This window comes from Arachis hypogaea, chromosome 1 (genome assembly GCF_003086295.3).
Source record: "Arachis hypogaea cultivar Tifrunner chromosome 1, arahy.Tifrunner.gnm2.J5K5, whole genome shotgun sequence".
NCBI classification, from domain to species: domain Eukaryota; kingdom Viridiplantae; phylum Streptophyta; class Magnoliopsida; order Fabales; family Fabaceae; genus Arachis; species Arachis hypogaea.
In genome coordinates, this window is record NC_092036.1 from 93,387,088 (window position 1) to 93,531,266 (window position 144,179).

Here is a 144,179-nt window from a genome sequence, read left to right on the forward strand (position 1 = left end):
ATTCAAGATAATGTCTCTGCCCTTAACATAAGAATGCACACTTCCTTCATGATAAGTCATGTTTGCATAAAATTCTTTGACTAACTGAGGATATACAGGTTTTTTGATTTTGAAAAGGTGATTCCAGTCTAAAAATTCCAAATTTTCAACAAAAGGAAAACCTTTCTTTTTCAAATCTGGTAAATCAGCAAGAAAAGAGGGACATAGAGTACGATGCTGAATAACTTCCTCGTAAAAATCATGGTTCATGGCAGATTTGAAACGATGGGGGTTATAATATGAGTGAGATGTCATGAAGTGTGATTTGTGAGCAAAAGGATCAATGTCTGGTTCTCTAACAGATTTGAGAGGGTGATGAGGGTTACCTCTTTGTAAACGCACAGGAACAGACCTTGACTTAGGTTTTGTTGTCTCAGGAACAGGGTCTTCAACAGCAGGACGTTTACCCTTGGATGAACTAGGTTTTGAGGAACTTGGTTTGGATGGCGTTGCCTTAGGTGGTGGCGTCAGTTTGGCAGGAGCAGGGTACCTTGGAGTGGTCTTGGTTCGCGCCATAGGAACAGTGCGAGGAGGAGAGGTAGGAGGAGAGGGTGAAGGAGTAAAAGTGGTGTCTTAAGAACGAGTTGATGGTCTAGGATATCCTGAAAGTTTATGGATTTTCTCACGCGGTGCTCTTTTAGCAATAACTTTCTTCCCCATTTTGGTTAGATTGAGGCTTTTGATGGAAGAGAGACAGTGGAGTGAGAGGGAAGAAACCGAAGGGTTTGAGGAGAAGTTATGGAGGGAAGATAGGGAGTGTTGGTAACCGTACCCAAAAGTGGTTTTCCAAAACCATGCAACTGCATCACCTTTTGAAATGACATGAAAAGACCTGACCTCATAAATTTAAGATTTGATTTGATTTGAAAATAAAACAGGAAATGAATTTTAAATTTTGAAAAACCAAATAAATAAACTGAAAAATCTTTTTGGATTATAAACATTAAATGAAAAATTATTAAAAATAAAAACACAGCCCATCAACCAAAAAAATGTAACATTCACATATGGGCCCAAAGATAGTTGGATTTAAGGAAACACACTGGACCACTCTAGATCTGATTTTGAGGTTGGCCCAGATTATCTTTCATTTGAAACAAGCTCAGAACACGCTGGCTTGATGGAGACGTTCATCACCTGCCCAGAATTGTCTCATACCTGTTTATGAGACAAAAAGCTCCAGCAACTACATTAGCATTTTTCAAATACGGAATCATAACTCAAAATTCCTAGACAATACATAAGCATGCAGAATCTATCCTCAGCTAATGATTTTGTGAAAATATCTGCTAATTGCTTCTCAGATTTAACAAATTGAATACTAATATCCCCTTTTTGGACATGTTCTCTTATTGAGTGAAATTTCACTTCAATATGCTTAGTCATAGAGTGCAAAACTGGATTTTTAGAAATATTGATGGCACTCATATTATCACACATCAAGGGAATATTTTCAGCCTTTAATTTGTAATCAGCAAGATATGTTTTTAACCATAAAAGCTGAGAACAGCAAGAAGAAATAGCTATATACTCAGCCTCTGCAGTGGATAAGGCCACTGTTGGTTGCTTCTTACTTGACTAAACATTTAAGGACTTCCCAAGAAAACAACATAGGCCTGAAGTGCTCCTTCTATCAACTATATCACCAGCAAAATCTGCATCACAATAACCAACTACAGAAAAATCATCAATCTTAGGATACCAAAGACCAAAATTAGATGTGCCATGAACATATCTAATGATCCTTTTGACTGCAGAAAGATGTGACTCTTTAGGTTTGGATTGGAACCTAGAACACAATCCAACACTTTGCACAATATCGGGTCTAGAGGAAGTTAAGTACATAAGAGAACCAATCATTCCTCTATACCTAGTCTCATCAACATCTTTCTCAGTTTCTCCCTTATCTAACTTAGAACTAGGATGCATGGGTGTTCCCATGGGTTTGGCATTTTCCATACCAAATTTCTTAACTAATTCCTTGGCATACTTTTCTTGATGAATGAAAATACTTTTTTCAGTTTGTTTAATTTGCAGCCCAAGGAAGAAATTAAGTTCACCCATCATACTCATGTCAAATTCACTTGTCATGAGTTTTCCAAATTCAGACAAATGGATTCATTTGCTAATCCAAAAATAATGTCATCAACATATATTTGGACTAGAATAAAAGAATCATTAGAATTCTTGATAAATAGAGTTGTGTCAGTGGTGCCTCTTTGAAAATTATTTTTCAAAAGAAAAGAGCTAAATCTCTCATACCAAGCTCTAGAAGCTTGTCTTAAACCATAGAGAGCTTTAGATAATTTGAAAACATGGTCAAAATGCTTTTTATTTTCAAAGCCAGGAGGCTGCTCCACATACACTTCTCTATCTATCACTCCATTAAAAAAATGCACATTTCACATCCATTTGATATAATTTAAAACCACAAAATGCAGCATAAGCTAAGAGAAGTCTTATGGCTTCCATTCGGGCAACAAGGGCGAAGGATTCATCAAAGTCTATTCCTTCTTCTTGGTCATATCCTTGAGCCACTAGCCTTGCCTTGTTTCTTGCAATGCTACCATCTTCTCCCAACTTGTTCCGAAATATCCACTTAGTGCCGGTCACTTTCTTTCCACTTGGCCTTGGAACCAAAGTCCATACTTGGTTCTTTTCAAACTCAAGAAGCTCATCCTCCATAGCTTTAACCCAAGATGAGTCACTAAGTGCTTCCTTAACGTTTTGAGTCTCTATTTGTGATAGAAGGGCAATATTGGATCCTTCATTTGCCTTTCTAGTGGAAGACCTTGTTTGCACTCCATAAGAGACGTCCCCAAAGACAAATTCCTCAGGATAATTCTTCAAGAATCTCCACTCACGAAGTCTGGTGGACTTGGAGCTGGATTCAGTCACCAAGGGATTCTGGGCGCTGCCGGCTTCAGGGTTTCCTTCAGGTTCATGAGACAAATTGGAATTGTCTCTTGAAATTTTAGCATTTGTAGTTTCTGGTTCAGTTTGTCCAAAATTTTCTTTTCCATGATTTTGAGCGGTTTCATCCTCCTTTTGAGCTTGATTTCCTGCATCACAATCTTCCAAAATGCTTTGCACCAAGTTAGTATCACAAAATGTAACATGTATGGACTCCTCAATAATTCTAGCATCATGATGATAAACCATATATGCTTTACTAGTTGTGGAATATCCTACAAACAAACACTCATAAGCCTTTGGATCAAATTTACCCAAATTTTCTTTGTTATTTAAAACAAAACATTTGCATCGAAAGATGTGCAAGTAATCTAAGTTTGGTGGGTAGCCTTTCCAAAGTTCATAAGGGATTTTCTTCAAAAATTTTCTTATGATTGTTCTATTCAAAATGTGGCAAGTCGTATTGACCGCTTCAGCCCAAAGGAATTTTGGAACATTACTCTCACAAAGCATAGCTCTTGTCATCTCTTGTATGCTTCTATTTCTTCTTTCCACAACACCATTTTGTTGTGGTGTTCTTGGACAAGAGAAGTTGTGAGATATTCCAAATTCCTCACAAAAGGATTCAAACAAATTATTTTCAAATTCAGTTCCATGATCACTTCTTATAGAAGAAATTTTTAAATCCTTTTCATTTTGAAGTTTCTTGCAAAAAGGTTCAAAGGCTGAAAAAGCTTCATTTTTGTGTGCAAGAAATAAAACCCAACCAAACCTAGTATATTCATCCACAATTACTAAACCATAATGTTTACCACCTAGGCTTTGAGTTCTTGTTGGACCAAATAAATTAATGTGTAGCAACTCAAGTGGTCTTTTAGTAGAGATGTCTTCCTTTGGTTTAAAAGAACTTTTTATTTGTTTTCCCATTTGGCAAGCATCACAAGTGATGTCTTTGTCAAACTTTATCAAAGGGAGACCTCTTACTAATTCTTTCTTTACAAGTTTGTTTATTTGAAACATACTTGCATGGCCAAATCTCTTGTGCCATAACCACTTTTCAGATTCTTTAGAGTGAAGACAAGCTACATTTTGGTCCTTTAGTTCATCAAGAGTAAGTCCATACATATTATTGAAATGCTTGGCAACAAACATCACTTTATTTGTCTTTTCATTAACAACACAGCATTCAAGCCTTTTGAAAACAACTAAATATCCTAAATCACACAGCTGTCTTATACTCAAAAGATTGTGCTTTAAACCACATACCAAAAGTACATCATCAATGAAAGTAGATTGCTCATTACCTACTTTTCCAACAGCAATGATTTTACCTTTACCATTGATGAGCGGATAATTTGTACACTTTTTGGCATTGTTTTTAGTATGTTTTTAGTATGTTTTAGTTAGTTTTTATTATATTTTTATTAGTTTTTCGTCAAAATTCACTTTTCTGGACTTTACTATGAGTTTGTGTGTTTTTCTATGATTTCACGTATTTTCTGGTTGAAATTGAGGGACCTGAGCAAAAATCTGATTCAAAGGCTGAAAAGGACTGCAGATGCTGTTGGATTCTGACCTCCCTTCACTCGAAGTGGATTTTCTGGAGCTACAGAAGCCCAATTGGCGCACTCTCAACTGCGATGAAAAGTAGACATCCTGGGTTTTTCATCAATGTATAATAGTCCATACTTTGCCCGAGATTTGATGGCCCAAACAGGCGTTTCAAGTCAGCTCAAGAATTCTGGCGTAAAACGCCGGAACTGGCACAAGAAGGGGAGTTAAACGCCCAAACTGGCACAAAAGCTGGCGTTTAACTCCAAGAAGAGTCTTTACACGAAAATACTTCAATGCTCAGCCCAAGCACACACCAAGTGGGCCTGGAAGTGGATTTTTATGCCATTTACTCATTTCTGTAAACCCTAGCTACTAGTTCTCTATAAGTAGGACCTTTTGCTATTGTATTATGAGGTCTTTTGATCACTTGAATCTTTTGATCATGTTTTTATGATTGAACCCTCTTTGGGAGGCTGGCCATTCGGCCATGCCTAGACCTTGTTCTTATGTATTTTCAACGGTGGAGTTTCTACACACCATAGATTAAGGTGTGGAGCTCTGCTGTACCTCGAGTATTAATGCAATTACTATTGTTCTTCTATTCAATTCAGCTTATTCTTGTTCTAAGATATTCATCCGCACCCAAGAACATGATGAATGTGATGATTATGTGACGCTCATCATCATTCTCACTTATGAACGCGTGCCTGACAACCACTTCCGTTCTACAAGCAAACAAGGCTTGAATATTTATCTCTTGGATTTCTTAATCAGAATCTTCGTGGTATAAGCTAGAATTGATGGCGGCATTCAAGAGAATCCGGAAGGTCTAAACCTTGTCTGTGGTATTCTGAGTAGGATTCAAGGATTGAATGACTGTGACGAGCTTCAAACTCGCGATTGTGGGGCGTTAGTGACAGACGTAAAAGAATCACTGGATTCTATTCCGACATGATCGAGAACCGACAGCTGAATAGCCATGCTGTGACAGAGCGCGTTGAACATTTTCACTGAGAGGACGGGACTGTAGCCATTGACAACGGTGAAACCCTACTTACAACTTGCCATGGAAAGGAGTAAGAAGGATTGGATAAAGACAGTAGGAAAGCAGAGAGACGAAAGGGACAAAGCATCTCCATATGCTTATCTGAAATTCTCACCAATGAATTACATAAGTATCTCTATCTTTATTTTATGTTTTATTCATAAATCATTCATAACCATTTGAATCTGCCTGACTGAGATTTACAAGATGACCATAGCTTGCTTCATACCAACAATCTCCGTGGGATCGACCCTTACTCGCGTAAGGTTTATTACTTGGACGACCCAGTGCACTTGCTGGTTAGTTATGCGAAGTTGTGATAAAGAGTTGAGATTGCAATTGAGCGTACCATGTTGATGGCGCCATTGATGATCACAATTTCGTGCACCAACCATCATCTCCAAAGGTCACAAAACCTCCATCATACTTATTTAGTTTGATGAAGTAGGTTGACCTTCCAGTCATGTGCCTTGAACATCCACTATCCATGTACCACATGTCCTTTTTGTTCTTGGATGCTAGGCAAATCTGCATGATGAGTTTCAAGTAGCCTTAGGTATCCAAATTAATTTGGATCCTCTGAAGTTAATCCATCTTGGTTGCCGAAGTGCATTGAAATCACAAACAATATTGTAAACTTTGTTTCCAATAACTCTTTTTTCAATGAAACATTGCACATATGAGTGACCAAATTTCTTACAATTGACACAATGATTTTTCTGACGTGTGTCGCTGAACTTGAGGTGAGAAATATTGCTTGAAATGATTAAAGGGTTGGAATTTTCTGGTTTTAGGAGGAAATGCATTTCTTTTGACAAACTGATTTTTATTAAAGTTATTCCTCTTTACAAAAGCATTTTCACCAGAATTTCTTTGAACATTTTTATCTTTCGAATATGAGGTTTTGTTGTAAAATGGTGGTTTCTTGAAAACAGCCTCATTTTTCGAAATGTAACCCAAACCTGGCCGGTTTGAACTCGGTTCAGTTTTTGGTGAAGGCTCAGTTTCACTTGTGTATACTTCATCAAATTTTTGTTCAAGTGTTGGAGTATTTTCAATACCAGATTTGTTTGGTATAGTTTTGGTATTTTATGAAGAAGTCACAAATTTTATAGAGGAAATATTGGAAACTGCATCTTCCTTGGCTATGTAGCCTAAACCAGATTTTTCAAACAATGGTCTTTGACTTGCAAGTAATTTGTCCAAGTTACTAGATCCTTGAGCAAACTTTGCTAAGTCACCGTTTAGCCTTTTAATCATATCATTTAATCTTTTGTTTTCAGCAATTAACTCATTTGAAGGATCTACAATGTGCTTTCCCTTTAATTTTTCAAGTTCAGATTTTAGAAATCTGTTTTCTTCAATAATGTCCAAAGCACATTCAGTTTCCTTCACTTTTTCTTTTAAAAATTCATTTTCAGCTCTTAACACATCTCTTTCAGATCTGCATTCATTGTATTTGTCAAGCAGTTTTGAGATGTTTAAGGTAAGATCATCAATAATAGCATGCAAGTCCTCAATGGTCAAATCATAATAATTTACCTCATCAAGATTGTTATTTCCAGCCATGAAGCAGTCTTTGTTATCTCCTTCAGATTCTTCTTCTTCATTTGAGTCATTCTCGAGATCCTCCCAAGCTGCCATGAGTACTCTCTTCCTTTCCTTCTTTCCTTTGTCCTCCTTTTTGAGCTTTGGACAGTTTGACTTGAAGTGTCTAGTCTCCTTGCAATGATGACACGTCACCTTGCTAAAGTCTATCTTGTGCTCCTTTGAACTTGAACCCTTGTATTTGCCCTTGCTCTTCATCATCCTTCTAAATCTCCTAGCAAAAAATAAAAGCTCGTCATCTGAAATACCATCACTAGACTCACTCTCTTTTGATTCTATTTGTGACTTGAGGGCTATTCCCTTTTTCTTTGAGTCTTTGTTTGTGTGTGTGGCTTCATAGGCAAGGAGTTTTTCTCTCAGCTCATCATAGGTTATGGGACTTATGTTGTTACTCTCGGTTAGGACAGTGGCAGTGTTTTCCCACTCTTTTGTGAGGCTTCTAAGGAGTTTTCTCACCAAGGTTTGTTCTGCATAGTTTGTACCCATAGCATCAAGGTTGTTGATTATGATTGAGAATCTCTCAAACGCTTCATCAATGCTTTCTCCATCATTCATGCTAAACATCTTGTACTCTTTTCGCAGCATATCAATCCTCGTTTCTTTGACTTGTTTAGTGCCTTCGTGTGTAACCTGGAGTTTTTTCCAGATTTCTTTGGCTGTCTTGCATCTAGACACCTTCCGGTACTCTTCAAAGCTGATAGCACAGTGAAGAAGGTTGATTGCTTTAGCGTTCAGCTCTATCTTCTTCTTGTCATCTTCATTTCATTCAGCTTCTTCTTTTGGAGTCACCACTCCATCAGCACTTGTTTTTGTTGGGATCTTGGGACCACTCACAACGCTCTTCCAAATGTTGAGTTAATGGATTGGATGAAGATCCTTATCCTTTCTTTCCAGTAGGAAAAGTTCTTCCCGTTGAAGAAAGGTGGCCGGTTGTTTGACTGGCCTTCAGTGAGGGCGTAAGCAACTGTGGTTGTGCCCAAGTTGTTCGCCATTGGATCTTTGCTCCAAGCGGTTAGGCTTGATTCTTGAGACCTTAGCTCTGATACCAATTGAAGGTTGTGGTAGGCTTAGAGAAGGGGGGTTGAATCTATGCCTTCCTTTTAATTTGTTGTTATGACCCTTTTAAACAAAATTACAATTCTGATTCTGTTTGAACTCAGCAGCGGAAATTTATGAGACAATTTATTTTTGTCTCATGAATATCAGAAAATAGAACTCAGCAGAGAAGAGAAAAGTGAACACCAGCATGTATCCTTGTTCGGTTGCCTTGTGCTATGCAACCTACATCCAGTCTCCTCCACAATTATGGAAGAATTTCACTATAGTTATCAGTATTACATACACCAATTTCACACTCAAGTTCTAACCTAACTTGACATTGGCTATGCTAACTCCTAACTATTCACTCTTAGTGCTAACCCAACTAAGAAAGGGATACCAAACAGGTACAGGATACAAGACACTTAACCAACCTAAAGAAATCAGAAAATAACTCTAGGCTTTTCTCTCAAGTGTATCACTCAGCCTTTTTCCACTCATGGCTTTTACTTGAGCTTTCTCACAATGCCTTTTCTCACAAGAAATTATAGAAAGATAAACTTAGAAAAGTACATTACAATCAGTAAAAACATGAAGGAGATTGACTTTATCAGCAGCCTCTTAGCTATGTGCAAACCAGATTCGCAAACCTCAGATGCAGTTCTTCAGTATTGGCCGAATGTTTCTTTGAAAGAAAGCATTATCCAAGTAGATGAACTTCTTAACAGAACACTGTTCTCTCTCTCTGGTTTTCTCTCCTTCTTTTCTAAATGAGCAAGAAGTCTTCTTTTATTCTCCTTGCATGTTGCTGGGACCTTCTCCCAAGGTCAACATTTTGAGCCTTGAGCTTCACCAACCACAGATTCACTTTTTCTCAATAATCCTCAAAATAGAAACTCTCCTTCTGACTTCCTCATCTTGGCCGAAAGCCATAAAACATCAACCATAGAAATCTTCCAATGGTCAACTTGATCTGAGCCCTTAAAAACCAACTTGGTTCCCAAGTCTTGTTTAAGACCGTAGATACATACCAGGGAAGAACAGAAATCCTCTTTCCCATGTATCACATTTCGGATAGAGCAGAGAGTTGGGAAGAAGAGATGAGACCGAGTTGCATGTATGAGGAAAAGATTTACCTATAACCTAAACTTGATTTGGTTTGGATTTGTTGAGATGACTTCTGTCTTTCAAGCTTAGTTTCTCTTTCTTGCTTCTTTGGTGACTATCTTGGTGAAGAAGCTCTTTCTCTCTTTCTCTTTCTTACTTTTCTGAAACTGATTTGACTTGGTCAGAGAGAGAGATGAAGCGTTGCTTTTGGTTAATCAAAAGAGAGGGATTTGCTTTTCTGAAACCAGATCGGGCTTGGATCGGGTATTGGTATGCTTGGCCCGATTTAATTTCTTTGGCTTCTTTCTTTACTTTTTCTTGGGCTCTTAATTTTGCTTTCAGCCCAATAACCTTGCTGATTGCTTTTTATTCCATTTGGGCTATTGAAATTTGGCCTGCAACAATAAACAATTTGTTAATAAGTAGATATAAATAATCAACACTAATTATTTATTTTGCCCAAAAATAATGTTTGTCATCACTAATTTATTTGGTTAATTTCTTACCTCAATAGTAAGAGATTTAGAATTTTATAACATCATAGATAGATAGCATTTTGAGTGATACAGTATGGTTCAATCCTAACTCTCCTCCTCTATACTAGTTGCATTTTCAACGATCGTAAACCAAACTGCATAGTTGGGTAAACTTAGAATAGCGGCTCCACTTGTATGTTAGAATTATTTTCGGACGAGACACTTTTGTCTCTAACTAAAATTAATTACTTAGTTGGTCTCTAACAATAAATTCCATCAGTCTCTTAGGTTATCTTTGCCCATTTTGTTCTATCGACTCCTAATGGAACTATCCTACATGTCGCCTTAACTTTTTCTGTCAGATGTTAAATGTCACGTGGACAAAAGGGACAAAATGGTCCATGCTACCTTTGTGCGGAAACGACACTGTTCTCCCTCAATTTTCATTATATCTAACATACCCTAACATTCATTCTCTCCTTCTTCACCTTCACACTCTTATTCTCCGTCTTCTCTTTCCTCCTCCTTATCTCTAGGATCAAACCATGGTATAACTGACACACGTATTGCACCTACCTCAATATGTCATGGACCACACACTTCTTAAATCTCTGGGACTGGTACACCCACCTCCTCTGTATTTCACCCATCGAAACCATTCACCTTTACGTCGTCGATAACACCATCACCTCCAATCCCAACAACGTCCACTACATCCTCAAAACCAAGTTCCACAACTACCCCAAGGTCTCCTCGAAGACCTTCTCGACAACATAATCTTCAACTCCGATGGCCATTCCTTGCGCTTCCATTGCAAGATGGCCAGCCTCGAGCTCAGCAGCATCACCATTTGCTTCTACACCCTCGATAACGTCAATCAAAAGACCCAAATTAGGTTAATTCCTCTCCTCTAATTGATTTTTGGAAAGTAAGATAGATTGTTGGACATTCATGACATCTAGAGAAGATTCTCCTTCGATATCCTATACAAATTCTCATTTGGAATAGATCTAGAGTGCCTCATTCCTTCTCTCTTGGAGTGCAAGCTGTCAGCAGAGCGAGCAATGTTGTTTCGCCGCTCGTATGGAAGCTGAAGGAATTACTAGACATTGGTTCAAAGAAGAAGCTGGAGGAAGTGATAAGAGTGGTGAACAATGTGGCCGTGGAGATGATAAGACAGAGGAGGAGGGGGATGGTGACACCGATGATGGGTCTCAACAAATCAAGCTTGCTATCTAGATCCGTGGGATCTATCGAAGACGGCAAGTACCTGAGAGACATGGTCATCACTTTTGTCAATATGAATTGAGTTGAGAACAAGTTGAGAATTTTTCTTCTTGTGAGCATTAAAGTTGCAGAGTATACATTTTGCAGTTTAAAGTTGCAATGTTAGACTGTTAGGGTTATACATACAAGATATGATGGAAATTGGGAGAGAACGACATTGTTTCTGTATAGTGGGGGCAGAGACCATTTTGTTCTTTGTGTCCATGTGGCATTTAACGTCTGATGAAGAACGTTAAGGCGATACATAGGACAGTTTCGTTAAAAGTTGATAGAGTAAAGTGGACCAATGACCTAAATGACTCACAAAGTTAATTATTAGTGATTAAAGTATCTCGTCCAAAATTTTTTGGAGACCAAAATAGATAAATACTCTTATTACTAATTATACTAAACATAAATTATACAAATTATGTTATAAATGTACATAATTATTTGTTCTAAATTAAAGAATTAAATTATTATATCATTAATTAATAATTTTCTTCTGATATTAAAATATTATAATTAAATGCATAGACTCTAATAGTTAAGGGGTAAATATGTATGTTAGTCTATTAAACAGAATTTTTAAATTTAATTTTTAGAACAAAACAATATTTTAAAATTTTACTATTGAAAAATAAGAGATTACAACAGATTTTTAGGATAGAATTTTACTATAAAAATACTAATGAATTTTTGACAAATTTTTTGTCGGTAAAAAATTAAAATATTTTTCCAAAAATTTACAAACAGATTTTAAGATCCCTTGATAATTCTGTCGATAAATTTAAAATTTGAATTTGATACTATTACCGATGAAAATTAGGGCTAATTGTTTCAATAAAGACAACCATTCATTTACACAAAATATAAACACTCAAAAACATTTCATCCTTTATTATCGACGCACACTCGTTCTCTCTTTATTCAAATTGAAAATGTGATTTCTCCGTCGCACAAATTTTTTCTGTTGTCCCTCTTGTCGTGTCTGCTCCTTTCACTGCTATTGTCGCACAACTCTTTTCGCAGTTGCTCTTGTCGCATTTTCTTTCTCTACTGCTGCTGTCGTTGCATGAGCTCCCTCTGTTGCCGCTAATTACTAACAAAAGTCTGATAAAAAATTTGACACTAGTTACTATCAAAAAATCTGTCAAAAAACTTATGTTTTTAGCGAAATAAATGAGGTTATTATGGAAAGAAAATTTGTCGATGGCAGAAAAATCTATTGGCAAATTATTAACGAAAAAAATCTGTCAATAAATTATTTTCGACGATGATTTTATCTATTCTATTATATAAAAATCGGATATCTGCATTTAATGATAAAGCTGACGTGGTATGCTTCAGAGAGTGTTTCCCGATTTAATTGTTTTAACTCATTCAATACAATTTATTACACTGACTTAATTATATCAACTAATTGATTTGATTAGATATTAAATATTAATATAATTAATATAATTTATTATAATTTATATTACTTAATTAATTATACTACATTAATTATAATTCGTTATATTAGTAAATTAGTCTTTTCATTTATAAAGTCTAAAATAAACTAAATAAATTGTTATTTATTCTAATTAAATTTATTTATATACTATATATGAATTAACGTTAATTTATAAAATATTGAACTTGTGGATTGTGATAAAAACGCAAATTCCAGAAAAAAACGCATACAATTATAGAAGAATTAAATCTATCCTCTTTATTTATTTTTAACCATTGTTTTAGATTTTAATTTTTTTTAAATCAGTGATAGTGAAATTTTATTGATACTAGATAAAATTATAGAAGAATTTACGAAGGAGTATAAATTGTTGCTCTTTTCAATCAAATCATACCACATACAAAAATAAATTAAATTAAATAAATCGAATTTGCATTTCTATATAAATCAAATTGAATAAATTCGATTTAAACAAATATGTAATAAATTGAATTCATAAGATTTAAATTATATGCAACTCCTGAATAATTATAATGATATGGGTATTTTATATAAAAATTAATACAAAAATAATTTAAATTCTATACAATATTTTTTTTTGTTTTTATGAGCTATTTCATTAATATATGTAATTTAAAATCCTAATCCCAAATTGCATGCAACCCATATATAATTAATTTTATCATACAATTGATCATATTTTTAATACGTCTTTGCATGTATTTTTGTCTAAATTTTGTATGTTTTTTTATTTGTCTTGTGTTGCAATATTTTTTTTGGAGTCAATAAAAATCAAAGTCTCAAATTTAAAATTATAAAAAATATGATATTATGTTATAAAATTATTTTTTTAATAATTTAAGCTCATAAAAAAGGCATATGAATGGGATCAAGCTATCTTAAATTTGCTGTGTATGATATATGATTTAGAAACAACAATAAAAGGATGAGATGACCACCGATGTATTGAAATATGAGTGGTTCACAAAGATGGCACAAGTTTTAAACAATCGTGACATGGGACCGATATATATTATTCATATTCTAAATTCTTCCACCTGAAACTCAAAATTCGCAAATAAAAATTAGTATATGAATTTTTTCGAAATAAAATAATAACAATAATAAAAAGTGCTTTTAATTTATTATTAATTAGTCATTAAGCGTTAAATTATCAAATAAAAAAATATTATTAAATGAGAGTAGTTACTGAATGAGATTGATTATTAGGGTGTTGGTGTTTTATATATGCTGCTGTGGCTCACTAAAGTAGGTTACATTATATTTATGACTCTGTAAATAAATTTTTTTATTTCGTTCTAAGAAAAACTTTTGATTTGAAATAAAATAATTTTTTTGATTCTTTTCAACAAATTATATAATATATATACATTAAAATTTTAGCCCAACCCAAAGCCCCAAAATACAATAGCTCTATATAAGAACTCTATAATTACATATAATTATCATATTCAGTATTTGATTATTAGATATTTTTTGAAGATGTTACTGTTGCACATTGTACCACATCTTTATGTAAGTTTTATTTATTTTTTTCATTTCAAATAAATTTTTTAAGTGTCGATTAATCTTCTATTGATTAGTGTTTTCATTTTATTTTGTTCAACTTCTTTGCAATTTTACTTTTTTTACTGTTCACATGTTATAAACTTATTAGCTTAGTAATTGAAAATAAATAATATTTGTATAGTTGTTAAATATTTGAAAAAAATAAGACTATTATGCAATCTCTAAAAGTGTTGTTACTATCCAATACACTATGTTTTATGTAAGTTTCATTTTTTTATCAAATAGATTAAAGTTTGTTAATTTAGATACTAATTTTTATTATTCACTTAATCTAATTATCCAAAAAAATTATTTTATTATTTATAAAATAAATTTAAAAATTACATGTCACGGAGAGAATATGCAGTATTACCTTTTAAAAGTATATTATTATTATTATTATTATTATTATTAAAACATACCACAAAGTTGTATTTAATTTTTAATACGCAATCCAATTTTTAATATTTAAATTTTAAATGACTAAAATTATTTTATATTGAATATTTTGTTCTTAACTAATTTTTTTTTGTTATATGCTGATTAAAAAATGTGATTTATTAATCACTTCTAAATTTAAATTTAAAAATTGTTGTGCATGAGTGTATATTTTTAATTAATTATTTAATAATATATAATATAAAAATTAATTTGCTTAAGACATCTATATTTAAATTGATTTGGCTTATATATATATATATCCTTTTAATTAGATTATTAATTTGTGAATTAAAAGCCACTGTTAATATATTTTACATATTTAAAAATTAAGTTTTTTACTTTTTAAGTAAAAAATGATACCTCTTAAATTAATCAATAAATAATTAGTATTGTAAATTAATGGATATTTAAAATTTAACTTCAAGATAAGTATTAAAATTTAAAAATTTGTATTCATAGCTCATTATATTGTTGCAGAAGAAGTATATTGTAGATAAGTGACTTAACAACGATAATGTATCCCACTCCAATCATATAATCCAAGGTTGCGAGGTTAAGACGAAGAATAATTTTGGCAAGAAAACAAAAAAGACTTGATGATAATAAGTCTACTTTTTTTTGCGCTTCTGGTAAGTGTTCTTGTGAAACTTTTTTAATTTCTATTTTTTTATGAGAAATACAGTTTAAACTGTCATCATTGTTGAGAATATTAACTAAGTAGTTTTTGTACTATACATAATTTTTTAAATATTTTAATTTAGTGATTAAAAAAACTGTAAATAACCATTCATCTTTATAATTTTTTTAAATTCTTATTTAATAAGCTATAAATTACATAAAAATTATACAATCTTTAAATCTTCATGTACTATTTAGGGTAATTAATTATTTAATATTATTTAAGATATACTCTTCATAATTTAAAATAATATACTATTTAATCTAAACTAATACATAAAACTTTATACTAATTGAAAAAATATAAAATTTGATGCTTTTCTATAGATCTATTTAACTCGATTTCAATAAATAGAAAATTTAAAATTATATTTAAATTCAGAGTTTTATTTATTATTTAAATTAAATTGTATTTATTTTTAAGTCATGACTAGGTATATTTTAAATAATATGATATAGATACTCATTGATTTAGTTTAATAATTTAAAAAATAATTCAATAAAACTAAATCGATACAAAAAAATTTTAACTACGAAAGTATACTACTAAAATTGTATAAAATCAAATACAAGATTAGTTAATTGAATAATTATTGTTTGTGTTTCATTTGTTTTTCTTGATTTAACAGTGTCGAAGAATAACAATAATACAAATTTTGACGTACATAAAAATGTGTATTATATTACTACAAGTCAAAGAATAATATGTCGAGAAACTGGTATCCATCTAATATTCTCAGTTTACAATCCAGTGAAGATAAAGGTGACATTTTTCTCACTGTAATTGATTCATATTTATCTAAATTTAATTTATATCAGTTTAATGACGAAAATTTTCTATATATTTCTCATTACTCATTCATAGGGAAGCAACTATCTATGTATGGTGTACACTATACCTCGCATAGAATTGGACAAGAAAATACTCCTCCTAATTACGTAAGACCTTCTACATCAGAGACAAGATCTAAATCTTTGACTCTACGAACGAATTCCTCATTGACAAGAACTCTACTGTCCGTGTTAACAAATAGTATGTATAATTAATGATTGCCAAATGATTCATACACCAATATTTAATAAAAAGTATACTTCATCAGAAATCATTTATATAACATAGATTTATTACAATTCTAGCATACTTCAGTGTATAAGGACCCGCCAATAATCTAACGAAAGTCGTTCCGCAAAATCAGCTTCCATCACACTGCGGTTCCTACAGATCGTGCCTAACAGAAAGGTAATTTAGAAAAGATGATCATCATTATTATATTCTTTTCTTTCCTATAGTGTCTAACGTTTAATTGAATAAAGTTAAACTTTTTGTAAAGAAGTTCTACTATAATTCGGGTGCAAAAAAGACAATCTTCCTCTGTTATTATTTCGGTGGCTATTAATTTGTCACAACTTTATGAAGATGTAAATTTATCGACAGTTAAGATGCACCCACCAAGCGGTAACACACAAAGTGGCCAAAATGTTGACCCTTTTGTTGATGATGAAGGTAATTTCTCATTATATCAAGAATTTAAGTTTATAGTTTGCAAGAGATATGAATTATTAGTCATACATCAATATATATGTTTGCTTTTTTTATAATTTTTATTTATTGTAGTTTTGAGTGGTTATGATGATTCAATGTTGGATGTGGATATGAAAGATAATTTTATACCATCCTCAGAAATCTTAGACGGTATGTAAAAATTTTATTTGTATGTTTATTTGCATCTTTGTGTACATCATGGACTAAATTGCATCGGTATAACAACTGAGTATCTAAAGAGAGTTCATTCGGCAGATGTTTGGGATATAGAAAATCCTATTTATCAATGTCAACACTGTAAAGCATGGATGTGGTCTGGAGAAAGGCTTGCTAAATCCAAACAGTCGCCCCAACCAAAGTTTTCATTATGTTGTATGGAAGGAAAGATTGAGCTTCCTCTACTTTCTGTGCCTCCTGATGAGCTCATTCAGCTTCATACTGGAGGAGATCAAAGAAGTATTCATTTCCTAAAAAATATAAGTACATTTAATTCAATGTTTTGTTTTACATCAATGGCCGAAAAAATTGACCGTGGGGTGAACAATGGGATTGCTCCTCCAATTTTTAAGCTTGGGGGTCAAAACTACCATAGTATTGGTAGCTTACTTCCTCCTGATAGTTTGCGACCAACATTTGTCCAGCTATATATCTATTACACAGAAAATGAGATTGATAATCAAATAGGTACACTTCGGTCATTTTCATGCAACCAGTCAAATTTTTTAGTTATTTCTTATCTGTGAGAGAAAATAACATAAATTTTATTGTTTTTTTTCACAGTTCCAATGAAACTATAAATGAGCGGGATAGTGTGAAAAGGGGTTGCTCCCATGATCACAGGTCGTCACGCTCTCCTCGTTCTTTCTCCGTCATCTTTCCGATCTCGCCTCGCGGTGCGGGTCCCTCTAGGTCAGGCGTAGATGAAGTGGTCATGCCGTCTTCTCGGGTGTTCCTGGTCTTCCCGGCTGCTTTTCGATTCCGATCTTGGGCTGGGAGTGCGCTGGGAGTGGCTTCTGTGAGAGGTTCTTCCCCGACTCTCGGAAGACGGAGAATAGTTGGGATCGAAAATTTGTTGGCGGTGCTCCTGATCTGCCAGCTGGCGCTCCAGGTTCTGCACCCTATGGCGCAGTTCTTGCATTATCCTAGCGCTATCACCGCCAGTTCCCCCAAAGGGGCGTCTTTCTTGTGCTCGTGAAGGTGGCTCGGTACGTTGCGGGGGGGACCTCGCCTGCTCCCGGGAAGAAGCGACGGAGGCTGCCCCCTCAGGGCCCGCTTCACGGCCATGGTCCCCTGGACCCTGTACGATGTCCATTCAGGCGATCCCAACAGACGGCGCCAATGTTCGGTATATCGGGTATCGGACGGTTCGGAGAGATCTTCGGGTTGATAGGTGGGGTGTGGCCTGGAACCGAGTCGTGAGGGTGGAGTTAGAGTAGCCGACGTCCCAAGCTCCTGATGTGGAGGGGGTGTCACCTGTAAAGACACTCCGACGCTCTGAGTGGGCAGGCGAAAAAGGAATAAAGTGGTGCGTGTCGTACATTGGGGGAGGGATATGACCCTTCCCATATATACTGTGTCAGAAGTGGGTCCCGCAAGAGTAGACCCACCTTCCTCGAAGCTTCCTCATACAACTGTAGTGATGAGCTACCAAAGACACGTGTCCAGGTCGGTGGTTGAGCGGCTCGCACCCGACCATTCGGGTCGAGTGGTCTATGGGTCGGGCCGCAACAAGACTCTAGCCATAATCCCAATTTAATTTTGGACAATGTTAGAAGCAAATATATATAATATTAAATTAGAAGAGTAAATTTTAATTTTATATAAATAATATAATAGATATAGAGTATAAATAAATTTATTTGACAAATATAATTATTCATAGTGTAATATTTTTCTATTACATGACATATTTATTATTATATTTCAAATTTAGATTTTTTTTATCTAACATTGTAATGAAAAAAATGGCAAGCAAAAAAATAAAAAAGTATATGAAAATATTTCAAACATAATTACGCTAATTTTTTTTTAGTTTTCAAATATATTATTTATTTTATTTATTTAGAGTAATAACTAATAACTAATAACTAAATTTATTATAGCTATAGTAAAATTATTTTTAAACTATTAGTATTATTAGTAAATTTTTTAAATTATTATCATATTATTAGTATATGTTCATGTTTATCATTTAAAAAATTTATAATTTTCACATAGTCTTTATTTTTTTTTTTTCTATACCTAATGACTATTGACTATGATCCTATCAATAGTATCACCTACAGTAAATTATACGAAGAGAAAGTATGGAAAATAAAGACAAGGATTATAAGGCTATAGAAAGTCTCATTCAAGTTTGACAAGAGCAAGACGGTTTACATAGAAATAATTCTAATAGATGATAAGATTAGTTGATTCATTTACTAAATTTTTTCAAGTAATGCTAAGTTCAATTTATAAAAAGAGTTTAATTTTGATGCACTAACAGTGTAAAGCGTTTTATACAATCATGCAATTACATCTGTTTTTTTGGATGACCATACACCCGGTCAATGTGAAAGGTATTTATTTTTATTGATGTGTCATTACGTAATTGGATGCACATGTAAAACTATTTTATACCGTCAGTGTATCAAAATTAAAATCTTATAAATATTTGTAGTTCATATTTTAAGTTAATTTTAAAAGTACACCATTTCACAAGTTAAAGACAATTCTTTTTAATAGCTTTTATATTTAATTTATTTTGCAATACGATAATTCATTGTTCAATCAAGAATTTTTTGACAAAAATATTTGAGAATGAATTGGTAGAAAGAAAGGTTTATATCTTCTCAAATTTTGAGATTGAAAAATCAAGCGGAATATATCTTTTGACTGTACAGACGTGTAAAATATCTTTTAAGTTGGAGTCACGTATAGTACATACGGTCGATGATCGTAAAATTTCGAATAATCATTTTAATTTGCTTACCCATGCTGATATATTGAAACAAATAAATGAACGATTCTACTTATTTGGTACGTAAATAATTTATATTAATCCACACAAAATTATTTTTCTTTTGATTTTAAATTTTGTCAAAAATTGTATAATAGCATCATTTTATCGATAACAAAAATTTTAATAGTTTATTTATGAAAATATTTGAAATTGTGTTGTGACTTTTTTTTAAAGTATATCCTTTTATTAATATATTATTGTTAGTTTTATCGTTTAATATAAAATAAATCAATAAATTCTCTTTATTTTATACACGTATGAAGTTATAATTTCTTATATTATTCACTCTTTTGTCTTTAATTTGGTACTTTTAATTCAATTTTTTTCAATTAGATGTTGTTGGATTCTTGACTAGAAGAGAAAAACTTATATCATAGTCAAAAATAGACAGAAGTGACCAGTACATTCTGATTGATCTTATCATGATTTGCTTAATGTAAAATTTTAATATGAATATTTCTTTTGGTAATAATTGTGTTGTGGTGCAAAATTTTTTTCTTTATGTATTACTACTTACTCTCTTAATTCTCGCTTTCATTCAAAAATGAGAAAAAAATAAGATGTACACTATGAGATCAATTTACAATCCAATTACTTGATCATCTGTGTGATCACCAAGCAACCAAATACATAATTTATTCTCTAATTTATAAAATTTAACAAAGACATTGATAAACAGATTGATTTTGCATTTATTTATATATTTTATTTATTTATGTTATATTTGTAATTATATTATATCTATTTTTATTAATATATTTTTTTAAAAAATACCGTTAGTGTTAGCACATGGTATATTAAATAAATTAAATGATAGAAACACGTAACTATTCAATAAAATACTATAATTTAGACTTACAATATCAATATATTAATAATAAAGTGAAAAAAAATATAATATTATATCAAAAAAAATTTAAATCATAATTATAATTGAAATCATAATTTAAATATTTTAAATAGAATAATTTCATTTAGAGATTAATTTAAACATAATTTTTATTCACTTAATAATTACATTCGAGTTAATATATTTAATATTATATTTAAAAAAACACAACCAATGAATATCATATTATTTATTTATTTATTAAATTATTATAATTTAAATTAATTTTAATAAAATAATTTAAAATTTTAATTTTAATTTTATCACGTGAATAACATGAGTTATTACACTTGTATATAATATAACGGAGTCAGCCTCAGCCACAAGCCCTCAACTCGTAATACAAATGCATATGCCGGATCCACGAATAGAATTTCCATCTCTCAATTCCGCGTTTTTTCTTCCTTTATTTCCATTCTCATATCCTTTCCTCTTTTTTTCTCCCCTTTTATGATATATATTAGTGTATGGTATATAAATGCAGATATCCTAATTCCTAAAGCCAAAAGAAAAAAAATGGCAAGATGAGATGAGCAAGCTGGAAACGCGTTTCTGTTTTTGTAGCATATGCACTTATCTAAAGTAGGTCGCTTTTGCCTTTATTACTTTTGAGAAAGACATATTCGGAACCTTTTAATTAATTTCCCTTTGGTTTGGTTCCGGTGTTGATGTGTCCATATTTTATTGTACAATCATAAAGTAAAAGATTGAAATTTAGAACCTTAATGCATACGTTAAGCATATGCTAGTATTGTTGAAAACGAACAGTACGGAGAGCGAATGGAATATTTGTAATATTAAAGATATAAGTATTAGTATTATTTTTATTCATCAGCGTAAGTTTTTGAAATAAGTGATATCATGATATGGTATTAGAACTTTAGATTCGAAAAGTCAAGAGTTTGATTTTTAGTGAACCCTAAAATCAGTTTAAGCTTTTGAGATGAGCAAACATCCCTAATACACAAATAATTATTTTGAATATTATAGGTAATGTTTATTTTATAATTCATATAGCCTATTATACACATTATATAAATAAGTCTTTGGCTCTCTAGTAGGACTATGTTGAAAAAGGTTTACAAGCATTTGAGTTTGAAATTTCAATCATATATTTCTTTCTTCTTTCTTTTGATTTCGGGTGATCACTACCTTTTTATTTGTGTTTGCAAACTTAGAGATACAGTCGTTATATTAGTCTAAACAATCCTATTAAGATATATGATGTGATGGTTTGATTTTTTTTTTCCTGATGTGTTTAACTATTTTAATTTTTAAGTGAAGTGTTTGGGTGAATTAAAAAGAGTGGCGAATTAACTATTACAGTGTTTGGCCATATCCAAAATTTTTCCAACACGAGAATCTTTTTTCGTGAAAAATAATTGAGAGTATTAATTGATAAGTCTAATTATTTTTTTAACTCTAAAAAATTAACACTTATTAAAAAATTTATCTAATTTATTAATGTGTATTTCTTTCTTTTTAATATTAATTTGTTATTCATATTTTGTCCATAACTAATCAATTACAATAATATTAAATCATCAACTTTAGAAAAACTTGCATTTAGTAAAACTTTAATTTAGAAAAACTTATTTTAGAGAAACTTGTTTTAGTGAAACGTTAAAGTGGACATGACAAAAATTTTATTTTATTTTTTGAAAAAATTATTAGTTTATTAGATATGTGATTTTTCTTTTATCCTTTTCTTATACATCTGGGATGAATTAAAATTTTAAATCTAATTATATAAATAGTCGTGTTATATATTTAAATATTTTTATCAATTAAGTCTAATGAAATTGGCATAATTCTAACAAAAATTATTTACATTTTGTGTGCGTAAATTACACATTTTTTTCTTTGCATTCTTTCTTTTTATTAGCGCATTTTCTTTTCATCGTCATTCTTTTGTTAGTGTTGCTTTGTTGAGTTTTTTTTCTCCTCCTCCTCTTTTTAGTTGTTGCAACATTTTTTATTATTTTTTTTTAAGTTAATTTTTTTCTTTTTTCTTATTTTTATTCTTGTTGAAAAGATGAAACAAAAAAAATTATAAATAGGTGAAACAAAAAGAAAAAAATGAAAAAGAAGAAGATGATGAAAGAGAGGAAGATGAGAAATTTTAAATTGTGCAGAATTTATTCAAAAAATAATATTAAAATTTTTTAACAGTCACACAAAAAATTTTTTAATTTTGACAAAAAAATTTATTTTGACACTCAATTTTCTTAACAATGACATAGATTTTTATTAAGAGGGTGAAATAAGAAAAATTATGAAAATATAAAATAAGATGATGATGAAAAGAAGGCGAAAAAAGAAAGAGTTTTAAATTGTGCATAATTTATTAGAAATAGCACCGAAACTTTTTAATTGTGACATAAATTATTATTAAGATAGAGGGTGAAATAAGAAAAATTATGAGAATGTGAAACAAAATGAAAAAGATGATGACGAAGAAGAAGAGGAAGAGAAAATAGAGTTTTGAATTTGTAGAATTTATTATAAAAATAACATCAAAATTTTTTACCGTGACATATAAAGTTTTTTTAATTTTGACATTGAGATTTCTTAATTATATTACAAAAATTTTTCAACCAATTTTTTATCATTGAATTAATTGAATGATTGAAATCATATATAAGATATCTAGCAATTTATATGTTATTTCTAACAATTTTTTTGTATTTTTTGTTTCAAAATATATTTGAATGTATTTTGTTGGTTGAGTGAATTAAAATTTTAGATATATGATTTTTAATTTTTTTGTGCCATTTATTAAAAATTTTGATATCTTTTTCAACAGATTTTTTTTGCATTAACTTTAAAATTGTGTATCACTTTTGTTATCATTCAATTGATTGTGAGATATTGAGTTAAGAAGAATAAGATGACGATGATGGTGGTGGTAGTGGTGACAATTGATGATAATAATAAAGAAGAAAGAAAAGGGAAAAAATCGAAGGAGAAAAGAAGATAATGAAAAAGAAGAAAAAAAATAAGAGAAGAAAGACGAGAAAGAGAAAAAAGAGAAAAAAAAGAAAAATGAGAATAAAATTGAGAACAAAAATGTAAATATCTATGTATAAATTTGATGATGATGATAATAATGATAATGATAAGAAAAATAGAGAGAAAAGAGGAGAAGAAAAATAAAAACAGAGAGAACATAAATGTGTGTATATAAGTTTGATTTGGTTACACTTGATTTAAAAAAAAAATTGATTGTTTAATATTATTGTTATATAAAAACAATGAATTGGATCATACTATCTTCTTTGTAATATTTTATTATAATGCATAATTTAACAATATTATAATTGACTAGATTTGGACAAAATAGAAATAAAAAGTTAATAAAAAAGAAAAGAAAAAACACATTGATAAATTAGGTGTAATTTTGACAAATGTTAATTTTATAGAATTAGAAGGATAATTAAACTTTTTAATTAGTTATTTTTTTATTAAACAATGTTATATAATCAATAAAATTTATTATTTTTTATTAATATTTGATCAATAAAACTTTTCAATATATGATCTATAGTCTATACTAATATCAATACTAAATTATAAATTCTAATAGTATAAAATAAAATATTAACTAATATATATATTAATAAATATATTAATATATTATAATCATATTAAAACATCAATCAATAAAATAATCATAATTTTGCTTCGTTCTTTATATTTTATTTCTATTTCTCCATTATCATATAAATTGTACGAGAAATGTCGTGCCAAGGAATAAATTTATCTATTTGGATTTATTCTTGATGTATCGAGGATGTAAAAATATAGAAAGTTAATTTTTAATTAACTAATTTTTTATTATAGAATTTTTAACGTACATTTTATCGGAGCATTTTAGATTTAGGATTAGAATTTAGAATTTAAAATGTAAAATCTAAGATTTAAGAATTAAAATTTAAACAAAAAAAATAAATTTTAAAAAACCGATTAATATCAACTATAAAAAGTTGACTTTCTAGTAAATACTTTTTTTTGTCTCAATTATCTTATTATCCAAAACAATTATTTAGCTATGAAATAATTTTTTATCGATTAAGATTTTGCCTATTTAAAAATTTTGCAGCAGTAATAAGATTTGAATATAAGAGATTTGACAAATGGGAAAAAATTTGGCTACCACTACATTTACTTCTTGTTTTAAATTATATTTTTTAAGTGTATTACATAACTACATATTATATTTTTTTATTCTAAAATATCTTTTTATTTCTTTCTTCTATTCTGCACAAATTTATAGATATAAACTATATATTTTTTATGTGTAAAATTTTTATAAATATAAATATAAATTATTATTAAACAAATATTTGTCAAAAATAATAATATTTATTTGTCATATAGCATATTATATATATATATATATATATATATATATATATATATATATATATATATATATATATATAACGTGTCTAACAAAAATATAAAATGAGCATGTTGATATTGCACTAGTGTATGAGAGTATGATGAGACTTGCCCTGTATCTCAAATGAGAATTGATCTATATATATAAATATATATCAGGGTTGATTATTAGATGCAATTAATTTCACTAAATCACTTTGTACTTTTGCTAAAAATCGATCGTGTTGTATGATGTATCTGTCGTTTTATGAGCTCTAAGTCCTTTAACTAGAGTTGTAGCCTAGTAGGTAGATTTAATTAGCTGGCCATTCTTTAATTATTATTTTTTTAATCAATTCATGGACTGAAGGTATTATACCAACAAAATTTAATTGTTCTCTCCAAAAGGCATATCACGAAAACGTACTCTACATGACTGCATGGTTAAACATCAATTCTGTCTTCTTCGGACGGCAGGTTTATTTCTTTCCTGGAATGTGATACATTGTAATTAAGTTTTATATATTAGCATAATGTAAGGTTAAATGTAAAGATCTATAAGGAAAAAAAAAAAAAAAGACTACCGCTTACTCCGTAGACTAGAAATTGTTAATTATTGTAATGCTACTTGTAATATTTTGAATGACAAAATGAAAACTCGCTTCGTTGCAGCTCCAGGTCATAATTCATCCTTAGTGAGTGTAAGCTCACTGTGGAGAGATTTAATTTTATGATTGTATATACCGACATAAACTTGTACAAAATATTTAGGTACATTGTACACTCAAATGGTTTTTACTAATTTTATTTAGCATAAAATTTTCCAGCGAACGTACTGAGTAATGTGTTGAACTTTTGTTATTATTTAAACAGTGTACTTAAGTATTTTTTAAATATTATTTTTATTTATCTTTTAGAAAATAAAAAAATATAATTTTTTAAATAACTAATATGTAAAAATAAATATTTAAATTAAGTAAATATTAATATATTTTTTTAAAAAAATAAAATCTAAAGACTGAAAATTAAAAAATAACTAGTATTTCCGTATTTAAAAAGGTTTTCTATCCTTAAAGCGAGTCAAAGAGACACATGGAAAATGAACGTGGAAAATTACAAATTCACGCCATGCTCCTTTGTCGAACACGGTGGCATCAGAAGCCTTGAGACGCTCACACAAAAATCAAGTTCTTTGCTTTTCTTCCCCTTCTAATTTGTTATTATTGATCATATATATGGTAACAAATTGGAATTTTCTCTGATATTGATGAGAACGAAGGTTGAGACAAAAACAAAAAGGAAAGAGCGGTGCATGTTAATCTCGTGCGCATATTGATTTGATTTGGTAGAAGCTGTAGTAATCATCGATAATACAAGACGCCTCCTCTAGATTTGATTTAGTACACTTTTTTAGTTTTTTTTTTTTTTTTAAAAAGGCTGACAAGCATAATTACCGTCGACACTTGAAATATAGTCACTTCATGATTCCTTTACTTTTGTTTTATACTTTTTGTCTCCGATATTTTTTTTCCTCTGCCTACATTATTTTAACTCAGCAGGTAAAAAATTAATTTGTCACATATATTAAAATTTTATTTAAAAATTTGTTATTAGTTAATAAATTATTGCATGCATAAATTAGAACTCAAATTCCAAAAAGATGAACGAACCTACCACAACCAACTCAAATTAATTTTTCCGGTATAATTATTAATTATCTATTCAAATTACTGATTAATTAAATTCTTTTAAAAAATATAAATTTAATTATTCTACTGGTGGTATAATTTTATTAAATTTATAATTAAATTTTTATATATATTTTTAATTGAATTTTATACTTTTTTTAATTTATATTTAATTTTTTATATTAAAAATATTAAAATTAAAAAATATTTTTTAAAAAATTATGCAGTTAAGGATCTAATTATATTTTTAATTGTGAATACTTTTAATTTGTAGATAAATATTTTATTAATTATAATATTTTAATATTGATAAAAATTTAATTATAAAATAAAAAATAATATAAAAAATTAATTAAAAAATATAAAAACATAATTACAAACTAGGTGAAACTCAAGTAATTAAAGCGAAAATATCTTCACTGATTATTAATTCATTATTTTGGAAGAAAAATGTCTTCAAGTTATTCAACCACTTAACTAAATTCTCTTAAAAAATATATTTCACTAATTATTTATTTATTCTGAAAATAAAATTGGTGTCATGTATTATTCCTCCTCTTATAAGTTATAACTTATGGAAAAATATAGATAACTAATAATATTTTTGAACAATGTGTGAACAATGTGAATTAATAGAATTAAAAGAGTAAATTTAATTAGTAGCATTAAATTATAATATAATATACTTATATTTGATTGATAGTTGTCCATGTTATTTAAGATAATCATTGTTCTCCTAACACTCTCCATTACTTATTTATACTAATTGGCCCAACATTCAGCATCTCTTCCGCATTTCTTTCCCTCTCTCCCTTATAAATACTCGCCATCTATATTCTCTCACTACATATCTTACTTCGATCAATTCCCCCTTGCAACAGAGCCACTAATAATAATACTGTAACAAAAGCACAGAGAGCCAAATATGGTTCTTTCTTCAACAAGAAAAGAGAAAAAGCCACCAATCATGGCACTCACCTTCTTGTTGATGCTTCTCCATGGACACTTCACTACTATGGCCTCTGCTTCTCGCACTCGTTTGGGAGGCTCAGCGTGCCTCAAGGTTTCACCTTCTGAGTTCGTCGGTGCTGTTAGGGAAGTTATTGGCCTCTTGGGAGATGTTGCTTCCATCTTGTCCAGGTTTAGCGGTGGCTTTGGTAATTTCCGTCTCGCCAACGCCATTCTTGACTGTCTTGATTTGTTGGACATGTCCTCCGACGAGCTTAACTGGTCTGTCTCCGCTACTCAAAACCCCAAAGGTACCATTAACCGGTCATTTCACAACATCTTTATTTCACAAAATATCAAAATTAGAAAATTTAATTTGCAGTGCCTAAATGGTGGTATATATGATAACATTGATAAAACAGTGGTTTAAAGATATTGCATATATGACTTTCAAATCTCTGTTTTGTGTTAGTTTTTCCTCTGTTCCATGAATATCGAAAAGAGGGGAGTCTATATTGTCTACTTGATGGATTTTAATTTTAACTTAAAATCCTTCATCTCTTAAGTCTTAATGGCCATTAAAATTTCATGTCATAATATCTTAACATTTTGACCATATAGTTTTTATCCAAACTCTACCATCAAAGATTGAATAATACAACTCATGATTAATAACTAACTGGTCCAGTGTGTCCCCCCTCTTATTCTCTTCATTCGAGACAATGAAAAATGCATATTCTAAATACAAGGTCTTGTACCACTAGTCACTAGCCAAACAATTTTATTAGGTCCTTTAAATTACTTCCAGCTGTATTCTTATTCTTTGTAAGATAAGATGTGTACATTTTTTCACTCATGATAAAGTTAGATCATGATATGATGATACATAACGATACTAATGACTAACCTATTTGAAATGTGACATTACTATCATTAATGTTGTAGGAAAAAACAACAGTACAGGAAACTTAGGATCCGATTTGAAGACATGGCTAAGTGCTGCCCTGGCAAATCCAGAGACATGCCTCGATGGATTCGAAGGCACAAGCAGTATCGTGAAAGGATTAGTCTCCAGCGGCCTTGGACAAGTGACATCGCTGGTGAAGAATCTCCTTGCAAAGGTTGATGTCCCCCACCATGATGTCTCCCACAGTGCCGGCGTGGACCAGTTTCCTTCGTGGGTGAAGCCGGGGGAGAGGAAGCTTCTGCAGGCAAATGGAGTGGCTGCCGATGCTGTGGTGGCTTTAGATGGAAGTGGAAAGTTCACAAGGGTGATGGATGCGATTATGGCTGCGCCGGATTATAGCATGAAGAGGTTTGTGATTTACGTGAAGAGAGGTGTTTACAATGAGAACGTGGAGATTAAGAAGAAGAAGTGGAATATCATGATGATCGGAGATGGTATCGGTGCCACTGTTATTACCGGCAACCGGAGTGTTGTTGACGGCTGGACAACTTTCCGATCTGCCACCTTTGGTAAAAATTTTAAGTTAATTTGGATTAACTATATTATATTACTAAATAATGGGTAATTTGGATAAACTATACTATATTATTAATAGGTAATTTTAGAGAGACAAAAAAGAAGTTCAAAATTTATCTTATTTAGTATTTATTAATTGTTGCAACAATTAATGAATGTTAAATAAGATAAATTATAACTGTTTTTTGCTAATTTTTTTGTTACTAAATATTTTTTATTATACCACTTTGATAAAGACATTAAAAATATTTTTTTAAAGAAGTTTACATGAATTATGATATTATTTGACATTTTTATTAAATCGATTAAAAATTTATTTTTTAATCATTCAGAATAAAATCAGTTTATTATAACAACAATAATAAACTAAATTGTCCCCACTATAATTATTAGATATGATTTGATCCGATCTATTTACATAATTTAAACGGAATTATGTTTAAATTTTTTGATGAAAAGATAAATATATTCCTAATTTTTATTTTAAGAAAATTTTAAAAAAAATAATTCAATAAATTATATAAATTAGTCGATTCGACCGGATCTGATAACAATTAGATTTATTGTTATTGTTATAAAAAAATTGATTTTATTTTACTTTATTAAAAAATTAAAAAGTAATTGATTTATTAATACGTCAAATAATTTAACACATAAATGTCTTTAAAAAACAAAACGTCTTTACGAAACATCTCCCGTAAAAATTTAAGCATTAATTGCGGGATACACGATAATTGATATCCATATGTCTGCGTCAAACAATTGATATTGCTGCAATGAAGATACACCTTGTAAACCTCTAATAATCTGTATAATGGTTGTCACGTGTAGCTGTAAGTGGAAGAGGATTCATAGCACGAGACATTACTTTTCAGAACACAGCAGGACCAGAGAAGCACCAAGCAGTGGCACTAAGATCCGATTCCGACCTCTCAGTCTTCTTCCGTTGTGGAATCTTGGGCTACCAAGACAGCCTCTACACTCACACAATGCGTCAATTCTTCAGAGAGTGCACAATCTCCGGCACAGTCGATTTCATCTTTGGCGATGCAACCGCAGTCTTCCAAAAATGCAATGTACTTGTCAAGAAAGGGTTACAGAATCAAAAGAACACAATCACCGCACAAGGTAGAAAAGATCCTAATGAACCAACAGGATTCTCGTTACAATTCTGCAACGTAACTGCTGATTCTGACCTAGTTTCTTTTGTTAACACCACGGAGACTTTCTTGGGGAGGCCGTGGAAAACGTATTCAAGAACCATTTTTATGCAAAATTATATGAGCGAGATTATAAGGCCGCAAGGGTGGTTAGAGTGGAACGGTAACTTTGCGTTGGATACACTATATTATGCTGAGTATATGAATACTGGTGCCGGTGCAGGTTTAGCTAACAGAGTCAAATGGCCCGGATACCATGTTTTGAATAGCTCCAGTGAAGCTAGCAATTTTACTGTCGCACAGTTCATTCAAGGAAATTTATGGTTGCCTTCAACTGGTGTAGCATTCACAGCTGGATTAACGCTTTAAATTAAAAATTTACTTAATCAATATGGCAAATAATCTTGCCAATCTTGTATACTATATACTATATAAAGGAAAAATGTATTACCTTCAAGAAGAAAATGCCGAAGAATTGCAATGTTTTGATCTTCACAGCTTCACTCTAATTCATTTGTACTTTGTTATTAAAGGTGTCTCTGTATTTTCAGTTTCACGGATGTGTTTTTTCTTTTCTATATCAAGTTTATTTATTTGGCAACAGTGGATAAGTGAGATACTGACAATAGTGGCTACTCATGAATTTTTTTTAATCCGAAGATAATAGTAGTTAAGACATGAATATGTTATATTAATTCATTTAATAGTTCTCTATTATATTATTTTTGCAAGAAAAAATATCTTTATATGAATAATAACATAATCATATTTACAAAATTGACATATTAAATTATAGAGTACACACCCTTGCCTCTAGTGTTTTAGATGCATTGCATCATGTCTCATCCGTATTATTACTTAATAAAAAACAATTGTGCTAAGTGAAAACCACATTTAAGTGTTTGATTTCGGTCTATTTTGTAATTTTATTTTTCTACTGTTATTTAATAATTTAATCACGTTATTAATATTAATTGAATTTTGTCATAAAGAAAAAGATGTGATTATTATTGATCAATAATGTAAAAATTAAGTGACTTACATCTACAACAAATTAAAAAAATTTCTTTCATTTTAAAATTAATTAGTTTTGGAAGTTAAAGATGTATTATTTAGAATTTAATTTTTATCACTAATAAAGTGATAAGTATTCATATGCACTTAGTTATTTATACTTTTAAGTTCATCATTTTGTTGCGTTTGGCACCATTTCAATTTCATCCCTAAATTAAACTTGAATATGGTAACGTCGATATTTTTCAATGTACGGAAATTAAATCTATTAGTACTATCAATGTCAGTTTACAAATTATTTTTTGTCTATAGCATCACCATTATTATTATGGCTAGTTCATCCATTATATATTCAATAGCTTTTGCAGTTAGCACTTAGCAATAATGAGCTTCGACAGCATTCTGCATCATTTTAGATAGATTTTCTATGTGAGATGAGTTTCTGTGGTGCCGTGGCAAAATCACTGAATGCATAATAGTAGTTTTATAATCAAATCATAAGTTTGGTGGTGCTAATCAAGTACCACTACCTACTAATGTGGTTGTGGTGCACCCTCTGGTTTCGGTTTCAGGCTTCCACCTAGCACCTAAAGGGCCCCATAACTCGGGATATTTTAAGGGACCTATACTAATTAACCATTAACAATGACGAATCCAAAAAACTTTAAAAATAATGATAAAAATATTTATATTAAAATAAATATTATTAAATATTATTAATTATATTAAAAATATAATAAAATATAAAAATTAATAAACACTTTTATTTTTAAAATATTATTTATTATATATAATTTATAAAAAAATATTTTTTATTTTTAAAACTTGAACTTAAAACATCTTAATTAAATTATAAATAACTTATCATTTTAACTAAATTTATTTTTATACATATTTAATAATAAAATAAATAAATTAGGTAGTATGTTAGTACCTATTAATACATTATTAGTATTTATAATTTGAAACTAGAATTATATATAAATACCAAAATAAACTAAATCTGTATATAAAAAATATGTTTATATAAAATAATAGAATTTAATTTATAATTATTTCGGTCTCTTTCTTTTTAAAATAATTAAATTTTTTATATATTTTTTAATTTAATTTTGACGCATTGTCGGATTAAATATTTTTTGCATCTATTTAATTATATATTGTAATTAAAAAATAATTTTATATATTCATCAGTAAATAAGTTTCTAAAAGAATAAATATAATTAAATGACTATGCAAAATATACATATTTTAATATATCAAAATTAACTTTTATATTTTTAAATAATTATTCTACTATTTATTATAATTTTTTAAATATTAATTACCAACCATTCAATTAAAAAATTTATTTGTTATAATATTTATGACATAAAATATTTTTTAATCTAAAATAGTTGTAACAAACAAGATTATTTAAAAATAAATTAAAAAGTATTATATAATTTTAAATAAAAAATATTAATTAATAAATAGATACTATTTTTTCTTATCTCAACTAATTTTTTAAGACGAAAAAAGATATTAATAATTTTATTTATATTTAAAAAATCAAGATTTAATTTAGTAATTAACTAATTAATTAATTTTAAAATTATATTATCACTGTTTATTAATTTTTTTATTAAATTAATTTATTTACTTATTTTTAATTTTATATTAAATAAAAATTAATAAAATAAATATTATTACATATTAAATTTAATAAAATATTATTTTTAACATAAATCTCAAAATAAAATCTTATAAATTTTTATGGAAACAAAAAATATAATTATATTAAAGACAAATAAACTTTTTTTTTAAAATTTAATAGGGGCAAGTGGCTCCTTTCTATGCATCTGGGTCTGTTCTGGTAATGAATAAAGTGACAATTTTACAAACTAATTCTTGGAGTGTGATGCGCAAAAAATAAATTTAAATTTTCAATATTTGTTTATTAAATAAATTAATAAATTAATCATCAGACCAATTCTTAATTTAAGATTCGAGTTAAGTCGAGTTTTAAATGTTCTTAATTTAAAGTCTAAAGTTTAAAATTTAATTTAGTTTTTAATATTTAAAATGACTAAATATTAAATAAAAATAATAAATTTTATTAATTATATAATTTTATAATATATTTTTTAGATTCGCAAGATAAATTTTTTTTTTTTAATTGTGCATCCAGTACCAATGCCACTTAAGGGAAAAAGAGATCATTAAAGTCATATTTAAATTTACTATATGGACAATAATAGAGACAACAAAATAAATCAAAAAAATGCATAATGTCAGGACGGAGTTAGAGTAATTCTTAGGAGGGGGCCAATATAAAAATATAATATTAGAAGAAAAAAAATAAAATTAAGGGGGCTAATATAAAAATTAATGACCTTTATACATTAAAATTTTTTATTTAGGGGGCCATTGCCCCCTTCTCTAATACTTGCCTTCGCCCCTGCATAATGTTGTGATAAGAATGGGACGTGGATGTCCATTCCCGTGTGAAGCTCACATTCTAAATAGAGAATGTATTTAATAAGATTGAAAAAATTACTTTCTTGTATGCATATAAATAGGACCTTAAGCCTCGTAAATACACACATCAATAAAAAACATCTATTCTCTCTCTACAAATCATAGTAATTATGGTAGGGTGATATTAATATTAGTGAATATTAATGCTAGAGTCTTTCATTTATATTTCTTTATTTTATCTTCTTTATTTAGTTATTTTATAACACGTTATCAGCACGAAACTCTAACGAAATTTTAGGAAGACTCGAGGTAACAAATTTTTATTATGTCAAAACTCTTTCATCTTGAATATAATGCTTTTGATATATCTGGATACTATATACTAAAATCCATCTTGATTCAATGGATCTTAGAGATACCATTAAGGCTGAAAATAATACATCCCAAAAGGATAAAGTTAAAGCTATGATTTTTCTTCGTCGTAATTCTGACGTATGATTGAAAAATGAATATCCCACATTAAAAGATCTTGCAGATATGTGGAAAGACCTTGAAAAAAGGTACAATCATCAAAAGACGGTGATACTTTCTCAAGCCCGATATGTTAGAGAAATTTTTCACGATCTTCCATGTCTCGAATGTGCTCCTGCAATAGCAATATCGAGAAAAAGAATTTAAAAATATTCTGAGTTAATTTTTTGCTTTTTTGTTGTTGAACGTAACAATGAGTTGCTCTTAAGAAATCATGAAGTGCGCGCAGCTGGCGCCGCCCCATTTCCTGAAGCAAATGCGGCAAATCATAACCCTAGAAGAGGTAAATGGCAAGGTTTTGGTAACAAGAAAAAATATGGAAGGAAAATGAATTATGTTCACAAGAAAGGATCTCACCAGAAGTGGGATAAAGAAATGAACAATGGGCAAAATAGATTAATTGAGGATAAATACTTCCGTTGTGGTGGAAAAGACCATTAGTCACGCACCTGTCATATCCCAAGGTACCTAGTTGATCTTTATCAAGCATCCTTAAAAAAAGGATGACAAAGGAAAGAAAACAAATTTTGTTTCAAATGATGAAAATTCCACCACTCATTATGATGTATCTAATTTCTTTAAGGATTCTAAAGAAAATATTGGCTATTTGATCAATGATGGAATAGTTTGATATATATATGTGTGTTTGTTTGTTAAGTATTCATGTGAATAATTTTACTGTGCATGTACTTCTACTCATTTTATTATTATTATTATTATTGAAGAAAAATGGCAATGACATATTCTGAAGATATTTGTCTTGCGGATAGTGCAAGTTCGCACACTATTCTTAAAAGTAATATATATTTTACCCATCTTGTGCCAAAAGAAGAAATCATTAATACTATTATTGGCTCAGACAATGTGATAGAAGGCTTCGAAAGAGTTATAATTTTGTTTCCTGGAGGAACAAAATTTATAATAAATAATGCACTATTGTCTACAAAGTCTCGAAGAAACTTGTTGAGCTTTAAAGATATTTGCCGATGGATATCATATTGAGACTACGAACGAGAGAAATCATGAGTATTTATGTATCACAACTCATGATTCAAATAAGAAAGTTATATTAGAAAAGTTACCCTCACTTTCATCTGGGTTATATTATACTAAAATTAGTGCAATTGAATCACATGCCACTGTAAACCAGAAGTTTACTAGCCCAAATAAATTCATAACTTGGCATGATAGATTGGGTCATCCGGGAACAACCATGAGAAGGAGAATTATTGAAAACTCTCATGGACATTCACTAAAGAACCAGAAGATTCTTAAAACTAGTGAATTTTGTTGTGCTGCATGTTCTCAGGGAAAGTTAATTTTAAGGCCATCACCAGTAAAGGTTGGATTTGAGTCCCTTGAATTCCTAGAAAGGATTCAAGGTGATATATGTGGACCCATTCATCCACCATGTGGATCTTTTAGATATTTTATGGTTCTAATAGACGCATCTTCAAGATGGTCACATGTGTGCTTATTATCTTCTCGCAACCTGGCGTTTGCGAGATTACTAGCTCAAATTATTAGATTAAAAGCACAATTTCCAGAAAATCTAATCAAAGCAATTCGTCTTGATAATGCTGGTGAATTTACTTCCCAAGCTTTTGATGCTTATTGTATGGCTAATGAAATAAGTGTTGAACATCCAGTAGCTTATGTTCACACACAAAATGGGTTAGCAGAATCACTTATTAAACGCCTCCAATTAATTGCTAGACCCTTGCTTATGAGAACAAATCTCCCAACCTTGGTTTGGGGGCATGCTATTTTACATGCCGCAGCACTTATTCGTTTGAGGCCAACGAGTTACCATCAGTTCTCTCCTATGCAATTAGCTTTTGGCCAGCAGCCAAATGTTTCCCATTTAAGAATATTTGGGTGTGCGATATATGTTCCCATTGCACCACCTAATCGCACCAAAATAGGACCCCAAAGAAAATTGGGGATATATGATGGATATGATTCTCCCTCTATAGTGAGGTATCTTGAAATACAAATTGGAGATGTATTTAAAGCCCGATTTGCGGATTGTCATTTTGATGAATCAAAATTTCTAACATTAGGGGGAGAGAATAAGTTTCCTAAAAAGGAACTTAATTGGAATGCATCATCGTTGATGCATTTAGATCTTCGATCAGGGCAATGTGAACTAGAAGTTTAAAAGATTATACATTTGCAAAGAATAGCAAATGAAATGCCTGATGCATTTTCCGATACAAAGAGGATAACAAAATCTTATATACCAGCGGAAAATGCCCCAATTCGAATTGATGTCCCAATAGGACAAGTAGCCACTGAAGCAAATTCACGCCAGAAGCATGGTAGGACGAAAAATGCCCCAATTCGAATTGATGTCCCAGTAGGACAAATAGCCACTAAAACAAATACACGCCAGAAGCATGGCAGGCCTGTCGGTTTCAAAGATAAAAAATTCTCGAAAGAGAAAATAGGTAAATACTATTCCTGTTAAAAAAGACACAGTAAAGACACCTGCAGTTGTCCAAACTTCTAATATAATTTTAACGCCAGAAGACGTTCAGGTACCTGAAAATTGTGAAAATGATGAGATCTCGATAAATTATGTCTTTACAGGAGAGAAATGGGACCAAAATAAGACAATTGTCAATGCAATATTTGCATATAATGTGACATTAAATATCATGCATGAAAGTAAGGATCTTGAGCCAACATCAGTTGAAAAATGTCGACAAAGGAATGATTGGCCAAAAATGGAAAGAAGCATGAAGGATGAATTAGACTCACTTGCAAAACATGAAGTCTTTGAACCTGTAGTCCGTACACCTGAAGATGTAAAACCTATTGGATACCGATGGGTATTTGTGAGAAAACGAAATGAGAAAAATGAAGTTGTGCGCTACAAAGTCCGACTTGTGGCACAAGGTTTTTCACAAAGGCCTGGTATAGATTATGAAGAAACGTATTCCCCTGTAGTGGATGCGATAACATTGCGTTATTTGGTCAGTTTATCTGCATATCATAAATTTTAGATGGATTTAATGGATGTGGTAACAAGCTATTTATATGGCTCATTAGATCGGGATATCTATATGAAAGTCCCTGAAGGACTAAAGATATCTAAACTATCCAGTGAATATTCGCAAGGGTTATACTTAGTTAAATTGTAAAGATCTTTATATGGCCTAAAGCAATCTAGACGATTGTGGTATAATCGTCTTACTGAGTATCTGGCCAAAAATGGATTCAAGAATGATGATATCTGCCTTTTCATAAAGAAAACTACATCTGGATTCATTATAATTGCTGTGTACGTTGATGATTTAAATATCATTGGAACTCCTGAAGAGATTCCAACAATTATAAAAACTCTAAAAAAAGAGTTTGAGATGAAAGATCTTGGAAGAGCTAAATTTTGTCTCGGCCTGCAGATCGAGCATACAAAAAATGGGATCTTTATTCATCAAGCGACATACACAGAGAAGATCTTGAAAAGATTTTATATGGATAAGTCACATCCATTAAGTACCCCAATGATTGTAAGATCTTTAGATGTGGAAAATGATCAATTCCGTTCTAAAGAAGAGAATGAAGATATTCTTGGTCCTTAAGTATCATATCTTAGTGCCATTGGAGCGCTAATGTATCTTGCTAATAATACGCGACCTGATATATCATTCGCAGTGAATTTACTAGCAAGATATATTTTCTCTCCAACCAGAAGACATTGGAGTGGAATCAAACAAATTTTTTTATATCTTCATGGAACAGTTGATATGGGATTGTTTTATCCCTATAGATCCAAGTCACAACTAGTTGGCTATGCAAATGCCAGATACTTGTCTGATCCACACAAAGGAAGATCTCAAACAGGATATCTGTTCACATATGGTGGTACAGGTATATCATGGAGGTCCATGAAACAGACGATAGTAGCAACCTCCTCTAATCATGCTGAAATACTGGTGATTCATGAAGCTAGTCGCGAGTGTTTTTGGCCGAGGAGTCTGATTCAATATATTCTGTCATCATGTGGACTGATTGATCATAAGATAGCTCCAACTGTCCTGTTTGAAGATAATACAGCATGCATTGCTCAACTGAAAGGCGGATATATCAAAGGTGATAGAACAAAGCATATTTCTCCCAAATTCTTCTTCACTCATGATCTACAAAATCAAGTGACAATTGATATCCAACAGATATGCTCAAGTGACAATCTGGCAGATTTATTTACAAAATCACTTTCAAAATCCTCCTTTGAAAGATTAGTATATGAGATTGGGATGCGCCGATTTCAAGACATTAAATGATGTTGGCAAGAAGGGAAGACCGTACTCTTTTTTCCTTGATCAATTTTTTTTTTCGTTGGGTTTTTGATGACAAGATTTTTAATGAGGCAGTTCCCATCACAAAGGATATTGTACTCTTTTTTCTTCACTAAAGTTTTTTCTCATTGAATTTTTTTTAGTAAGGTTTTAACAATGCAATAATGTTAAATGGGCATTCAAGGGGGAGTGTTGTGATAAAAATGGGACGTGGATGCCCATCCCATGTGAAGCTCACATTCTCAAGAGAGAATATATTTAATAAGATTGAAAAAGTTACCTTCCTGTATGCATATAACTAGGACCCTAAGCCTCAGGCAAATACACACATCAATAAAAAGCATCTCTTCTCTCTCTACGAAATTTTTCTTTCTCTTCATATTATAAATATAGTATTAATATATAAATCATAGTTATTATGGTAGGGTGATATTAATATTAGTAAATATTAATACTAGAGTCTTTCATTTATATATCTTTATTTTATCTTCTTTATTTAGTTATTTTATAATACATAAGTATGTTTGTGGAACAAATTAAAGCTTGTATTATTTTTATGTGATTGTTTATTGTTATGAAACTTAAAAGTTATATCTAATTTATTAAAAAAATTAAAAATTAATATTTAATTTAAAAATATAAAAATAAATAATTTTAAAATCTAAAAATTTATGATAAAAAATAAATTAAATAAAAATTAAATATTAATTTATAAACACCGAAAAATTGACCAAATTTACACTGCCAGTTAGCTAAATATGCCAAAGCAGAAGTGGCCTGTGTGTCTCAGATAGATCTCTTTCACCGACATGATGACGTTAGTATTTTAGAAAAAAAAATATTATTTATATATTAAAATTAATCACTAAAATTAATTATTAAAAATATTATTTATATTATAATATATATTTTATATTAATAGTTAATTTTAATGACTAATTTTAATGTATATACTAGAAGAAGATGTTTCTAAAAGCTGAAATACACCTTCACAAAGCAATTTACCAAGTGGTTCTGGTTCACATAATTTAGTTTCTCTTTCGCAGCTTCTCAAGATCTTGGCAATAATGAAAAAGTTGATGTTTCAAGTATGGACAAAACAGGTTACCCACCCAAAGCAAAAACTAGGAAAAATTATCATGGCAGTCATCAAACTTTGTGCATCATGCATCCCCCTATGGCCTATGCACCAGAATAAGCTGAATTTCAAGTTTCCATAGTCAAATGAGTACTGCAAGTCTGCACCTGTATTCTTTAGTCCATACATAATTTTTGTTTAACTTGTCTAAAAGTAGAAAAGAGTGGAGTGAGACCCACTTCTTGAATAATAAAGCTTGATGAACCGATGAAATAAAAAAAGAAAAAAAAAGAAGATAAAGATGCTAGTCCCTCCTTGTTTTCGATTGTAATAACCAATAACCAATAACCAATGTATCCCGAGTGTATTATTTAAGAGATCTCAACAAGTAAACTACCTTACAACATCATTTTTCTTAAACTACTTTACAACATCATTTTTCTTAATGTCATTCCATGGCTTCTTCTACGTCTTCTAAAGCCTCCCTTTTTCTCTTAGCAACAATCTTATTCTTCTCAAATGCTTGTGCTATCAGCAACCCCTCCAATGCAGAAAACCTCAATGCATTGAAATCCTTTTGCAGAACCACACCATACCCTGAAGTTTGCTTCAACTCATTGAAGCTATCAATCTCTATAACCATATCTCCAAGCATACTCAACAACCTCCTTCAGTCTCTCCAAGTAGCTATATCAGAAGCCACAAAGCTATCTGATCTTTTCAACAATGCTGGAAACTCAAACAGCATCATAGAGAATAAAATAGGAGCAGTTCAAGACTGCAAGGAGCTCCACAAACTCACATTGTCTTCTCTGAAACGCTCTCTATCCGCAATCCGTTCGCAGAACTCGAAGGACTTGGTTGATGCAAGAACATACCTTAGTGCAGCGTTAACCAACAAAGAAACGTGTTTAGAAAGCATGGAGTCAGCTTCTGGTACCCTTAAGCCAACTCTTGTGGATTCTGTGACCAACACTTTCAAATATGTCAGCAACACTCTCTCAATGCTCCCTCGTAAGCCTGATATGAAGAAGAAGCAGAAGAAGAGCACTCCAAAGTGGTTTTTTTCAAAATCAGATGATGAAGGGTATGATCCTAGTGAAGTGATTGTTGTGGCTGCAGATGGGAGTGGGAACTTTAGCACTATCAATGAAGCTGTTGACTTTGCTCCAAGTAATAGCTTTGACAGGACAGTGATATATGTGAAAGAAGGGTTATACGAGGAGAATGTGGAGATTCCAAGTCATAAGACCAATATTGTTTTGCTTGGAGATGGAAGAGATGCCACTGTCATCACTGGTAACAGAAGTTTTGTTGATGGCTGGACTACTTTTAGATCTGCCACTCTAGGTAAACAAACCCCTTTATGATACTATTCATTATATTGATTGTGAAATGTGAACCACTTCTTAGCCTTTAAAATGTTCTGAATTAGTTATTATGATTTTTTTATTTTGTCCACTCTGGCTACTATATATGGCTTTGTTATCTCACTAATCTGTTTAATTTTTTGTAAATTTGAGTAATTATGAGATACAAAAAATGATTAAGCTCATCACCTGTTTTTTCCCCGCTCTCTCTCTCTCTCTCTGTCTTATCGATCAGCTGTGTCTGGGGATGGTTTTCTGGCTCGAGACATAGCAATTGAGAACAAAGCGGGGCCAGAGAAGCATCAAGCAGTTGCACTGAGAGTTAATGCAGACTTGACTGCATTCTACAGATGTTCAATCTATGGCTATCAAGACACACTCTACACTCACTCCTTCAGACAATTCTACAGAGAAAGCGACATATATGGCACCATAGACTTCATATTCGGAAACGCGGCAGCGATCTTTCAAGGCTGCAACATTGTTTCACTAATGCCAATACCCGGCCAGTTTACGGTTATCACCGCGCAATCACGAAGTAGCCCTGATGAGGACACAGGGATCTCAATCCAGAACAGTTCAATTGTAGCAAGCACTGATTTGAGTTCAAATTCGACGATGGTCAAGAGTTACCTTGGGAGGCCATGGAGGGTGTATTCTCGCACTCTGTACATAGAGTCGTACATTGATAAGTTCATTGACCCGTTGGGATGGACAAAGTGGAACAATAATAATGATGGTGATACTGAAGGGCTTGAGACTCTGTATTATGGAGAGTATGAGAATTATGGGGGTGGTTCAGACACTCGTAACCGTGTTGATTGGCCAGGATTCCATTTGTTGGATTACAATGATGCTTATAACTTCACTGTTTCGGAGTTCATTGCAGGTGATGCTTGGCTTGGTTCTACTTCTTTTCCGTATGATGATGGGATTTGAACTTCTTTTGCTGCAGAAGCATTTAATATCCTATTACATTGTCTAGGGATACATGAACAAGTAATGCACGAATGAGTAAGAGATACTACAATAATGTTTTTGCTGTGGTTCGATGCATATGGTGGATCTTCTCCTGTTACAGTGACACTCTTCCATACTTGTAATAAGGAGGAGTCTAACTCATAAGTCATAACCCCTTCACATGCTTCATGCTTGCTGAACTACCCATAGGCCCATATATTTGTTACTTTGGCATCTTAATATTTCCATTATTAAGAAGGATACTAAGATAAAGTTGTTTGAAAACATTTTGTTTTAAGGATGTTTACGTGTCACAAAAATCTGGCTCGCCACAAAAGTATTTTATTTAGTATTTATTAAATATTATAATAATTAATTATATCAAATAATATAAATTTTGATTATTTTTTATTAATATTTTTTTATTATTAAATATTTTTATTAAAAATATTTATTAAATTGATCAATAATTAATTTATTATAACAACAATAGTAAATTATAATTATTCGACTCGGTTAATTTTTATCAAAATTAGTAATTCAATTTTTTTTTATTTAAAGAAAGAGCTCAACACTTGAAGTAAAGTATACAAAGACAAAAAAATCAAATGATAATACACCACTTCGTAGCACACAATAACAATTCGGTCGTACAATCTACTGTTGTCTTATTTTAAAATATGACATCATTTGACATCATTATTGTCTTATTCTAAAATATGACATTATTTGACATATTTTTTCGTAGCTTAATGTTTCATGTAATTGAGAAGAACTCAATTAATCAATACTTGCGCAACTCTTTTTTTATAGGCATAGATCTCCAACTCTCAAAATGATCTTTTAAAGTATCAGAAGCAATTCACATCTGACCAACTTCCGTAATTCATACACACCATACCTTTTTATTATTAACATTCTTTTTACATAATACACACAAATTAGCATTTTATTTTAAGATTCTCAACCTGTTGAACTGGTCCTTTATACTGACCTAGTCTATCAATACAAACTAAATGAACAATTCAACTCAAGACGAAACTTTTAGTTCTCATTTCTTAACGTGTTCTATTAAAATTTAATAAATAATCTTCATTTTTTAAGTATAGATTGATAGTCCCGTTATAATTAAGTAGAGCACTATGCAGACTAATCTTATTTTCATTGTTATGCTACATATTTAGTAAATAGAAGAGGGAAAATTAAAAGAAAGACAAATACACTTTTTTTAATTCCTAAATGTGAATTTTAAATTATAAATTATAAATTTTAAATTTTAAATTTTAAAATTGAGTCATTACAATAAATATGGTCTTTAGTAACAAAAATTTTACAACGCCTTAAAACTATTCTTTTAGATAGTTGTAGACAACGATTTTTTGTAATGTTACTGTTAAATTTAACTTTTTATTATTTTATACTAACAAATTAAAATTGTTCTCTTTGACTATTTTAAAGAATGGTTTTATAACCGTTACTATGATTTGTTTTTAAGCAAAGGTTTTTTATTGTTGTTTAAATAATTGTACAAAAGAAACGCATAAAAATAGTTGCCAAAATGCTACACTTTAAAACCGTTCTATTAGATGGTCTTAGATAGTGATTTTTACAATGTTGCTGTTGAAATTCAATTTTGCATTACGTTATAATAACAAAATAAAGCCGTTCTCTTTGACTATTTTAAAGAACGGTTTTATAACCATTACAACAATTGTTTATCAAACAACAATTTTCTAGTAGTATTTAAATAATTATACAAATTAAATAATACCAATAAAAATAATTTTAAATAATCATATAAATTAAAAGTATTTTTTCTATAAATACTGAATTTATAAAATACTAAAAAACTATTATTATAAATATATAACAAATATTATTTAAAAAATGAAATTAAAATAAATTTATAATAAATATTATATATTTTTGTTATAAATATATAACAAATATTATTTTTAGAAAAAATAAATTTAAAATATATTTATAATAAATATTATTATAAAAAATAATTTTAAAATAATTTTAAAATAAATATTAAATCTTTATTGAAATTTTTTTCTCTAAGATAACCACGGACTCTACTCAAAATCAAAAACAAAAACCAAGACTCTACTGATCTCTTAAAAAAGAAATCATAGCGCGTTCTTCTTCCTCCCTCCACCATCAACGTAACTCTAACCCACACCAACCCAGGCCATCAGACCATCATCGCACCGCAGCTCACCAACCCAGGCCATCACCCCCGATGCGCCGTCCTTCTTTCCAAAATCGTCACTACTTCCTTCTTCCCAAAATTGTCGCTGCGTCCTTCCTAAAGTCGTCGCTGCGTCCTTCACTTCCCGGAGTCGCTGACTCTCTCCTCTCCACGGCGTCGCTGCTTCTCCGTTCTCCGCAGCCTCCTTGCTTCTCCCCTGTTCTGCTTCTGCTTCGTTGCTTCTCCCATGTTCTACTTCTGCTTCATTGCTTCTACCTCGCTGCTTTTGCTTCACTGCCCTAACTGATTGTGGGTTGTGTGAGTTTCTGCTTTTGTGTTTGTTTTAGTCCTTTGAATAGTTTCTGCTTTAATGTTGATTTTTTGGCCCAATTTTAGGCCTAAGAGATAAACAGTTGCTTCACTTGAAGGCAGAGACGGCCCAAGACCCCCCAAAAAAAGGCAGAGAGAGCGTTCACCTTAGCCGTTTCGAGAGCAGATGGCGTCTTGAGAGACCACCGATCCAGGGACAAGTTGGAGTGCAGTTGGCAATCTCTTTTACGGCGGTGGCAAGTTCAGTTAGTCCTTGTGGACTTGTAGATAAGGCTGTCCACGGATCAGATCGGATCGGATATGGTCGAAAATTCGATCCGATCCGCACAATTCCTATTGGATCGGATCGGATACAATATCCGCATTTTTTAGTGTCGGATCGGATTACAGAAATATCCGCATGATTAAGCTCATTTTTTTATTATCTTTTTAAGTAAAAAATTCAATAAAAAATGTTTCTTTCACACTTTTAAATCTATCTGTTCCTAAAATAATTTTAATCAAATTTTTTCTAAATAACAAAAATAAAATAATATAATACATAAATAACAAGTTTAACAACTACTAACTAAAACATACAAACTAACAAATAAGTAAATATAATAACAAACATTCCAACAAACACTTCCAATAAGTGAAAACAACAAGTACTAAAATACTAAAAGCCTCATTTAAAATAAAACAGCAACATTATAACACACTAAAATCTAAACAATCTGCAAATGCTTATCAACCATCAGCAGAAATAAAACAACTTGATCCAAGATTATACATTGAGAATGAAGTTTCTTGCTACTTAAAAATAAAACAACTTGATCCATCCCTTCTTAAATCAGCAAGCAGCAGACATCAGCAGCAACCATGAATCGTGTATTCCTATTAAAATAATACATATTGAAAAATTAGTGAAACATGTTAGAATAAATTGAACAAAAAAATAGTCTAAGTTATTATAGTACTTAGTTATAAACTTATAATACCTAAGATGGTTCAAGAGGATGTAATTGACTTTGAACTTCAGGATCTCCAGCACTAGTAACTCCAGCAAATTCTATTCAATTAAACAACCAAATATGTCAAAGCCAATGGGATAAAATAAAGAATAAAGAATAAAGAATGACGAAAAATAAATGAACCAATTTATTATATACCTGAATCAACCGCAGCATTTCCTTCATCAAGCTCAACCAAAATCTTAGCAGGTTTTAACCAATTTTGAGTACAAATTAAAGCCTCTACAGTGGTGGGACTCAAAGCACTATGATAAGGGTCAAGGACACGACCTCTGGTGCTAAAAACTGACTCAGACGCCACAATAGAAACAGGAACGGCAAATATATCTCTAGCCATGCAAGACAGAATTCGATACCTCAGAGTCTTTCCTCTCCACCATCTCAATATATCAAATCCACTAAAAATTTTTGTCACTTCATCTTCCAAATACCTATCCATCTCATTCTTCTTGAGCTCACTTAACTTTATCCTTTGTGTTTGTTTCCACTTGCTCATAGGGTCTTCAATCATAATGCTATCAATGTCACTCGTGTCTAAACTAGAATTTGGTGTAGTATTGAAAGAAAAGCTAGTATCTTGAGTATCTTCAGGGGGACGAGGATTCCATATGGTATATTGCTCAAACAATTTTGTAATAATATCCTTCAATTTTTTGAAGATCCTTGAGGACTGATGAGCGGATAATTTATACGCTTTTTGGCATTGTTTTTAGTATGTTTTTAGTATGTTTTAGTTAGTTTTTAGTATATTTTTACTAGTTTTTAGTTAAAATTCACTTTTCTGGACTTTACTATGAGTTTGTGTGTTTTTCTGTGATTTCAGGTATTTTCTGGCTGAAATTAAGGGACCTGAGCAAAAATCTGATTCAGAGGCTGAAAAGGACCGCAGATGCTGTTGGATTCTGACCTCCCTGCATTCCAAGTAGATTTTCTGGAGCTACAGAAGCCCAATTGGCGCGCTCTCAACTGCGTTGGAAAGTAGACATCCTGGGCTTTCCAGCAATATATAATAGTTCATACTTTTTCTGAGATTTGATGGCCCAAACCGGTGTTCCAAATCAGCTCAAAACTGCCCGGCGTTAAACGCCGGAACTGGCACAAGAATGGGAGTTAAACGCCCAAACTGGCACAAAAGCTGGCGTTTAACTCCAAGAGAAGTCTCTACATGAAAATGCTTCAATGCTCAGCCCAAGCACACACCAAGTGAGCCCGGAAGTGGATTTTTATGTCATTTACTCATCCTTGTAAACCCTAGGCTACTAGTTCTCTACAAATAGGACCTTTTACTATTGAATTCTTATCTTGGTAGCTATCTTTAGTCTTATGCTATCTTAGATCATGGGGGCTGGCCTCACGGCCATGCCTAGACCTTGTTCTTATGTATTTTCAACGGTGGAGTTTCTACACACCATAGATTAAGGTGTGGAGCTCTGCTGTACCTCAAGTATTAATGCAATTACTATTGTTCTTCTATTCAATTAAGCTTATTCTTATTCTAAGATATTCATTTGCACCCAAGAACATGATGAATGTGATGATTATGTGACACTCATCATCATTCTCACTTATGAACGAGTACCTGACAACCACTTCTGTTCTACAAGAAAACAAGGCTTGAATGTTTATCTCTTGGATCCCTTGATCGGAATCTTCGTGGTATAAGCTAGAATTGATGGTAGCATTCAAGAGAATCCGGAAGGTCTAAACCTTGTCTGTGGTATTCTGAGTAAGATTCAATGATTGAATGACTGTGATGAGCTTCAAACTCCTGAAGGCTGGGTGTTAGTGATAGACGCAAAAGAATCACTGGATTCTATTCCAACCTGATTGAGAACCGACAGATGATTAGCCGTGCCGTGACAGGGTGCGTAGAACATTTTCACTGAGAGGATGGGAGGTAGCCACTGACAACGGTGAAACCCTACATACAGCTTGCCATGGAAAGGAGTAAGAAGGATTGGATGAAGACAGTAGAAAAGCAGAGAGACGGAAGGGACAAAGCATCTACATTCGCTTATCTGAAATTCTCACCAATGAATTACATAAGTATCTCTATCTTTATGCTTTATTCATATATCATCCATAACCATTTGAATCTGCCTGACTAAGATTTACAAGGTGACCATAGCTTGCTTCATACTAACAATCTCCGTGGGATCGACCCTTACTCGCGTAAGGTTTATTACTTGGACGACCCATTGCACTTGCTGGTTAGTTGTGCGAAGTTGTGATAAAGAGTTGAGATTACAATTGTGCGTACCATGTTGATGGCGCCATTGATGATCACAATTTCGTGCACCAAGGACTTTTCACCTTCACCATACATCTCAGACAAAGTGAACTGAATATATTCCAACTTATAACGGGGATCAAGGAACATAGCAACAAGCACTAGATAATTTAAAGATGGTTTATTGGCTTTGTCACTTGAAGTGAAAGAAGAAGAAGAGTAACGGTGATCAGAATCATCCCAATACTTATCAAACTTAGCTTTCATAGCTGATGCCATCTCACGCAACACCAAATCATCACTTACAATCCATTTATTTAAAGTGCATAATATCTTACACAATAAATGAAAAAAAGTATTTGAAGTGACATTCAAAGAACTAGAGAATGAAAGAGTTGCATGATAGAAAATTTGCAAAAACCGCATGAAAATACGAGCTCTACTCCAATTTTCATCACTAGGAGGCCCCCTCATCGTCAACATATCTCTCAAAATGAGCATCTTCTCTCGCAAGACGAGCAAATGCCTTTTCGAACTTTTCAGCCACTTCCAACATCATATAAGTAGAATTCCACCTAGTTGGCACATCAAGAATAATCATTTGACGACTAGTAATGTTTGCCTCAAGTGCGCACCTCCTAAAGGTTGCTAATCTAGATGGAGAGGACTTCACAAACTTACAAGAAGTTCTAATCCTAGCAATAGAAGAGCTTAAATCTTTTAAACCATCACAAACAATTAAGTTCAAAATATGGGCAGCACATCTCAGATGGATAAATTCTCCACCCAACATAGTACAACCATTCCATTCTTGCATAATTTTAACCAAAGCATTCACAGCAACAAAGTTGGCACTAGCATTATCTACAGTTACAGTACAAAGCTTCCGAATACCCCAATCTTTCAGGCACTTCTCTAATGCTTTTCCTATGGTAGCACCAGTATGATCAGCAATCAAGTTAAAAGACAATATTTTCTTATTCAACGTCCATCCATCATCAATGTAATGAGCAGTTACACACATATAGTTCATGTTTTGAAAAAGATGTCCAAGTGTTAGTGGTTAGGGAAATCATCTGATGGTTCAACTCCAAGAGAAATTTAAGTTTGGTCTTTTCCTCTATATACAATTGCATACAATCTTTAGCAACTGTCTGACGACTCGAGATTTTAAATTGAGGTTGCATCTCACCACAAAAGTCCCTAAATCCAGTATTTTCTACAAACCTAAACGGGAGTTCATCAATTATTATCATCTTACAAAGTGAAAGCCTACACCGTTCCTGGTTAAAGTCTACTGCCTTCAATGTTGGTGGCTCATCTAAATTAGAATTTGTGAACACAAGGATTTTTTTGTTTTTTATCAACATGATTATCTGGGTTCTTCGCACAAGTTCCAATGCATTTTTTTAGATTAGAGGTGCCATCCCTACGACTATGACATTGTAACCATTTCAAGCAATGTTTACATTGAGCTTTAGTTTCTTCCCCATTATTTTTAAAGTGATCCCAAATAATAGAAACGGGCCTGTTAGCCTTTCGTTTACCTGGCTGGCCTGTCTGTGTCTCTGTCCCAGCAGTAGGAGCATCACTTGAGGCTGGATTAGTCACTGATTCCCCTCCCCTTGCTGACTCAGAAGGTGTCGATGCAGCAACATTTGGTGGAGTAGGAATGCTCCCTACTTCAGATCCACTTGTATTATTTGTAACTGCTTGCTTATCAGCCATTTCAAGCAACACAATCCTACAAGAAACATCTCACATAATTACATAAATCATATAAACATAGAATAGAATACCAGCATCTCACAGAATTCATTATTTGGCTAATAACAGTTTATCTAGTTCAATCCCTTCATCATTGAGTACTTTTTCAAACTTGACATACCTGAATTTGCTTGGAAATCAATTTAATGGCAAAATTCCTTCGGAACTCAATGGTTTGAGCTGGCTGCAGAAGCTTGACTTGTCCAGAAATAACCTCTCTGGATCACTAACATTCCTTAACAGCAAACTACAGAATCTTGTATCTATGGTTCTGTCGGATAATGCTTTAATAGGTAGTATCCCAAGTGGCTTCTGCTTATTTCATATAAACAATAACATGAGCAGAATTCTTTAAAAAACACAATAACAATAAGGGTAATTACAACAGGTTACTATTATGTATTGAAAATAAGTCAAAAAAATTAAGTCCAAATACAAAACAGAGAAATAGAGCATTTCAATTTAGCAGGTTACTCATGAAAATTACCTGAAGTCCTGAACACGATGAAGCGATTAGGGCCTAGGGGTGAAAGATTGGGGGTTTCCCACCAGAGAATCCAAGCAGCTACTGCTAGTGTTGCTCTGGTTCTTGAGCATCAAGGTTTTCCACTAGAGCTCGCCGTCTTTGATTTTATCCAGATCCAGATCCAAGATTCAACGCCATAACAGCCTGCTCAAGGATCTGAACATCATCGTCAATATTGACGAGAAAACTGACCAGCACATGCAGGAACGGCGGGGGTGAACGGCGGGGTGAACCGCAGAATAGGTGAGAGTATGAGAGATTGGGGGTCAGGGGGTGAACGGCGGGGTGAACGGCAGAATAGGTGAGAGTATGAGAGATTGGGGGTTAGGAGATGAACGGCGGGGTGAACGGTTTCAGAAATTGGGGGTGAATGGGTGAGATTGGGGTCTGGAGATTTGGGTTTCACTTTGTTTTAGGCTTTCACATTTCAGCACCGTGAAGGAAGGAACAAGGAAGGGAAAGGACGAAGGGTGAAGACGTGAAGTGCAAAATGTAAAAATGAGATTAGGGTTAGGTTAGGTGGCTGCAACACAAAGTAACTAGCGTATATATATTTTTATTTTTTAATTATTTTGTGTGGATCTGCGGATCCGCGAATTGGATGCACGGATACAGCACAAAAATCCGCGATCCGATCCTTAATAGGTGCGGATCGGATCCTATCCGATCCAATCAATCTGCGGATCAGATCATATCCGCAATTATCGGATCGAATGCGGATAAATACCGCGAATCTACGGATATGATCCGATCCATGGACAACCCTAGTTGTGGAGGAGTCTTCGTAGTGGTTCGTTCTGTTCATGTAAAGTGGTATGAAAGTAATTGCACTCCATCTGTTTGATGTTTTGCTTCATGTATATTATTGTAATAGTTCACATCACAAGTTGAATATATAATGCCATATACTTAAAGCAGCTAGGAATTTTATGATTTTTTAGGTTTTTGCATAATCCATATAGACACAAAATGGGTAATGATTCTTTGTCAATGCTGTTTTGATTTTGTTTTAATTTTAATATTAATTTGTTATAATATTGTTATGATTTTGATTTGGTAATTAATTCTCTAAAAATGTTGTTCTGGTTTTGCTTTGATTTTAAACTTAATTTTATATTAATTTAGTATAATGCTGTATGATTTTGATTTAGAAATTGGTTATTTGGAAATGCTATTTTGATTTTAATATTGATTTGGTATAGTGCTATTCTGATTTTGATTTGGTAATTGGTTATTTGAAAATACTGTTCTAATTTTGTGTTGTTTTTAATATTGAGGAGGTATTATTTGTTGTTAAAATTTCTATATGTTCTCATATCTTAAATATGGTTGATTATGTTAATGTTGATTCAATTGTTTTGTATATCTAAATAAAAGAATATTATGATATATATTTTTGTCTTCTATCTCTCAATTATTTTTAGTAAATATTATTAGTATTAAAGATGTGTAGTTTTATATTTGATTTTTTTTTTGTTTACCGAAAAACTATGTTAAAGGGGAAATCGAACTTGATTAAGGTCAAATTTTTAAGAGTAAATGTTACAGAGTAAAAGTCATGAACTTGTGGACATGATGATAAATCTATTTGCTACTTAGTTATTTTAACTCTGTTTTGTTATTATATTTTTTACAAAATTAGATGATATAGTTCAAGGTTGTCATGACTTAGGCTATAGTATTATGGTATTTTGAAAAATGATGATGATATAAGTACAAGTAGTTATGACCTAGACTAGTATTATGTTATCTTGCAATGATAATATAATATGATTGTGGATCTTACAATAATTTTTATAAGTTGAATTTGATGAGAAATGTTCAATTTTTTTTAATAACTTGATTCAAATAGTTTAGATTATTTATTGACACTAAATAATTAAAAAAATTAAAATTAATTTTATTCACGAGAAAATTACTATTATAAATAAAGAATTATATATATTATAAAATACAGTTGTCAAAAGTTACAAAAAATAGTGGTGTTAAAACAGTTGCCAAAAAATGACACTAATAATAACGATTTTAAACCGATGTCTTAGACAACTATAAAATGGCAATAGTTTTAAAACTGTTGCCAAAAACGATACTAATGGCAATGCTTTAAAACTGTTGTCTTAGACGACTATAAATTGGCAATGGTATTAAAACAATTGCCAAAAAACGACACCAACAGTAATGCTTTAAAACTGTTGGCTATGTGAATAATAACACTATAACAATCTAAAATCGTTGTCTATCCAGTTATGGTTTTAAACTGTTGGAAGTTGAAAGAGAACGGTTCAAAACCGCTGCTTATCAAGTAACGGTTTAAAACCATTGTTTAAATTTTTTTTTGAAACCGTTGTCTATGCCAGTATCTTTGGCAACAATTTTTTTTGTTGCTGTTGCCTTAGCTGAAAAACCGTTGTCTATGAACATTGGTAACGACCGCATATACTACAGATAAAAAATCATTGCCAAAACGTTGCCTAAAGTTTTAGGAACGATTTTTCGATCTACGACAACGATTTTTGACCATTGCAAAAACCCTTATTTATTATAGTGAGTATGGATATAAAATAAATAAATAAAGAACTAAAAGAGTTGTTTAATTAATAAAAAATATATTAAAAACGAGCCTACAATAAAAAAATGAGATCATATAAAATGTAATATAACAGTAGTTTGTGGTTTTAATGTTTGTTTCAAGTGAATTTCATAATAAAAAGGTTATATGACTAATAAAATTTATTATTTTTAGTTAATATTTAACTCAAAATATTGAGTAACATTGATAAAAAAATTGTTGGACCCTAATTTTTCTCCTTTATAAATATATATAGACATAGATATCTACACATATTCATACATAACACAATTCTATTTTATATTAGGTGTGTTTTATGGTGTTTAACTTATTAATTATTTAATATAAAAATAAAAATAAAAGGTGGAGTCTACTTTTATCTCTCTTATCTTTTAAGCAAGTTAAATACCATAAATTTTCTTTTATATTATTACAAATAATTATCAAACATTTTTAGAGTTATTATAAATATAAGAATAAAAATATTATGTATATATAAAATTAAATATTATATATATTAATTAATTTATATATTTTGTGTGATTGATTTTTTTCCACATGGAGTATGCTTACATAAGAATACTTCCATATTTGAAATAAAAGCAGCCTACAAACACATATATGCATGGCATGCACTTCACTTGTTCCTGTATGTCTATTTTTGGCCACTACTATACCCTTGGAAAAAAGAGAGAAGCATAATCAAAGTTTGTCTTTAGAGTAGCATAACATGGCGGGAAATAAGGTTAGAATGGGTGGAACATGGAAGAACAAGAGGTGTTATCAATGGTCAACCGCCGTGGATTTTTGTCCCTCGACAATTACCTTCCCATAATAGAAAACCAACCTCAAACACCTCCCAACCACTAATACCTTTTCCTCTTCAAGCAAACCAAATCGCATTTAAATACAAATCACGTAACACACAAGTCCAAAATTGAAGGTCCGTTCATTCTTTTTGGATCTCCTAGCTAAGGCAGAGAGAAGTTCCTCTGCCTTAGGAAGCTCCCAAAAGATAAAAATGGCATTTCAAGATTTCGATGTCATCTCGGAACGTCGAAGAAATGAGCAGAAGGCAAAACTCAAGAAGAGGATCATCATGGGCGTTGTAGCCGCCATCGTCCTTGTAGGCATCATCGGCGCAGTCTTCGTCGTGGTATTGCCAGGAAATGACAGCAAAAGCAACAGCACTCCATCGTCGCATTCTCCATCATCATCTTCGTACTCCTCGTCGTCGTCGTCACCACCATCAATCGCAAAATCGGAGAAGATGGTGGAACTTGTCTGCGATGGTGCCGAGTACAAAGACAAATGTGAAGGACCTCTGTCAGATGCATTGAAGAACGACCCTTCCATGTCGCAACCCAAGGATATTCTCAAGTACTACGCCAAATATGCAGAGGATGCAGTTAACGCTGCCTTCGCCAAAACCGAAACCCTCAACTTCGAATCCCCGGAGGAGCAAGGCGCCTATGAAGATTGCAAGCAGATCTTCTCTGATGCCAAGATCGACCTGGAGGCCATCACGAACCAAGTATCCGGAGACAACATCGATTTGAGGAACATCACCAACAGTACTCCTGATTTGAACAGCTGGCTCAGTGCTGTCATCAGTTACCAACAAACTTGCATCGACGGTTTCCCTGAGGGACAGTTGAAGACTGATCTTGAGAACCTCTTCAAGGACTCTAAGGAGTTTGTTAGCAACACACTTAACATTGTTTCCAAGGTTGGTAACTTCCTCTCCTCCTTGCCATCGTTCCGGAGTTTGGCCGAGGAGAAGCATCAGTCGCCGCTCAATTTCCTGGACAAACGCGATGGCTTTCCTAACTGGCTTAGCCAGAAGGACAGGAGGATGTTGAAGGCTGCCGATAACAGGCCCACACCTAATGTCACCGTCGCCAAGGATGGCTCCGGGGACTTCAAAACCATCTCTGAAGCTTTGGCTGCCATGCCTAAGACATACGAAGGAAGGTGTGTATATTTTCCATTATTGTGTTTACGCCATCTATATATAGCAGAACTCATAGTTCACACAATGTATGAAAATGCAGGTATGTGATTTTTGTTAAGGAAGGAGTGTACGATGAGACAGTGACAATAACACAGAAAATGCAGAACGTAACCTTGTTTGGTGAAGGTTCCCAGAAGAGCATCATCACCGGCAACAAAAACTTTAGGGACGGTACCAGGACCTTCCTAACTGCCCCATTTGGTAAGTGAGCGATCGAATAATGCAAAAAACAAATCCGAGATATTTATTTAAGTCAAAATTATTAATGGTTATGGTACGGTATATGCATGCAGCTGTGCTAGGAGATGGATTTATTGGAAAGTCGATGGGATTCAGGAACACAGCTGGGCCAGAAGGACACCAAGCTGTGGCTGCGAGAGTGCAAGCTGACCGCGTGGTGTTTGTGAACTGCCGCTTCGAGGGTTACCAAGACACACTATACGCCCAAACCCACAGGCAATTCTACAGGAGTTGCATCATTTCCGGCACCATCGATTTCATCTTTGGTGACGCCGCAGCAGTTTTCCAGAACTGTATCATGGTTGTTAGGAAGCCAATGGGCAACCAACAAACCATCATAACCGCACAAGGCAGAGTTGATCCAAAACAGACCACCGGCATAGTCCTCCAGAAATGCATCATCAAGGCTGATGACTCACTTGTGCCTGTCAAGGCCCAGTTCAAGAACTACCTTGGTAGGCCATGGAAGGAATACTCCAGGACAGTAATCATGGAATCCGACATCGGAGATCTCATTCACCCGGAGGGATGGCTTCCTTGGGCCGGCGATTTCGCTCTTAAGACACTCTACTATGCTGAGTATGCAAACACTGGACCTGGTTCCAAGACCGATGGTAGGGTTAACTGGCCCACCTATCATGTCATCAACAAGCAAGAAGCTGCCCAGTTCACTGTCGCACAATTCTTGAAGGGATCTTGGGTCCAGGGCACCGGTGTGCCATCAGTTCAGGGTTTCTATAACTAAGAAAAGAAAAAAATGAAAAAGAAAAAAGAAATGAAAAGAAAAGGGATAATGTACAAGTGAATAGAAGTACAGTTGTTGTAAAAGCTAACTATCTCTTCCTGGCCTCCTCATAAAAAGATGAGTCTGAGATGTTCATCATATAAATCTTTTATTTATTTTTTTTCATTTTTTCGTCTTGATTACTGCAGGTGTAGGAAAAGAAAATTCCTGCAAAATTTTGAAAGTATAAAATGTGCCACAAAAATTTTCTCCTTATTATTGCATCTTCTTTTCGCTGGTGGTAAATACACAGGATTATTCCAATATAATGCAAGTCATTATCATATTATTAGGATATTCTCACTAATTATTGCTTTATTTATCTTTCAATTTTAAAATAAGAAAAAGTTATCATTTTTAACTACAAAACTTTAAAATGCTAATAAATTTAATTATAATAAAGAATAAAATTAATTTTGTATTCATGATAAAAATATTAAAATGTTGATTTTAATATGTATATTTATTTTTAAATTTTTATAAATATGAATGATAATTTTTATTTTTTAATTATAAAATTAGTTTTATTTATTTATAAATAAATTTATTAATATTCTAAACTAACTTTCATAAATAAAAATAATAATTTATTATCAAAATAATGTAATCATGCACAAGATAGCCACTTTGATTTGATAATCAGATGCATATCTGATATCTATATCTTTTTAACGTAAATATATACTAATATTTTACAAACTCATTATGCGTGTCAAACGGCATTTTTATATATAATAATATAAATCTATACCGAAATAATTTGGGCACACCATTATTGGTTTATTTATCTTTCAATTTCAAAATAATGTAATCATCCACAAGACAGCCACCTTGATTTAATAATCAGATGCGTATCATAAACACCTCTTGGTAATGTAGCTATATACTAATATTTTGTCAAACACTATATATGTCAAACCGCTTTTATATATAAATGTCTCGGAGATGATTCAAGAAGACTATAAAATATAATATCAAAACTTGTATATACTACATGAAAATAAAAAAAAGTCACATAAAGACGTTTAAAACGTCTTTTTTTAGAGATATTTTTATGTTATGTTTTAATTGGTTTTTGTATAATTTATTCGATGTTTTTTATCACATATCATTAAATTTTTTAAAAGATTTTTTTTCAAAAACCAATAAAAAATATTTAATTTAGACTAAAACAAAAAAAGTAATAGATTAACTATTAGATTTTTTTAAAGATTATTTGCATAAAAAAATATATCACATTCATCAAAATATATATATATATATATATATATATATATATATATATATATAAAACAAGCTCTTAAAATTTTTATAAATAAAAAAATAATTAATTTATTCGTATAATATATAAAACAATTACTATATTGTTATAATATTATAGATTAAAATTTACTAATTTAAATTTTATTTTTATTTTTAATATAAGCATTATAAATAAATAATTTTTTTATAACAAGATGTAATGTAACAAAATACATATAATATTAATTATTTTTTAAAAAATTCTGAAAGGATGGTTTTTTCTAATAAAGTATTATTAAAAAATTAACATTACAAAAACTAATTTCAACCAATATGATATAATAGGTTATTAAATATATTTAATACAAAACACATTGAATATAAATTTTTATTGAGTTTAAATTTTAAATAATTTTTAATTGAATTTCAAATATTTTTATTTTAAAGTGTTAGAATATTTTAACATTATTTTTTTCGTATCTTTTTAATTGAGTCTTTGATTTTTTAAATTATAAACCTTATTTATAATTAAGAGTAATGTTTTAACACCACCAATTAGTCATACATATAAAAATACAAGAACAATTCTATTGTCATAATTATAATCTAACTTTATAAGCAATACAATACAATGAAACTATATATAAGTAATATAACTAAATTTTATCTACATCTATAGTCACATTTCATAAATAATATAATTAAATTATATTTATGTTTAAAATTAAAATATGAATAAAAATACAAAAAATTATCAAGATGGTTAATTTTTTTTGTTCATAATTTTTTTATTATTTTTGTTGTAAAAAGTTTAATTATTTTAATAATTAATTATTTTTTAAAAAAGATAATTGAATAACACAAAAAAATCTTATTACGAATAATTTATTTATATATGATTAAAAAATAATTGAATAATTATATACGGTAAAAAATTAATATTATTAAAAAATAAAATTAAAATTCATTTTAAAATTAAAATAAAGTTTATTTAAAAAAATAAAAATCATGTTTTTTTTTCTTTTTTCCAAAATTTATCTACGAATAATTCTATAAATATTTTATGATAAATAAAAATATTAAACTCGTACTAAAATTTATTCTAATAAAATTTATTTTTATTCTACTAAATGCTAAATAAACTATTGAAAAGAATTTTATTTCCTCCATTAGAGAAGAATGATAAACTTTCATACTTCTATTATGTTATGGCAATAATTTGGCTTGTTATTTTTTAATAATAATAATAATAATAATAATAATAATAATAATAATAATAATAATAATAATAATAAACAAGTATATCACAGTTAAAAAGGAAGCACGTCACCAAATAATTTATCATCCGAATTATATATGAATCAAATTGAAAATATGAGGGTTAACACTACAAAAATCGATAACAAGGTTAGTGACTTACAAAACCTTTCTTAAGATCATAAAAAAAACGTTTATATTTATGTGATATATAAAACAATTATCATATTATTATTATTATTATTATTATTATTATTATTATTATTATTATTATTATTATTATTATTAGTACTTTTTTTTTGCACTTCCTCTTAGTTAAAAATATAATCATTATAATTTTTTAGTTACTATTGCTAGGGGTGTTTACAATGGGATATGGCTGAAATTTCGATCCAATCTGCACTAAACTTATTAGATCAAATTCGATATTCGCACTTTTTATGCTTGAATTAGATATCAAATATATCCATAAAATAAAAAATATTAAAAAATTTTATTTTTATAAAAAAAGTCAATAATTTTTTTGTTTACATTTTTAAACATATTTACTTCTATCTTATTAGAGTGTGGATCCGATTCGATCCAATCCGATCATCTTATAGATCAGATCATATCCTCAAATTACAGATCAAATACGGATAAATACTGTAGATTTATATGGATATGATCTAATCTATGAACACCTCTAACTACTACTATAGGTTCATTGTTGCAAAAGAATGCTTCTTTTATTATAAATTATTATTAGATCTTAATTACCATTAAAACAACTTAATTGTCAACAAAGAGATAATACTTATTGATATCTGAAATTATGTTCGTATTTCAATCCATAGTTGTAAAAACCGAACTGGATCGGCTGGTTTGACCAGAAAACTAGTGAACCGAACTAGAATCGATTTACTCTTTGGACCGTTTAAGGAATATAACCGGTGTGAACCGGTAAGAACCGTTGCAAACCGGTCTAACCGAACTGGTCTGCTTAAATTTTTTTTTTAAAATGTCTCCACAAGGTCTCAAACAAAGAATCTTGGAGCAAAAGCACTACTTGCCACTTAGCCATCGCACTTCTAAATATTATATTTGACAAATACTAATTATATAGTATACATAAATATCTAATTTAATTTAATTTTGGTTTTTTCTATTTTTAAAATTAATTATATTTTAATTATATACCATTATTAATATAAATATAAATTTTACTAAAAATTTATTAATTTACTTTATCTATTTTATTGCTAGTATTGTGATTAAGGTTATTTATTTTGATGTTAGTGTTAAAATCTATGGATATTATAGTTAGATGATAGGTTTTGTGAATTAATTATTTTTTTATTGTGTCAAAATAAGATACTATTGTAGTCTTAAAATTTTATGGTTGTTTTATATTAGTTATTTTTAGAAGTTGAGACTTGATTCTTCATAAAATGTTAGTGAAAATATGTATTTTAAATTTTAATTTTAAGTTTTTTAACTATTTTATATTTTATATTTACGTGAGACCGGTTTTATCGGTTCAACCTGTGATTTATCGGTTGAACCAATAAACCAGTAAACCAGTAGTTTGACTGGTTCGATCACTGGTTTGGTTCTAACAACTATGTTTCAATCTAATTTCAAAAATTTTGATTTACTCAATTTAGTCTCCCAACTTAATAGTTATGACTCACATTGGTTCCTAATCTTATTTTTGTCACTGTCTCACAAAATCATTAACGACATCCTGAGATGGACTAACGACTGCTATATTATACATTCTAGCGACTATTTGATGTGACAATTGAATTTTTTTACCTTATTTTTTCAACTAAACACTTAAAACCCTAATATGAGTCACAGATACCTAAATTAAAAAATCAAACTAAATAAATTAAAACTTTAAAAATAAGATTAAAACTCGAATATAATTTCAAAATAGAACTTTAACTTATGTAGTGATTAATTTAAATGAGAATCAAATAAATCAAAATTCAACATAATTTTTATCAGTGTTTTCAAATTCGAAATTTCTATACCAAAATTAACTAGAATTTTTCTTTAAATTAAAAATTTAATTATCTTAACTAATGTCCTAATTAATTACTTTTATGTCTTAAAAAACTGTATATGAGAAGAAAATAATTAATTTATCTACTTTAATAAATAGTTATTTTACTAAAATGAAAGAAACTATTTTTAAAATTTTTTTAAGAACTAATTAATATTATATATATTTTGTTACACTATATTTAGTTATAAAAATTTTATTTATTTCTAATGCTTATATTAAAAATAAAAAAAATTTAAATTAGTGAATCTTAATTTATAATATAATAATAATAATATAGTAATTATTTTATATATTATACAAATATAAATTAATTATTTTTTTATTTATAAAAATTTTAAGAGGTTTTGAACTTGTTAGTTATATATATATATATATATATATATATATATATATATATATATATATATATATATATTTTTTGATGAATGTGATATATTTTTTTATGTAAATAATTTTTTAAAAAAATCTAATAGTTAATCTATTACTTTTTTCGTTTTAGTCCAAATTAAATGTTTTTTTATTATTTTTGGAAAGAAAATCTTTTGAGGAATTTAATAATATGTGATGAGGAACACCGAATAAATTATATAGAAACCAATTAAAATACAACATGAAAATATCTTTAAAAAAAGACGTTTTAAGCGTCTTTATCTGAATGGCCTCCAAAATAAAATTGTGAAATCAACACATTTATCTAGTAACAGTAGTGTCTGGACTGAATTTTCATAAGAAAAATATAGGTAACCAACAATATTGATGAACAATGAATATATTAAATATTTATTTTACTAAGATATACAGATAGTTATTCTAATATTAAAATTTAAGTAAATAATTTAAAAATATAATATATTTTTATTTTATTGGTGATTATTCATGTTATTTAAAAAAATTATTAATTACCTAACATAACATATTTCGATAATAGTACATGATATTCACTATTTTTATTATTTTAGTTTTTTAGATTTAAAATTTATTATACTAATATTGACATTCAATTTCAGTTATCATATTGATTTTTGAACACTTTTCAATATTAATTCAACAAACAAAATACTAAGTTAGCTTTAATAATTTACTACATCAAACACATAGTTAAATAATATCTTTTCGTTTTAACTCTTAATAAATAAGATAAAAAGAAGTCGTTTTAAAGAATGAAATGATATATAATGATTTGCATATCGTATAAACTCTTTTTTTTTATCTTATCTAAATACTAAAACGAAATGATGTTATTTAGTCATGTATTATTCAGAATCAATTTAGCACTTAGTTCACTGATTTAGTATTTAAAAAAAGTTCAAAAATTAATATGATATCCAAAACTAAATTTTAAAAATTAGTATAAAGAATTTTAAATTTAAAAAATTAAAATAATAAAAACTGTAAATTCAAGTGACTCCTTTAATAATTTATTCGTAATAACTCAGTTACAATAAAAGTTTTGACTTTAGAGAGCAATTGCACCTCCAGCTCAATAAAATTTATAATAATTGTATTACTATCAAATTTATCGTCAAGATTAAATTTAACGCAAGAAAACCTTGCTAATAAATAATTACCATCAAATTTTGAAATTTTAATACTAATTACCATTAAAAAAAATCTAATGATAAATATATTTACTAAAAATAAAAATACAATATTTAGTTAAAAATAATAATACAAAAATTCTTACCGAATGACTTAAAAATTTTTAAAAATCATCAGAAGATTAGAATTTTAATTTCCACGACCAATAAAATATTTAAATATATTTTAATTAAAAACACATCATAAAAATAACACAAGGGTGAGATAAATCTTATATATTAATTTTTTTTGTGACTGAAATAAATTAAACAAAAAAAACAACACAAACAAAATAAAGAAGTGCTTAAATAGAGGGACAGTACCGTTTAAGACTACTCTCAAACTCCTCTCAAGATGAAAAAAGCTCCACATGCAAAAGTTGTAACTTTATCGCCATCTTTGCCATAATATCTGCCACCATGTTTGCATCTCACATAATTAAACAAAAGTCAACATGCCAATTCCAATACATGATATCTCTTATTTTGAACACCAATGGATCAATAAACCCATTGAGTAATAAGATTAAATGCTTCCACACAATCCGTCTCACAAATAACATCTCGTTGACCCACATCTCAAGCTAAGAGATATCCTCTCCAAATAGCAAACAATTCTCCTTAAAGAATACTATTACTCTCAATCATTTCCAAACACCCCCTTTGCCAACTCCCATTACAATCTCTAATAACACAAGCAAAACCAACACTATCACCCGAACCAAAATAACTAGCATCACAATTAATCTTAAAAGTACTAATGGATGGAGGATTTCAAAAACCATTTAGAGTAGAGGGAAGGGACATACGTTGTAATTCAAAAAATTCCTAAGCTCCTTTTCTGAAGTTAATACCAGATAAATCACTTTTTCCGGAGACCAACTTTCATGATGATTAAAGATGTCATTATTCCTTGCTCGTCATATCCACCAAAGTCCCGAAAAAAATTGAACGAATGCTCTCTACTATGATACAAGAACTCTTATATATTAGTTTAATACCACACAATTAGTTCAGTGATAATAAAACTACATCATTTAGTTAGAAACGACACATAAATCTTTTTGTAAATACATAAAAATCTTTAAAGAATTACAAATAAAAAATATTAACTCACTCAATTAACAAAATACATTTAAATATATTTTAGTTCTAAAAAATACATCAATATATTATAAATGATACAGGAACAATTATACTTTTTATATATGCATGAGTTCAATACGTTAGCGCGTCAGTACAATGATAACAAGTTAAAAGCACATCATTTAGTTAGAAATGACATAAAAAATTTTGATACACAAAAAATCTTTAAAGAACCATAAAGTTCAGAATCTTGACTCACTTAACTAACAAAATACATTCAAATATGATTTAGATTCAAAAAATATATCAATTTATTATAAATAATACATACATAATTAAAATCTCTTGTATATCAGTTTAATATCACACACTAAGTTGAGTGATAACAAAAATACATTATTTAGTTATAAATGATACATAAATTTTTGTAAATGACACAAGAAATTTTTGTGTCATGGTTATAAAATTTTTTATGTTACAATTAAAAAATTGTGGTATTCTTTTTTAATAAATTTTGCACAATTTAAAATTTCATCTCTTCTTTCTGTTTTTTTATTTTCTCTTTTTATCTTTTTATTATTCTTATTTCATCCGCTCTAATTTTTTTTAAGAAGATTAAAAATAAAAAATAAACAATTAATCAAACAAAGAAATTTTTTTTAAAAAGTAAAAAAACAACTGGAAAAGGAAAAAAAAGCAAAAATAAAAAGAAAAGGCAGCAATAAAAAAAGAAAATGAAAAAATACATAAAAAAAGAAGAAGGCACGTGAGAAAGAAGAAGTGTGTGATTCACATTCACGTTAGTGATTTTTGTTAGGTTTAAGCAAATTTTGTTGGATTTGATTTAACAACAATACTTAAATTTATAGTAAAATTCTACCAAAAAATCTAATTTGATCTATTAAAAAATGACATATAAACAATTTATTTTGATGACTACACCAATAATTACATTAAAAAGGAAAAAATTTGTATTTTAGATTGGTATTCGTCATAAAAAAATACCATCTCATTTTTTAAATTTCACTATAATTTGTGTTAATCGAGAAATAAAGTTTATATTGTTAGGTTAGGTCATAAAGTTCAAAGCATAAAAAAGCCAGATGCTCTGCCAAATTACAGTAAGAAAAAATAATCCAATCTAAAAGAAGAAATAACAAATAGAAAAGAGAGAAAATTATAGAAATAAAATATATACAAGGTACATACTACATAGTTAATAATTTATCTGGATCTGATTCTGTTTGATTGTTCGGGTAGAAAGTAGATCGAATGATGCTGAGGTAGGTGCAACCGAATGAGGTAGGATTGGGGACTGAGTACGAGCTTCAAGAGCAAGATGAACGTTCGAGTTATTGTTAGATCAGTGGGTGAGACTACCTATAAAGACACTCTGATGCTAAAGTCAGTATACGTAAGGAGTGGAATAGATTCCTCTTCATTTATACTCTATACTCGGATGAATCCTCTACGATTAGGCCCACCTGCATGGAAGCTTCTGCTAGCTGTTTATGTTTCCTCTGTGGAACGAGAGGTGACGCGCATATCGTCTCAGTTCGGGTCCATCAACCCAACGGATCAGTGACTTGTGACCGAACCCGAAATCCTTAATGGACTAGGCCGGAACAGATCCTATTATCACTAAACCACATCGGGCGGGTTTTGATTTGTGCTAATGCTTTCTTTTAGTTCATTTTGGGCAAAACAGTGTTTTTCACTTTTTTTATTTTTATCATTCTGTGTAAAAGCATTTCCAAAATACAGAATATGGTTAGTTCTATATATATGTTTGTTTTTGTCATGGTACTATTTATATACATTTCACTGGGTTTTCTTAACTACTCAAAAAGAGTAAGTGTTTGGGCGTAAGCCCAATATATTTGGTCAAAAAGAATAATTGTTTATCACGGTAGACTAGCAAGCAGTCCTCTCCTCACCCTAAGGGCTAAGCTTGTTGAGGAAGCTTATTCTCATTAATTGTTTTGGCGCCCCTCCCAACTCTTTTTGAATTCCCGCATTTCCCCCCGGTACCTCCGACCTCTTTCGCCATTTCCATTATCTCTTCTTCCTTCTCCTCTCTTCAAAGTGTTGTCTGATTTTCTGCCCGTGTACTGTGTAGAATTCACCTTCTTCCTCTCAGCCCCCCCACTTCTCTCTTTTCTCCCCACGTTTCAAAAAGACTATTTTTCTTTCTCTGGGGGGTTCTATCATACTCCTGAATCAGACATGTCAGCAAGCATTGAGCAGCAGCGCAACCAGAGAAGTGTTCAACAGCATGAAGAAGCCGAAGAGGTTCAACATGGACCTTTCCCTGTTGAACAGCTTCAGGTCACTAATCACCTTTTTTCTTCCACTTTTGTTCTCTTCAAATTACTTCTTTTATGCTACCTAATCACATATTTTTACCCTAATTGCTAATTGGTTGTAATTTTTTAGTGAAAAGTTCAGTCTTTCTTATGACTTCGATGCCCCATTTCATCTAATTTCGTAGCTATGATTGCTTTTTCATCGATGTGTTTTCCTTTGGTAGTTGTCCCTTTTTACTATGGGTCTTGTTTATGTTACTCCTTTATCTGTTTTGGAATTACCCTAGGATACTATATTGTTGGTGCTTCAATTTACAGCTTAGTGATCACAGTAGGTGATGATTTGACTGTTTGAGTCCCTAATGCGGGTATTTACTATTTACACAGGCATCAGGCATAGCTGCCTTAGACATTAAGAAGCTTAAAGATGCAGGTATTTGCACTGTTGAATCTGTTGCTTACACTCCTAGGAAGGATCTGTTGCAAATTAAAGGTATCAGTGAGGCTAAAGTTGACAAGATTATTGAAGCAGGTATGCACCTCCTGATATATTTTACTTTGCTAATACGGTATTTTCTTCAATTTCAACACTCAAGCGCATCAGCTATTAGCACATTAATTGTGAAGCCGTACTGATCTTCTGATGCTTGTTTATTGACAGCTACTAAGTTGGTGCCTATGGGTTTTACTAGTGCGAGCCAGCTCCATGCTCAGCGGATGGAGATCATCCAGATAACAACTGGATCAAGAGAGCTTGACAAGATATTGGAAGGTGAGACATCTCTAATAAAGGCATTGCTTACAAGTGGATTTTATGGATTGTGTTTTTCATTGATGAAGTGTCATAATTCAATATGATTTCTTCTACTAGGAGGAATTGAAACAGGTTCTATCACTGAGTTGTATGGTGAATTTCGATGTGGGAAGACTCAGTTATGTCACACTCTCTGTGTCACTTGCCAAGTATGTAGTTTCCATTTTCTTCACTGTTGTAGTAGTGCTTTTGTATCGTGTGGTAGCTGAACATAGACAAAACGATAATCTCTCTTTCGCTTAGTTTGCAGTAGTTAGACTATATCCATGGAGAATAATTGTTTTCTACCGCATATAGTTTTAAATTTGTGTTATTGTTGGTATAAAAATTGAATTAGAGAAGGTTTAGTGTCATGGTGAATGTCTAGTTCTCATCTAGTTGAGTCATGGCATGAATGTCTAGGTCTCATCTATGTGTCACTGTATTTTTCCATTCCCTAATATTCATTTTATTGTTTATGCTGTAGTTGCCCCTGGATCAAGGAGGTGGTGAGGGCAAAGCTATGTACATCGATGCTGAGGGTACATTTAGGCCTCAACGACTCTTACAGATAGCTGATAGGTATAATGATTGTTGATATGAACTTGGTGTCATCCTATGTTTGTACTCCATATTAACATTGCCAAAAGCTTCAGGTTTGGATTGAATGGGGCTGATGTATTGGAAAATGTTGCTTATGCTAGAGCGTACAACACAGATCATCAATCACGCCTTTTGCTTGAAGCAGCATCAATGATGGTGGAAACAAGGTGTGACTTCTGATGGTTCCCTTTTTTTTAAACAGTGGAGTACTGTTTAGATAAGCCAAAGTCAGGGTTTATATTTCAGTTGATGCATATTGATGCACAAGTGTGTCATGTCATAATCATAACTTCTTTCATATTGAATTCTTGATTAATCATTAGCTAATAACTAGCTTCAATAAATAATAACCGCCTAAGTGGCTTTTGTTTTTCTTTTCATATATTTCCAATGTCTATAAGATTATCCATGACTAGTGCCTGATCCAATGAGTGAAGAAGCTCAATTTGTTAATGTGTTTCTGTATTGAGTTGTCCAAATTGGACTTTGGAATCCTTGTTTGCATGGGTTGCAAAAAGTTGCTTGTGAAACTTACAGTTCAAGGCTGTTTGAACAGGTTTGCTGTAATGATAGTAGACAGTGCTACTGCTCTCTATAGGACAGATTTCTCCGGGAGGGGGGAGCTTTCAGCTCGGCAAATGCACCTAGCGAAGTTCCTTAGGAGCCTTCAAAAGATAGCAGATGAGGTAAGAAGGTCCATGTGGGCTGGAAAGTAGCTAACCTTGTTTTTAATTTTTTGAACTGATTTGATGATATGGTTTAGATTGCTGACTATATGACAATATGTACGACTTTTCTTAGTAAAACAGAACAAACTTTTCTGTGATTCAAACACAGCTAATAAATAGTTATGTACTTCTATTGCAGTTTGGTGTGGCTGTTGTCATAACAAACCAAGTAGTTTCACAAGTAGACGGTTCTGCAGTCTTTGCTGGGCCTCAAATCAAGCCTATTGGAGGCAACATTATGGCTCATGCCACCACTACAAGGTTCAAAGTCGAAAACAATGTGTTTTTACTTATAATTATGGCCCAGCTTGGTTCTTACGCTGCAAGTTAATTAATTTATTAAATGCAGGCTAGCTCTGAGGAAAGGAAGAGGAGAAGAGCGCATCTGTAAAGTGATAAGTTCTCCTTGTTTAGCTGAAGGTGAAGCCAGGTTTCAGATCTGTGGCGAAGGAGTCTCAGATGTTAAAGACTGACAAATGTTACCAAGGTTTTTTTTTCTTCTTTTTTTGGAAAGGAAAAAAGGGGGGGGGGGGGTGTTGATATTCATGGGTATTTCAATGTCAAATTTTGCAGTATAGCTGTCTGGTGGCTGCTATTTCAGTTTGAAAGTTGGTGAATGTTTTTGTGATATCTTTCATAAATTCGTTGCTGTGATGTGATGGTCATGAAGATAGAAATTTGTGTGAATTGAAGTGTAGGAATTGTAATGTTCAATGTTAGCTAGACCAGCAAAGTATGGATTACGCTTTGTGCACATTGCGTTTCTTACATGTACGGAAACGGGACACTAGTGAGATACAAAATTATATATTTGATAGATGAAATGTGAAAGAAATATTAAATTAGTATATTTTATAATTTTTCTGACAAAAAAGATATAAACACACTAATAAGAGACTTTTTATTTTTTATTTTAAAGTGAATAACTATTTTTTATTATGAAAAATTTAGTTGTTGATAAATCTATCTATTAAAAAAAAATTGACATTATATCTATGAAAGATGAATTTAATTGACAAAAATATTTAAATTCTAAAAAAATATTCAAAAACTCTAAATTATTTTTACTAATCTCACTTAACACAATCCTGCATTCCCAACTACAACTCTAATTCTAACCTTACTCGGTGCCTAATCTCGAACCGTCCGTTTATCTGAACAAACCATGAAAGTAAACATGTGTTTAATTATTGACCGTCACTTAATGCGTTGCAAATTTCATACGCATTAAAACGGAAGATAGGCTTTTTCTTATCCTTGCTGCGGGTTTTGCTCTGGCCCGTTGATTTTCATTTTCAGACGGATCCAACCAAGCCAGAGTGCCAGACCCCACCTTAGGCCCAAACAAAAACGCACATAACCCCCCTCCAAAAAATGAGAAAAAAAAAAAACAGAAGATATAGAATGGTAAACAAAACGCAGCGTTTGCTTAGAGGCACAACGCACAACGGCACAAGACAAAGAGGCTAACCTGGTCGTTGCAGCGGGTTCAGGTGTTACCTTATCGTAAGGACGCAGAGAGAGAGAGAGAGAGAGAGAGAGAGAGAGAGAGCAAGGTGAAGGGGAAGAAGGTAAAGGAGAAGGAAGAAGGAAAAAGAGGAAATGGGAAGCAGAGGTCCACCTCAAAGCCTTCCCAGTTCAGCTGCCTTTTCCAGAGGTTACAACTTCGCTTCCACTTGGGAACAGGTTTCTCTCTCTACTCTCTCTCTCTCTCTCTCTTTCTCTCTCCAGTCTTGTAGATCTTGTCTTCAACCATCCACTAACATCACTTCACCCCATTCTCTTCCCAAATCCACCAGATCTGCATCGTTGTGCTCACTGATCTAATTCCGTATGCTAAGTTGGAATTTGATGTGTGTGTGTATGTAATTATTTTTTTTCCCCAGAATGCGCCTTTGACAGAACATCAACAAGCAGCCATTATATCCCTCTCTCATGCCGTTTCTGAACGACCCCTCCCTCTCAAGCTGGTAATGCCCCCTTATTACTTCTACTACAATCAGAAGCTTTTCTCATCGCCACCAACTCTTGTTTTCTGATTCACAACATATAATAAATTGAATTTACGTAGGCTCAGGAGAATGCGTCGGTGCAAGACACTGCCTTGACGGTTAAAACCAAGGATAGCTCGTTCGATGATAATGGTGCTGTTCAGACTGTTATGGTCAACACCAATCAAGTACCTTACCCACCTTATCGTCATCTGATTCTATGGTCTTGCCTGTTAACCGGTGATTATTGAAATAATTGTTGATATCCTCTATTGCTGCAGTTTTACAAATGGTTTACGGATCTTGAATCTGCCATGAAATCAGAGGTTAGTGTGGTGATCTCTTGAAATTGCAGTTGGTAAAATTTTGGTTGTGGAGTGCAACTTAAATTTATTCTGTTATCCGTTTGTAGACGGAAGAGAAATATCAACATTATGTGAACACTCTAACGGAGCGGATACAAACATGTGATGATATTCTCCAACAGGTGATTTATATATAACATGGTTATGGTTGGTGGTTAGTTGTAGCAATCTAATTTTTTGACTGTTCTTTTCTTACAGTTTCCCATTTGTACTTCTTGAACTCATGCAGGTTGATGACACCCTAGACTTATTCAATGAGCTACAATTGCAGCATCAGGCAGTAGCTACAAAGACTAAAACGCTTCATGATGCGTGTGATAGACTGGTATGGTTTCGTTGCTTATCACCCAATCTGGTTTTTTATTTTCTAATAAGAATTGGTTGCCGTAATCTCTTATTACTTCGAAAATATTGCCAGCTGGTGGGGTATAGGTTCATGTGTATATTAAACTAATAAATAAGAAATTCAGTTAATGCAAGGTGGGAAGTTGGAGAGTTTAGGTTGCTTTGCTACATTTTTCTGTATATTCCGTTTTAAAAATTTCAGCTGAGGATAGGTGAATTCTTTGTATCTGTTATCTCTAGTGGGAGGTTGAGAATGATTTAGTTTTTGACTCGGCCACCTTTGTTTCTTCTTTAGCTGAAATAACTGATTTTCTGTTGTATATTTTCCGATTACAGGTACAAGAGAAGCAAAGACTAATTGATTTTGCGGATGCACTTCGTAGTAAACTCAACTACTTTGACGAACTGGAGAATGTAAGGTTTGACTGCTGGCTTGACTGGAGCTTTTCTTAGATTTTTTCTCCATCTTATCTGTTTTTTTATCTATTGATATAATAGGATATTACTCTTTGAAGAGATTGATTATGATAATATAATAGTATATTCAAAATACATAGGCATATACATAGGATGGTGCCATTATGGTAGATATCATGACAGTGCAACTATGAGTGCAAGTACTAATGATTTCCCACAGAGCATGTAATTAAGGAGGAATTTTCTACCTTAGTTTTTTCAAACACTGTAAAATAAATTTCATATGTATGTCTAGGTTGGACAATTTTAAAATTTTTCCCTTTCATCGTTTTAATGGATTGGGCTAACAGAAAATTGTGCTGTGGATTTCAGATATATTATATGCTGCAGATGATTAGCACCCCTTGCATTTATTATTTCTATATCATACATTTGTTGCTTCAATTGTGCCTTTTTTATTGGCATATTACACTTTTATCATTTTTGGTAGGGATGTTATTTGTACTAAAACACTTAATTGATGTAAATTGTAATGATAACTTTGTTGGCATTACTGCTATGAGTTATCAAACAGCTCTTAATGCTGCTGTTTTAGCATAGTTGTAAAGGCATTGCAAAGCTGCAAATTTTTATTGATTCTACAAGTGATTATTTGGCTTGTTTAAATTCTTCTCTGCAGGTTGCTACGAATTTTTATTCTCCAAACATGAATGTTGGAAATGAGAACTTTCTCCCACTTCTCAAAAGGCTTGATGAATGCATCTCGTGAGTAAATATCAAGTTTAATTCTTGTATGTTGTTATATTGGCATATTCAGGTTATATTATGTCACTAGGTGATAATAACGGGAGCTTTATCTTCTTTTTGTAATTGAACATTGTATGTGATCATTGGCTTTTTTTTTTAACCCATATTGAAGGTATGTTGAAAGCAACCCACAGTATGCAGAATCCAGTGTTTACTTGCTTAAATTTAGACAACTTCAGGTATTTAAATTTATTTATATGAATTGTTAGGTAACTTTAGCAAACAGTATGTGCCACTTTTGTCCTTCTTTCTATGGTTCAAACTCCTGCTATATCTCATATTTGTATGCGCAGCTTTGAATGATTTGAAAATTTTGTTTTTTTTTTTTTTTTTTATAGTCCAGAGCACTTGGCATGATGCGCTCCCACGTATTGGCTGTTCTTAAAGGTGCCTCTTCTCAGGTAAGGATTATACATATGCATTCTCTAAGGACATAAATATTTAGAATTTGATGGTAAAGAAAGCTGATATATATACCCTCACATCAGGTCCAGGAATCAATACGTGGAAGTGGGGGTGGCAAAGCATCCATCTCTGAGGGAGTAGAGGCATCTGTAATATATGTTCGCTTCAAGGCAGCAGCAAGTGAGGTAAACCTCTCTCTCACTCTCTCTGAAAATAAATATATGGATTGAACATATGGTAGCTGGTCATCTGTAACAAATGCGCCTTTTCGAAGTAGATAGCTAGTTATTTGTACATCCAATGAAAAATTGTAACTTTTGCAGCTTAAGACGCTACTTGAAGAAATTGAAAGCAGGTCTTCAAGGAAGGAATATGGTCAAATGCTGGCAGAATGCCACAAATTGTACTGTGAGCAACGCCTCTCGTTGGTGAGAAGACACATTTTTATAAATTGTCTGTGCTCCCCCCCAACAAAAAAAAAAAACATTTTATTGGGCCAACTGATTGCAAGATTTTTTATTTTATTCCTTACAGATAAGAAATATTGTTCATCGGCGGATATCAGAGTTTTCCAAGAAAGAGTCCTTGCCATCATTGACTAGATCAGGATGTGCATATCTCCTACAGGTAATGTTATTATGTTTTTCTATGGCCTTTTGGTCATTGGTTTTCTGTGTTGTTCATAGAGAAGGCAATTTTCATATATTCTAAGTATTTAGGTTGCCTTTAAATAGTGCTAAAAAGTAGCATCACACACCAACGCAAGCAATCATGGGTAAAAATGAGGGCGGAGACAATAAAAATGGCGAAGTGCATTCTGGAGGCAGTTTTTTGAAAAGATAACTTTCAAAAAAAGATTCTTTTTATAATAATAAAATATGTTTCTTTATAAAAGTTTCAAATCTTTTTTTGATTAAAGAAAAAATTTATTTGGATGAAGTGATGAAGAGTGGAAGAGTACAAAGAGATCAAGCTTTCTGATCTCTCAACATTTTGAGAGTTTACAAAAGAAGTTATGACCGAGAGAGAAACTTTGCTTAAAATGTTGTATTTTACACCAAATGGTGATCAAACAGCTAATTTTATCACGCAAAACCTGGTTGTTCGAGAATTAGCCATTGAAGATATGATAGTTATGTTTCAACCAAATGCATCAAACTCTGGCATAGATTTTGTATATTGCCACTATCATTTGGCTCCAGCAAAATTAGTTGACTGGAACTGATCCAAGGTTTTAGGGCAATTCAATGCTTACCATGGATAATGAACAAAGTAACTCATAAAAAGTTAGCCACATGACAGTGCAAAAACAAATTTGTGGAACTGATTGGACCCTTTGTAGACGTAACACACACATTAAGCAAATAAGTACCCTACGCCTTACGAATCTTCAGCATGATAATGGTGTTTATTCTCTTAAGCACAGGTGTCCAAATAAAGGATTTAACCTTAAAAGGAACTTGAACTTTCAGATGGATTATTTAAGGTAGGAAGTCCAATTCAGGGGTTAAGAGACCTAAAGCTTTTTATTTGGGCTAGAGGACTCTATCTTTTAAATTTTAGATGGATTATGCTTAACATTGCAAATTGTTTACTGTTTTGAACTGAGCATGTAATATCATACAAAGCATACATATTGTCAGCAGGGGAAAGAAAAAAGTTCTTGCAACTATTCTATTTATATGTTATAATAAACGTGAAAATTTAAATGATGTTACTTGCCTCATATTGTTATGGCTGAAGGGCTTAATAGTTGTAATTTGAAGTGCAGGTCTGTCAACTTGAGCACCAGCTCTTTGATCATTTTTTTCCAGCTTCTTCAAAGGATATTTCAAGTTTAGCTCCATTAATGGATCCTTTGTAAGATACTCCTTCTGTCTGTAAGAATAATACAGGATATCTTGCTATGGGCGATTTTACACCGGGCCTCTGATTAATGGGCCTTAAATTAGGAGGGAGTTAGTTAGAAGAGTATAATAGAAGGTGAAGGAGAGTAAGGGATCCTTTGTGTTTTCATATTCAGCAATATTACACGCTTTCTATAGTATTCTGAAACATTTCTTATCAGCGGGGTCTTGGGAAATGCTCTGCGCATGTAACGATGCGCAAGTAGTGGTGATTGTGTGTTCTAGTTCTTTTTGGATTTCCTTCTTGTGATCAATGAAAGAGTAGTACTCATCCACAAAATGATGATTTTTTTTCCTTTTATTTAGGAAACTGAGCCAATTTGATACAATAAATATAATAAAAACAAAAATAAGCCTTGCTGAGGTTGTTGATGCCTCTCATCTTATATATGATCCTGTATTTCTCTTTATTTGTTCTTTTCATTATTTGTGAATGTTATTCTTCAAAAGAAAAATTTCCATACAAAGCAAACTGAGTATGCGTCTATCGTTCTCATGGTTTGATAAATTTTGCTTGCAGGTCAACATATTTGTATGACACACTGCGTCCGAAACTTGTTCATGAAACAAATATCGACTTTCTTTGTGAACTTGTTGATATACTTAAAGTGGAGGTCCTGGGGGAACAGCCTAGTAGGAAGAGCGAATCCTTAGCTGGCCTTCGTCCTACATTTGAGAGAATTTTAGCAGATGTACATGAACGACTGACTTTCCGTGCTCGAACTCATATCCATGATGAGGTATTCAATGTTAAATGTTGAATTGTGCCAATTTCATTCATATATTATATTTCAGTCTTTCATACTTCCCCCCTTTTGTGAAAGAAATTGGACCCTTTTTGCCCTCGTTAATTGGTAAAAGCTCTTGGTTTTGTTTCACAAATGAAGGGTCTGGTAATCTGATCGTGTTGAGGTTTTCAACGACAATGTTTTTCTCTGTTTACCTAGTTGGCTTTTAGTTAATCGAGTCTTGATTTATTGGTTCAACAAAGCATATAAATATCTACAACCATGTACAATATGAAATCGTAGCATGGATATCCACAAATCACATGTTGCATGTCTAGGGTTTAAAGTACTTCCAGGCATACCTAGATTACTGAAGTAAATGATTGCCAACCATATATTACTATTTATTTTTTCTTGTGAGTTGATAACTTTCTGGATCACCATATTTTTACCCTTGATGTGGTTTTATGATAGTTTCTTTTCTTATATCTTGATTTTGGGAAACCTCTTTTTGGGATAAATTTATAGATTGCGAATTACATACCATCTAAAGAGGACTTGGACTACCCTGAAAAGCTGATGAGATCTGCTGAAAGTACATCTGAGATCAATCCTGTAAAGTGCCTTTACCTCTAATTTCTTCTTTTTACTTGATTATAGATAATTTATCTGTTAATGCTTCTTGGTATTGCTTACTATTGTATGCTGATTTTCTTGTAATAATGCTGATTAGACTAATTTTATGTTATGATTTTTTGGTGTTTATTGCTGCCTTTGTTGATTACTTTTATTTTTTTTTAAATAATATTTTCTTCTGCTATGAAGTTACCTTTTCGGAACTGGAAATTGAAATGACTTATGCTATATTAAATATGATGCCAAGGAATGATAGATTTTTCTGTCAGTTTTCACCCTATGGTGGGTGAAGCAGGCTATTCTTCCCAGAATCCCTTATTCGTTATGATAAGTTTCTTTTAGGTATCGAATAAGAGCTGTTAATAATTCAAGAACATGTCATTTCCTTGTAGCATTCACATGCATGCTACACTTGTATTTGTGGTGTAGCATAGTTCTTATTTCACCGTGTACTGGATATTTCAACTTCTGTTTTGTGGTTATTGTGTAATGTTTTCCTGTAGTCACTCTTGGAAAATTGCCATATATTCCAGGATGCAATTCTATTTTGTTTTCCCTATTTTACAATTTGCTTTAAATTTGCAGGCGGATGGCAACCCAGACATATTTAAGACATGGTATCCACCGCTAGAGAAAACTATATCATGTCTTTCAAAGTTGTATCAATGTTTAGAGTCAGAAGTTTTTACAGGTTTAGCGCAGGTATAGTATGTTTAATCTGTTTGTCTTGTGTAATTGTATTCTCTTTCGTTAAATGTTTAACTCATGATCAGTTTTTGTTATTCCAAGCAGGAAGCAGTGGAAGTTTGCTCAACTTCTATTCAGGTAAGGCAAAAATGAGCTATGCAGTGTAATATCATGATTATGGTTGAATGTGAAATATAAATATAGATGTTACAAAGGAAGTGTTTCTCATTATCTATATAAAAGACATGCTTTCTTTTTATCATTGATTATTTGGATTTGATGACTGTCCTTCGAATATTAGCTTTGTTGATAATTGGTGCTTCAATCTTGTCTACCACAGAAAGCAAGTAAATTAGTTGCAAAGAGATCATCTCAAATGGACGGACAGCTCTTCTTAATAAAGCATCTTTTAATTTTAAGGGAGCAGGTAATATTGAATATTTACTATAAACACTTGGGAGGTTATATAATTTGAGGAATCATTTTTTGTGTTCCAGATTGCACCTTTCAATATTGAATTTTCAGTCACACAGAAGGAACTTGATTTCTCTCACGTCCTGGTTAGTGTTTCTTAAAGTAATAGTATGCATTCTAAGCTGAGTGCAATATCTTACATAATTCAAAGTCAGTATAGGACTTATGAAAATTCTCTCTGCTATTGGTTTCCCTACAAATATTACTGTCATCACCAAAACATAATTTGCTTTTTTAGTCACTGATTTAATTTTCGTATCACTGATATAGTATGTTAAAGGATACTCTAATTTACATGTGAATACACTGTATGGTTCAGGAGCATCTACAAAGACTCTTGAGAGGTCAAGCTTCAATATTTGAGTGGTCAAGATCAACTTCATTGGCGAGGACATTGTCTCCTAGGGTTTTGGAAAACCAAATTGACACCAAGAAGGTTAGTAACCGTGGACCTAAAATTGTTTGTTGAATGATTTGTAATGGAAATCTCTTCTTGATGTTTTGGTCATCCATTCTTAGTTACGTTATCCTCATGTCAAATTATATAACAAACTTTGAAATATTAATCAACCATGACCATCCTTATGTTCCGTAACTTGGTCCCCGAATATAATTATTTCATTCCTTGTTATAGTTAAACCAGCAAAGATGTAATTGTCAGAAAAGATGAGGACATAAAGGGAGTATATCAACCCCTAAAACTACATATTAACCTTGGACTTAAAGGGAGTCTATCAAGTATCAAGCCCTATAAATATAGACTACATATAACAGCCCTTTATTCGTTTGTCACATTGGTCTCTGAATCACTGTATTACTTCATATGAGGCATAATATATATAGACTTATCTATTTTCCATTTCAGGAGTTGGAGAAAAGCCTTAAAGCCACCTGTGAGGAGTTCATCATGTCAGTCACCAAGTTAGTTGTGGATCCTTTACTATCATTTGTTACAAAGGTTTGTGTCAGTAACCAAGTTATTTCAGTTGTCAGCTCATGAACTTTTAAAAGATTCATCGCATTTATTTGAAGGCACTTTGTAAACATTTCTTAGAATTATTCCAATATATATGTAAATATTGAAAATTTCACGTCGTGGTCATTAACTACATTTTTCATTTGGTATTATTGTTTATAAAATACTGCTTCTAGAAATCAACCAATTTTGTTTTTGTAGGTTACAGCAGTTAAAGTTGCATTATCTTCAGGTGGTCAAAATCCAAAGCTTGATTCAGTTATGACCAAACCTCTAAAGGATCAGGCTTTCGCTACCCCAGATAAGGTCGCCGAACTAGCTCAGAAGGTTTGTCATCAGAGTTTTGTACTTTCTTTATTCATTGTTAATGTTATACTGGTTTCTGAATTGTGTGTTTATTTTTCCAAACTACCTACTTATGGATAGATGTGATGTTTTTTTCCGTCGAAGTTTGTGAATCTTGTTTTTTATTTATTTATTTTTGAGAAATATGAGTATTTATCCTTCATAATTGTTGTTCTGTGCTCTTCTAATAGGTCAGGACTGCTATTCACGAGCAACTGCCAGGGGTAATAGAAAAGATGAAGCTTTATTTGCAAAATCCATCAACAAGAACAATACTTTTCAAGCCAATAAAGTAAGATTTGATGTGATTTAGAATAAGAGTTATGCTTATTCTTGGTTGTTTTTTTATATATGGATTTGACAGGTTTGTGTTTTAAACTTTGTTAACATCCTTTAGATATGCATGAATCTGACCAATCTTTAAATGCTGTTATACTCATCTTCGTGTAGGACAAATATTATTGAAGCACATACGCAAGTACAGTCCCTCTTACAAGCAGAATACGCGACTGAAGAGATCAAGATTATTAATCTAAAATCCATACAGGAACTGCAAACTGAGCTAGATAATCTTCTCTAAATGATATTATTATTACATTCTAGATAATTTTGTAAAATTATTAGCAAGAGGCAGCAGATTCGCCTTCTTGCCAGAGGATCATGTGCAATTTTGTTTTTAAACATATATACCGGTTGACATTTTTTTGTAGTACAATTTTTTCGTTAGTTAGCAACCAACCACATTTTTTTCCGGCGTATTGTCGCCAGTGTTATTTTTGTAAGACAAAGTTGGTCTTGGATCTGCGTGACTGTTTAAAAAAATGGTTCATATGTTTCAGGAGCTTTAAGTTCTGTCATGTGTAAGGTACAAAGAACAATATTTGTAACGTCCTCACGGGAAGGGGAGACGACACTTCTCCAATTTCAATCATTCAATATAAAGTTCTAAGTAAGTTCTTGCTGATCTATATATGTATGTTGCAGTCGATTCTGTGCTCCTAGAATGGTTTTTAACTAGACGTCTGTGTAACGCAAAGAAAACATGTGAACAAATAAATTTAACAATTTTTCAAGATATCACGAAAATGTGGATCAATTATTTTTATTTTTTAAAATGCCAATTAGACGACTCCTAGAATTTTAACAACCAACAGTAAAATCACTTTGTTTTCCTTCAAATTTTAATTATTTTAAAACTATTTTTGTTATTTAGCTTATTTCACGTTTATTTAACTATTTGCTCGTAAAATAAATATTTTTATTCTTATGTTCTGGAATTACAGACTGAGTTATTCAAAAACAAAATAATAAAATAATAATAATAATAATAATAATAATAATAATAATAATAATAATGTATCTTTTCATCTTGTATTATCATTTCCCAAAAATTCAACACACAAGCTCTAAGTATCCAATTATGAAGTCTTTGTCGATATTTATTAGTAGATGATATTTAATATTCAAACTTAGAATTGGTTGAGTTAAAATGATATTTTAGTAATTAGTAGGAAGAATTGTTTTAATACGAACAATACTTTTTGGGAGGAATGAATCTTCTCATTTTTTTTTTCAACTGAGAGTATGAAGTGTGATTTTTAACTTTTTAATATTTTTTCTTGGTCTCACCTATAAAATGTATGGTAAGAAATCACATTTTATCCCCTCAAGTCGTGAGAAAAAAATTAAAAGAATCCAATCCCGACCATTAAATCTTATATTAGATAAATTTTAATTAGGTCCTTTTTAACTATTTTTTGCTAAATAATACATATTTTTTGGAATATTCATTTTTGTATTTGATATAAGATGGATTAGAGAATATTCTAAGAGCAAACTTTTAGTATCATTGTATTTTTTTAAATAACAATTAATAAGAATTTTATTATAAATTTTTATCTAATATAGAGATTCAATTATTAAACTTTATAAAGACCTAATTAAAAATTTAATAAAAATATAAAAACTAGGAACATAATTAAACCTTGAAAGAAATACCACCATAGTTGAATTGCTTACACTTACCTACGTTTGTATCTAACTTGAGTAGTAGATAAAATGATTCATCAAATAAAACATGTATAACTAGAAAATGGATGTTTAAAACAACCGTAATTTCTATCGGTAGAAATATAATTAGTGGTATTGAAAAAGAAGAATAAAAAATTATTGTTATAGAAGTAAGTGAATTCGAAGTTATTACTGTAAAATAAGTGAAACTAGAGAATAACAAATTCTTAAAAGAGCTTGTGGCAAGTTTATAAATTACAAAGTGTAATTAGCTCAATGGAGAGACTACTTTGCAACTTTGGTCTACCTTTTAACACGTAGATGTGAAAGTGAAGCAAAATTGCTGATGCCTGTGCCCGCGCATATATTACATACTTTGCTTTGGAATATTTAGATTCTGTCAAACCTAGTTTTGATCTTTGTAATATCTTAAAAATTCATAATTACTGAAGTTTAATGAAAACAACTGTCAAAATGGTTGAGAACAAGTCATATCCATCTCTGGGCATACTTATGCACAAGATTTGTCGAGAGGCATAACACCAAACTCTAACAGATTAAAATCTGAAACTTTTTCGTCTTTTATTTATAGGTGCTTCATTGGCCTCCATTTTAGTAGGTGTCTTTATATTTTAAAGATATATTATTTTATAAACCCTAGTTTTCTAATCCATGTAGTTCTTTTGAATTAATTCTAATAATATTTCACAAAACGGGAAAATGTTAATACACAAGATTAGTGTAATATAAGAAGCCCTAAAAAAAGGTTATGATACCGGTTGTAAACCAAAATTTTATAACATGAGATTTGAGATTAAAAATACATGATAATGATATAACAATTGAAGGGGGGGGGGGGGGGGAAGGAAAGAAAAATTCACTGTACAATTACATCGGTGGATATTATCCACCATACCCACTGTAACAATCTGGTTACTGACGGTGGTGCACCTGCCATGTCTTTCAAGGGACTCAAAGTAACAGCTGCATTTATCATGATAATGCAATAATGCAGCATAGAATATTGTGTATATGAATGAGGGAATAGACAGAGAAGACAACAGGTGAAAGGTGGGATCTTTAGCATTTACAGGCTTCAAATTTTAACCAGAATGCGCCAAATGCGGGGCAGCACCTCATGAATTTTCATCACAAAATTCAGACTGGGACCCACCTGGATGCAAATCCGGAGGAGACCATTGATCTGGCACCATGAGAAAATATGCACTCATGGCTTTCCTAAACCGTTTCTTGTACTGCTGAGGTGATATAACAGTTGGAGAAGTGTTCTTAGGTCCACCGAGAATGCCTGAGGTCTTGACCCAAGTTTCAAGGTGCTTGTCCCATGTATACTGTCTCATGAAATCAATTATGCCTAAAACCAGCTCATGTTTATCCTCATCCACACCAACCAGCAATGAGTAGTCCATCACATATATTGACTGCAACAAATACCAACATTATATTACCAAAGAATAATATATAGTAAAACAAAAAGAGAGTAACTTGCAAGTGATTGCAGCATGTTACTGTTACATAGATGTGATTTTCTTTTCTTTTCCTTTTTGGTGGCGGGGCAGGGTGGGGTGGGGAGATTGATGGTATGTGGCAAAATAACCCACAAAGATGCAGTATAATCCTACAGTGTGAATAATGAAAATAAGAGCAGTTAGACATACCGCAAGGAATGCAGTGTCATTCCACACAGCCCTCTCAAGCAACCGTTTTGCCTTGTTCCCAACAAATATTGGAGACGTTGGCATAGATTCAATTAGATTCTGATCCAGCAGGACTTTATTGCTTCCAGTTGTATCTGGATTGTACCGTGATCGAGACGAACCTTTGAGATCATAAAGCCGTCTAATGTTACGCCTATAGAGGAGATTTTCCATAACCAAGACATCCATTTTAGTTTCCTTCCCCCCTTTGAGGTGCTTTGATGTTACCTTCAAAGAGCAAGTGTACTCAATGAGAACAGAGACACTAGTATAAAAATGGTTGTTCCAGATCTATGATGCACTCACTTATTTATGGCTATGACCATAAAGTACACAAGCACTTCATCAATAACAATTTCTCTACAACTTGAAATACTTGAAAATGTTATTAGTAAAAAATTCTATATATCAAAATTAAAGCAAATTTTAAAAGACAATGTACCTGATAAATGCCCAAGATTTTTGCAAGGCAAGTTGGACTTCCAGTACTGATTGACTCAGATAAGTACTTAAAATATGCTGGTGCAAACTTGATGAATGACTCGAGCTCTGTCTTTGTAACCTGCTTGATTATAAATCTATCATCCAGGGTTTTTGCAAAGAAAACATTGCTCTTTCCTCCTTGGGCCCCCCACTTCTTGCAACGACTAAGGGACCTCACGAAATCTGTCTCAGAAGGGCAACATGTTCTTCTCAGGGCCTCAAATCTCTTTGCAAAGTAACAAGTAACTGTATATTTCACCTTTGCAAGGGAGTTGCTATCATCACTAAAAGACACCCTGGCATGCAAATCTTTGGTGTATAAGAGTGGGTCACCAACCAGCAAACTCTGAGATCCAGCAGTGGACAACATGCTCTCATCAGAGGACCCAAAACTCCTGTAGCTACTAGCAATTGACTCATCAAAAGAGCTAAGAGAAAGTAGACTGGTTGTATCAAAAAGTGGCAATGAAACTGAACTGTCAGCACTGTCTTTAGCTTTGTCAGATTCAGACATTTGGACATGATAATCGATTGACATAAGCACATATGATATGATACTAGTAGGTTCATCATCATATACAGCCACTATGGCATCATTTATACCGGCATGAAGAAGCAGTCTGGCTCCATTCTGGCGCTCCAACTCTCGAAATGATAAAATATGGACTGGGTTGTAATCAACAAGCTTCTGACTGTTGAACACAGAAGTTTTGTTGATTGAACTAAAGGGGTTAGCAAAAGGCATCCCAGGCCATCTAGTATCAAGCCCCTTTGAAAGCAATTTAGAGTCATTATCAGCAGTATAGTTCTCACAATTTGATTTTGCTGCCACTAAAGTTGCCTCAGGTGAATGAACCATCATAGCTGAATCAGGAGGTGAAGAACCATTTATTGGGTGAGTTTCACCAGTCCATGCAGCATCAAGGGTATCGGACAAATTACCCATAATAGGGAATTCTCCCTCCGACAAAGCCCTCCGTACAGATCCTCCAATCTCTGGGGACTCAGATTTATCATTGACATTTGCACCAGCAGAGAGTGAAAGATTAACCTTGTCATGAGTAGTGTCTTTACCCGTCTCCCCACCTTTAGTCACTTCACCAGACGTGCTAAGGTTGCTAGCATTTTCCAAATTATGGCTTCCATCAGGTTTTGATTCCAAAACAGAGGAATCAAAACTGCTATGACCTCTTGCTGGCCTGGCAGCTCCATCTGCCTCTACAACCTTCTCCCTAGAACCAATTGACTTCTCTCTCTGACAGGAATTCCTGGGATCTCCTAGAAAATTTATTCTAAACAGATTGGATGCATATATCAGGCGCTGGTCCCAAACAAATGAAAGGAGGAGGATATGTCTGCGTAATTTATTGAGCTCTAGAATATCAACCACAGGCTGGCCAGCTTTGACCTCTTTATGCACCAATTTTTGTAACAAGTCCTAAGTAATCCAGCATTATAAATGGAAATCAAATATAAGCAAACTATCATCTTAGTCAAAGAAAATTTACAAGTGTTAAATGAGCCAATACCAATACTGATATATTCAGGACAAAGTACATATTTTGTAGAAAAACACCAATTCTTTTTTTTTAGAAAGCTCATTAGAACACATCATAAGTGGAGGGATAGATATATAGTAATAATAACAAATTAGGAAAATAGAATCTGGTTGAAACTTCTTATTAAAATCATCAGGGAACCTTTTTTCCTTTGCTTTCTTCTTGTTTTTGTTATGTTTTGTTTTTTCTTTTGTTGTTTGCGGGAGGGGGGGGGGGTGGGGGGATTACGAAGGACAATAAGATATTGTAGTAAATTTCTGTCTCAAACCACCAACCTCTAATTCTTCTCTCTCTTTCTGCACCATCTCTTTAAGTTCAGAAACTAGATGCTTAACATCTGAAACTCTATTTCCTCCCACCCGCAGCCCAGTATCTGAGACCTTCTCTAAAAGTTGATGTAATACGTTACGCACTTCACTAAACAGTACTTCAGCCCTGTTCTGAACCTGGTGGTTAAGATCAATAATCTCATCAGTACAGAAGAACCCAGAACCGAATGTAATATCTCAACTACGATTAGCATACCAACCTCAATTGCTTCTCTCTTTAGCCAGTCCTGACTATCATAGTTGAATTCAAGTTTAGGTGGGGGAAGATAAACAGAATGGAGGTCAATAGAAGCATAGCGAAAGCAGGCAACCATCTTCCCAAAACTGCATTTAAAGACAATGATTCAACAAAACAACCAAAAGTTTGATGCAAATGTACTCAATTTTATTGTGCATATAAAGTACTTCAATCAAGTGAAGGAAGTGTCATTTCTCAAAAGAACTGTTTGTTTAATCAGTACAGAAATGCAAGATTAAGAGTAGTTTACTCTTACATCTGCTTGAGCTTAACAAATAACTGGCTCAAATTTTTATTCCGTGATTAACCACAAAAGAAATTTGAGCATACAGGTAAAAAATAAGGGGTGTATCCAGCAACCATATTTCCATGGTTTTCTAATGCCCACTTTATTGAATGAGAATGTGACATATGATTAAACAAAACCACAGAACATTGTAAGCATACCAAGTTCAGCACACTCTTGCTCGTTAAAATCTCCCATCATACCTACTTTCAACCTGTTTGGTTTAGACTCTCATCAATGCCAGCTGGCATTTGGAAGAAGGAAGTCACTACTTCCTTGCAAGAAGATTGCACTTGAAATCATGATTTCAAATTGGAAAACAGACATCAGATAGATTCAATTTAGATAGAGTAAGCATACCCATAGAATCTTAAACAGTCTCTGTGCAGAGAATGACCACAACTTGCAACCCTGCTTGCTGCTGCATGATTTGAAAAACTCAACTCCAAAAACTTCCCAAAGGATAAGCCCCACGCTGCATCAGACATAACTACTCTTCGTGTAGCAGGAGGGAAACCATTTACGCGAGGACATTTCAAGCACCTATGCCACATCCATATTTTACCTTCACGTTCACCTGGTAAAGGAAACTCAGATAGTTTCTTAACAGAGATGGTCAGGCTCCCTTGTCGGTGAGTATAACAATGAACATGAGCTTCAGATGGCATGTCACACGAGCGGCAAATGTAACTCTACAAGGAAATGTAAATCAGTTGGAACATAGGTCAACCATTTGTGACGAAATTTATAAAGGAAAAGAATTGGTAAGAACAAACACCTGATCAAATAGCTGATCTCTTAAAAATCGTCCCAAAGGCTTATCAGAACTTCCATAGTATTTAATTCGTACAAGATGGGACCTTTCGCAAACAGTTCCTTTCCACACACAACGTGTTGATAAGAAGACCAAGATACTCTGATGATCTGAAGTTGAGGGAGGAAAATCCTCTTTTGAAGGTATCATGTCATCATAGATTCTGTTATTATTATCGTGTTTTCCATAAAGTGGCTCAGGGTTACATCCCAGACATGGAGACGATGCTGTAGCTTTGATCTGGTTATCTCCAACTGACCCTGAAGGCTCCAAGGTGCCAAAAGAATCTGAAGTAAGATCATTGTTCAACATGGTTTCCCTTCTCTTCTCTTGTCTGTATTGAAGGAAATCTTTGGGGTGTTGATTATCACCTGCCTTGGAAGAATAATTAGGGAGGAAACCACTGCAATAGGAAGATGCAGTCTCCTCAGCTGGTTGGAAGGCACTGCCAGAGACTTCATGTGTGTGAACCGAGTCACCCATCAGTGGTTTTTCAATGAAACTGCTAGAGGTAGACAGGGTCTTCTCAATTCTGAGGTCATAATTAGAATTTGGTATTTTAATGGGTTCAGCTCCCTGATGCTCTCTAGGAGTGAGAATAGAATATCCAGGAATAGTAGAAATTGATCTTTCAATACAAGATGGTTTATCTGGTAATGCCACAGTTATTGGAGATTTCAAGGGAAACTCTAGAGGTGAAGCACCTTCATCAGCCAGAAAAGATGTCTCCAGCGCCAGATGATAGGCTGCAAAGACTCCATATTGGACCACATGTTTCACCTTCTTCAACTCGTCCCCACTAGCACCCCTGAGCAAGATCTTCAAAACACCAACACACACACACACAAGCAAAATAAATAAATAAAGAAATAAAAAAAGAGAAGCAAACAAATAACCTTTCTTCATCAATAATTATTCTGGACTAATTATGTCAAATCAATTTGCTATATTGCTACATTATTTTGGTTCCCTTCACCATGATCATTCAATCTTTTAAAATGATTAAACAAAATAATGTTTGATTGCAATTTACAAAGGAAATCGTTCATGCCTGAGTAACATAAATTACAGAAGAAGTTTCCTTCTTGCAGTTGTTAACTATGTTGTCTACTTTTCTTCACATCGTGGAAGTGTTAGTAAGGGATTAGGGATCTATCAGCCAAAAGTTTCGAATATAGGTCTAACAGCACTTCAGTTCCTATGTGCATTGTGAACATATGTAATACTAAAATTGAATCATGTCTAAAAATATTTCAGGTTATAGAACTTACAGTGCAACCCAGAGGTTTTGGGCAACCCTCAAAGAACATCAAAGTTTTTGTTGATTTTTTTCCACATTGGCCAGCACTACCATGCTCCTCAAAAAACTTGTCAACATGGAATGCTTCACAATAACCCACCTTTTGGGATGTTAGATGATCAATTGAAGGGACAATCTGTGCCCCAGTGCAACGGGCAATACGCTCTAAAAGTGGCTTTTTAATATTCAAAACAAGTGATATGTCTTTAGCAAGAAGGTATTCTTGAGCATAACGAGATACTGACTTCTCTACCAAAAGCACATTTGGGTGATGAGCACCAATCTTTGCAACTGCCATCTTCAAATGGTCCATTTCCTGCAGAAGAATAAAAAGACCACGAAACTCAGAACTTGTATTATAATAGAAACAAGATGAAAGAAAGACGACTTAGTATGCTTGGTAAGGTCAGAAATTGAGATCACATAAAAAGGAAAATTTTCATACATAAGCACCAAAAACAGATAACACTACACACAGTTGTCAAGTCCATTTTTATCCATGAATATTTGTGTAACTATTAAGTCTTAAGAGATAGTTGGGTGGAGAGAACCTGCTGTAACAAAGTATCCACACTTGATAGCTGGTTAGAGATTCGCTGATACTCCAAAGCTCCTCCAAGTATAAGAAAACGCGGTTTATCAAATTTTGATGTCATTCGACGATGGGCCACATTCTTCTTGCAAACAACTCCTTTAACCACCATGCTGGAAAGACAAAAATTGAACATCAAGAATATGCAGAGACAGATAATAATATACAATAAATATACTCATAAGACACACTTCCATTCATCAGCCTCCTAAGAGAACATAAAATAAATTTTGCATCATAAAAATAGAAAGAAAAACCTCACAGATTTGTATTACACTACTACCAATATCCCTATAAAATAGAAACAAAAAATATATGCATGTAGTTTATTTTTGTATTTTCTTTTTCCATCTCTAGTGGGAGAATTATAATATCACACTAACATTACAATGTTCGTTCTCAATTTACTTCTTTTAGTTACAACTCAAACTCTTGGCAGAAATCATTAGTTTTATGACCAGTCCATTATTCATTTCTCTTTAGTCTTACCTTTCATTTCGGTGTCCACAGGCTATGCATTTGACCTTTACATATCCACCAGGATCCATACCTCCACCCCTGCTCATATCAGGCTTCAGAAGTGTAGCAGCTTCCCATGACAAAGCTGTAATTATATCCAACCAACTATCTTTGCCATTTTCATCATAACTAGGTATGTTTTCCACCTGCAAAAGCTGAGCTACCAGAGCTCTAAAATGCCCCTCCACTACTGTCTTCAAGGCCTTCCTATGCTCCTCACCTGATTTATCTCTGCTACGATATTCTCCAGAGCCAAAGCTAACAGAGGATTGCAGATATCCCCATTCTCCAGTGGTAGTAGTAGCATCATCTTCATCATCATCAAAAGGAACAGCTTCTCTATCATCCTCTTCATCTTCTGGCTCAGGAGGGAGCCAAAGAAGTCCATTATTCTCGAAATCTACAGGCTCAATATTATTACTTGCCTCATTATACGGAGGTGATATGCATCCTTCCACATGATCGTGCTGATCAGCCTTCCCAGGTTCTTGGATCCCATCTATGCCTACAAGATCAAGATCCGAGGGTGACGTTGCACAACTCAAACTTTTTGCCTCAACATTATCTCCATTATGATGCATTTCATGAGGTTCATACACATGATCAATCCCATGAATGTTAATTGGATCCTCATAGTCATTGACATGAGAATAATGCCTTGACTCTGTATCAGAATGATAGGCAACATAATCATCATCATCATCATCACTCCTGGCTCAGAACAATCAACATACAAATAACATTAAGAACAGAAACAATTAAATATCGGATAAAACACCAGATGCACGATGATAGTTTGATGCACTAGCCAAATATATTATTGAATTCGTCAATTAACCAGAGCCTTTAAATAACATTAAGATCTAATGTGGAAAGGTAGCCATCAACACCCCTCTCTCTCTCTCTCTTTTCCTCTCTTTCCCCTATTTTGGTTCAAGAAACCTACACAGAACCTCATCAAAACTTTTTTTGCACATCAATATAAAATCAATAGCCATATGCACACACACAAGAATACATCTTAGCAATACTCACTCCTCTATATCAAATCAGATTCCTGAGTCCCAATAAGGAAGAATTCTTGCTCAATATATATGCATGAGAAATGTGAGGACATAAATTAACCGTCAACTTAAGAGCAGAGAAAGACAATCCAAAATACAAATGAACCAGTGTTGAAAAAAGATACCTGTTGAAGCAATAGCCAAATTGGTTAGAAGCCAAATCCCCTACGGCACCAGAGGGATTCGTACACCTATCAGGATTCAAATTTTCCTGCCGATCCGTTAACAGATCCATGGGGGAAGATTGAGGTGAAATATAAGGCACACGCTGGTAAGGTCCAGTTGAGTAAGGAGTTGAGCCAACAGTGCTACTGCTACTATGACAGGTGGAACTGGACTTAGTGCTGACCAAGCTTGTCGCAGATGGTGACGGGCTGAGACAAGGGGTGACCGGAGTGACATTATCAACCGTTGCTAAACCCTGCTCCCATTGTTTAAAGCAATAATTACATACCCTAATCCTATCCCAATCTTCGCGGCCACTTTTTGACTCATCCGACAGTGCAGGAACAGAATTAGCAGTGCACTTTGCACAGAAAACTCGGCCACATATTCTACAATGATGCCTGCGGTTGAATATAGTAAATTGTGAATCACACTCATAGCATACCCTACAACTCTGATCGGGCATCCAGAAGTCCCTCGACACATTTGGTGGTTCAGCCCTTCGAGGGATCCAAGACCTAACTACGTCAACAAGATCAGATATTTTCTTGTCAGGGGTGCCCATCGACTGTGATTCCGCCTGAGCCAACTCATTGAGTCCCTCATTAGCCAGTCTTGTAAATATTCCATGTACCTCGGCCCATGATGCTAGAGAGAAACATGTGCATATAAACAAAAATACAAGTTCTTCAGAAACTGAAATGGAAGGAAAACAAAACAACCACCTTACATTAATTATTAATATGCACCAAATCATGAATTGTAAAAAGCAGAATATAACCAACTAATAGCCAGATATTCCATAATTAGATACTACTTAGAGGAAAAGCGATTTATTCAGAGATGGCAATCAAGTCAAAACAAAAGCACTATATACATGAACACCACTAATAACGCTGCAAAGTGCTAAAATTCAACGCTAGATCAGAGAACAATTGAATAATAGTAATAAACACATAACGATTTTGATCAGTTCGGTAAATTGCTGCAGCGATAGCATCCATAAAGATCAACAATCAATCCCCCAATTCCCAATTCCCGCAATTCCTCAGTTCACTAAACCCAAAACCTTAACATCACTTAAAAAACAAATTGCAACACTGAAATCTGCATCTTCTCAATTCATCATTAAGATGAACAAACAGTAAGTAATTACCATATAGACTGGTTCAGAAGTTCAGATTCAGTTCCGGAGCAAAGGGCAGAGGCCAATAGTGGCTACCACCGCCATAGAAAACAAAAACCCAAGAATTGTATTGATCAAAGTTCACTTCAATGCCTGAATTTTCAGCTCAACGACAAAGCAAATTAAACAAGAAACGGTAACCTGATGCAGAAAACAGTAAACAACTCAAGCAAACAAGCACAGAATAATAATCATCATCATCATCATTGAAGTTAGTCCTCAAAAATTCCCAACCCCTTCACCAACCCACAAAGCAATCAACCATGGAACATGCATGTAAAAAGCACAACTTTTTGCTTCGGGAAACTGAAAACCTCGGAAAAACAGTGACTTCTTCGGTTCGGAAACTGCAATCAGATCTCACACCTTCCTTCTCCTGAAAACCCCCGAGACTAATAATTCCAGTAATGAAATATAGTAAAATAAGAAAACTTTTTTTTTTTTTTTGAATAATTGAGGAACTCAAAAAATTTTCTATAATTTTTATATAAAAAATTATAAAAAATAAAATAAAATAAAAAAACCATTCGCTCGTCGCCACACCTTATCACGTGTGTACCCAACGCTCGCCACCTCATGTTATTTTTTTATTATTAGATTTCATTTTCTGTAATTTAAAGTTATTTGTTTTGGAGAAATATTAGATGAGTAAATTATTTTTATAATTAAGTTTAACTAAGTTTTTTATTTTTTTATACATTATTTTAATTAATTTTTATTCTGCTAATAAATTATTAAACTAATTTAATTAAATTTAATTACAACATAATTTGGTCATATGGGATTTTGTTCGTTTTATTACTTTTTCTTTTCTTGTTCTAATTTTTCAGTTAATTTTTTACGTTTCGAAATGTTTTATTTTGTGAAAAAATGTCAACCAAAAGCTACAGTTACACGTGGCTATTCCTTAGGATTTTGTTATTAATTATCATCTTCTTTTCTCTTTAGTCACGATTATTATTTGTTTATTCACGAGAATTTTTACCTACTTTCATTAATATGGCACGTCATCTATATTATCAATTCAAGTAGTTTTATTTTATTCTTTCAAGTAGAAAATTTGAAATGATAAATTCAGAGAGATTGATTCTTTACCCATTCCATACAATGATAGTACTCTGTCCTTATTACAAGTTAAGAGAATATAACGAAGTGTAAAATTTATAATTCAATTAAATATTTGAGTTTGCAAAATGTTTTAAGATAATATTAGTGGAATATGCATGAATATAAGACTAGTTAAAATAACAAGTTCTTCAGTCTCGTAAATAATATTAATATTGGTAGTTCAAATTTTAGGTGTCGGGAAAGTTTGTATGCATGCGTATAGATAGGTATAAAAGGTGTAGTTGTTATATAAAGATAATGAATATGCTTAAATGTGTGTTATAATTTATTTTTTCTTTGCTAACAGCATACATATGAATTAAGTTTTATTTGTACATTTTCGAATTTTAAAAAGGTCCATGAATATCACAACTAATTATCTATTTCATATTTGTATATATTTATATGTTTCACTCACATATCAATTATTAAAATTTCACAACATAGTAATTAAACTTTTGTTTAAGATAAAAGATAAATCATCATTATTATTTTTATATTTATTCATATTTCAATTATAAATATGAATCTATTCTATATATTATTTATGAAGTTTGATTAAAAATATGATTATGAGTTTATTCTATCATATACGATACGGGTGACTCGTAGCATGATTATTCCTAACCCCTTGCATAGATTAAAGAATATAATATAATAACAGTAAAATTATTGCCTATTCAATTCGTTTAATTAAGTGAAAGATATATTTTCGCCAGTAAAAAAAAAAAAAGGAAAAAGGAAGGGTAAAAAAAATCATACGGAAAAGTCAAGTTACATGAGAAACTCGTATGGTTTCAAAAGTACATGATGCACACAACGGGAAAGAAATTTGCCAATTGTAAGATCAAACTTGGTAGTTGACAAAATGCCGAGCTTATGTGACATACATCTATAACGTTTCGATTGGAAAAGAAATTGAGGTTGAGAGACTAAAATTAAAAGATAAAATGTCGAAATAAAAATTAAATTAAATCTATGTATTATATTATATTTAATATAAAATATACAAGATTGAATTATATTTTACTATCTTGTTCGAAAAGAAAAAATAGAGTTAAGTTTGGAATTGGAAAATTTGAATAAGAATAATTTAAAAATGGAAGAAAAGAATGTTATTTTTCTCTTCTATGTTCCTCTGAGTCCTTTATTTGTTCGCTTTTTTTTTTTTCTTTCTTTTATCATGTACACCAAAAAATAGATATTGTTTTGCAGGATCATACTTCGCTACTTTAGTTATTTAATTATTTTCTTGTTAATAACAGAACTACAGAAGAACCGTGGGAGACTCTATTCCAGCCTAACATGGCATATAATATATCCCGACATCCGAGTGTAATTTCTAACCCACCATTCAGGATTCGGCACTTTGTCCATCTTCACATTGGCATGATCTGATTTTATTAGATTACACCAACTTGGAAATCCGTTACCAGAGAAACTGCTCAGCAAGGCAAGGATTGAAAATAAAGCAAAAGAACTTGATAGATAAATATAACTTGGTTCATCAATTGCATATGTACAATCATGACTAATAAAATATTGACAATGAGCATCTGCGTAATATGCATTGAACTGTACAATGCATGAGCAAATTATAAAAGTGCATAGACCCCTCGTCACCATGAACAAGATATAGAGGACCTCAAATTCAAAACGGGAATCACATTTCATATTTACATGCACGAGCTATGGCTTGAATCTGCAACTAGAAGGGAGCTTAATGGCGTAAACTCGAGTATAGATCTTGGAGACTGTCGTACAATGGTCCAGCTGCCTTTGGCCTGTCCACCATCCCTAGTAGAATGTCAGTTGTAGTGAGATAAGGATCGCCGTAAAACCGCAAATTGGCATCCATTCTTGTTGCAACTATATTCCCTTCCAGCGACACTCCAACAAATGCCCCTAACAGTTCGGTAAAATTGTATCAGCTATGCTTTCAAAAGAATCATTCTACCACAGAAATATATTGGGGTAACAAAATGAGAAATTAAGATATCAAGCGAGAGTAGACGGCTATAGTTGTGAAATTAGCTTGTTAGCATTTAGATTATTCAAACAAGGCACTAACAAACACACCTTCAGTCCACTATACCACATATTTCTACTATAGTTAACACTTGATGTCTTAGTCGGCATATTAAAAGGTTATGGTCCATACATTTGATTGCCTTGGCTAAATATTTGATCAAGTGTGGAAATTATTCAGCAACAAACAGCACTAAAATATCAAGGTAAGCAATAGCCCAAATATACTAATCAATTCAAATGAACAAAATTAAACATTTCAGTGGCATTTTTGTGCATAGAGAAGAACAAGCAATATGTGCAATAAAAAAATCATTTAAAAACTACCTTTACTACAACTGTATGTATAGCACATGCCAGAACCCCTGTCACCAGCACGAACATCAGCCTCCAGAACTCTTCCAACAGGTCCAGCAGCAGCACTACAACCAGCACCAAGGGAAAAATGCATTCGACTGCAGAATGTCTTCACAGATTTTATATCATGAAGAATAACTATAAAATCCATAAGTTCGCCACCAATCTGGGAATACAAGATCAACACACAAATCTAAGCCATGCCAAGATTTTTAATACCTATACTAACTCGATCTTCTAAGGGTAATATTCAGTTAATGCAATAGAGTTGTGTAAAGATAAAGTCACAAAAAATATTATGTCAATCAAGATTAAATAGTAAAGGAAAATTAAACACAGATGTATTTTGGAATAGGTCCACATCCATTCCTTCTACTCTTTATCCAGTTTTTGCAATTAACTCATAATAGTATGCATAAACATATTGGTGAAATAATACAACACAAGAACTAAACATGCATATATTCTCCTTACCTGAGCACCCCATCCTAAGCCCAGGGAGAGTACAGCTGATGGCGCAGACCATGATCCATCTGCTCTTCGAGCAACAACCAAACCAGTACCAATTTTGTAAGAGAGAAGTGCACCAGCTTTGGCAACAGTTAAGATCGCTAGGCCTTTGGCATTTTTTAGAACAGCTAGAGGGATGGACCTCTCAGGATTGGATTTGGCCACCTGCCCATTCAAAAAATTATTGCATATCAACATATATAAGTGCTACTCAGAAAATCTCATCTAGATGCTCCATGAATACACAAGTAAAGCAATTAATGTGGAGGTTTTAGTCTATCATGATCTACTACAACTAAGATACATCTGTTATTAAATTACTTTTTGGTACTTAATAGAACTGGCAAAAACCACTCAAGGATCAAATAAGCGGGACAGCAAATAAAATGGAAATTGTCATAATTAGAACAATATATGAAGACTCTTGCTTAACGAAAACTTGCACAAACTTCTTTTAATATTGATAAAGAAAAGAAATAAACCTGACAGTAGTTTTTCAATGTATTAGATGCTTTATATATCTCATGCTCCATAGACAAACCAACAGGAAGATTAAGCCACCCCCTAGCACAAGTCCAATCCATCACATCATGCTTAGCTACCTGCATAGCGTTGCTTATAGTGTTGATAAGAACACCCTGCAAAGGATCGAGCCTATCATAGCAGGAATCACACACTCTCTGAGGATTCCTTTCCCTGAACCTAACAGGCAACAAACACCGACCCTTGGTACAATTACGACAAAAAATCCCTCCACAAAACCGGCAATGATGTCTACCACGTGTAATCGCAGTAAACATAGCAGTACACTGCATACAAACAGTAGCAGAACTATCAGGGAGCCATTCTGGAGGTTCAGCCTCCAGGACCTCCTTGTAGGCACTATAATCAATCCCAGTTGGCTCGCAGAGGGGGGGTGCACTCGGCGTGTACACTGAAGAGTCAAGAAAAAGATCTCCATTCTTTCCAGAGCCAAGAAATGACAGATTTGAAGTAGGTAACTGCTGGTTTGCTGTAATCCTCGGAACCTTGTTTCGCCCAGTCAAAATAGCAAACAAACCAGAGACAACATTCTTCACGTTCACCTCTGGAGGTATGTTAGAGGGCATGATGTTATTGTTAGCACCACCAACATCATCATCTGAGTCATAACCTCCATCAAACAAGTCCCTATCCTCAGAAGGGAACTGATATAAGAAGTCTTTGTTAGAGGACTTTGAGCCTAGTGGACCAGACGTGGTACCGGACTTTGGCTCAGACCATGTAGAATCAACATAATGATTCATCTTACCGTAGCTGAAATGATTATTTTCCTTTTCTAGCATAGAGAGGGAAGAGTATGTTACTCTACCATCAGAAGCTGCCATTCAACAAAACAAAACCACACAAGATTACATTCACATCAGAGAGAGAGAGCAATCCCAAACTGCAATTGAAAGCTCCAAGTTACAAACTTCGTCGAGAAGATATATATAAAAAATTAAAAAAGCGAAAGGAAGTATGAACCGACAATTAAGATGATAATAAGTAATATCAAGAACATCGGTCACACGGGCACGAAGAGTTTATGGAAAACATAAATTGAGAAACCAATTGCATGCAGGAAAATCATTAAAATTGATCCCCAAAAAGGTTGGAGGTGGCTGTGAGATTAGGGTTTTCGATGGACAGATTAACCTATAAGGGGGATTAAGGAAGGAGCAGGAGAATCAAACAAAGAACAAATAAATAAATACAAATATAAATAATAAATTTCAAATAAAAACCTTTAATTGGATCTGGATTGGTGAAGGTATGAAGCTTAATTGAGAATAAATTGGGAACGAATAAATGTTGCACCAATCGACGGGAAAGGGCGAAGATAACAGAGAGAGAGAGAGAGAGAGAGAGAGAGAGAGAGAGAGAGAGAAGAAATTCGATTATTGTACAAGTTAGCAATTGCCTTTGCAAACGTACTAACTAAACTGCGTATCGAATGTTGCGTACGTACGTCTCCTGATGAACGACGTCGTTCAGATAACCTTTGTGCTTTCGGAAACATTTCATAAGTAATGTGAAGCTGATATTTAACTTTCAATAATTTAATAAATTTTAATAAATTATTATTTAATAATTTTTAACTATTAATTTTAGATAAAAATAACTTAAATTAAGGAGAATTTTAGTATACAGAGCCAAAGTTGGTACAGATTTAAAGATTTGTCTACACCACACTTTTTAAAGCCACACTTTAAACCGTAACTCTTCACAAAGAAAAGCGTCACCTAATGGAAAAAAGTAAATTAAAAGATTTAAGAGAAGAAATAATCAAGTTATCAAAATTAATAGATCAAAAATTAATGATTTTAACTAATGTTAACTGTAATGACACCGAATTCTTAAAATCAATACAAAATGATTTTTCTCAAAATCTTTATTTTACTATAAGTTTTATTGAAGGACTTCAAAAACCTGAAAAAACTTATTTTTCACACGGAATTTCTAAGAAATGTTACCATGGAAATGATTCCCCACATCTTTATCATACTTTTAACCCACAATTAAATTCTATAGTAGATATGCTTGAAGAAATATTAGTATCCATAAAATTTCAAAGAAATAAAGAAAAAGAGAATCCCAAAGAAGAAAAATTTCAAAATATAATCAACATAACAGATCTAAAGTAAAACCACCACTAAAATTATGAATATTGAAGAAAAATTAGAAGAAGTTACAATGTTTTTTAAACAATTAAAAATGGCTCAAGAAAATAATATTATGGAACAAGGATTTCAAATAGAAGAAGAATTAGTAAATTCTGAAAATATAGAAAATGAAGAACACATCCTAGATTATTCAAGTGACGAAGAACCAGCAATTCCAATACAAGTAAAAAATGAAGCTGGAACATCTAAAGATAACCAATCTCAATATAAATGGGAACAGGTTTTGATAATTATGCTTTTAAAAAAGGGTTTATAAATAAAGATTCAAAATATACAAAAATACCATCAAAGTACATTCCTAAAATCCAGGAAATGGAAGGAGAAAAAATGCTTGATTTAGACTGTAAAAAGAATGAAAAAGAAATTTTCGAAAATTGGTTGAATTCCTTTTTATTAGAAGCTTTTACTAATCCAAAGCTTAGTGAATTGTCTGGAAGAGATATTTGGAATTACATAGGATTTCATACTAAAGGAACAATAAGAGATTATATGACATCAATAGAAAACCAAATAATAGAAGATTTAGCAACAAAAATAACAGCTTATGATAAGATATTATATATAATGATGATTCTATATAAAGAATTTTTTGGAAAAAATATTATAGATCATAAACAAGAAGTCTATAATAAAGAATATCAAGAAGCAAAAAACCATTTAGCTAATATCTAGATATATGATCTATGTAATGTGGAATCTTATATATGTGAATATAGAATACATTATTACAAATTAAAAGAAGAAGATAAAAATCATTATCTTAGTATGTATATAACAAAACTTCCATATCCTGCTAATGAATTTATAATGGGAAGATTTATAAGAGAAATAAATAGAGGGACAATTGAAAGTAATTTTGGTGGAGCAACCGCTGCAATAAGAGAGGAAATAAAAGAACGTTGTATGCAAGAAGCAACTCAAAAAAGATTTGCAAATATAATCTGCTGTCAGGATAATGAAGAGATACCCCAAAAATATGGGCTTAATAAAAATTTTCAGAGAAAGAGAAAATATCAATTTAGAAAAAGAAAATACTATCCAAACTGGAGAAAAAAGAGGTATTTTAGAACAAGAAATAACAATAAAAACAAAAGGCAAAATAGTGACTATTGCCCAAATAAAAAAGAAAACTGTAAGTGTTGGTATTGCCAAGAAGAAGGACATTATGCAAATGAATGTCCGAAAAAGAAGGATAAAAAAGATCTTACTAAACAAATAGAAATTGCTAAGTCTTGTTTTATGGAACCTTTAGAGGAATCTAATGATAACCTAGACTATATTTTTGAATATGTCTCAGAAACAGACTCAGAGACTGAGTAATAATGCCACATTTATTACTATAAAAATAACAGAAAAATTTATAAATGCTTTTATAGATTCTGGAGCAACACAATGCTTTGCTAGTTCAAATATAAAACTTGATTGGAAAAAATTAAAGAAACCATTAAGAGTTCACCAATACATAAAATTGACCAAAAAACAGAGATGACTGAAATTTTTATTCAAAATTATAGGTTCATTGTTCCATCTATATATATGTTAGATTCTGGAATGGATTTTATCATAGGAAATAACTTTTTAAAACTATATCATCCATTCATTAAAGAATTAACATACATAGTTTTAAAAGCTCCATATGATTCTTCAATAAATCAAAAATCAAAACGTATAAAAATACCAACTACTACTATAGATAAGATCTTAAAATTTAAAATATTTTCTATATTAGAAACCTGTTATTTAAATTTATACTTTCAGATAAACATTCCAAAAAATAATCTTGAAATAAAGATAGAGGAACTTTTGGATGAAATTTGTGCTGAAAATCCTTTAGATATTAAAAATACAAATAACGAATTAGTAAGCATTAAATTAAAAGATCCTACAAAAGAGATAAATGTTCCAAATAAAATTCCTTATTCCGCAAGAGATAGAAAAAAGTTCTCTTTAGAATGTAGAGATCTTTTGGAAAAAGGAATTATAAGATTAAGTAAAAGTCCTCATGCGGCTCCAGCCTTTTATGTCGAAAACAATAATGAAATTAAAAGGGAAAAACGAAGAATGGTTATTAACTATAAGAAGATGAATGAAGCGACTATTGGTGATGCTCATAAACTTCCAAGAAAAGATTCAATTTTAGAAAAAATAAAAAGAGCAACTTGGTTTTCATCTCTTGATGCAAAATCAGGATATTGGCAACTTCGTTTAGATGAAGAAACAAAGAGATTAACTGCTTTTACTTGCCCAACAAAAGAATCAACAAGTGTGTTACTCTATGAATGGAATGTATTACCATTCGGATTAAAACAAGCTCTAGGTATTTATCAAATATTTATGGAAGAAAATCTAAAAGAATTAAATGAATTTGTTTTAGTGTACATTGATGATATACTAATTTTTACAAAACAGGATAAAGAAGATCATCTTCAAAAATTATTAATAGTTTTAGAAAGATGTAAAGAAAAAGGACTAGTTCTTAGCAAAAAGAAAGCAAGAATAGCAAAACAAGAAATAGAGTTTCTTGGATTAATTCTATCCACTCAAGGAAAGCTAAAACTTCAGCCAAATGTCCTAGAAAAGGTAAATTTATTTCCCAATAAAATAGAAAATAGAAAACAATTACAAAGATTTTTAGGATGTATAAATTATATTTCTGATCAAGGATTTTTAAAGAATATAATAGAATACACTAAAAGCTTATTTCCAAAAATAAGTACTAAAAAAGAATGAAATGGGATGAAAAAGACAGTATGAAAATTCAAAGGATTAAAGAATTATGTGAAAAACTTCCAGAACTTTATATTCCAGAAGAAAATGACTACTTAATAGTAGAAACAGATGCTTCAGACATAACCTGGTCAGGATGTCTAAAGGCTAAGAAAGCTATAAAAAGTTTGGAACAAGAAAAAGAATCACTAGATTCTAAATATTCCCCAAAGGAATTACTTTGCAGGTATATTTCAGGGACTTTTACTCCAACAGAACGGAGATATACCACTCATGAAAAGGAAACTCTAGTAGCAATTAAATCTCTTAAGAAATGGAAAATTGATTTACTACCCAGAGAATTTACATTAAGGACAGATTCAAGTTATCTAACAGGTTTCGTACGATATAATTTAAAAGTTGATTATAATCATGGACGATTGGTAAGATGGCAATTATTTTTGTTACAATATCTAATAAAAATTGAATATATTAAGGGTGACAAAAATGTTATTGCAGATACATTAACAAGAGAATGGAGTTCGTCTACAACGCATTAGATCAAGAAATTCAGAAATACGAACAAGAACTCGAAAAATGCAAGCATTGTCAGCAAATAAGGACACAGATCCAATCCCTCAAGAAGGCCATCGAAGCAATGAAATCAACACAACAACCAAAACCATCAGAGTTCAGCCAGCTAAGCGTGGTGGACAAATCAGGTGAAGAAAAAATTCCAGAAAATAAAACAATTGCTGAAATTATCAAAAAATCCACCCAAGATAAAAAATATTATGTAATTTATAATGGCCCCATGAAAGGAGTATATGATGCCTGGGAAAAAGCAGCACCATTTACACATCAATCAAGGATAATTCATAAAGGAGGGTTTTTAACACTGCAAGAAGCAAAGGAATCTTTCAGGGAATATGAAGCTCTTCATCCAGAGCAAACCCTAAAAAGAGCAGATAAAGCTCCAATTCAAACCCAGAGAACAGGAATAATAAGAAACATTCCTACAAGGGCTGAAATCAAGGAAAGGAAAAGGGTCTGTAGATCAAATCTTAGAGAAACCCTTAACATAGTCCTAAATTGGACTGAAGAAAAAAGGGCAATCTTGGGATATTATCCTATTGCCAAAGAACAGTTAACAAAGCTGGTTATATTTCCAGAAGCTTCCCCATCTGACACCTATCAGTTTTTCCAGTATGGATTAATTGATACAATTTTAATTTTTAATGATTTGAAAATTATTAGTGAGTTTCCTGCAGGATTCGTTGATGCAGTAAAGAGATTTAAAAATATGATTGACAACGTAAATCCAAGGGATATATCCCTAAAATTTACGAATAGTCAACCTATTTTTAATGAAGAAGAAGAATGCTTGGTTCCAGCACATCAAGTAATCTTCATGTCCGTCTTTCCAGGAAATTTTCAACCAATTGATCAAGTTCAAGATTTAACAATCTACAGTCATGAAGGAAGACTAGCCAGCACACTAGCAAGGGTCTTTGAAAGAACTCAAAAGATAACAAGGGAATCTCACACAAGAATCAATTATAAAAGCAGAAATACTTTGCTTGTGTCCAGTAAAAGGAATGAAATTGAAGAAAGAGAGATGAGACTCTTAGTGGAATTTGAATCAGCATTCTATAACTTATCTGGACTCTTAGAAAAGCTCCCCGAAGGGATAAAGAGGAATCTCTGCTATTTGATAAAAGACAGAGAAGACCACAAGTGCCAGCTATGTGTCTCAGAGTTATCTGAAGAAAGCAATAATGAAACGGAATCAACCCACATGATAAAGGAAGGAGACAACGCATCTGAAGGCCACATAATGAAAGAAGAGGACAGCACATCTGAAGCATCTCTCAACATTATTGCATAGTGACGTAAGCGCTTAGGTCATAGAGCACCAACAATGTAGCTGGTGCAAGATAATAAACAATGACGTAAGCAATGACGTCATAAGAAGGGTAAGGATGGGAATTGTCCATCAGACCCAACCATTATAAATAGGTTGCTTAGGCAATTGTAGAAATCATCAAACCATAGAAAGCAGGAGGCAAAGAGTACTCATATGCTAGGAGAGTAAGGAGGAAGCTGCCGAGGCGATTCTATAGTTTGAAGAAGAATTCCCTTAGGGAAAACCAATTCTAAACTCCCCTCTGGAGTTAGTATCTACAATCTCCCATCTGGAGATAAAAACATCTTATGTAAAATATTCTAAATAAAGGGAGTTTTTTCTCCAGAAAGGTACGCCTTTATCTTAATAGTTATGAATTATTTAGAAAGTTTAGAATTAACGGAAGAATCTGATTATTATAGATTATCTGCCTTATTAGATAATGAAAAACAAGCTGTTCTAAAAACAGAATTAAATCTCAAATCAAATGAAAATTTTAATAAACAAAATCTATTAAAAGAAGTTTTTAATAGAAAAAATATAATATACTATGGAAAAATTCAACTTGAAGCCCCTATAAAGATAAAATCTGCTAATGGAGAACTTGAAATAGCTTTGATAAATGATGAAGAATTGAGTAAACAGATTGAGAAAATTAAGAATCAACAAAAAAGATCTAAAATTGGATGGATTCATATTAGTACTATACAAGTCTTAATCAAATCTACATATATGAAAGGAATTAATTCACCAATAAGCTTAGCAATCTGTGACAAAAGAATTACTGATGACCCAATAGATCAAATAATCGGAATTGTTTATGGAAACTTGGCAAATGTAAATGTTAAATTCAATGCCCATCTTGGATATGCTATACCTTTATCAACTGAAAATCTTGGAAGATCTATAAGTTTGGCTTATAAATTTCACAGAAAGAATCTAATGGAACAAGACGATGAACCATTTTCAATTACATATGCAATAAATTATGCTTTAACAAATAGTCATCATAGTATAATATTTAAAAACAGAGAAAGAATTTATGTCGATGAATTATTTCAGAAAATTATAAAAACAGAAATACCAAGATATAAAGCTATTGAAAACCCAGTTCTTTTACTAAAAGAACCATCAGGAAAATTAGTTTCATCGAATTTTCAAATAAGAGAATCCAAAATTAATAGCCCTTTAAGTTTATCTAAGTTAAAGATTAAAGAAGAAAATTCTGAAATAAAAGAATTAACAAAAAAGGTCGAAAAATTAAATGAAACCCTAAACACTAAGTTATGACAATAAATAAAGAGAAAATATATGTAACCTATCAAGATAAGAAACAAGAGCTCTTTGAAAGAGAAAATCGGTTGAATTATTTACAGTTTTCTGAAATAAATCAAAGAGCATTTGAAGCTCTAAAAATAATCTATGACAAATTGAAAGGAGAAGTTGAAGAGTTAGAAAAATTAATAGAATCTCTAGAAAATAGTGATGAATCGATGATAGAATTTGCAGAAATTCTAAGATAAATAATGAAGTATACAAAGATTGAAAGACCAGAAAACAAAATAAAAAGAAAAAGGGCGAAAAAATTAAAAAGTAAAATAAAGGAGTATAAAAGGGAATTAAATAATCTTCAGTTCGAAATTAATGACCTTATAATAAAAAGGATAGAAATAAGAACAAATATAAACAAGTTGGAGCTAAACTTAAAAAATTTATAAATGCCTGAAACACCATATTATGACTTAAAAGAATTAAAGCTGTTGAAAGAAAAAATGGAGAATGAAGTTGAAAAATTAAAAAGATATTTAGAAACAACAGAAAGTGTAGAAATAAAAGAAGTTTTGGAGGATTTGAAAAATTATATTAAAGAAAAAGACAAACAGATAAAAGATTTTATATACAATAATCAATGCAAAAAAGAATATTATAAACTAAAACAAGATTGAAAAACTATAAAAATAAAATCAGAATTAGTAATAGTAGAAATGCTCAATACTTTTGATTATGAAATTACAAATTATAAAGTACCACCAACCAAATCTATACAAATTATAAACTTATTCGAAGCAAAATATGAAGAGTTAATAATTTTGAAAAAGAAATTACATTTTAAAAATTGGTATCAGAGCCAAGTTAACGATTAAGGGTAACACTTTCTCTTTAAGCAACACTTTTAATGACACGCTTTTTCAACCACAAAAGGACAAAAATCTGTACAGGCACATCTGTACACTAGATGGCCCCTTAATTAATTATACGTGAATCTTTACCGAAATTTAATTTACATCTTTTTTTTTCTAACCGTTAAAATAACACTAAAAAACAATTTAAGATAATTTATTATATTTAAAATATAATTTTATTTTTATGCTTTGTCAGAATAAGAATTTTATATATTATGCAAAAATAACTAAGTTACAACAATAATTTTTAATAATTTTTGTTGAAGAGAAAGATGAGAAAGCGTTGCTTAAACTTGATCAAGTGGAGCAAAATTGTCACTCTAAAAAAATATGGAGGTTTGGGAATTAAAGATACTCAATGTGTGAATTTTGCTTTATTAAAAAGGAAAGCTTGTTTGGTAATTACTGCATAATAAAGATAAGTTTTGGGTAAAAATTGTGTTGGTAAAATATTTATCTGGGGTTCTTGCTTTTCACCCAATTTTTCTAATAATGTTTCAAGCACTTGGCGAGCAATTTATAAGACAGTAAAAATGCTTCGTGATGGTTTTGAATGGTGTATAGGCAGGATGTCTCAATCCTTTTGGTATCATGTTTGGCGACCGTCTAGAACGCTAGCTCCTTTGATTCCTTTTGTGCACATTTCTGATTCTCTCTTGAAACTAGAAGATGTCTGGCACCATGGATATTAGCAGTGGGATATTCTTTGCACAATGATTCTGAAAGAAATTAAACTTTATTTGATGCTCTTTGATCCTATCAAGCAAGTAGGAGATAAAACAGGTTGGTTTTGGACAAACTCAAATACTCTCACCTACTCGATTGAAAGCAGGTATGAGTGCCTATTGAAGAAGAAATTTGGCTTGAATGATAATAAAAATTAGCTTTGGCTTTGGCGCTTGAGAATGCCGGATAAGATAAAGTGTCTGGTCTGACTTTGCCTCAACAACGGAGTTCCCATAGCTAGCTACCGGTTTCAAAGAGGTCTTGCTACTTCTAATTTTGTCAGAGATGTTATCTTGCTCCAGAGGATATTAACCATTGTTTTAGGACTTGCCAAAAAGCTCGTCGGATTTGGATTTACTTAAAGTTGGGAATGAGCGATGTGGATTCTAGTTTGGATTTTGTGTCTTGGATTCGTTCTAACCTCAACAAAAATCAGTTCCTCTTTGCAGCAACCTTTTGGTGGATTTGGAGGGATAGGAATAATGACATCTTTCATCAAGATGATCCATGGAGTAGGAAGAAAATTGTTCACTTGGCTAAATATGCTGCTCGAGATTTCTCCAATGTCATTACAACCCAAAAACATATTACTCCTTCATCTTTGCAATATAATTGGGAATCACCTCCAATGAATGTCTGTAAAGTGAACTGCGATGCAAGCGTTTTTGAAAATGAGCAATTAGCTGGCTTTGGGTATATTATTAGAGACAGCATGGGAATTTAGATAAAAGGTTGTTCTGTAAGAACCCGCGTTTTCACGTAAAACCGTTTTAATAAAATAATTTTAGTTCCTGGAATAGATTCAAAATTTAGAAGTTTTAATTATAAAATATAAATGTGAAATTTGGTTTCATTGAATTTTTCAGAGTCAGAAAATGTATTTTCTGAGAAAAACCGAGAAAAGTCGCAAACCGACAGCTGAACCGGCCGAACCGGTTTAAGTCTGTCCGGTACTGTGTTTTTAGAAAAATAAGATTTTGAAAAATTGGTTTATTGTTTGGAAAGGACAAAAATAATTTTTTAATTGAAAATTGGGCACTAATCTTAAAAGTTTTGGCCCAAAGTGGGTCAAACGGACCAAAAACACTAACGAGTTAGACCAGGCACAAGGTCCAACATATATTAGGCCAATTAATGAGCATTCAGCTCATTTTGACCTAACTTGAGAGAGAGGGGCACAGATTGGAGATGAGAGGAGAAGAGGGGAATGTCATTATTCACCCTCACCTTCTTTTGCTTGTAACTTGAGCTACGGACCTCTGATTGACGAGCTGTTTACGGCCACGCGAAGCTCTTGACGAGCTCTTCCTTTCTATCTAAAGAAATTTGGTAAGATCTCATGTCTCCATCCCAGTTTTCTGCCCTAAGTTTCTGCGCATTTTTAGGTTATGATTTTGAGCAAGTTTTGTGGTTTTCCTTATTTAGGTGATCTCTAGTAGCGGGTAATTGTTGGATTTTACTCCTACTCTCGTTGGATAAGGTAAGATTCTACTAAACCCTTGTGTTTAGTTATTTTGTGTATCTTAGGTTTTGATGTTGGTATATATATGTGATGTTAGATTGAGTTTTGGTGTTTGTTGGAGTGGATTGAGGCTTTGGAGCAAGCTTGGTGGCTTCGTTTTGGGTGTTTGGTACGTTTGGGAATCGGACAAGGTATGATTTTGGTTTTTTTATGTAATATATAATGTTCATAGACACTTAGGCTAGTGGCCCATAAGATAGGATTGAATTGGATGTATGTTGTTTGAATTAATATTGTGGTGTATGCATGTTGATGGGGATTAAAGAAAGTGTATATGTTGAAGTGGGATTTATGTTAATTGATGATTGATATTGATTATTGTGGTTGATGAGAATTTTTGGGAATTGTGGTGTTAATGAGTATTGATGATTAGTGTTGTTGATGAGGTTGTTGGTATTTAAGGATTGACGATGAATAATGATGTTGTTGGTATTTAATGATTATAAAGGTTGATGAGGAATATTAATGTTGTTGGTGCTAATTATAAATTATGATGTTGGTTGATGTTGGTGAGTGTGTATGTTGAGTGTGGTAATATGAATATAGATAATGATTGATAATGTTGAGGTTAAGTGCTAGGGATTTGAAGTAGTTGTTGATGTTTGAGGTTGTATAAATATTATTTATGATGGTTTTGGATGTTGATGAGTAAGGAATTTGATGGTATTGAGTAGTGTAATTGGGATTATGGATGGCTGAGTTGGGAAAAGGAAGGGTATGGGCTTTTATGTTGTTTTGGTAATGTTTGGATTGTGGTTGGTTTGGTTTTGAATTGTGAATTTTGGAGAAATTGGAGTTTTGAGGCCCTTGGTAAAAATGGATTTTTTGTGAACTTTGTCTGATCATAACTTTTGCCTCGGTTTTCAAAAGTGATTGGAATATATTTTAAATTAAAGATGATTTTAAGAGCTTTAAAATGATATAAAGTTTGAGGAAAATGGATTTATGTAGAAAGAGTTGTGATCATTCAAGGTTAGTGTTGAAAATTTGAAATTCTGCAAAGTTGCAGAATTTAAAGTTTTTCTGATATGTGTGGACGCACAGCCTTGTGCGCACGCACAACCCTGCGAAAAGTTAGACCTGTGCGTACGCACACGCAAGGGAAGGCTTACTGTTTTGAGCGCTGGCACGGTTTGTGCGTGCGAACATCAATGAAGGATTACGACCTGTGCGGACGCACAGCCCTGTGGGCACGCACAAGTCGGGAAGGGACGTCTGTTAGGGGCGCTCGCACAGCTTATGCAAGTGAACAGATTTTATAAATTTTAGTACTTGTGCGTACGCACATACCTGTGCATACGCACACTTTCAAAATCTTCCTAGGCGTGCGCACGCACACCCCTATGCGGACGCACATGCTATGTTTCACAAATTTAACTTTATTTTCAACTATTTCACCTTCCCGACAATGTTGTAAGCCTCTATAACACCATTTTATGATTCTTGGGCTTAGTTTTGGGCATTAAAACATGGGAAAGGTCCTAGGAGGTTTGGTTTGGTTTGGTTTTATTCTGAAAAATTAGCAAGCGAAGGTTTAGGTTTTTGGTGGATTGAGGATGAGTTTGGTTGCGAAGGAAGGAGGATTAGTGAAATTGGTGACTGCTGATAACGAAGTGAGAAACTGATGAACTTGAGAATATGAATGGTTAAGGATGTTAATGTGAATGATGATGGTTATGATGAGTTGATGACTCAAAGAGGAATGATGATCTTGTTCAATATGGAAAGTGTGCCAGACACTATATCCTTGGAATGATAATGATTGAAAGATAGTGTGCCAGGCACTATATCCTTTGAATGTTGAGAGTTGATAATTGGAAGTGATTTGAGATGAGAAATGATGATGATTCGAGGTTGATGGAATTGTGGATATGGATAGTGAACTAGGCACTATATCCTTGGAATAATTTGTGATGAGTTGCATGTGTCGTTGTTTTCTTTCTCTGCCACAAGAGTGTGCCAGGCACGATATCCTCGGATTGAGCATGCAAGTGTGCCAGGCACTATATCCTCGGAACGATAGTGAGCCAGGCACTATATCCTCGGAACAAGAGCGAGCCAGGCGCTATATCCTCGGAAGTGGCAGAAAGGCGACATCCGAAAGGATGTGTCGGGTTGGTATTCATAGATCGACAAGTGATATCACGAGCCAATAGGATAGGCATTCATCATATACATTTCTTATGTGCTTGCTTGCTTTGACTACTTGGGTTTGCCTATTTGTATAATATGCCTACTTGCTTCTTGAATTACTTACATTAAATGTGATTGTCTGGTGCTTAGGAGGTTAGGTGGGCAGTGGCGATAGGATCGCACAGAGGTTAGGTTGGCGAAGGCTGTGGGATACAGCGGTGTGAATAGTATTAGTTAGAACTTCCCTAAGTTAGATAACCCGGTTTATGGTTTAAGTTCTTTATTTATTTATATCGATAAGCTTGAATATCAGTATGTGATGTGAAGCTCTAGGATTGCCTTCGGCGTCTCGGGGCCTTACATCTTACATCATTGGGCAATGTTACCATACTGAGAACCTCCGGTTCTCATTCCATACTTTGTTATTATTTTTCAGATGCAGGTCGTAATCTACTTTAGTGAGATTGCATATATGGTGACAGAGCAGAGCATTGTTTGTTCCTTGTTTAATTCTGTTTTACTCTCGTCATAGTATTCTCTCACCTTTTGTCTATTTATCTTTATGGACTTAGAGGCTTACTTGAGAGATAAGATGTATAAGCTATTTTGATTCTAAAACTCAATATCTCTCTGTTTGTAACCAGTCGGCTTAAACTCCACAAGTTGCGGCTAGTATCCTATATTTATATTACTATATCTATACATTTGTTCCATTCTCTTGCACCTATATCTTGTATCTTGTGCGTTAGTTTCGTGTGAACGTTTCACCGTTTCTGAAATTCTGTTTTTGAGCACACTCGTTCATCAGGCTTCTAGATTATATTATTTCTTTCTATATATAAATATGTATAAGTCTTAGAATTGTCATAACATTTGATTAACTTTTGCCTTACGGATAGAGGTAAAGCTTAGGGTAATTGGGGTGTTACATGTTCTGCCAGTATACCTCTTTCTAGTATTCTCTGCTGTGAGTTTCATGCTATTTGGAGAGGGCTTGTTATAGTTTGGGATTGCGAGTGCAAAGAGGTCATATGTGAAACTGATAATCTTGATGCGTTTCTTCTTGTTTCGTGAGACACAACCAGCATGATTAGGACTGACTTTGATCTGCTTGACGAAATCAAAGAGATGCTCCAGCGTAATTGGACAATTACAGTAGTACTCATTCAGCGCACAGTAAACAGAGCGACTGATTTAATGGCTAAGACTGCTACTTTTAATAAGCAGGTGTACCTAGAGTGGTTGCTACTCCCTAATAGTTTAGACATTATTATTAGAGAGGAATCCTACTCTTTCTCTTAAGTCTTTTTTCTTTGTATTATTTTCAGTCACAAAAAAATTATGGATTGAAACACAAACTTCACATTTGAATTGATAAAAATGAAAGGGAAAAAGTTTTAGTTCATATTGTCATTAAATATTTAACAGAAATATAGAACTTTTGCAATTTATGTGCAAATCAAGACTTGTTAGTCTTTCTGTTGGTTAAAAATAATTTAAATTTGATGATGAATAAATCGAAGACATTTGTCTGCATTATGTCAAGAAAGTGTTCAAGATGATCGAAGAGAAATCATCGATGAACAAGTTAAGTTGATCGAAGATGCATATCAAAAATAAGGATCCGTGATCGAAGCAATAGGGAGATTAGTAATTAAGAGAGTTGAAGACGGTTATCACACTATTATTGTAGCGGAAACAATTATGTTTAGTTTCTTTATATGTGGAGCACGTGAAAAAATTTTGATTGGTTGAAAATGGATATAAATAGACATAGCTCGAAAAGAATAGAGGTTGGAATTCATTTTCAGAAAAAAGTTCTTACAATATCACACCTCCATAGACTTTTTGATCTTGCTTAGAATTCATTTTTTTCTGTAAGGTTCTTTCCATAATTTTCAATTTCATTTTAATTTTCCTTGTAAATTTCCTTTTTAGCAATTTATTTACTCCACAAAGTCTTTTTCTTTCTTTATTTGATTTCAATGTATTTGAATTTAAAGTCCTTTGATCATGTCAAAGGCGATTTATTGCTTTCTTTAAATTTAGTCATTTACTTTGTTTCTCTTGCATCTTTTCCATTCCAAATTTTGTAACTTTTATCTTTCGTTTCTATGTTTTCTCTTTTTATCACTAGTCCAACAGGAGTTTTTGATGCACAATTGAAAACTAAAATTATTAAAAAGGAGTAGATTTCGTTCACAGATCACTAGATATTAAGCCAACTTAAATTTGTTAAAAATCTGGATAACACTTCTTTAGATGTTTTGTTGATGAATCACAAGTCGATAATAAAACTTAGATTCATTAAAAAATAAAACCCAATAATTAATAATGTTTTAATTGACAAATTTATAATAAAATAATCACTATCATTGACACTTATGGACTAAATTTACCTAGTCTTTCCATTAACATTATATGACTTTTTGTTAATCTCACTTCTAACTTTGTTCAGCAATGTGTAATTCAAATCTTTGACCAAATGCTGAAATACGTGTGCTCCACATCACTTGTCGAAAAGCAATAAAGGCAACATGTTCTGTTTTTAGCATAAGTCAATATTCAATAGAAGTTACACTAAAGATTATTCACATATATATTGACTTTACAGTCATGTCTGTAATAATAGAGACAAGAAATTTATTCTAGGACAAGCAAGCAATTAATAAATAATACAATAGAAAAAGAGAGGTCATGGGTGTATATGACACTGAAATCCAATATTCCAACTTCTAAAGCACCTTGTAACAATACAGATCTAAAAATCTCTAGAAAAAATAATCAAAAGCATACTATCATTTTGATTTCTTTGTGAAAAAAGATGACAAAACTCAATAATATAAGAGTATGAATGCGAACCTACAAGGTACTTACTTTTCTCATTGGATAATTTGTGTGCATCAGCCGACCTTCAAACATTACCAGATTGTTATTAGACTAAGCAATGATAGGTAGCATAATTTATTTTTCTTTCATCTTTTTATTTTGGCTGAGTTAACAAAAAGATGAATGATGTGAAATAAATAACAAATATACCATAAACAATAGATAATAAATATAACATAAAAGGTGTATTTTGTGGTGACTTTTAATGTTTAATGGCTACAATGACTAGTTTGCTTGCATTAATTTATGACTCACACGTGTAGTAGAAGAAAGTGTTTGAATTTGGCTTTGACATTGTTGATGACAGTAAAATCATTAAGCAAACATGATAAATAAGTAAATAACTAAATATATATATTTTTATGTCATGGGCTTAATGTTACATGCAAAACCCATATGCACGGACTACCCTACCCGATCCGAACCTCATCCCCAACTCGGCTGAAACGAAGGTCTTCTCTGCCACTTTAATGTTCGACGAGATGAGCTTTGTGGCTACAAAACGCTACTCCGTTGCTGCAACCCCCTTTCATATCTTGTCTAAGTCTACAGATGACAAACCAATGCTGGTAACACGTCGCTGTCGTCGCTTATCAATGCTGTCGTGTTGTCTACTCTCTTCATCATGGTTACGATGAAACTTGGTTGGACTTACCCGCGCCTGGGTTTCATCACTGCCGCTGGAATAGATGCCTGGCTCTACTTTTAGACATGCTTCACTTCTTCAAATCGATTCTGGTCCTCGATGGTTACTAAGATACCTGGCCTGGTTCAGGTGTTGCTGAGGCTATTGTTCGGCTAAGATGTCCTCCGATTTTGTTGATACCGATTTTCTTTTCCATTAGAATTCAAGTTGATAATTATAGAGAAGAAGACGACATATATGAATGTCATACATGCCAAATGTGAATATCTGAATTTTGTTTTGTAGGATGTGCTTTAATTTGATAATAAAGCAATAAGATAACAATTATTGAATTATACATTTAGTATAACGCTTCTAGCAGTTACAGTATCACGAAGGATATTCCTCGTGCAATAATAGTAAACTTTGAATGTTTGCATGTGTTTTTGCTTAACTTTTTTTATTAAACAAATAGTAACATAAAAGTTAATAGCATAAAGTGAATAGTATAAGAGTTATATATAATTGATATACAATTAATTTTTTATGGAATCCAATTTTAAGATTTGAACTCATCATTACCGTCATTTAATTGTATAAATGAAATCATTAAACGATAAGAATATAATACATAATGAAATAAAAATGCAATTAACATGGTTGTTATATGTCATTATTGTATAAAACATATATTGAGGTTTGAATATAACTAATAAATCAGTAAATATTAGTTACACAAAATATAAATGCAAAAGTATGTTGAATAAAATATTTAATTTTACTTGTGTAAATAGAGAACTTTGAAAAAGTAAGCAAAATTGATAAGTGAGTTTGTGCTCGAATTGATTGAAAATTGAGTTTGTTCTCGGATTAATTGAAAGCTGAGTTTGTTTTCGAATTAGTTCATTGATCGATGATAAGATGTGAAATATTGTGATATGTAAAAATGAAGCAATTTGAATGTATAAAGTACATACTTAATAAAAAGTTATCATAGATTAAAATTCGATAAGAGGAATTAAATAAAATCTTAAACAAGATTGGTTCAAAAATTTGAATGTAATTCAAGTTTTATGAACCTGAGGGAAGTAGGAATTATTTTACTCGCTCCCCACAGACGGCGCCAATTGTTCTTGCTGAGTTTGGCCGGTGTATAGTTTGTTCGTCGACGAATATCTTCAAGCTTCTCGTCGGGATGAGTTATACGTCGGCAAGGAGAGAACAAGGGGGTGAGTACCTGCAAAAGACACTCTGACACTAAAATCAGTAAGTGTTTAAGAGGTATAAGAATAATTCTATGAATATAGAATCTAAGACATGAAATAGAAGTTATCATGTGTTGTGTGTTATATTAATTCTATGAATATAGAATGTATATAGAATATATCTAGAATCTCCAGTGTATATAGAAATTGGTGCCTTTTATAGGTATATAGTTGATTAATAGAGTTGATGGTATGATCGTTGATCATTAAGTTAGAATAATGGTCATTAAGTCGGTAATAAAGGTGTCCGTTACAGAATGAATGATAATTAAGGCCGAATTATAACTTATAATGCACAATAAAGATCGAGTTATAAGGTGAGGGATCAAGAGTAAATATAAGCAACCCTTTTAAACATAATCATCATCCACATGATGCAAAATTTTAAGCAACCTTGCATTTTTTGTTTACTCTACTCAATAAATATAAGCCAAATTACAAATATAAAAGTATTCATAGTGTAAAATTTTTTCCCATTTTTATCTTTGGCAACATTGCAATAAATAATTGTAAATAAGTTCTTGAATAAGCTTTATTAATGTCAGAAATTCATTCATACAAGGGGTGATAAAATGATAGAAAGACATATTTATCTTGTTCTAACTTATATTCTAATAGCTGAATATTAGCCAATTAATAAAAACAACGTTGAATTGGAAAAAAATATTACATAAAAACAAGAATGAGCTAGTGTGATAGGTACCAAAACATTGGTGCACCCGAAAAAATAGTTTTTTTACGATAAACGTAAATTGGATATGACTTACTTTGCGATGTATAGCTTTTTCTTTGTAAATTTTCTTGGACTTAGTCATTGGTGTAGTGTAATTTTGTTCGAGGGTAAATCAAACTGAAATTTGTTCGCTCTGAAAAGCAACCACCGTTTTTGTTGATTTTGAACCACTGCTATGAGGGGCAGTTTTGTCCAAGGAGGACACTCTCGCTCACATGAACCACCCAGAGTTCCTGGAGAAGATAATGCGAGAGCAGCCAGAAAAGTGAGGAATGTAGGTGAAGACCAATGCTTTTCGGGAGAGTCTCTTCTCAAAGCAAGGGAGGAAGAATGGATGGTTGAAGAAGGGATAGGAGGACAAGCTGGAGGTGAAGCTAGATGGTCCTTCAGTGAGATGGTAAAAGGAGGTAGAACTCCAGTAACAACGGAAACAAATGGCGGAGTTGGAAACCTAACAAGAAATCAGGAGGATATGATGGAGGAGAATGGAAGAAATAAAAGAGAAGAATCACAACCACAAAACAGGAATATTCCAGAGATAAGGGTGGAGAAGGTTAATGGGATCTTCAACTTTGTTTTGAATGAAGTGGCCATGAAGAACCTCAGACATCCATGGTGGGATACTCTTATTGTGAAGTTGATGGGCAGGAAAATATCATTACCAGTCCTCACCTGTAGGTCAGAGAGTATGTGGGGGAAGCATGGAAGTATTGAGGTGATCGACATTGGCAACGAGTTCTTCATTGTAAAGTTCTTCTCACAAGAGGACCTTGACTATGCACTGACAGAGGGACCATGGAGGATTTTTTACCATTATTTATCAATCAAATTTTGGAAGCCGAATTTCAATCCAATGGAGGTAACAATTGATCAATGGCAGCATGGGTGAGGTTACCAGGTCTGGCCATTGAGTACTTTGACAAAGAGATGCTAGAGAGGATAGGTAGGGTTGTGGGAAGAACTCTCAAGGTGGATTCCAACACAGCCGAAAAGTGCAGAGGTAAATTTGCTAGGTTGTGTGTGGAGCTCGACTTGACAACACCACTCATATCTCAATATTCCATCAATGGTGTGAGGTATTTGGTGGAATATGAGGGGTTGTATGATATATGCTTTACTTTTACTTGCGGTATGGTAGGCCATGAAAAAGCAAAATGTCTAATGAATGTAGTGGCCGGACAGGAGCAGAATAAGTCGACGGCAACAGGGAAAGAAGATAGTCAAGGAAGAGAGGTTGAGGATGTAGAACAGCAGAGGAGAGCCCATAAGGGTAAAGAAGTAATTACAAAAAATGAGGGGGCACTCTGGAAACTGATATTTTACAGGAGCAATTTGGACCATGGATGGTTGTGAATCGCCATCCACGTGGCAGGAGGACAAAGATAGGGGACGCTGCAGGGGGTAATAGGACAAAAGGAATAAATGATGGTGGAGAAAAGCAAAATAGCAGGAATGTAAGTGGTAAAAGGTTCGCAGTGTTGTCTGCAGAGGAGACAAATGAGGAGGCATCCAATCATTTGGAAATTAAGGATATTCCACCAGAAAAGGCAAACCAGAAGATTCAAGAGCCTAGTATTGTTTCTACAACCATTAATACACACAAGGCACCCAACATGAGCTCATCAATTAACATTTCAGACCAAGCAATTGTTTCAGCCCAACAAAAAAGAAACCAAACAGAAAAATTCAAAAGCCCAAAAAATCCTACCAACATAAAGACCCCAACACAAGCCAACCCAACAAAGAACACCACAGAAACCCAAAAAGAACACATAAGAAAAACACCCAGCAAACCAAACCCAGCCCATAATTCTGCTACACAATCTATCACCTTAGGCAATCCAAACAATATGGATACATCACAAAAGCTTTTATCCCAAAGCCCAGATACTCAAATTGAAAATACACAAGATATTAGGGATGACATGGTCATTCCTGAGACAACTGTTATGGAGGAGGATCAACACAAATCCATGGACCCAGAACCACCAGACCCACACTTTATAGCATCAGAGATAATGGTGGAAGCAACTCTTAAGTTTGAAGAAGAGGAGCGGGAAAAAAATCGACAGAAGAGGAAATAGCTATGACTAAGCAGGAAATGTATAAGAGCGACATACCAGTTGAAAACAACTCAATGAACACAGATAATGGTAAAGATATGTGCCATGAGAGGGATAAGATGATGCTAGAACAGTAGTTGTCTGGGTGTGCTTCTCTACCTATCTTTTTTTATAATCATTTTTTTGTGGAATTGAAGAGGAACAGTGAGTAACGCTTTCACTCACTCCCTTAAAGAATTTAGTAGGTTATATAAACCTGATTTCATAATACTTCAAGAAACTAGATGTAGTGGTGACAAAGCTTTGGAAGTTGTTAGGAGGATTGGGTTTGAATTTTTTTATATAGAAGAAGCTGTTGGCTTCAGTGGTGGTATCTGGATCCTTTGGAAGAACCCGAATATAAATGTTAATGTCAGAGTTTCAAAAACCCAATTTGTGCACTTAGATATTACCAGCAGCAATGGGGAGACTTGGCTTCTTACCGCCATTTATGCTAGCCCCCCATGAGAGTTTAAGGAAAGAGTTCAAAGAGGATGTAGTCTGCCTTGCAAGAGGCGTGCAGAAGACGTGGCTAGTTGTGGGAGATTTCAATGACATAGCATGCCCTTCAAAGAAGAAAGGAGGGGGGAGTACTGATTCTAGGGCGTGCATTAGATTTAAGGAGTGGATTAATGCTTGCGGCCTCATAGACCTTGGCTATGTGGGAACCAAATATACGTGGAGAGGACCTCAATGGCAGGGGCTAGAGCAAGTTTTCAAACGGCTTGATAGGCCCTTGGGAAATATAGCTTAGAGAACTAGATTTGAGGAGGCTCGAGTTGATGTTCTTATGAGAACAAACTCTAATCACCACCCCCTCTTAATTACTTTCAAACAACAAGCACAACAATGAAAAGAGAGACCTTTCCGTTTTGAGGTTATGTGGAACCTCCATCCGGAATTCAAAGGGTATGTGGAGAACACCTGAAAGAAACAAGAGTCGCTTGGTATTGCCTTAAGAAACCTTTCAAGAAGATTGAAGGAATGGAATAGAGATGTTTTTGGTCATATTGGGAAGCAAAAGCAGAAGCTACTCAATCGTATAGAGAGAATTCAAAGGGCGCAAGCTAGGGGCCACAACCCTTTTCTTGAGAGGTTGGAGAAAGAGCTCATAATGGAGCTTAAAAATATTTTAGAAAAGGAGGAGCTAATGTGGCTACAGAAGTCAAGAGAGAGATGGGTGGTTGAAGGCGATCGCAATACAAAGTAATACCATACCAAGATCATTATAAGAAGAGAATGAATAAAATCTTAAAGTTTCGTAACGAGAATGGGGAGTGGATGGAAGAAGAGGAGACCATTGTCCAACATGCTGTTAATTTCTTTAAGGTGCTGTATAAGGAAGAGGAAAATAATAAGCCAGTTCAGCTTGTTATCAATAAGTACCCCCCCCCCACTAGATGAAGAGATCAGGAGAGATTTGGATGTACTTCCAACCCCAGAGGAAATTAAAGGAGCTTCTTTTAGAATTGGTTCTCTTAAAGTGCTGGGGGAGGACGGCTTTCCGGCTAGTTTTTATAAGGATAATTGGAACTGTATTAAATCTAATGTTCTCTCCATGGTGGATATCTGTTGGAAAGATCCCGCTTGCATTAGGGAGATGAATAACACACTGATTACACTCATCCTAAAGACCCCCACACCAGAGTTCATAACCCAATTTAAACCTATTTCCCTTTATAAAGTCAGTTACAAAGGGCTAAGTAAAATAATAGTTGACAGAATCAAACCTAGGCTGGTGAGTAGAATTGCTCCGCAGTAATCCAGCTTTGTTCCAAGTTGAAATATTCATGATAATATATTGATAGCCAAAGCGATAACTCATATCATGAAAAGAATGAGAGGTAAGAAAGGCTTCATGGCGATCAAATTCGACTTTGAGAAAGCCTATGATAGAGTGAGGTGGTCTTTTGTTAACCAATGTTTGGAGGAGTTCGGGGTGACAAGCAAGCTGAGAGAGATTATCATGACATGCGTGCCATCCGTCTCATATAATTTGTTGTGGAACGGAGGAAAAACAGAGGTTTTTAGCCCCACAAGGGGTTTGAGGCAAGGTGACCCTCTGTCACCTTATCGTTTTGTAATTGTGATGGATAAATTATCCTAGATGATAAAAGAGTATGTGGAATCTAATAATTGGAAGCCAATCACAGTTGGAAGAAGGGATCGAAAATCTTCCACCTTCTCTTTGCGGACGATCTCTTAGTGTTTGCGGAAGCAACCGTGGAGCAAATTGCTGCTATTACAGATGTGATGAAGGAATTTTGTGAAGTGTTTGGGTTCAAAGTCAGTGTTTCCAAAATAGCTATAACATTCTCTAATAATGTGAAGGAAGAGGAGAGAGAGACCATAAAGGGAATCTGTCAGTTCCAACAAAATCAAAGCTTGGGCAAGTATCTTGAAGCAATGATTACTAATCAACAAAGAGGGAAGGAGAAGTTTAAACATGCACTACATCGAATGCATAACAAGTTAAAGGGATGGAAAAGACAGTGTTTATCTTTAGCGGGGAGAGTAACACTTGCAAAGGCGGTGCTGAACCCTTTAGCATACTATGACATGCAACACACCAGACTCCCAAAAGGAATTTGTAGGGAGATAAAGAAAGCTATTCGAAGTTTCGTTTGGGGGGATAACCAATCTAAAAAAAAAGTTCATCACATCGGGTGGGAGACGCTGTGCCAACCAAAACAACAAGGAGGGCTAGGTTTTAAAAAGCTACATAAGATGAATGAAGCCTTTATTATGAAAATTCTATGGAGACTGTTCACGGAACAGGGAACTCTATGGACACAAGTGGTTACTCAGGATAAGCAGGGAATGTTGGATGGGCTGGAGAATATAAACAGCAGTAATAAAAGCTCTCCTTTTTGGAGGGAACTGCAGAAAGCCTGGGCTAGAATGAAGCAGCACTGTAAGTGGATCGTAGGTGATGATAAAGCAATTCGATTCTGGGATGACATTTGGCTATCAGGAGAGAAACCTCTTAGAGGAAACATTTTACAAGACATTCCTAGAGAATGGGATCAGTACACGATTGGAGACTTTGTAAACATAGATAATCAATGGCAGCTCAATATTTTGGAACCTTTTCTCCCACAAAATCTAATAGAGGAAATAAGAAAGACAGAGCCGCCACAACTCCAAAAAGAAAAAGACACTATCGGGTGGAAATATACAGCAAATAAAGTTTTTTCTATTGCAACTACATACAAGAGCCTAACTAGCCAGCAAGGTAAAAATAGCAAATTTGGAAAGCAATATGGAAGTGGAAAGGCCCAGAAAGAGTGCGTACCTTTTTGTGGCTCATGAATCATGGAAGGTTGATGACAGCAGATAGAAAAGGCAGAATGATGGAAACTTCTCCTTACTGTCATAATTGTCCCCAAGTGAAAGAATCGATCCTCCACGTGCTGCGAGACTGTCCTAGCGCATCTAGGATCTGGGCCAAATTAGTACACCTAAATGCTATTGCTCTCTTTTTTACAATGCCTCTGGAGTTATGAATACAGACGAACTTTAGCAATGACATGGGCAAAATCTATGAGCACAATTGGAAGGACGAATTTGTGCTAACATGCTACTAGCGAAATGAAGAGGTTCACAATCCAAGCTTCCTCCGCCTAGTGAATCATATTTCAATCATAAGGGAGAAAGTAAAGGAGTATAAGAGAGCTCATAAAAAAGGCACGCTTCTATCTATTGAAACAGCTCAAAGTAGAAAAAACTTACATTGGAGTTCACCCAAAAAAAGGCGGATTAAATTGAATACTGATGGCACATCACAAGAAAGAACAATAAAGGCTGGGTGCGAAGGTTTACTTCGAACCCATAATGGGGAGTGGATTAGAGATTTTTGGGCGAATATTGGAAGATGCCAACCAGTGCAAGCTGAGTTGTGAGGCGTCCTCCATGGACTTCACATGGCAGCAGACCTGGGAATAAGAAGAGTGGAGGTGGAAGTAGATGCAAAGGAGGTTTATGAGGCTTTGAAGGAGTATAAGACAGAAAAGTTATGCCACAACAAAGTGCTTAAGGAGATTTACAAAATCCTTCTTAGACCTTGAGAAATTGCTTTTATTCATATTGGAAGAGAAGCCAATCAGTGTGCACATTGGTTAACGCGCATGATGAGCGGATAATTTATACGCTTTTTGGCATTGTTTTTAGGTAGTTTTTAGTAGGTTCTAGCTACTTTTTAGTATGTTTTTATTAGTTTTCATGCAAAATTCATATTTCTAGACTTTACTACGAGTTTGTGTTTTTTTCTATGATTTCAGGTATTTTCTAGTTGAAATTGAGGGATATGAGCAAAAATCTGATTTAGGCTGAAAAAAGACTACTGATGTTGTTGGATTCTGACCTCCCTGCACTCGAAATAGATCTTCTGGAGCTACAAAAGTCCAATTGGCGCACTCTTAATTGCGTTGGAAAGTATACATCCAGGGCTTTCCAGTAATATATAATGGTTCATACTTTGCTCAAAGATAAACGATGTAAACTGGCGTTTAACGCCAGTTCCATGTTCCATTTTGGCGTTAAACGCCAGAAACGGGTTACAAGTTGGAGTTAAATGCCCAAAACAGGTTACAACCTGGCGTTTAACTCCAGAAATAGCACAGGCACATGAAACACTCAAGTCTTAGCCCCAGCACACACCAAGTGGACCCCAGAGGTGGATTTCTGCACTATCTATCTCAATTTACTCATTTTCTGTAAACCTAGGTTACTAGTTTAGTATTTAAACAACTTTTAGAGATTTATTCTGGACATCATGACATTTTAGATCTGAAATTTGTATCGACGGCATGAGTCTCTAAACTCCATTGTTGGGGGTGAGGAGCTCTGCTGTATCTCGATGGATTAATGCAATTATTTCTGTTTTCTATTCAAACACGCTTGTTTCTATCTAAGATATTCATTCGCACTTCAATATGATGAATGTGATGATCCGTGACACTCATCACCATTATCAACCTATGAACGCGTGCCTGACAACCACCTCCGTTCTACATTAGATTGAATGAGTATCTCTTGGATTCCTTAATCAGAGTCTTCGTGGTATAAGCTAGAACCCATTGGCAGCATTCTTGAGAATCCGGAAAGTCTAAACCTTGTCTGTGGTATTCCGAGTAGGATTCAGGGATTGAATGACTGTGACGAGCTTCAAACTCATAAGGGTTGGGTGTAGTGACAGACGCAAAAGGATCAATGGATCCTATTCCAGCATGAGTGAGAACCGACAGATGATTAGCCGTGCGGTGACAACGCACCTAGACCATTTTCACTGAGAGGACGGATGGCAGCCCTTGACAACGGTGATCCACCAACACACAGCTTGCCATAGGAGGAACCTTGCGTGCATGAAGAAGAAGACAGGGGGAAAGCAGAGATTCAAAAGACAAAGCATCTCCAAAACTCCAACATATTCTCCATTACTGCATAACAAGTATTATTTAATTCGTGCTTTTTAATTACTACCAATCAAAACTGAGAATTATTATTATCCTGACTAAGAGTTACAAGATAATCATAGCTTGCTTCAAGCCAACAATCTCCGTGGAATTCGACCCTTACTCACGTAAGGTATTACTTGGACGACCCAATGCACTTGCTGGTTAGTGGTATGAGTTGTGAAAAGTGTGATTTATAAATTCGTGCACCAAGTTTTTGGCGCCATTGCCGGGGATTGTTCGAGTTTGAACAATTAACGGTTTATCTTGTTACTTAGATTAGGAAAAATTTGTCTTTTTGGTTTAGAGTCACTAGGATTACATCTTTTATTATTCCTTTTAAAAAAATCTTTCAAAAATATTATTTTTCTTTATTAGTTTTTAATTTTTTCTTGGAGTCTTTTGTTTGAGTTTAGTTTCATATCTTAAGTTTGGTGTCAATTGCATGTTTTTATTTTCCTTTAAAAATACCTTTTTAAAACACGTTAAATTTATAACGTAGTTGGCTAGAGCATTGTGCTTGTGTTTTTGGTAATTGAGTATCTTCTTTTTAAAATTTTTCAAAAATAATTTTTCTTTGATTAAATCTTGTGCCAAATTTTAAGTTTGGTGTTCTCTTGTTAATTTTTCTTTAGTTTCGAAAATTTTATTTTGGTTTTCTAAAAACTTTAAGTTTGGTGTTCTTTCTTTTGTTCTTGTTATTCTTGTGAGTCTTCACGGTGTTCTTGAGTCTTCTTTGTGTTTTGATCTTAAAATTTTTAAGTTTGGTGTGCCTTGGTGTTTTTCCTCCAAAATTTTCGAAAACAAGGAGCATTGGATCTAAAAATTTTAAGTCTTGTGTCTTTTGTGTGTTCTTCTCTTTCATAATAAAATTAAAAAATTAAAAAATATCTTTTCCTTTAATTGCTCATAATTTTCGAATCCCTTGGGTTGACTTGGTCAAAAATTTTCAAATCATATCCTTTTAAGATTTTTAAAATCATATCTTTTTCAAAAATATCCTAACCACTTTCTCTCTCATCACTTTTTCGAAAATCTTCATAAAATATTTTCAAATCTTTTTAGTTTTTGTTTTATTTTATTTTATTATTTCAAAATTTTTTTAAATAAATATAATAAAATAAATAAAATAAATCCACATCATCTCCCTTTCTCCATCATGGACCCAAGTGGAAATGAACAGTGCAGAAGGACTCTGGGGTCATATGCTAACCCCACTACTGCTTCATATAAGAGTAGTATCTGTATACCCTCTATCGAAGTCAGTAGTTTTGAGTTGAATTCTCAGCTCATTATCATGGTGCAGCAAAGTTACCAGTATTTCGGTCTTCCACAGGAAGAACCTACAGAGTTTTTGGCACAGTTTTTACAAATTGCTGACACAGTACATGATAAAAAAGTAGATCAGGATGTCTACAGATTATTACTGTTTCTATTTACTGTAAAAGACCAAGCTAAGAGGTGGTTAAATAACCAACCTAAGGCTAGCATAAGGACATTGAAACAGCTGTCAGAAAAATTTCTAAATCAATATTTCCCTCCAAAACGGATGACATAGCTTAGGCTGAACATCCAAGGCTTTAAACAAGGAGATAATGAATCTCTTTATGATGCCTGGGAGAGATACAGAGAGATGCTAAGAAAATGCCCCTCTGAAATATGTTCAGAGTGGGTGCAGTTAGACATCTTCTATTATGGGCTTACAGAGAAAGCTCATATGTCTTTGGACCACTCAGCTGGTAGATCTATACACATGAGAAAGATAGTTGAAGAAGCTCAAGAGCTCATTGATGCAATTGCCAGAAATCAGCATCTGTACCTAAGTAGTGAGTCTTCCATGAAAGAAGAGGCTAAAACAGTAACTACTGAACTCAGTCCTGCATAACAAGTTACTGGATTCAATCAGCAATTAGATTTTCTAACAAAACAGCTAGCCGAATTCAAGGAGATACTACAAGACACAAGAATGGCTAATATGAATATGGAAGTACAGTTGAAGCAAACAAAACAGCAGTTATTAAAGCAAATAACAGAAGAGTGCCAAGCAGTTCAATTAAGAAGTGGGAAAACATTAAATACCTCACTTCAAAGCAGCAGGAAGCCAAGAAATGAACAAACTGCTACCCAAAATCCCTTTGAGGATAGTAAGAGCCCAGAGAGGAATAATTCTGGCGCTCAAACGCCAGAAAAGGGTGGAAAGATGGCGTTAAACGCCCAACCCATGCTCAGTTCTGGCATTCAAATATCACAAATAGGCAAGGAGTTGGCGTTAAACACCCAAGGGAAGCTCAGTTCTGGCGTTCAAATGCCAGAAACAGGTAAGGAGTTGGCGTCCAACGCCAATCCAGCTTCCAACCCTGGCATTCAAACGCCAGTGAGGGACCAGACACATACAAGTGCTGATAGCAACCCCTCTAAAAAGGCTTTCCCAACCACCTCTGTAGGAAATAAACCTGCAGCAACTAAGGTTGAGGAATACAAAGCCAAGATGCCTTATCCTCAGAAACTCCACCAAGCGGAGCAGGATAAGTAATTTTCCCGCTTTACAGACTATCTCATGACTCTTGAAATAAAAATTCCGTTTGCAGAGGCACTTGAGCAAATACCCTCTTATGCTAAGTTCATGAAAAAGATCTTGAGTCATAAGAAGGACTAGAGAGAAACTGAAAACGTTTTCCTCACTAAAGAATGTAGTGCAGTCATTCTAAAAAGATTACCAAGAAAGCTTAAAGATCCCGGAAGTTTCATGATACCATGCACATTAGAGGGTACTTGTACCAAGAAAGCTCTATGTGATCTTGGAGCAAGTATCAACCTGCATCCACTATCAAAAAGCTTGGTTTGACTGAAGAAGTCAAACCAACCCGGATATGTCTCCAACTTGCTGATGGCTCCATTAAATACCCATCAGGCATGATTAAAGACATAATTGTCAAGGTTGGGCCATTTGCCTTTCTCACTGACTTTGTGGTGCTGGAAATGGAGGAGCACAAGAGTGTAACTCTCATTCTAGGAAGACCTTTCCTAACAACTGGACGAACCCTCATTGACGTCCAAAAAGGGGAATTAACCCTGAGAGTCAATGAGGACGAGTTTAAGTTGAATATTGTCAAAGCTATGCAGTATCCAGACACCCCAAACGACTGCATGAGCACTGATATTATTGACTCTTTGGTGGAAGAGGTCAATATGACTGAGAGTCTCGAATCAGAGCTAGATGATATCTTTAAAGATGTTCAGCCTGATCTGGAGGAACCAGAGAGAATAATAGAACCTCTGAAAATCCCTCAGGAAGAGGAGAAACCTCCTAAACCCAGCTCAAACCATTACCACTATCCCTGAAATATGCATTTCTGGGAGAAGATGACACTTTTCTTGTAATCATAAGCTCTGCTTTAAAACCACAGGAAAAGAAGGCACTAATTCAAGTGCTAAGGACGCACAAAACAGCTCTTGGGTGGTCCATAAGTGATCTTAAGAGCATTAGCCCAGCCAGATGCATGCACAAGATCCTATTGGAGGATAATGCTAAGCCAGTGGTTCAACCACAAAGGGGGCTAAATCCAGCCATGAAGGAAGTGGTGCAGAAGGAGGTCACTAAATTACTAGAGGCTGGGATCATTTATCCTATTTCTGATAGCCCCTGGGTAAGCCCTGTCCAAGTCGTCCCTAAGAAGGAAGTCATGACAGTGGTTCATAATGAAAAGAATGAACTGGTTCCTACAAGAACAGTTACAAGGTGGCGCATGTGTATTGACTACAGAAGACTCAATACAGCCACCAGAAAGGATCATTTTTCTTTACCATTCATAGACCAGATGCTAGAAAGATTAGCAGGTCATGATTACTACTGCTTTTTGGATGGCTATTCAGGTTACAACCAGATTGCAGTAGATCCCCAGGATCAAGAGAAAATAGCATTCACATGTCCATCTGGAGTATTTGCATACAGAAGGATGTCATTTGGCCTGTGCAATGCACCTGCAACTTTTCAGAGATGCATGCTCTCTATTTTCTCTGATATGGTGAAAAAATTTCTGAAAGTCTTTATGGATGACTTCTCAGTATTTGGAGACTCATTCAGCTCCTGTCTTGACCATCTGGCACTTGTTCTAAAAAGGTGCCAAGAGACTAACCTAGTTTTAAACTAGGAAAAATGTCACTTTATGGTGACTGAAGGAATTGTCCTTGGGCACAAAATTTCGAACAAAGGAATAGAGGTGGATCAAGCTAAGGTGGAGGTAATTGAAAAATTACCACCACCTACCAATGTTAAGGCAATCAGAAGCTTTCTGGGGCATGCAGGATTCTACAGAAGGTTTATAAATGAATTTTTAAAAATTGCAAAACCTCTAAGTAATCTGCTAGCTGCTGACACGCCATTTATCTTTGATAAGGAGTGTCTGCAAGCGTTTGAGACTCTGAAAGCTAAGCTGGTCACAACACCAGTCATCTCTGTACCAGACTGGACATTACCATTTGAATTAATATGTGATGCCAGTGATCATGCCATTGGTGCAGTGTTGGGACAGAGGCATGACAAGCTTCTGTACGTCATTTATTATGCCAGCCATGTTCTAAATGATGCGCAAAAGAACTACACAACCACAGAAAAGGAATTGCTTACAGTGGTTTATGCCATTGACAAGTTTAGATCCTATTTAGTAGGATCAAAAGTGATTGTGTACACTGACCATGCTGCTCTTAAATATCTACTCACAAACCAGGATTCAAAACCCAGGCTCATAAGATGGGTGTTACTTCTGCAAGAGTTTGATATAGAAATAAGAGACATAAAAGGGAAAGAAAACCAAGTAGCAGATCACCTGTCCTGAATAGAACCAGTAGAAAGGACATCCCTCCCTCTTACTGAGATCTCTGAAACCTTTCTGGATGAGCAACTTTTTGCCATTCAAGACTGAAACTGGATTAAAGCTTAGTAATAGTCCAGCTAAAGACGATAAAGAAGCGTTTATTAGGAGGCAACCCAATTTTATCTATCTATGTTAAAATTCCATTGTTATTTTGTGTTTTCTTTAGGTTGATGATCATGTGAAGTCACAAAAACAACTGCAAAAATTAAAGCAAAATCAAAAACAGCATTAAAAACAGCACACCCTGGAGGATGAGCTTACTGGCGTTTAAACACCAGTAAGAAGCATCAGACTGGCGTTTAACTCCAGCAAGGAGCATCAAGCTGGTGTTAAATGCCAGAAACAAGCTGCAAGCTGGCGTTTAATACCAGAAACAAGCAGCAGTCTGGCGTTAAATGCCAGGATTACACTATGAGGGCGTTCTACACGCCTAAATGGTGCAGGGATGAGAAATCCTTGACACCTCAGGATCTGTGGACTCCACAGGATCCCCACCTATCTCACCATTCAAATTCAAACTATTCCCCTCCCAAACCCACCCATTCACACACCTCCATCTCCTCCACTTCTCCTTCTACTCCCTTCTTTCTTCTTTTGCTCGAGGACGAGCAAACCTTTTAAGTTTGGTGTGGAAAAAGCGTTGCTTTTAGTTTTTCCATAACCATTATGGCACCTAAGGCTGGAGAAACCTCTAGAAAGAGGAAAGGGAAGGCAGTTGCTTCCACATCTGAGTCATGAGAGATGGAGAGGTTCATCTCAAGGGTCCATAGTTCAGTGGTAGAGCATTTGATTACAGATCAAAAAGCCTTGAGGGAAGAGCAACAAAGGCAAGGAAGAGACATAGAGGAGCACCATTAGATCTTCAACAGGAAGAACAAGCCGCCATCACTAAGGTGGACTCATTCCTTAACTTCCTTGTTCTTATTTTTCTATTTTTTTTATTTTCATACTTCATGTTTGTCAATGTTTTGTGTCTTTACTACATGATCATTATTGTCTAGTGTCTATGTCTTAAAGCTATAAATAACTCTATGAATCCTTCACCTCTCTTAAATGAAAAATGTTCTAAAAATAAAAGAATAAGAAGTACATGAGTTTCAAATTCATCCTTGAAATTAGTTTAATTATATTGATATGGTGACAATACTTTTTATTTTCTGAATGAATGCTTGAACAGTGCATATTTTTTATATTGAATTTTATGAATGTTAAAATTATTAGCTCTTGAAAGAATGATGAACAAGAGAAATATTATTGATAATTTGAAAAATCATAAAATTGATTCTTGAAGCAAGAAAAAGCAGTGAATAACAAAAGCTTGCGAAAAAATGGTGAAAAAAATAAAAGAAAAAGAAAAAGCAAGTAGAAAAAGCCAATAGCCCTTAAAGGCAAAAGGCAAGGGTAAAAAGGATCTAAGACATTGAGCATCAATGGATAGGAGGGCCTAAGGAAATAAATCCAGGCCTAAGTAGCTAAATCAAGCTGTCCCTAACCATGTGCTTGTGGCATGCAGGTCCAAGTGAAAAAGCTTGAGACTGAGTGGTTAAAGTCGTGATCCAAAGCAAAAGAGTGTGCTTAAGAACTCTGGACACCTCTAATTGGGGACTTTAGCAAAGCTAAGTCACAATCTGAAAAGGTTTACCCAGTTATGTGTCGTGGCATTTATGTATCTAGTGGAAATACTAGAAAACAAAGTGCTTAAGGCCTCGGCCAAGACTCATAAAGTAGCTGTGTTCAAGAATCAACATACTAAATAGGAGAATCAATAACACTATCTGAATTCTGAGTTCCTGGAGATGCCAATCATTCTAAACTTCAAAAGATAAAGTGAGATGCTAAAACTGTTCAGAAGCAAAAAGCTACTAGTCCCGCTCATCTAATTAGAACTAAGATTCATTGATATTTTGGAATTTATAGTATATTTTCTTCTTTTTATCCTATTTGATTCTCAGTTGCTTGGCAACAAGCAACAATTTAAGTTTGGTGTTGTGATGAGCGGATAATTTATACGCTTTTTGGCATTATTTTTAGGTAGTTTTTAGTAGTTCTAGCTACTTTTTAGTATGTTTTTATTAGTTTTCATGCAAAATTCATATTTCTGGACTTTACTACGAGTTTGTGTGTTTTTCTATGATTTCAGGTATTTTCTAGTTCAAATTGAGGGATATGAGCAAAAATCTGATTTAGGCTGAAAAAGGACTACTGATGATGTTGGATTCTGTCCTCCCTACACTCGAAATAGATCTTCTGGAGCTACAGAAGTCCAATTGGAGCGCTCTCAATTGCGTTGGAAAGTATACATCCAGGGCTTTCCAGCAATATATAATGGTTCATACTTTGCTCAAAGATAAACGATGTAAACTGGCGTTAAACGCCAGAAACAGGTTACAAGTTGGAGTTAAACGTCCAAAACAGGTTACAACCTGGCGTTTAACTCTAGAAACAGCCTAGGCACGTAAAAAGCTCAAGTCTCAGCCCCAGCACACATCAAGTGGACCCTAGAAGTGGATTTCTGCACTATCTATCTCAGTTTACTCATTTTCTGTAAACTTAGGTTACTAATTTAGTATTTAAACAACTTTTAGAGATTTATTCTGTACATCATGACATTTTAGATCTGAACTTTGTATCTTTGACGGCATGAGTCTCTAAACTCCATTGTTGGGGGTGAGGAGCTCTGCTGTGTCTCGATGGATTAATGCAATTATTTTTGTTTTCTATTCAAACACGCTTGTTTCTATCTAAGATATTCATTCGCACTTCAATATGATGAAAGTGATGATCCGTGACACTCATCACCATTCTCAACGTATGAACGCGTAGCTGACAACCACCTCCGTTCTACATTAGATTGAATGAGTATCTCTTGGATTCCTTAATCAGAGTCTTCGTGGTAGAAGCTAGAACCCATTGGCAGCATTCTTGAGAATCCGAAAAGTCTAAACCTTATCTGTGGTATTCTGGGTAGGATTCAGGGATTGAATGACTGTGACGAGCTTCAAACTCACAAGGGTTGGGTGTAGTGACAGACACAAAAGGATCAATGGATCCTATTCCAGCATGAGTGAGAACCGACAGATGATTAGCCGTGTGGTGACAGAGCACCTGGACCATTTTCACTGAGAGGATGGCTGGTAGCCATTGACAACGGTGATCCACTAACACACAACTTGCCATAGGAGGAACCTTGCGTGCATGAAGAAGAAGACATGGGGAAAGCAGAGATTCAAAAGACAAAGCATCTCCAAAACTCCAACATATTCTCCATTACTGCATAACAAGTATTATTTAATCCGTGCTTTTTATGTACTACCAATCAAAACTGAGAATTATTATTATCCTAACTAAAAGTTACAAGATAACCATAACTTACTTCAAGCCAACAATCTCCGTGGGATTCGACCCTTACTCACGTAAGGTATTACTTGGACGACCCAGTGCACTTGCTGGTTAATGGTACAAGTTGTGAAAAGTGTGATTTACAATTTTGTGTACCAGCACAGTAACATCAAGTTCAAAGAGACTTTTTACTTTTTGGATACTCCCCCATTAGATTTAGTTAGTTTAATGAGAGATGATGTAAAAGGTGTTCTTTGCCCCAAGAACCTTTAGTTTTGTAGTTTTTTTGTGTGGGCCTAGTGCCCCTTACACTTACCCAAAAAAATCAAACTGAAATTCTCAATTCGTTCAAAAGCTTCGTGGTTAGGGTTTTGCGCTTGAAGCTTAACCAAAAACAATTGTGAAAATCTTTGGAGTAAATTTAAATTGTAGTTATGTCTTCCCATAGCTATACTAAATGTTGTGATTGAGTTAAACAAATAATAAACAATATCTCAAATTAATGGCTAAGAAATTTTTAGCCAAATAAACATTGTATTCGAAATATACATTTAACTTGATCTAGGACACTATATTTGGAATATGAGATGTTTTGCACATACATAAATATATCTTATATTATACATTTTCGTAAATATTATATTTAAATAATTTAAATAATAAATCCATCGAACAACTCCTAAGTATTTAAAATTAAATCTTTTAATTTTTGAAACGGCTCTACAATAAAATGAATTATATAACTAAATATAACTAAGTTGTTATAACTATTTTTCACATCACGCGCCACTTATTCTTCTTTTACTTTCGTCGTCGTCATCGTTGTCGTCACCTCCTCCTCCTCCCATTTGATTTATTTTTTCATTCTTTTTTCTCCTACTATTTCATTATCATCACCATCATTCTTCTTTTTAGTTATATATCACACAATTAGTTTGACGATAAAAAAAATTACATCATATTTTTATATCACGGCTAAGAAATTTCGATGTCAAAATTAAAATTTTTCTATGTCGCAATTAAAAAAATTTTAATGCTACTTTTCTTATAAGTTCTGTATAATTCAAAACTTTACTTCCTCCTCCTTCATTATCATCATCTTCTTCTACTTCTTTTTTTCTTCTTCTTTTATTTGTTTCACATTTTCATAATTCTTATTTTACCCTTTTAATAAAAACCTGTGTCACAATTACAAAATTTCGGTGTTAAAATTAAAATTTTTTTTTGTGTTACAATAAAAAAATTTTATTGTTATTTTCAGATAAATTATAACTCAAAACTCCTCATCCTTTTCGTCTTCTTCTTCAATTAAATATCACAATTCAGTGATAACAAAATACATCATTTAGTTTAAAATGACACGGAATTTTTTAGAAAATGACATAAGAAATATTTAAATAATCACAAGTCTAAAATCTTGATTCAATCAATCAACAAAATACATTCAAATATATTTTAGAAATAAAAAATGCATCAGTTTATTGTAAATAATACAAAAATAGCTAAACTTCTTATATATAAATTTAATACCACCCAACTCGTTCAATGTTAAGAAAAGTACATTTTTTTCTTCTTCTTCTTTCACATTCTCACAGTTCTTATTTCACTTTTTAAATAAGAATCTGTGTCATGATTAACAAATTTTGATATTAAAAATAAGAAATTTTTGTATCACGGTTAAAAAGTTTTAATATTATTTTTCTGATAAATTTTGTATAATTCAAAACTCTTCCACCTATTCTTCTTCATCTTCATCTTCATCATCTTCTTCTTATTTTCTTGTTTCACATTCTCATAATTATTCTTGTTTTATTCTATTAACAAGAATAAAATAAGAAAAAAAGGAAAAAAATCAAACGAAGAAAAAAATATATAATTCTGTAAATTACAAGAAAGAGAAAGAGGAAAAAAAATGCAGCAACAGCAACAACAATAAAAAAACGATGATGAGGAGAAAACATGCGAAAAAGAAGAAAGATCACGAAAAAGAAGAAGTGCGGGATACAAACGTTCACTTTAATTGGAAGTTGGAACGTGTCTAATATTCTCTCACTAATAAAATTTATTTTTGTTGGTTTATACCGATTTGATTAAATTTAGTTGTAAAAAAAATTTAGATGTATAATAGGACCGAATAATTTTTATAACTAATAGTAGAAAAAATGATAGAATCTTATTTAATCTATTTACCTTTATTTGAAAATTTAACCTTTTTTAATTTTTTTTAAAACAAAAATTATATTTATTTGTATTCAATAAAAGATTTTTAAAAATAAACACAATCAAAAGGATAATTTAAGATTGTTATTTATTATATGAGTTTAATTTTTTATATTGGGATAGTGTAAACCATAAAAAGGTAACTATCTTCAATGACGCGACGAAACATAATTGGATGCACATGTAAAAAAAATAGGGGTTGCAAAGCGGATAGCCCGCCTAATTTTGCCCCCTTCACCAAGTAAGGTAGATTTAAAATGTTAGTCCGTCCTTTTTCCAGTGGGCTAGTCCACTTAACTTATTTTTTTAAAATAAGATATTAAAATTAATAAAAAATTTAATTAAAAATTAAATATAAATAAAAAATAGTCAAATTATAATATAATATTTTTATTTTTTTTAATTTTTAACTTTAATAGAATTATTTAAAATAAATTCATCAATAAAATCATTTTTATTTTAAGAAATAAGTTAAATAATTTGAGCATATATTAATAACTAAAAAATATAAAAATAATAGAATGAAAAATATGTTTAACAATTATATAATTATTAATTTTTTAATACTAATTACTTTTTTTATTTAATAAAAAATAAAATAAAATCATTTTTGGCTTAACAAGACAGAGCAGTTTAAGTTTGGTAGATGTTTTTTATTTGACGGATTTTAAAGCCTAGCCCAACGATCTTTTTTTGGCAGTTGGATGCATTGATCTTGCAGATTTGGTCTACCTATAAAAATGTTGCATTAAAATGAAACTTTTATTAATCAAGTAGATTGGTCTAATAATTAGTTTATTAGTTTTTTTTTTTGGTGACTAAATAGAAAAGAAAGAAAAAAGAGACAAAACCAAATTAATTGGCTAGGGTCATATCTAAATCTATTAGATGTTGAAGCTCACTCCATGGTTGGCTCCAATTCGAGTGAATGTCCGCAACAGAAGCAGCTGCTTTAGCCATACAATCTGCAATACTATTTGCAGTCCTCTGAATTAAAAGAATAGAGACTCTCCAATTCCAATTCATAACCTCCTGAATATGCTTTGCCAAATCCCATTCCGGAATATCCTTACTAAGCATTCTTTGGTTTACCAAGAAAAGAGCTTCTAAACAGTCTGTTTCACAAATAACCTCACGAAATCCACTCTCCCAAGCAAGAAGTAAACCTCTCCAAATTGCATACAATTCAGCAAAAAGAACACTGCACACTTCGACTTTTCCAGTGCAACCTTTCAACCAACATCCATCAGGATTGCGAATAATACAACCAAAACCAGCATAGCCAGAAGGAGCAAACCAACTAGCATCACAATTCAATTTAACAGAATGAACTGGAGGTGGAACCCAATGCAAACAAAGTGAAGGAGGAGACATAGATTGATGCATAGCAAAAATAGTGTGAAACTCCCTTACTGAACTACGAATCAAACTCACCACTTTACTAGCACTCCATGAATCATCTATATTAAATAAGTCATGATTTCTGCTTCTCCAAATCCACCAGATAGTCGAAAAGAAAAGAAAAGCATCTCCACTCCTTGCACCTCTGTAGAGCCAATCATGTAAATTCGAGTTATCTGAATACAAGCCTAAAAGGGTCCAGACCTCCTTGGCACTAGGGCACTCCCGAAGACAATGAAGAGTGGATTCAGAACCATTCTGACACCGATGACAAGTGCTAGATAAAGCTAAACCACGACCCAAACGAAACTCTGCTGTAGGAATAGCATTATGGAGACTGAGCCAAATCAAGAACTTATACTTCTCAGGAATATGTAGACGCCATACCCACAACCAATTATCATGCTCATTCCAGTCAAACTTTCTTTTGGCTAGCCAACTGTACCCACTCCTAGCTGAGTAGAGTCTAGAAGATGCCACACCCCACGACCAACCCGAACTCTCTCCAGCATTCAAATCCGGATTATAAGCATTCAAACGCTGTTTGACATCTTCTAGAATGATAGAGAAAATATCATGGAGATTCCATTGACCATCTTTCCAAACGTCTCTAATAGTTAAATCAGAGTCAGATATATGTACAAAAGGGAAATCTTGAGCAATTGGGCCCTCAATACTCCAATTGTCAAACCAAAAAGATTGATCAAGTGACCCAACGCACCAAGAGAAGGCATCCTTAAGAGCACCAAAAGCCTTTGAGATACTCTTCCAAACATGAGAAGCATTGCAAGGGACAGGGCCATCTAAAACTCCCTCATTCCTCAGATACTTCGCCCTCAATAGAGCAACCCAAGGCTTGTCCTGACAATGAAAAAGTTGCCACACCAATTTACCAAGTAAAGATATATTAACACACGCAGGGTCTCTAACACCCAGGCCACCAAATTTTTTTGGAGTGATCACGGTCCTCCAATTAACAAGAGAAAGACCTCTACCATCAACTTGACCCTTCCAAAAGAACTGTCTCATCATAGAAGATAATTTATCGCAAACCCAATTTGGAAAAAAGGATACCTGCATATGATAGACAGGAATGGATGCTGCAACAGAATTGATCAGGCAAAGTCTCCCTGCTTTATTTAGAAGCCTTCCTTTCCAATTAGCTAATCTCCCCCTCACCTTTTCAATCACCGAATGAAAAGAAGCCCTATTGGTACGGGAATGATTAAGGTTAACTCCAAGATATCTTCCTAAGTCCAAAGCAAAACGTATTGAAGAAACACTAGTAAAAATATCTCTTCTACGAGCAGTCACATTTTTAGAACAAAAAGCTTTAGACTTTTCAAGATTCACTTTCATGCCAGATGCCTTGCAAAAAATATTAAGAGAATGCATGACCATTTGGACCTGACTTTTTGTAGCCTGGCAGAAGAGTAAGAGATCATCTGCAAACATCAAATGAGAAAATTTTGGGCCACCCCTAGTGACAGAAACTGGTTTCCACACACCCTCGACCACCTTATGAGATATATAGCAGGAAAGTCTTTCCATACAAAGCACAAATAAGTAAGGAGACATTGGATCGCCCTGTCTAAGCCCCCTTCTAGGAGCAAAACTATCCAATCTATTCCCATTCCATATAATAGAAAGAGAGGATGCACGGACACAAGTCATAATCAAATTAACAGTGATGATAGGAAAACCAAAAGCAATGAGAGTACTCTCCAAAAACCTCCAATCCACCCTATCATAAGCTTTTTCAAGATCAATTTTAAAAGCAAAAGTACCTTTCTTGGATTTTGTGTGCTTCATGAAATTCAAAATTTCTTGGGCCACAATAATATTATCAGGAGCACCACGACCCGGAATAAAACCTCCTTGTAAAGGACTAACAATATCTGGAAGAAAAGGCCGAAGTCGGTTAGTCAATACTTTGGTGATAATTTTATAAACAACATTACACAAGCTAATAGGCCTGAAATCCTTCATAAAGGTAGGATTATCAATTTTAGGAATAAGCACAATCAGAGTTTCCATGATGCTAGGATTTAAGAACTCTCCCAAAAAAGCGCTCCGGACAATATTCCAAATCTCAGTGCCTACTATCTCCCAATATTCTTTAAAAAAATAAGCTTGAAAGCCATCTGGACCAGGAGCCTTAAAAGGGCTCATACTGAATACTGCTGACTTGACTTCCGCAAAAGAGACAGGGTCAATTAACCTAGCACAAGCCTCAGTGCTTAGAGTGGGCATCGGAACATCCCCTAAACAATCAACCTCAACCTCTTCCGTTGTACCAAAGATATTCTTGTAAAAAGAGAGGGCTTCTTCCTGGAGAATATCTGGATCAGTAGACCAAGACCCATCTCTAACATATAATCCATGTACTCTATTATGGTTTCTACGCACCAAAGTCTGAAGATGAAAGAATTTAGTGTTTCTATCCCCATACTTGACCCACTGCTCTCTAGATTTCTGGTACCAAAAAAGTTCCTCTTGCAATAAAAGCCTATTATAATCTTCCCTCAGTTCAGCTTCTTTAATTCTCAGAGATAACACATCGGTAACCTCCAAACGCCGTTGAATCTGATCAATCTGATATTCCAGCTTATTTTTTCGCACAAAAATATTTCCAAAAATCTTTGAGTTGAAGTCCAAAGAAGCCTGTTGAACCATCTTAAGCCTTTCAGTAACGCCTCCAAACTCTTGATTCCAAGCCTTACTAATAACATGTTTATAAGAAGGATGTGTTGCCCACGCAGCTTGGAACCTAAAAGGACGAGAACCTTTCACTCTGGGGCTACCATGACAACGAACTAAAATAGGACAATGATCAGAATGAAGCCTGCTAAGAATTTTAGAATAACCCTCAGGAAACATTGACATCCACGTCTCATTAACTAGAGCTCTATCCAACCTTTTAGCCAAGTCCCTGCTAGCCTGAACTGCTCTATACCAAGTATATCTCCTACCAGTCACTTTAAGATCAAAGAGCTCACAGTCATCTAGAGTAGTAGCTAATAGACTAGCTCTGTGAGAAGAAAAATAAGCACCTGTACTCTCATCTGGTGCCACAATCTCATTAAAATCACCAATGGCCATCCATGGTCTATTATGGCCTGAATTAATAGAACGCAAATGATCCCAAAGCATACATCTTTTTTCGAATTGAGGACTCCCATATACTGCACTACAAAGCCAAACTAAGTTACCCACACTCACTTTCACTGTGATACATTGGTCAATTTGATCAATAACCTTACAAGAAGAATTAGCAATAGAAGATAGAAACCAAATGCCACCCCTGTGTCCTACTGCTTCCTCAATACCAACACAATGAAAACCCAACTTATCCCAAAAATTTTTTAAATTATTAAACATGGTATGAGTCTCAAAGAGAAAGAAGAAAGATGGTTTATATATTCTCACCAAATTTTTGCAATGCACACGGGCCATCTTGTTAGACGCACCCCTCACATTCCAGGCTATGATATTGAAACTATCCATAAAAAACAGCAAAAAGAGAGTTCCAATAACAAACCCGAGACTCAACATGTTGTCCCTGTCTTCGACAATCCTGCCTTTAATGGACTCTCAAGTGGCAGCCCAATTTTCTCCGTCAAAACTTGCACCATACCTGCCGTCGATGCTCCATCCTTATCTACTGGTGAATTCTGCAAAGAGTTTGGGCGAGGACGCTTTCGCACAGTGCCATTTGTTGTCTCACATTGCTGCTGATAATGAACATTGTGCCGGGTCCCCGAAGAAGCCACACTAACCGATTTTCCAATATTGATGCCCCTGCTTAATTTTACTTTGGATCCAGTAGCATGTGTTGTACGTTGGTGGTTAGGCCTTGTCCAAGTACTGGTAGCCTTGTTAGGAGTCTTCTTTGCTTTTGGTTGGACCTGATGGGTACTAGGAGAAGGCTTTTGACCCATTTTATACTTTCCTTTCCTAATCACTTGAGTCCAACCTTCCAAATCCTCATGTTGTGCATGGTCTACATGAACAGCATGCAAATCACTCTCCACCAAATTCGGGACAGTAACATTTACAGTCTCATCTCCAAGATTCCTGCCAAAATAAAAACTTGCCTTTTCCACATGCACTGGATTTTTTGAATTTGAGCTTTCTGGCTGTTTTGCTACATCGCTGATCACCTTGGCATTAGTTCCTCCTCCTGCATTGCTGTCAGTCTTGCACACCTTCATATCATGACCAAACTTGAGACAGGAGCCACAAATAAGGTGAAGACTTTCATATTCAACCTCATATTCAACACCTTCAACAAGAATCCTCTTAGTCACTGGCAATCCTAAATCTATCTGAACACAGGCTCGAGCATATCGTCCTCTTTCAGCTAATTTTGTTGCCAAATCAACCTTAACGGGAATGCCAACTGCAGCCGCAACACGGAGCATTGCATCTTCTTGGTAGCACCAAATTGGTAATCCAGAAATTCTAATCCACACTAAAGTTGCTCCAAAACAGTTTTCACTTGATCTAAACTCTTGGTCCCAAGGCTTCACAGCCACATAATTTCCCTCAATCATCCATGGACCTCCTAAGAGAACATTTTCTCGCTCCTCAGCCACATCAAACTTCACAAGAAAGTAGTCAAATCCCACGTCCAATAAATCAAAACCTCCCTTAATCCTCCATACCGTTCGGAGTTTATGAGACAATGCAGTGTAGCTATAATGTTTACCTAGCACCTTAATCACTATAGCATCCTTATAAGGTTCTGCCAAGCAATTCTTAGCTTCTTGGGTAAATGTGACACTCGGTGGTAAGAGATCTCCTTGCTTTCCAGAAACTCTATCGCAATGTTATCTCCCGATAAAGTTTCAACAAGTGAAAAAGCTTTAGCAATCTTGGAACCCACAACTTTGTCCCTGAAAGAAACCTTCAAAGGCTTAGAAACCCCTCCCGAAATATGATCCTCCTTTTCTCCTGATGCAATCCCTCTCCCGCTCTCCCCCTTATCTCTTCCGCCGACATTATCGGCTGCCTCACCGTGTTTCACCCTCAAAGTCTCTTCCCCGCTCACTCCACCACTCATCTTCGATTTATTAGTTTGTTATATAAATGTTGGGAGTTCGAATTTTGATGGCTAACAACAAATTCTTTAATGAATTCTAATTTGATAGATTAATCCTTGATCTGTGAAAAAATACCGTAAAAAAAAATTAAATATAAATATAAATTATGTATTTTGGAATGGGATGTAGTTTTAAACTTTTAATTGTTGCTCACATCTGCCCTTCTTTTCCACTATCGTTCGGAAGAAAAATAAAATTATTTTTTAAAGAAAAAAATAGAATAAAAAATAGAAAATAAAAAACATTGAATCAATAATTAGAAGCTCTTGTTTCTGCACCCGTGGTTTTCAACTTTTTGTTCTGGAACCTCCGAAATCTTCTCCTTTTTCCAGTTTTCCTTACCCAGTTTTCTGTGCTTGATCTTCTCCTCGTATCTTGTTTTCCCTTTCTAAAAAGATTCCATATTTAAAATACCCACATGCTGTTTCCGCTCTACCCTAAGGTACAAAGGCATATTCCAACTCAATAATAGCAGACATATAGATATATAGATATAGAAAAAGAAAATAAAAATTCAATTTTTTGTTTCTGGGTTGTCAATTTTTTGATCTGGGTGTATTGAAGCTCAAGTGAGGAATACTGGGTCGTTATTGGGTTATATGAGATAGGTGGGTATAGCTGCAAGGCGGTGGGATTGGTGGTTCTGGTGGTGGAGCTGAAATTATGATGGGAGATTAATGATTTCGAATCTGTGTTTGACAAATAATACTGTATCTGAAGCAAGCAACCTAGAGTTCAGGATATGGTTTTGTGTTCTGCAATGCGGCGATTCTGAATTCTGGTAAAAAAAAAAAAAGTTTTTTTTTTCTTCTTCGTTTTTTTGGTGGCACTGTTTGCATGCCATTTTGATAGTTTCCCTGAGCCTGAGGCTCGGGGGAGGGATCTGAAACTGAGACAGAAAGAGTCATGGCGTCTTCAGAGAATGAGCCTTCTCCTCACTCTCCTCCTCCTCCTCCTCCTCCTGCCTCTGAAGAAGTTAGTCTTCCTTCGCACGTTTGTATGCAGAAATTCAGGCTCTACGAGACTCGATCGGTAATCTCCCTTTTCTTATTTCTTTCATATGTTTTGCTAAATTTTATTCTAGTTTGGTATCTGCTATTGTTGTAGTAAGATCTCTTTGAATTCCTCATGTGATTTGTACCGCATCGTTGAAAATTTTGTGTAATTTTTATTTCACTTCAGGTCAAAGATTTTATCAGTGTACTGATTTCTGATTCATATTCATGTAAAGTTAACATGCAAGTGAAAAGGGATTTTTACAGCTTTTATGTATTTATAAGCTTTTGTAGTTATACGGCACTCGTCATCTTGCAACTGGCTATTAGTACTGATATTGCAGTGTTGAATGTTTTTGGATGAAGCATGAAACCAGCTGAGCATTCAAAACATCTGATTTTGCATGGTAGACTGCAATATGCACCATAGAAAGTACTCATAGAGTTTATAACCTCGTTCAGCGTTGTCTTTCTGAAATGTTATTTTTTGTCTTGTCGTTTGAGATTATATTGATGCTTCCTAGTCATTTTTAACCTCGAAGTATTATGTATCTTTTGCCTAAACTCATCTTTTTAAAGTGAGCCTCATTTCAAGCTTTAGATGCTTCGCAGTATGAACTGTTTGGAAGAAATAGTGGGCTATAAGATTGGAAACTTTGTTGAGGTTGCAGTGCTTATTGTCCACTTCTTTTCTTTAAAATGTTTTACCTTTTGAATTTGTTTTATGCCACAGAACTTTTATATGATAGGAAGGGACAAGAGCAGGACATATTGGAGAGTGTTAAAGATTGATCGCCTAGATCCTTGTGAGCTAAACTTGCGTGAAGATTCAACCACATACACAGAAAGTGAATGTTCTGATCTGTTGCGCCGGATACATGAGGGTAACAAGGCCACGGGTGGCCTGAAATTTGTTACAACTTGTTATGGAATTGTTGGTATGTAGATCCATAACGTCTTCTGCGCATGCTGACAAATTATTAGCACTTATCATAATATGTTATTCTGCTTCTATGCTTTAGGGTTCATCAAATTTCTGGGACCTTACTACATGCTGCTTATAACAAAAAGAAGGCAAATTGGTGCAATCTGTGGTCACACAGTATATGCTGTCTCAAAGACTGAGATGATTCCGCTGCCTAATTCTTTGGTTCGGCCTGATATCATCAATTCTAAACACGAAAACAGGTCTTTACAATTCCACATGCTATCAAACTAAGTCTCTTTCTTTTTTCTTCTTTTTTCTAATTTTACTTTCGTCTTTAGTTATCCTGCTGATTATATCCCTCTGTCCGATGTTTACACTCCTCTGTTCATATTTCTTTTAATTTGAACAGAACCTCATGTAAAAATTTCTTGATACATTCTTCCTATTTGATCCAAATATATATAAAATAACTTATAAAACAGTGGCACAGATTTGTTGAGGAGAAATTATTTTGATTGGCAATTTGTCAATGATGAAATAGGACATGATTGTGCTGTGCTAGGTGTTTTTATTTTTCCCTTGTGCCATCATTGAATTTAAACGCAGCATTTTTGCCTCATTTTCTGTTATTCTGGAATGTCACATTTTTTATTACTTATATGATTTTTCTCATCGGTATTTTAGATACAAGAAGCTGCTGTGCACAGTCGACCTTACAAAGGATTTCTTTTTCAGCTACTCATATCACATTATGCGTAGTCTTCAAAGAAACATGTGTGATAATGAGACAGGCCATGTCCTTTATGAGACCATGTTTGTGTGGAATGAATTCTTGACACGAGGAATTAGGAATCACCTCCAGAATACTCTTTGGACAGTTGCTCTAGTTTATGGCTATTTTAAACAGGTGAGATGAACGACACTTTAAAATTCCATTGAATACTGTTAAGCTAGTTGAGTAATCTTTTCAAATATTTGGTGGCTTTACAATTTGCCGAATCCCTGCTATGCCGAGTAACATTATGGTACTTAACTTGTGGCTTTGCTAGGACACACTAACGATATCTGGGCAGGATTTCATACTCACGCTCATTGCAAGGCGATCACGTCATTATGCTGGAACTAGGTCTGTAGTCTTCATTGTGTTATCTTTATCTTTTTAAACACTGTAACTTGTTACAACGTGATCATGTATATTCTGTGGTTGGTTATAGTGTTATACATCTGATTCTATAACATATAGTATGAAACCTTCACAGTATATGAGTTGCCTTTCTCATGATTTGGTCACTATGCCTTTGAAGTTGGAATGTGTAATGGGTACTAGATATGAAATGATACAGAAATGTTCTTTACTTTTGCTTGTAATGCAATCATGAAAATTTGAAGGATGGGTATGGCTGCAAGTGTTCAAGTTCAAATGATACATGCAAATTCATGGCTTTATTTATATATTTTTATTTTGCAGATATTTAAGGCGAGGTGTGAATGAGAATGGTAGAGTTGCTAATGATGTTGAGACAGAACAAATCGTATTTGAAGATGTTCCAGAAGGTCTACCCATCCAAATAAGTTCTGTTGTTCAGAACCGTGGTTCGATCCCTCTTTTCTGGTCGCAGGAAACTTCACGTCTAAATATTAAACCAGATATTATACGTATGTATTCCAATTTCATGAATATGGCAATACTTGGAAAGATATCTTTTCCCCCATAACTTCTTTCCTTTCACGTGTTAGTGTCCTTATGTTTGCTAATAAAAGCATTTCTTCCCACCAGTGTCAAAGAAGGATCAGAATTATCAAGCCACCAGACTTCATTTTGAAAATCTTATGAAAAGATATGGAAATCCCATAATAATTTTAAATTTAATAAAGGTAACTTCCCATAATCCTCCCTATATATTACATGTTATCATATAATCTAATTATCTCAATTTTAGATTTTCTTGCATCTTGGTTGCGATGATACATTGATGTTATATCTGGTAATGTCTTGACTAGCTTTATGTTATAATAATATTTTCTAAAACTCAGAACATTAAATACTAAAATGACAGTAGAAGTTCTGCCGATGGGCTTGGTGTCTTATATTTGACTCATTTACGTTTTATGAGCTTTTTGAGGAGATTAATGATATGCTTTTACAACAGACGCACGAGAAGAAGCCTCGTGAATCCATACTTCGCTCCGAGTTTGCTAATGCAATAGATTTCATTAATAAAGATTTATCTGAGGAGGACAGGCTTAGGTTCCTTCACTGGGATCTGCACAAACATTTTCAAAGGTTGGTGTCTTTCATCTTATCCTTTGATGCGAACTGCATTGTTTGTTCTGAGTAAGCTTATTCAAAAGTGGCTCTTTTATTTTTTCTCTCTTCTTTTGGGGAAAAACTTCCAGCAAAGCTACAAATGTGTTGATGCTTTTGGGCAAAGTGGCTTCATATGCCTTGACATTAACTGGTTTTTTCTACTGCCAAGTACCACCAACATTGAGGTCAGAAGATTATCTCAAATGGCCGTGTACTGAGTAAGTTTTGCATTTCATTACAAATTTTCAATTGCCTTTTCAACATTGTTTAGATTTGTTCTGTGTACTTGTGTAGTGGCTTGAGATAAAACATAAGAAAAGTTATTTACACTTTTTCACAGAACAAAGCAAGCAATGTTAACTAAAAAAGCAATAAATCCTTTGTGGAGAGTTGGAATACTGGAAATTGTTTCACTGGCTTTTCATGTGAACTGATGTTAATTTTGGCTTCCAGTAATGTCGATAAGGAAAGCTTGTCACCTGCTGGACATGTTGGTGATGAAAACGAGGATGCTAATAATTTAGAGAGGAAATCTAGTGGACGAGATAATGATGCTGATGGAAATAATTCTATCAAACCACCCATGTTGCAGAGGGGTGTGCTCAGGACCAATTGCATAGACTGCTTAGATCGCACAAATGTTGCTCAGTATGCATATGGGTTGGCTGCACTTGGCCGCCAGCTCCATGCTTTGGGAGTTATAGAACACCCAAGGATTGACATCAATGATCCCGTAGCTGATGATCTTATGGGGTTTTATGAGCGGATGGGTGATACACTTGCACATCAGTATGGTGGTTCTGCTGCACACAATAAGGTGATTTGTAGTTGCAATTTCAGTCTGCAGTTCAGAGCTTAACCTTGTGAATTGATGTTTTTTGCTACATCAATTTGTGGCCTTCTAAATTATTCTTTGCAGTAGATGAGATAATCATCAACCTACTTGAACTTTTTAATGGGTGGGGGGTTTTTTGTTTTTTTGGGGGGGGGGGGATAAAGAAAGGAGACTTCTTTAATAATCATCCTCAACAATTTTACGGATAAACCAGAGACAGATAATAGCAATTGGATGCTATACAACTGTCTTGTTATCATGTGTCTTTTTTAGGGAACATTGATAAATTTGGCATGATGAATACAACTAATTGATGTTATGCATTATTCAGAGTTGAATCATATTTGCATTTGTGAGAATGGAGTTACCTTGCTGATAGGCTGATCAACATTTAGCTCTTTTTTTATTTCTTTCCTGTTATATTCCGCTTTATCATTAAATGGGCGGAATGAAAGTTGTCATTGGATTGTATATAAAAATTATTTTATTGAATTGATATGTAGTATGGTGTAACATAACAGTTCAGCAGCATTGTCTGATGGTTTTTTTCTTTTAACTATTGTTTCTACGTAGATATTTTCGGAGAGGAGAGGCCAATGGAGAGCTGCAATACAGTCACAGGAGTTCTTTAGGACTCTTCAACGCTATTACAGCAATGCATATATGGATGCTGAGAAACAAGATGCAATTAATGTGTATGGACTGCAATAATGCATTTTCTTATCTTTCATGTGCTTCCAAGTTACATTTGCAGGGGTTGACTTGTATCTATTAATCATAGAATCCTGCTTATCCAGTTTGTTTGTTGCTTGTGTGTTCTGTTTCTACCCTCCCTTCTTTTTTGGAAGAATCTTATAGTATGCTTTTGAGTTGGATATGAATAAATTTCTTTTCATGTAAAGAAGGTTTGATAATACAGGAAAAGGTAAATAAGAATTCTGCTTATACACTGTAAAATAAATTAACAAAACATTGTCGATGGACTGAACTCTCCAATCTCCCTGCATTTCTTGCTTTTGTCTCAAATCATAGCAGGTTTTTGTCTGTCTATTTTTGGCAGTTGATGCCTTTGTTATATATTTCCTGTTAGTAAAGATCTTTCTGTGATCTTCAATGATTACTCTTTTATACAATCATGAGGTGATTCTTTCCTACCTAATTTGCACAGATTCTTGGGAGATTTAGAGCCACATGGTAAACCTGCTCTATGGGAGTTGGGTGCAGATCAGCACTTTGATGCAGGGAGATATCGAGATGATGATGCAAGGTATCTGAACGCTATTTATGTACGAGAAGATACCTTTATTGCATAATTTTCCATGAATCAGTTTTGTGTAAAGGTTTCTACTCTTTAGAACTTAAGCTGTTCGCCATCTCCTTCCTTATAGTATTGCGTGATCTATGAAACTCACCCCGGAAGATAACAAAACCTAAAACTAAATTCTAGTTTAAAAAACTTGGTTAAATTGTTGCATTTAGGAGATATTAGGGGAAAAAAATAGACATATGCCCAGTAGTGGTGATCTTTTATAACAGCCAGTGTAAAATAGTAGTAGTAATA

At 33.2% G+C, this 144,179-nt stretch overlaps 9 protein-coding genes across 18 annotated transcripts in view; 6 read left to right on the forward strand and 3 right to left on the reverse strand.

The window, feature by feature from the left end:
* The first annotated feature begins 27,471 nt into the window (after positions 1 to 27,471).
* Positions 27,472 to 30,783, forward strand: LOC112696174 (pectinesterase/pectinesterase inhibitor PPE8B). Its single transcript, XM_025748799.3, has 3 exons — positions 27,472 to 27,956; positions 28,591 to 29,121; positions 29,960 to 30,783. Exons 1-3 carry the CDS (start codon positions 27,623 to 27,625, stop codon positions 30,655 to 30,657), a joined length of 1,563 nt encoding a protein of 520 aa, XP_025604584.1. The 5' UTR covers positions 27,472 to 27,622; the 3' UTR covers positions 30,658 to 30,783.
* Positions 30,784 to 40,012: 9,229 nt separating this feature from the next.
* On the forward strand, positions 40,013 to 42,231 carry LOC112696185 (probable pectinesterase/pectinesterase inhibitor 12). The gene is made up of 2 exons (XM_025748809.2): positions 40,013 to 41,025; positions 41,281 to 42,231. Exons 1-2 carry the CDS (start codon positions 40,131 to 40,133, stop codon positions 41,982 to 41,984), a joined length of 1,599 nt encoding a protein of 532 aa, XP_025604594.1. The 5' UTR covers positions 40,013 to 40,130; the 3' UTR covers positions 41,985 to 42,231.
* An 11,329-nt stretch (positions 42,232 to 53,560) lies between these two features.
* On the forward strand, positions 53,561 to 55,888 carry LOC112696192 (putative pectinesterase/pectinesterase inhibitor 45). The gene is made up of 3 exons (XM_025748817.3): positions 53,561 to 54,608; positions 54,689 to 54,849; positions 54,942 to 55,888. Exons 1-3 carry the CDS (start codon positions 53,656 to 53,658, stop codon positions 55,631 to 55,633), a joined length of 1,806 nt encoding a protein of 601 aa, XP_025604602.1. The 5' UTR covers positions 53,561 to 53,655; the 3' UTR covers positions 55,634 to 55,888.
* An 8,903-nt stretch (positions 55,889 to 64,791) lies between these two features.
* On the forward strand, positions 64,792 to 68,073 carry LOC112696199 (DNA repair protein RAD51 homolog). Of its 2 annotated transcripts, none has more exons than XM_025748839.3 (9): positions 64,792 to 65,215; positions 65,581 to 65,725; positions 65,855 to 65,965; positions 66,065 to 66,156; positions 66,474 to 66,568; positions 66,691 to 66,756; positions 67,146 to 67,275; positions 67,457 to 67,578; positions 67,667 to 68,073. In XM_025748839.3, exons 1-9 carry the CDS (start codon positions 65,114 to 65,116, stop codon positions 67,788 to 67,790), a joined length of 987 nt encoding a protein of 328 aa, XP_025604624.1. In that variant the 5' UTR covers positions 64,792 to 65,113; the 3' UTR covers positions 67,791 to 68,073. The 2 variants fall into 2 exon arrangements, with proteins under 2 accessions (XP_025604624.1, XP_025604615.1); XM_025748830.3 differs by having other exon boundaries at positions 64,857 to 65,215; positions 66,643 to 66,756.
* A 668-nt stretch (positions 68,074 to 68,741) lies between these two features.
* Positions 68,742 to 78,368, forward strand: LOC112696214 (conserved oligomeric Golgi complex subunit 3). 2 transcript variants are annotated; one of them, XM_025748855.3, is made up of 25 exons: positions 68,742 to 69,003; positions 69,204 to 69,287; positions 69,389 to 69,496; positions 69,590 to 69,634; positions 69,721 to 69,795; positions 69,903 to 69,998; positions 70,355 to 70,432; positions 71,115 to 71,200; positions 71,355 to 71,421; positions 71,581 to 71,643; positions 71,731 to 71,832; positions 71,971 to 72,075; positions 72,182 to 72,274; positions 73,419 to 73,507; positions 74,075 to 74,294; positions 74,811 to 74,897; positions 75,504 to 75,620; positions 75,711 to 75,743; positions 75,946 to 76,032; positions 76,103 to 76,165; positions 76,399 to 76,515; positions 76,945 to 77,037; positions 77,257 to 77,382; positions 77,592 to 77,692; positions 77,851 to 78,368. In XM_025748855.3, exons 1-25 carry the CDS (start codon positions 68,920 to 68,922, stop codon positions 77,978 to 77,980), a joined length of 2,349 nt encoding a protein of 782 aa, XP_025604640.1. In that variant the 5' UTR covers positions 68,742 to 68,919; the 3' UTR covers positions 77,981 to 78,368. The 2 variants fall into 2 exon arrangements, with proteins under 2 accessions (XP_025604640.1, XP_025604634.1); XM_025748849.3 differs by having other exon boundaries at positions 68,749 to 69,003; positions 69,117 to 69,287.
* Positions 78,369 to 80,183: 1,815 nt separating this feature from the next.
* Positions 80,184 to 90,270, reverse strand: LOC112696226 (1-phosphatidylinositol-3-phosphate 5-kinase FAB1B). Of its 7 annotated transcripts, none has more exons than XM_025748874.3 (13): positions 89,978 to 90,214; positions 89,634 to 89,804; positions 88,438 to 89,173; positions 87,219 to 87,959; positions 86,689 to 86,842; positions 86,109 to 86,453; positions 84,802 to 85,656; positions 84,384 to 84,715; positions 83,700 to 83,823; positions 83,446 to 83,616; positions 81,571 to 83,049; positions 81,090 to 81,356; positions 80,184 to 80,852 (listed from the first exon to the last, which is right to left on the reverse strand). In XM_025748874.3, exons 3-13 carry the CDS (start codon positions 89,040 to 89,042, stop codon positions 80,547 to 80,549), a joined length of 5,379 nt encoding a protein of 1,792 aa, XP_025604659.1. In that variant the 5' UTR covers positions 89,043 to 89,173; positions 89,634 to 89,804; positions 89,978 to 90,214; the 3' UTR covers positions 80,184 to 80,546. The 7 variants fall into 7 exon arrangements, with proteins under 7 accessions (XP_025604659.1, XP_029154564.1, XP_072092592.1 ...); XM_029298731.2 differs by having other exon boundaries at positions 89,634 to 89,756; positions 89,978 to 90,186; XM_072236491.1 differs by having other exon boundaries at positions 88,438 to 89,125; positions 89,634 to 89,756; positions 89,978 to 90,118.
* A 1,960-nt stretch (positions 90,271 to 92,230) lies between these two features.
* LOC112696252 (uncharacterized) lies at positions 92,231 to 95,704 on the reverse strand. Of its 2 annotated transcripts, none has more exons than XM_025748910.3 (5): positions 95,432 to 95,704; positions 94,148 to 95,091; positions 93,630 to 93,830; positions 93,126 to 93,321; positions 92,231 to 92,675 (listed from the first exon to the last, which is right to left on the reverse strand). In XM_025748910.3, the coding sequence occupies exons 2-5, from the start codon at positions 95,030 to 95,032 to the stop codon at positions 92,491 to 92,493; spliced, it is 1,467 nt and encodes a 488-aa protein (XP_025604695.1). In that variant the 5' UTR covers positions 95,033 to 95,091; positions 95,432 to 95,704; the 3' UTR covers positions 92,231 to 92,490. The 2 variants fall into 2 exon arrangements, with proteins under 2 accessions (XP_025604695.1, XP_025604703.1); XM_025748918.2 differs by having other exon boundaries at positions 94,148 to 95,025; positions 95,432 to 95,703.
* Positions 95,705 to 118,533: 22,829 nt separating this feature from the next.
* LOC112747320 (uncharacterized) lies at positions 118,534 to 137,512 on the reverse strand. Its single transcript, XM_025795314.1, has 6 exons — positions 137,268 to 137,512; positions 136,085 to 137,145; positions 135,877 to 135,932; positions 135,660 to 135,795; positions 134,900 to 135,566; positions 118,534 to 118,654 (listed from the first exon to the last, which is right to left on the reverse strand). The coding sequence occupies exons 1-6, from the start codon at positions 137,510 to 137,512 to the stop codon at positions 118,534 to 118,536; spliced, it is 2,286 nt and encodes a 761-aa protein (XP_025651099.1).
* Positions 137,513 to 137,672: 160 nt separating this feature from the next.
* The window catches only part of LOC112696263 (phosphoinositide phosphatase SAC3), a 9,036-nt gene continuing 2,529 nt past the window's right edge, over positions 137,673 to 144,179 (forward strand). The window contains exons 1-12 of the mRNA XM_025748930.3: positions 137,673 to 138,584; positions 139,281 to 139,485; positions 139,570 to 139,735; positions 140,160 to 140,382; positions 140,525 to 140,601; positions 140,944 to 141,131; positions 141,253 to 141,350; positions 141,626 to 141,759; positions 141,873 to 142,001; positions 142,237 to 142,600; positions 143,192 to 143,313; positions 143,787 to 143,885. Coding sequence (XP_025604715.1) covers positions 138,459 to 138,584; positions 139,281 to 139,485; positions 139,570 to 139,735; positions 140,160 to 140,382; positions 140,525 to 140,601; positions 140,944 to 141,131; positions 141,253 to 141,350; positions 141,626 to 141,759; positions 141,873 to 142,001; positions 142,237 to 142,600; positions 143,192 to 143,313; positions 143,787 to 143,885 — 1,931 coding nt within the window. The 5' untranslated portion in view covers positions 137,673 to 138,458. The remainder of the gene's footprint in view (positions 138,585 to 139,280; positions 139,486 to 139,569; positions 139,736 to 140,159; positions 140,383 to 140,524; positions 140,602 to 140,943; positions 141,132 to 141,252; positions 141,351 to 141,625; positions 141,760 to 141,872; positions 142,002 to 142,236; positions 142,601 to 143,191; positions 143,314 to 143,786; positions 143,886 to 144,179) is intronic.

Coding starts and splice junctions, on each gene's coding strand:
- LOC112696174 (XM_025748799.3), top strand. CDS start 27,623: ATGGTTCTTTCTTCAACAAGAAAAGAGAAAAAGCCACCAATCATGGCA. Junction 27,957..28,590: donor CGCTACTCAAAACCCCAAAG/GTACCATTAACC, acceptor TTAATGTTGTAG/GAAAAAACAACAGTACAGGA. Junction 29,122..29,959: donor TTTCCGATCTGCCACCTTTG/GTAAAAATTTTA, acceptor TGTCACGTGTAG/CTGTAAGTGGAAGAGGATTC.
- LOC112696185 (XM_025748809.2), top strand. CDS start 40,131: ATGGCTTCTTCTACGTCTTCTAAAGCCTCCCTTTTTCTCTTAGCAACA. Junction 41,026..41,280: donor TTTTAGATCTGCCACTCTAG/GTAAACAAACCC, acceptor CTTATCGATCAG/CTGTGTCTGGGGATGGTTTT.
- LOC112696192 (XM_025748817.3), top strand. CDS start 53,656: ATGGCATTTCAAGATTTCGATGTCATCTCGGAACGTCGAAGAAATGAG. Junction 54,609..54,688: donor CCTAAGACATACGAAGGAAG/GTGTGTATATTT, acceptor ATGAAAATGCAG/GTATGTGATTTTTGTTAAGG. Junction 54,850..54,941: donor CTTCCTAACTGCCCCATTTG/GTAAGTGAGCGA, acceptor ATATGCATGCAG/CTGTGCTAGGAGATGGATTT.
- LOC112696199 (XM_025748830.3), top strand. CDS start 65,114: ATGTCAGCAAGCATTGAGCAGCAGCGCAACCAGAGAAGTGTTCAACAG. Junction 66,157..66,473: donor CTCTCTGTGTCACTTGCCAA/GTATGTAGTTTC, acceptor TTTATGCTGTAG/TTGCCCCTGGATCAAGGAGG. Junction 66,757..67,145: donor TCAATGATGGTGGAAACAAG/GTGTGACTTCTG, acceptor CTGTTTGAACAG/GTTTGCTGTAATGATAGTAG.
- LOC112696214 (XM_025748849.3), top strand. CDS start 68,920: ATGGGAAGCAGAGGTCCACCTCAAAGCCTTCCCAGTTCAGCTGCCTTT. Junction 71,422..71,580: donor TTAAATTTAGACAACTTCAG/GTATTTAAATTT, acceptor TTTTTTTTATAG/TCCAGAGCACTTGGCATGAT. Junction 77,693..77,850: donor ATACTTTTCAAGCCAATAAA/GTAAGATTTGAT, acceptor ATCTTCGTGTAG/GACAAATATTATTGAAGCAC.
- LOC112696226 (XM_025748883.3), bottom strand. CDS start 89,042: ATGGGCACCCCTGACAAGAAAATATCTGATCTTGTTGACGTAGTTAGG. Junction 86,454..86,688: donor TGGATACTTTGTTACAGCAG/GTTCTCTCCACC, acceptor ATTCTTCTGCAG/GAAATGGACCATTTGAAGAT. Junction 83,050..83,445: donor AAGAGAGAGAAGAATTAGAG/GTTGGTGGTTTG, acceptor TGGATTACTTAG/GACTTGTTACAAAAATTGGT.
- LOC112696252 (XM_025748910.3), bottom strand. CDS start 95,032: ATGGCAGCTTCTGATGGTAGAGTAACATACTCTTCCCTCTCTATGCTA. Junction 93,831..94,147: donor CATTGAAAAACTACTGTCAG/GTTTATTTCTTT, acceptor TTGAATGGGCAG/GTGGCCAAATCCAATCCTGA. Junction 92,676..93,125: donor TACATACAGTTGTAGTAAAG/GTAGTTTTTAAA, acceptor CCGAACTGTTAG/GGGCATTTGTTGGAGTGTCG.
- LOC112747320 (XM_025795314.1), bottom strand. CDS start 137,512: ATGAGTGGTGGAGTGAGCGGGGAAGAGACTTTGAGGGTGAAACACGGT. Junction 135,933..136,084: donor GGATGGAGCATCGACGGCAG/GTATGGTGCAAG, acceptor TCAATATCATAG/CCTGGAATGTGAGGGGTGCG. Junction 135,796..135,876: donor GTGTGCATTGCAAAAATTTG/GTGAGAATATAT, acceptor TTTTGGGATAAG/TTGGGTTTTCATTGTGTTGG.